The 144,179-nt window shown below is 40.9% G+C and overlaps 5 protein-coding genes across 5 annotated transcripts; 2 read left to right on the top strand and 3 right to left on the bottom strand.

Moving 5' to 3' along the window:
* Positions 1 to 29,522: 29,522 nt before the first annotated feature.
* On the bottom strand, positions 29,523 to 30,926 carry LOC130083746 (paraneoplastic antigen Ma1 homolog). Its single transcript, XM_056248753.1, has one exon. It carries the CDS (start codon positions 30,924 to 30,926, stop codon positions 29,523 to 29,525), a length of 1,404 nt encoding a protein of 467 aa, XP_056104728.1.
* Positions 30,927 to 36,121: 5,195 nt separating this feature from the next.
* Positions 36,122 to 44,001, bottom strand: LOC130083744 (E3 ubiquitin-protein ligase TRIM21-like). Its single transcript, XM_056248752.1, has 4 exons — positions 43,676 to 44,001; positions 38,544 to 38,618; positions 38,202 to 38,348; positions 36,122 to 36,673 (listed from the first exon to the last, which is right to left on the bottom strand). The coding sequence occupies exons 1-4, from the start codon at positions 43,991 to 43,993 to the stop codon at positions 36,131 to 36,133; spliced, it is 1,083 nt and encodes a 360-aa protein (XP_056104727.1). The 5' UTR covers positions 43,994 to 44,001; the 3' UTR covers positions 36,122 to 36,130.
* A 48,503-nt stretch (positions 44,002 to 92,504) lies between these two features.
* Positions 92,505 to 94,441, bottom strand: LOC130083743 (aquaporin-11-like). The gene is made up of 3 exons (XM_056248751.1): positions 93,825 to 94,441; positions 93,326 to 93,442; positions 92,505 to 92,617 (listed from the first exon to the last, which is right to left on the bottom strand). The coding sequence occupies exons 1-3, from the start codon at positions 94,420 to 94,422 to the stop codon at positions 92,505 to 92,507; spliced, it is 828 nt and encodes a 275-aa protein (XP_056104726.1). The 5' UTR covers positions 94,423 to 94,441.
* Positions 94,442 to 105,290: 10,849 nt separating this feature from the next.
* Positions 105,291 to 116,379, top strand: LOC130083742 (E3 ubiquitin-protein ligase TRIM21-like). Its single transcript, XM_056248750.1, has 7 exons — positions 105,291 to 105,378; positions 108,074 to 108,393; positions 111,774 to 111,848; positions 111,972 to 112,184; positions 113,774 to 113,915; positions 115,703 to 115,729; positions 115,839 to 116,379. The coding sequence occupies exons 1-7, from the start codon at positions 105,291 to 105,293 to the stop codon at positions 116,375 to 116,377; spliced, it is 1,404 nt and encodes a 467-aa protein (XP_056104725.1). The 3' UTR covers positions 116,378 to 116,379.
* An 8,645-nt stretch (positions 116,380 to 125,024) lies between these two features.
* On the top strand, positions 125,025 to 127,755 carry LOC130083741 (uncharacterized). Its single transcript, XM_056248749.1, has 4 exons — positions 125,025 to 125,255; positions 126,913 to 127,091; positions 127,191 to 127,284; positions 127,387 to 127,755. Exons 1-4 carry the CDS (start codon positions 125,025 to 125,027, stop codon positions 127,753 to 127,755), a joined length of 873 nt encoding a protein of 290 aa, XP_056104724.1.
* The last annotated feature ends 16,424 nt before the right edge of the window (positions 127,756 to 144,179 follow it).

Raw genomic sequence — 144,179 nt, 5'->3', positions numbered from 1 at the left:
AAAAAATATTAGACTACTTTATTAAAAGTAGCCTATTGCTTACGTTAACAGACCTGCGACAGAACAGCGTGCGAGCGGGAAGCGGAGCGCCTCGCGGGCAGGGCTTATACGCTACGAGAACGCATTGTAGTGATATAAAACACATGTTTTATAGAGAACTGTTGACACATGTTTTATATCACTAGTGCAGTGTCCGTTATCGGAGCATATAAGCCCTACCAGCGAGGCGCGCCGCTTCCCGCGCGCGAGCTGTTCTGTAGTTTATAAAAAGTTTATTAATTCTGAACGTGCCGAGTCTCGCGTGTCTATCTATTGCACCAAATGCGACACTGCACTCCCTTGTGAAGTCGATTGGATAAACGTTCTCGAAATAATCAAAATGCAAACACACAGACAGACATGGGCTTGCGGGTGTCGCGTTTTCAGATGATACATCATAGATGATGTGACTGTAAGCACTGTATCACACAAGTTGCAACTTACAACTATGTCATGTTTATTTTTTTGGTGAAATGGTCCCACACACTACTTTTCTTTGCACGCTTCATCCTGTCGTCTGCCCTGGCTCTAACCTCGAGTGTTTTAGCCTGTAGGCTTTACTTTTCGCAAACCTTGTGAGCGCGCGAACCCAAAAGCTGTGACCTCGCGCCAAATGTTTTTTATTGGTTTATTAAGTACAAACAGGCGAGTTATGAAAAATTGAGTGTGAGGGATTTGTTCACTTCACACAAAAATATCTTGGAATGAGATAGTAGTAGCGTTTAGTCTACTGTCTATAATAGCCTAATTTAGAGATCACTTATTTTTTTTTAACCGACTACCGAGAACTTTGATCGGTTAACGTTGATACGGTCAACCATCGGTTAAACGGTCATCGGTTAACATCCCTACCCGAGGTGAACCAAAAACAACTGATACCAGCTCTCAGTGATATGTGCCGGGTCCTCGCTATGATAACAGTAACTTTCTCAAATGTTTACAGAACAAGCGGAAACCCAGTGTGCCTGAATCTTTCCCTATTGCTGTTCATTACATGATAGAAAGTCTAAGGCCTTCAAAAGCCGTACAGCAAACCCATTTAATCTGGTGCCTATTACACGCCAAACTAAGACAAAAGTAACAAAAAGTAAGACTGTTAAGTTAGCACTTTTAAACATCCGCTCACTTAAAAATAAATCACTTCTAGTCAATGACTTAATAACCACATACAACCTGGATTTTATGCTTCTAAATGAAACTTGGCTAGAAGACAGCTGCAGTGCAACAGTCCTAAATGAAACATCCCCTCCTAACTTTACTTTTACGAGTGTCTGCAGAGCTGCTAGGAGAGGAGGGGGAGTAGCTGCTCTTTTTAAAGATGTCTATCAATGTAAGCAAACATCATTTGGTAACTACCCCTCTTTTGAATATCTGGGTATTGTGTTAAAAGGTGCCCCACGTATTTTACTTATCATTATTTACAGGCCTCCAAAATACTCTCCAGCCTTTGCTGAGGACTTTACAGAACTGTTATCAACAATTTCCTCAGAGTTTGACTGTTTTGCTATTACTGGAGATTTTAACATTCACATAGATAATGCAGAAAATAATATGGCAAAAGAAATCAAAACTGTTTTAAAAACGTTTGATCTGACTCAGCATGTACATGGTCCCACACACACTCGTGGACACACTCTAGATTTACTTATCAGTAAGGGTTTAAACATCTCATCGATTGTTATTAAGGATGTAGCACTGTCTGATCATTTCTGTATTTTCTTTGATATATTGATCTCTCCTGCCATTGAAGCTAGATCTGTCTGTCAAGAAGAGATGCTTAAATGAGAACACTAGTGTGCTATTTAAGAAGGCTATATCTTTAAAACCAAGCATATCTGCTGACTCTGTTGATTTTCTCCTTGATTCTTTTAACTCAAAAGTCAAAAGTGTAATTGATGATATTGCTCCTGTGAAAGTCAGGAAGAGTGTTAGACAAAAAGCACCTTGGAGAAACAACAGCTGTGCAAAATATGAAAAGAACATGCAGAAAAGCAGAGCGCATGTGGCGGAAGACAAAACTTGTAGTCCATTATAACATCTACAAAGACAGCATCCATGCTTTCAATATGGAACTAGACAAAGCTAGACAGACCTTCTTCTCGAATATTATAAACAGAAACTTAAACAACACACGCACTCTTTTTGCTACTGTAGAGAGACTGACAAACCCCCCAAGCCAGATTCCCAGTGAAATGCTCTCAGACGGCAAGTGTAGTGAGTTTGCTTCTTTCTTCTCTGAGGAAATTAATAATATCAGAAAGATTATCAGCGCATCATTGAGCCGCACTGGGGTCAGACAGATCAGACCACAACCTGAGAAAGTAGTTACTTTGTCTGATTTCAAAGAAATTGATGGCAAAATTTTGGAAGAAACCGTACAGCACCTTAAAACATCAACCTGGGTCCTTGACGCACTTCCCACATCTTTCCTCAAAAGTGTGTTAAACAGTTTAGAAGCAGATCTCCTAAAAGTTTTCCAAACTCTGAAAACTGCAGTTGTCAAGCCCCTCTTGAAAAAGAGCAATCTGGATAAGACTATATTAAGCAATTATAGACCGATCTCAAATCTTCCTTTCATAGGCAAGATCATTGAAAAAGTTGTCCTCAATCAGCTGAACAAATTCTTAAGCTTGAATGGATACTTTGACAATTTTCAATCTGGATTCCAATCGCATCACAGCACAGAGACAGCGCTCATAAAGATAATAAACGATATTCGCTTGAATACTGATACAGGGAAATTATCAGTACTAGTACTACTCGACCTCAGTGCTGCATTTGACACTGTCGATCACGACATACTTCTTGACAGGCTGGAAAACTGGGTGGGGCTTTCTGGGATAGTCCTAAAATGGTTCAGATCATACTTAGAAGGGAGAGGTTATTATGTGAGTATAGGAGACCATAAGTCTGAGTGGACATCCATGACATGCGGAGTCCCTCAAGGCTCGATTCTTGCGCCACTCCTGTTCAACCTGTATATGCTCCCAATGAGCCAAATAATGAGAAAGAACCGAATCTCTTACCACAGCTATGCAGACGACACACAGCTCTACTTATCCCTATCGCCTAACGACTACAGCCCCATTGACTCCCTGTGCCAATGCATTGATGAAGTAAACAGTTGGATGTGCCAAAACGTTCTTCAGTTAAACAAAGACAAAACTGAAGTCATTGCATTTGGAAACAAAGATGAAGTTCTCAAGGTGAATGCATACCTTGACGCTAGGGGTCTAACAACTAAAAATCAAGTCAGGTATCTTGGTGTGTCTCTAGAGTCAAACCTTAGTTTCAGTAGTCATGTCAAAGCAATAACTAAATCAGCATACTATCATCTGAAAAATATTGCAAGAATTAGATGCTTTGTTTCAAGTCAAGACTTAGAGAGACTTGTGCATGCTTTCATCACCAGCAGGGTGGATTATTGTAATGGACTCCTCACTGGCCTTCCTAAAAAGACCATAAGACAGTTGCAGCTCATACAGAACGCTGAGCAGAACCAGAAAATATGAACACATCACACCAGTCCTCAGGTCTTTACACTGGCTCCCAGTTACATTTAGGATTGATTTTAAAGTATTATTACTGGTATGTAAATCATTCAATGGGCTAGGACCTCAATATATTGCAGATATGCTCACTGAATATAAACCCAACAGATCACTCAGATCATTAGGATCACATCAGCTAGAAATACCAAGGGTTCGCTCTAAGCATGGAGAGTCTGCTTTTAGCTATTATGCTGGAACCAGCTTCCAGAGGAGATCAGATGTGCTCCTACAGTAGTCACATTCAAATCCAGACTCAAAACACATCTGTTTAGCTATGCATTTACTAAATGAGCACTGTGCCACTGTTCGTCCGACTGTTTTTACTGTACTTTATTTTATTTTGAATCTAAACTGTTTTAATTATTCTTATTTGTTTTGATTATTTTAATTTCTTTATTCTAAACTGTTTTAATTATTGTTATTTCTTTTTCTTTTTATTTCTTCTATGTAAAGCACTTTGAATTACCATTGTGTATGAAATGTGCTATATAAATAAACTTGCCTTGCCTTGCCTAAATTTGATTATTATTATTTTTTTAATTAAATAAGCTAGATTGAAATGACAGAGCAGGAAAAACTCGCTTATAATAACTTTTTTTATTAAAAAAATAACACTTTTTTAACCTTTTGGCTTCCCGTACATCCAGTTGTGCTTCGTGTCGTATTCAATTCTGATGGTACGTATGGTAACCTAATGGTGAAGCGGCAACTACGCACGATTTGTAGTATGATTGCGTAAAGGGAACAGGAATTCCGGAAGGGAACAGAATCGACTGCTACACCGGCCGTCAATGTCCGGGAGCTTTTGCTTTCTGCGATCGCCATTCATTGTTTACATGCACAGCTTTTGTTTCAATCTGACTGAATTCATTCTGATTGGTGAATCTGAATGTAGTGTTTACATGAACGCTAAACAAGTGATCGGTTGATGTGCGTTTTAACATTGCTAAGAAATTCCCGCTCCTCCGTGCAGGGGCGGATCTAGAAAAATATTTATGGGGTGGCAAGAGGGGGGCAGGAATTTTTGAGGGGTGGCAACATGGCAGACGTATATATACTGAATTTAATCACAGTTAACACAGTTTGATGAGAAATCGTATGTATACACACTACAAAATGGCATTATTTGTATCTGTTTTGTGTGTGTATGTGGGTGGGGTGGGGGGGGGGGGGGGGGGGGCTTGTTTTTATATCCTAAAACAAGCTATAAGCTGCATACCGGTTTTTCCCATAGGATTTTGGGAAATCTGTGGTGAGTGCAGAGTGCACCTCTGTCCCTCTAGGGGGGTTCGGGGGCATGCTCCCCCTTAAGAAAATTTGTGCTTTTTAATGTTAAATTCATCAATCTGGTGCACTTTGAGAGTTCAAAATAAAGAGCTCCAACCCATATTCAGTGTGCAAATTGAACAAAAAAAAACTCAAAACTCTTTTCAAAACACTGAAAATGATATATGCATTTAAAAATTTGGTCGGGTTGAAAACTTATCTCTCTGGTAATGGAACTCGGTCGCTGTTGTCTCTTGCTCTCGCTGTCAGGGACAGCTGCCACCGAGACCTGTCACTCCACCTGTCACCGCTATTGGCAGCTGTCTCTCGACCTGTCACCGCTATGTGCGCCTGCCACTCGACCTGTCACCGCTATGTGCGCCTGCCACTCGACCTGTCACCGCTATGTGCGCCTGCCACTCGACCTGTCACAGCTATGTGCGCCTGCCACTCGACCTGTCACCGCTATGTGCGCCTGCCACTCGACCTGTCACAGCTATGTGCGCCTGCCACTCGACCTGTCACCGCTATTGGCAGCTGTCTCTCGACCTGTCACCGCTATGTGCGCCTGCCACTCGACCTGTCACGACTATACCCCCCTTTCCTGCGTTCTATCTCGGCTATACGCGCCTGTCCCGCGCCCTGTCTCGGCTATACGCGCCTGTCCCGCGTCCTGTCACGGCTATATGCGCCTCTCCCGTGACCTGTCACGGCTATACACGCCTTTCCCGCGACCCGTCACCGCTATATGCGCCTGCCCCGCGTTCTGTCACGGCTATATGGGCCTGTCCCGCTCACCGTCAGGTCTATACGAGCCTGTCCCGCGCCCCGTCACGGCTTTATGCGCATGTCCCGTGACGGCTATACACGCCTTTCCCGTGACCGCTATATGCGCCTGTCCCGCGTTCTGTCACGGCTATATGGGCCTGTCCCGCTCCCCGTCAGGTCTATACGAGCCTGTCCCGTGACCCGTCACGGCTTTATGCGTATGTCCCGCGACCTGTCACGGCTATACGCGCCTGTCCTGCGACCCGTCACGGCTAAATGCACCTGTCACTCCACCCGTCACGGCTATACGAGCCTGTCACTCGACCCGTCAGGTCTATACGAGCCTGTCCCGCGTTTCGTCAGGTCTATATGCGCTTGTGCCGCGACCCGTCAGGTCTATACGAGCCTGTCCCGCGACCCGTCACGTTTGAACGAGCCTGTCCCGCGACCCGTCACGGGCACGGCTATGGTGTCTTTTTGTCATCATATCTAACAATGTTTAGGCTAGATTTTTTTAAAACATCAATGTTAATGACAGTTAGGCTATTATATTGCATTAAAGAGGTCATATTTGTCTAAAATACACAGTGATGTAGTTGCTTTGCAACCGAGTTATAACAGTAACCTAAAATGCTGCAAAAAATGCAATAGGTATGTATAAATACAAAGAATGTTTATTAGTTTTTCACTTACAATTTCTTGTAATAAAACTTCAAAATAGTCCCCTATTGAAATTTGCATGCGTATAAGAAATATTTTATTTACATACATTTTTATAAATATATTTGTAAATATATATAAACATGTATTTAAATTAATATTTCAATAACAATCTTTAAATAAATATGGCTCTTCTTTACAAAAACATAAACAGGGCATGAAACAGATTTTGCAGAGGGCCTCCCCTGCTCTTGGACCAAAAGCACAGTTGCTCAGTTGTAGCCGACCTCCCTTATCACACAGACGATTATGCCTTCAAAACCATGGTGGATTTGATTGTTTCACCCTTTAAAAGAAAAATAGGACAGGGGTATAAGTTTTTTGTAAATGTTTTAAGGAGGAAAACAACAACAACAACAACAGTAAAATAAAGACGTACTCCAAAGCAAAGTTTGACTGTAAAGCCATTTCTGCCTGGAACCTGTGAAAGCCCTCAGTCTTGTGCAGAATTAACAGTGTTAGCTTTAAAAGACAAGAATATACAGTTATGAAAGGTACATGTACAGTGCATTTAATGCTATTGTCAATGTACTGTATCAAAGCGTCTGTTTATGTACCTCAGGGGTCAAAACATCAAGAATGTAGGTTGTGTTTTCCAGGGAGTCTCTGGGCAATTGTGTTACTGTGTATAATCTCTCAATTATCCTCTCAGTCTGTAGAAAAACAATTGTTAAAGTTGTACTTATTAACATTTATATGCTTTAAAAATGTATTACGATTTATAAAGTAACCTTGTAAATGTTTCTGCAGAATATCTACATTGCTAGTATACGGATGTGATGAAATGTGAGATGTTCAAATAGTCCGACATATTTTCTTATGCATCTGTATACAGTCTTATATTCTTGGTTCAAAATAAATAAACAAACACAAGCTTATTTTTACTATATAAATTGTTAAACAAGGCAACAATATGAAATTTTACCTGTTCTTCATCAAAAAAACAAAGCTTTTCACTGAGCTTCATCTTGAGCTTTGGAGAAAATGTTGGATGTTTAAATAAAAACATCCTGTTGGATCGGATTGTGTCAGTTCTCAGGCCTTCGTGTAAATTCTGGAATGTTATATAGTTACAGAAGTTAGACAAGTGTAAGACATATATATATGTGTCTGTGTGTGTGTGTGTTTATTAATCTAAATTTATAGTGCCCCTCAACAAGCTCTAACAGATTACATTGCTATACATTATGTAATCTCATGAATGCCATTACAAAAGTGAAATGTAAATGAGAAACTATCTCTTTGTAAATAACAATACTCAAAATGATACAGCTAGGATATAAGTAGTAAAATGGTGCGCTTAGTAATTTTTAATATTTACCAAGATCTCTTGATCCTCTATTACAATGTCAACCAACCAGCCCTGCTTCAAGAGTGCCCATGTTCTGTAAAATCAAAGTAGCATTAAAACATGTATTGTAATTTATTATGCAAAAGATATAATTTAAGGAATAACATACTTCTCGAAGGTATGCACATGGTTAGTGTTACATCCACAGCTAAATGATGTTTCTGCTGTGACCGCTTCAAGACTGATGCCAGCGCAGTCAGCATGCAGCCATTTTTGGCAAAGGTCACACTGAATCCAGCCCAGTGACTTGATTTGTGGGTGCATCACTCTGCAGACAGTTAAATGATAACAATGAGTAACTGCTTAATCAAAACAGTAGACTACATGGAAATGAAATAGTCATTACATACTTTGATCGATATTTTTGGTAAATGCAGACATCAACATCCTGGGCCATACAGCTGTTTTGTGTTGCACTCTGGACTGCTTTAACCTCAGGTGGAAAGTCCTAAAAAAATGTTTCATGTTAAGCTTTGCAAACCCTGTAAACTGTAAACCTTGTTTTAAATTCCCAGCAATACCTCTGGTTGCAGATTTTTCACCATGCACGAGGCATAGTAAAGACGAAGGTATCCCATCTGCTCATTGTGCAGAATTTCCTGGCACATTTTAATATTTTTAGCTTCCATCTCTGCCATCTACTCCAAAAATGATTTAACAGTATCAGTTAGTTACATAAAAAATATATATATTTAAAAACATATTTTAAATAAAATCAACATAATACATTTATTTAAAAACAGTTAACTCACTGTGCATACGAAAACACCACAGTTCCTTCCATCATCTCTGTTCCATTGCTTTGGACTGGACACAGTCCAATCTTCTAAGGATGCAATATTTCTAAAAGCATCTCTGAAATTGTTTAAAATATTTTGCTAATTTATTATTTATAAATCATTATGTATTGGGCACAATTTGTAATTACATGAAATAGGGTGTAAAAAGAATTACAGTATAAATGTCTTACTTCAGAATTTCCATGTCAAGGTCGGATATTGTCAGATATTGACTTGTGTTGTCATAAAGTCTAATGTTTTTTGTAGTCATGTCATAAACCTGTTAAGTAAAAATAACAGTAACATCTTTTGCATATGAAAAAGCAGAGGCTACTGCAATATGAAATGGTGGTCCAGTTTAAAGCAGCCTGAAGCTGGAAAAATGGGGAAAGAAAAGGAAAAAACAACAACTAGTAATATTTTTATAGTATTAGTATATCATTTGTTTTTACCCAAAGAATGAAGTGGCATCCCATCTCTGGGTTATCTCCAGGTCCAACAATCCTTGGAAAAAGAATTTTCTGGAGATCTGAAGCATTCTAAAATGAAGCAAACTGGAAACATTAACTTCTGAGACATTTATGACACTATTATGTGTCTTGATGCTTATGCTGAAAAAATATGTGCATTTTGTACTGCACATTTTGTAAATACCCCAAGAACTTTCAAGTGCACGTCTGACACTGTTGCATTACTCTGCCAATCTCTGTGCCAGAGAATGAACGTGTCTGTGTTCAGGGCCACAACCTGAAAGCCAAAATCACAGGTTTTAGTCTTTATATAACAAACTATAAATGTCACAGGTAAGTCATAGGTTCTGTTTGAATAACTTACATCTTTAGTCTCTTCCGCAATTTGAGCAATGCGGCAATTGACAGCCTTTCAACAACAACAAAAAAGTTTTTTTGTTATATAAACATATACAGTATGGGGTGATGCACATACATATTAAATGTATGGATAAGACAACTTGTATAATGCTTTATAGCATTCCATACTTACATTATCAGTTAGCCACGGCATTGCTATACTGCTTGTGTCACTCAACAGATGAGGGGGAAGAACAGATTTAAGGTCTCTCAGATATAAAATGGCAAATCGAGAAATCCTGGCAATGACATCATCTTCTTTCCTCTTTACAGCGTACAGTTTGGAGATTGTCTCCTAATGATGAAAAAGTACAGCAAATTACTATTAACAGTACATGTTGATAGTACTGTTAAATTTCTTATTGTTGTTTATGGTTGTTAGTGGTGTGAAAATTCCAATGTTGTTACCTTGTGCATCTGCTCAATGGGGAACATTGCCACAGAAAACTTCTTCCCCTCCTCAGGCATACTGTCAACTTTTGCTGGGCCATGTGGATCTCTGCCCTGTTCTTCTGTTGGTCGTGTGTTTGTTTCTGCAATTATATATGATTGCATTACTCCTCAGTAAATATTATAGATTCGCTATAATGAAAATGTGTAACCACACATATTACTTCAAATTTCACATCATTACCTTTTTGGCCACACATCAGTTTACCCTGTAGTCCTAGGTATATATTTTCCTCTGTACGTTTCTGCATTTCTTTCAAAAATGCAGAGTTTTTCCTGGTATTGTGTAGATGGAAGTACAGGCGTAATGAAAACATATAGTGGGTATCTCTCATCTGACACAATGAATACCGGCTTGAGGACAGCTCCCTATTCACTTGTTCAGCTTCTGAGGTGTTGATAAGAGAAGCCAGTTCAGGGATTATTTTCAGACTCCGCAATTTCTCCGCTGGTCGTTTTTGGTTCTTTTGGTGGAACCTATCGTAAAAGGAGAAGCTGTCTGATGTTCCACTTTCTGGATGAGGTTGTAAGAAATTGTCCATTGTTGATGGTTCTGGGTTGAGTCTTGCTTTCATCTTGATATTGTTGACCCAGTCAGGATGTACCCTCAATTTCCCAGCAGATGCCAATGATATATTTTCCTCTGTTGGCTCACACACCCTCCCATCATGTGGCTTGAAAAATCGCTGCTGTGTGCGATTGTTGACATGTCTGGCAACACGTCCAGCAATGTCACATATGTACACAGTAGGAGGGTGTTTGAAACTCAACAAGGCATCCCCATGGTCCCGAGCGGACTCCTGCCACCATAAAGGCGATGCATAGTAGACCACTCCATGGGTGCATCCCATGTGTAAAACTCCACCTGTATTACAACAAATATTTACGGAACAGCGTAGGTGAGTTTAACCAAAAAGATATTGTATCACAATATCTCAAGAAAATTTCTAATATATTGTTCCCTTCTGTAAATTATATACATGCCAAAGAGTAACAAAACCCATCTTACCTCCAGCTTTTTTGAGTTTCACAAACATTTTAGGATAAACATGCTTATAAAGGAGAAGCTCCTCAAGCCTGTTTATCATGTCAGTGATTGATCCACTGGCAGACACTCCGAGGACATTGCAGGCTTCAATCAGTTTATCCTTTTTTGGCTGATCAAATGAAAATTTACATTAAAACATTATTAGGAATGCAAAATTTGTAGATAATGTGTTGCATGTTAATGTGAATGTAAGAAAATCATGTACAATGCACTTTACCAATTTTGCATCGAGAACTTGTAAAATCTGGTCCTCGTCGATGTCCTTTGCAACACGACTGCTGCTGGCCCTGTCACTGTGGGATAGCCCTTTGAATACCTCAGTTTTCGGTAGGGTATCACTGGTGCGTGTATGTTGCCCCATCCATGGAGCAAAGCCAGAGTAGGACAATGAGGTTTGAAATGGATTGCCAGATGCATCTAAAGAATGAAATTTGTAAGGTTCATTCTGTCATGTATGTAATTGAAGTACAATAAAAATGTGTAAGACCGTAAAACTTGTTGAAGAGAAAATATCTGACCACATGGTCTATTGAGACAAAGGACCTTGGCAAATTAACATTTGAACTCTCACACACACACACACACACACACACACACACACACACACACACACACACACACACACACACACACACACACACACACACACACACACACACACACACACACACACACACACACACACACACACACACACACACTTCTTCCCCACATCCCCCACTCTCGCAGTGACACATAAAAACTCACATAAGAATGTATGGTTTAATGTGAATGATTATCATTGAGTATTATGTTTGGTATCATTTGAAATGTCTCAGGAATGAGTGGTACAAATGTCTCATTCCCAAAGTATAAAACAAAAGGTAATAAGGTTTTTTTAGAGTTTAGGGATATCCGGCACACAAATGAATGTGGTCTCCTACTCCCAAGGTGTGAACTCAATGCTAATTTCCACTGTTAGCAAATGTTACCATGTAAATTTACTTCTGCCCCCAGTAAGTCTGGGGGGATGAACACAGTACATTTCCACTGTGAATACAGGTTTACATATGAAATGAGGTCTGGCTATTTAATGGAAGGCAGCAAGGGATCGTGGCTTTTTCTGTATCTCAGATAGCCCGTGAATGCTGAGTCGCCGAGACTCAGCATTCATGTATTTCATGTCGGGTAAAAGATTTTCCTCTTTGTTCTAGAACATTTGATGATTTGCATTGATTATCTTTCAATTGATTATGGAATTATTATAATACATTTACCTGACATAATAAATTGTTATATTTGATTATTCTAACAGACTTTGACTTTATTTTCATTGGAGTTAAAACGAATAGTCAAACATTAACGTATACTTAATGATGCACAGCTATCATGAAAAACACTTTCATTTATGGAGTCAGATGAAACGAGTTAATACATAAGATAAAAAGTATTACATTTAATTAAATATCCCTTTGCCATTGGAAGAGACGGAATGCGCATGTGACCTTCACCGCTAATTTGAATGCCGCCCTTGGATCGAATTAGCAGGTCTTACAAATTGGCGACCCCCGAGACGTGATCGCAACAGATGAATTCGCGAGCAACGTCTTTTCCAGCAAAGTATGGGGATTTTAAAAGCAGCATGAGGTTTGAACATCTTCACTTTCTTCTGCCGCTGGGGTAAGTCATTTTTTTCTTCCTCTTGTGAAGTGTTGAGAAAAATTTTGTTTGCATTGTTATGGGTAGCTATAGGAAAGCCCTTTGTTTAGTCCAGAACTGAAATACGTGAGGACGTGATAAGCGACAGCGCAGATGAAGAATGAAAACCCTTGTTAATAGATTAAAGATATCCTTGTTTGCCTAAGCAACAAAAAAACGAAACCTAAAATCGGAATAACATCTTCCAAATGTTTTTCGTGTAACGTTACTTGATGAGGAGCTGTAAAACAGCCTAAAAGTTTTCAAAACAGCCGCATGTTTGTCGCCATTGTGGTATTGGCTTTGTTGAAACGAACTAGCAACAATAAGAGAATCGGAAAACAACAGAAAGAAAAATCTAAGTTTGTAAATGGAGAAAATCGGAGAACACGTGATTTTATAAATAAAAAGGCAGATCGATGCATTGTTTATAAAAAGCTAAATTTGGTAAAACATGATGATATTATTTACAGGCTAAAATCAGATCTCAAGGCTAAGCTAAATGTTATTGTCCATGCTGCTTCCAACACGAAGCTAAGCTAAATGCTAGTATTGCCCATGCTACTTAAAAACTAAGCTAATGCTAAAGCCATGCTGCATTAAAAAACGCTTAACTCTTTGTGTGACCAGCCCACCGGTGGGCACAAAAGCCACATTGAATAATATTCTATACTAAACCTAAACTAATCTTGACAAACTCTATATTGCATTTGAAAGCTTCCACTTTAACACAGATGGGATTAAAAAACAATAATGCAATAATTTGTATTTTCAAATTTGGAGTTGTGTTTTAAACATTGTAATGCACTCATAGAACACACTTTATAGTTTGTGCTACTATATGTGCACATAGGCTAATTGTAAGTTTATTCTTTAAACACAGGATTGCTTTACTGTTTGTGTATTTGGAACACTTAGGTAAAGGCTGTTGATGTTGTATTCTAGGCCATGTATCCTGTGTGAACTGAATTAAACGCGTGTGTCTCTATGCTGAATGTGGTTATAATGTGATTCACAATGAATTTAAAAGTCAGAAACCACGAACGCGCATCTCATTGATCCTTGAAGGTTTTTAAAACAGAAACTCTTCATGTTCAGAAAACGAAATATTGTCACGTTTTAACTAATCCTGAATGACTCTGAAAGACTATTCGTATAATTCCACATCTTTCGCGTCAGATTTAGCGAAAACAGGATGATATTATTTACAGGCTAAAACTCAATTATCAAGGATAATACTGAATTCTATTGTCCATGTTGTTTTTCAAAACGCTCAAGGCTAATGCTAAATGCTAAAGCCATGCTGCATTCAAAACGCTTAACCCTTTGTGTCACCGTCACACCGGTGGGCCCAAAGCCACATTAAAAACATCAATATCCTATACTAAACTTGAACTAATCTTGAAAAACTCTAAATTGCATTTAAACTTTAAAACCGATGGAACTAAATTAAGTTCCTCTGAAAAGTAAATCTCTAAAGTATTTGATATGCTACCTAGTTGCGGGAAAATTAGAAGATTTTGCTTGGTTATCACACTGTTAGGTGGTTGGGGATATGGCGAGACTGCAAAAACGATGGCAGGGTAATCTCTAAAATATATCCAACACACAGATACAGGAGCTGTTACATGTGGCGAGTCTGTAAAAACGATGGCAGAATAAACTCTAAAACATTGTAACATGCTTGAGTAATACAAGTATAAAAAGGCGCCATTGTGACATATTCAAAGCTTTAGAGAACATAGACTTTACATCTCCACTCTATGGGAGCTGTTTCGCATACCAAATTTGTAAATGGTTACGTTTGAATTAATTCTGAATGACTCTGAAAGACTGTTTTTTCCATAGATTATTGGATTCGTATATTTCCACATCTTTCGCGTCAGATTAGCGACGGCTAATATCCGATTCCATTTTAAGTGTACTTGAATGAGGGGACAAGTTATTTCCGACTAGAATCAGCAAACGCTGGTTAATCAACCTAGGGTTGGGTGTGTCCATATCCACTGTTTTGGGTCAGTGATCGCTTTGGATAAACGTGCGTGGTTTAAAGACCACGGGCTTGGCCTGAAGCCATTTTAAGGGAAGTTGAGTTGATAAACTGTCCTTTTTCTTGGTGGTCAATCGTCCCTACTAGAGTGACACACTGATTTAATTTCTAGAGGAGGCATTCAAGGGGACTTGTAAAGATATCTCTGATTGCACGTGTGAATACGGCAGATCCCAGATATTTAGTCAAATTACCTCTGAATTGGTTATTGGAACTGACGGGAGTGTGCCGTGCGGCCTTGGGAGAAGGAACGCTGAGCGATATAGATTCCCTGATCTAATCGGATAAAACTAAAATTAAGAGTTCAAAAGAATAATCAAACGTTAAAATGGCCATTTAAAAAGACTAAATGAGAAGGAAAGGTATTTGAAACCTAGCAAACAGAAAAGATAAACAGCGAATGTACACCTTATCAGCCAGGAGCCAGAAAGCCTTTTCATATTCAAAGCTTCAGGGAACGAAATTTCCCCAAATATAAATTGGAACATGTATAATGATCCTGCCCTGTTTACATTGTGGGCCGAAAAGGTCGAGCCTACACTGTACAAACTCAGTAAAAAAGGTCTTAACGTGGACGCTATTGACAATGAAATTGTCACTTGGTGGGAAACAGTGGGTAGTAAACAGAAGAAATCAAAACATGGTGAAATAATTGAGGCTTTAAACTTCATGAGTTATAAACGGCTAGATAAGTCAACCACATTTCTATCTTCGCTTATGGATGTTAAATGTGAAGAAGTGCGTTCTAAAAATGCAGAGGCAAAAATGTCTGAGGCAAAGATTCAAGATCTCCAAACACAGCTAGATAAATTACTAGCTGAGCAGTTAGCCCTGACTGAAAAGTGTAAAAATCACAAATACACCATTGCAGATCTTAAGACTAAACTAAATGCTAAAAAGTCCATGTCTCCCAAAAACCTCAACAGCGATGGGACTAAAAATGTGCACTTCTTAAATGAGCCCGCCTGCCCTAACAATCCTGTATCTTTTCAGACAGATGAAGCATGTGATAGAGTTTTGAACAGAGTGCCTGTTTCAGCCTTTAAGGTGATACGGCACCCAAATGGCACAGAGTCAACCATTCGGCGTCCTCTAACGGTAACTGAATGTAGCTTGTTTAAAGCAGAGATCGGACCATTGCCCTTGAAAGAGCCATTCGAACCATGGTGGAGACGCATTGTTAGTCTAAAACATGCATTTCAGCTTGAACCAAAAGATATTTGGCAAATTGTTATCAGCTCAATTCCAGAGGTTCTGAACTATAAGATACCACAGGCGTTGATGACAGGCAACATTGTGCAGTCAGTGTATCAAGATGAGCCTGAGGGTGAAATCTTTAATAGACTAAAACGATGTCTTCGCGATCTGCGCGGTTGTAGTCCTGTTGGATGGGAATTGATTTTCAATCGGAAACAGAGCACTGAAGAATCGTTCGAGACATATGCAGAAAAAATGTTTGAACTGTTTGAGGAGTATTCTGGAATTGAAGGTGTTAACCACAACAATGTAACCCTCCTTGACTTACTACTTACAAATGCAGGACCGCGTGTACAACAATCGCTCATGTATGGTGCTTCTCCAGCAAAAAATACATTCGAAGGTATTGTTAGCTGGGCAACAAGAATTGAGTCACGAAAACAGATGCATGGTGAGGTAGCTGTGTTAGAATGTCATGAAAATCCTCCATTTGCAGGAGAATTCAGAAAGCCACACGGTGAAAAACTGAGCAGACTCTGTAATTCCTGTCACAAAACAGGCCATACAGAGGAGAAGTGCTGGTCATTGGGCAGAGGCAGACCTCCACCCTATTTCAAAAAACGCAGACAGCCACACTCTGATGACACAAACCAGCGCTCTGCAAGTGACCAAAACTCAAATGCATCTAAAACCCTCACTGAGCTATCAACTTTGGTCACTCAAGGCCTTCAGCTATTAGCGTCATTTGCTAGTCGGGTAGCAGCCCAATAGCAAATGGCTCAATAGTTTAACATCTAAATTCATTGAATCTGTCACATTTTTCCCTCAAAGGTACTGACACGAGAACGAGCAGAGACTCGTCAGAGACCAGAAACAATATAATTTCATTTATATTCTTAAATTCTAATATACATTATATTGTAATCGCCAAGCAGGCATTAATTTGAGAAGTATGACATTGACATTAATCCTTACAGTTCGATTTCGTTGACCTGCTACCCAGTGCCAAAAGGGCGGAGGTGTGTTTTATTACTTTTTGCCTTTAAAAAACACTCCCAGAAGTGTGGCACAGGTAATAGCAAACTGATAAAGGAAGCACATTTACAAGGAGGGTGTGAACTAAACATCAGACAGAAGTACCACAGCCTTTGCAGGTCACAAGAGATCTGCACTAACCAAATGTGTGAACAACACCAGAAAACAGCAAATGCTAAGCAGCAGGCAACAGCGAAACAGGTGAAATAATTTATGCCCACAGATCTGACTGTAATGAAAGCAACTTGAGGTAAAGCCAGAGAATGTCCCCAGCAGAACTGGGATCTCTAATGCTCATGACACAGCAGACTGTGAAGGCTCGCAGCTTTAAGGTGTCACACACTGCACTGAAACAACAGCAATAATTCAGACCTGGTCAATGAAACTCGGTTTCATGTGACAACCGGAATTAAAATTGCAATGGCCATGATAATGGAGCAAGCTAAATAATCCCACATGTCTGAATTTGAAACTGTTGAAAACATCAGAATTAACTGTGGTTCTCTCTGCACTTGTTTCTGTCAGGTTACTTCTGCAATTCCTCAGGGGACGGATGCCAGGACGGCCGGACCTCACGATTGTTAGAACATAACCTGAGATTCGGGAGATGGGTGAAAAGACACTTCAAAGGCCATTTACATCTCACAATAGCACATCACTACATTAGCATGGCCTCCCAGTTTAGAACTGGAACTAAAATTTGCAACACAATTGCTATCCAGTCGATTCCACCCATCTCCTAGACATGAACACTGAACACACTCCTCCATCACTACACCCTCACAGCATCATGACCTGGAATAGATCCAAGTCTATTCAGACTGAACACTACACATCATGAGAAGATAAAGATGACATAGAGTCCAAAAGTGTAACTTCACTAAAGATCTATTGTCCATCTTCACACTAACAGATCCAGATAGCTTCACACACATAGGATGGGAAAGACATATGAATGGCTGCAGTCATAAATCAATGATGCAAAAAACAAAATTAAAGCAGAGGCAGACCTGCTATTAAATTTAAGAATGTTTAAACTTTCTGATTGTTATTAGGGTGGTTGGAAGGTCAGAGGGCCCCTGATTTCTCAACAACCACTAATAACAGAAACATCATAACTAATAGATCTGAAGTGTGAGCACTTCAAACAATTACAGAATTTACAATTCAACCCTGTCATTGACTGTGACTTAGCCAACAACACACACACACACACACACACACACACACACTCTCTCTCTCTTTCTCTCACACAAACTATCACACTCACACACAGATGCACACACACACACACACACCCTCACACAAACACACAATCTCACACCTGTTACAAGGGATGAACAATCTCCATTCATGTTCCAAGTCACTTCCTAGATTTGCATAAGTGGCTTGCATTGGAAGATTCCTGAACAAACACTGATTCTTCATATTTTTTTCAATTTTGAATATTATTATTGTGATTACATGACTTCTTGATGCAAAGAATTTATTTGATTGTTTTGATTACACTGACCTCTTGCTGCATTTCCTTTGTATAATTCAGACCAAAAATATATATATATTTAAGAATTGGATATTTAATATGAGACAAATGTACCATTCACACCTGCTGACAAGAACATGGTATTTGACATTGAACATGACATGATTTTGTTTTGTTGCATTATGCGTTTCTAAGGATTTCTTCGCGAGTTCAGGTTCATATGTGTTCAATCGTGAAGCGGACATTTAAGATGCTTTTCAGGTGTCTCACACAAGGCAGTGTGAACCCAAGGAGAACACCTTCATCCACTGAGGTCTGTCCAGACAGCCGCACCGTTGGGAGGTGACAGGATTGGTCAAGAAGGGACAGATTATCGTTATGGGGAAGGTGCCAGGGAAGCGGAAGTTTCTCCATGAAGGAATGACACATCAACTGAACAAGTCAAAAGGTCCAGATTGGCTCTATGAACTTTGCTCACATCACAGGATCACTGGCAGAAAGCCTGAACGCCTCATCCACCTGCTGGACTCATGCTACATACACCTGGTGAGAACAGGTGTTCTGCAGGTGAACACAGCCCTCTGAGCTTCTACAGATGCTGACATTGCAAAGACAATTTTTGAGTTTCAAGGATTACGACAAACGTCTTACTATGACCCCTTAAGTGTCTGAATGTGACCCACGGGATCAAGGAGGGAACTGTAAGACCGTAAAACTTGTTGAAGAGAAAATATCTGACCACATGGTCTATTGAGACAAAGGACCTTGGCAAATTAACATTTGAACTCTCACACACACACACACACACACACACACACACACACACACACACACACACACACACACACACACACACACACACACACACACACACACACACACACACACACACACACACACACACACACACACACACACACACACTTCTTCCCCACATCCCCCACTCTCGCAGTGACACATAAAAACTCACATAAGAATGTATGGTTTAATGTGAATGATTATCATTGAGTATTATGTTTGGTATCATTTGAAATGTCTCAGGAATGAGTGGTACAAATGTCTCATTCCCAAAGTATAAAACAAAAGGTAATAAGGTTTTTTAAGAGTTTAGGGATATCCGGCACACAAATGAATGTGGTCTCCTACTCCCAAGGTGTGAACTCAATGCTAATTTCCACTGTTAGCAAATGTTACCATGTAAATTTACTTCTGCCCCCAGTAAGTCTGGGGGGATGAACACAGTACATTTCCACTGTGAATACAGGTTTACATATGAAATGAGGTCTGGCTATTTAATGGAAGGCAGCAAGGGATCGTGGCTTTTTCTGTATCTCAGATAGCCCGTGAATGCTGAGTCGCCGAGACTCAGCATTCATGTATTTCATGTCGGGTAAAAGATTTTCCTCTTTGTTCTAGAACATTTGATGATTTGCATTGATTATCTTTCAATTGATTATGGAATTATTATAATACATTTACCTGACATAATAAATTGTTATATTTGATTATTCTAACAGACTTTGACTTTATTTTCATTGGAGTTAAAACGAATAGTCAAACATTAACGTATACTTAATGATGCACAGATATCATTAAAACACTTTCATTCTATGGAGTCAGATGAAACGAGTTAATACATTTAAGACAAAAAGTATTGCATTTAATTATAAATCCCTCTGCCATTGGAAGAGACGGAACGCGCGTTGAGACCTTCACCGCTAATTTGAATGCCGGCATTGGATCAAATTAGTCAGCCTTACAAATGCATGGCTTCAACCATATTGTGAAACAATACAGAATTTTAACTTAAAGAATTATACAGAAATTGAACTTAAGTACAATTAGTATAAATTCATATTAAGAGAAATAAGATTAATAATGTTGCAAAATTTACAGAGCACGTAACGTATTAACATATTATGCCTACCATCACAGAATCCGGTGGCTATAATTTCCTTCTCCAGGTTATCCCATCTTGCTGCCACGTTAACTTCCGTGTCCTGGGGTGTGATATTATGTTTCTCCGGACGTTTTAGGAGATGGACTGGTAGTTGTGAAAAAAAGGAAAGTGACAATGAGCTTGTGAATGTGGGATAAATTATGCTAGAAGTTTTGAAATGCATTTTAAATCAACTCTCACCTGGCAATTCAAAAGCAACTTTCCAGTTCGCGTCAGCAATGACGACAGATGGGTGGTGTCCACAGCGGTAACAAAAATAGTTGTATGAATACTTTTTGAGAGCACAGAAGTGATAGAAAGCCTTCCTTAGGGAGTTGTATGGCACTTTAGTCCCAGAATGGGACTCTATTGTGCGCAACATCCGTCCAACAGCAATGTGATTCTGCAAAGAATAAAAAAGACTGTTTTAAAACATGTTGTTAATATTTTAGTATGTGCTTAATTTAGTAAAAACACGTCCCACAGTTGTAACAATCCAATTGGACGAACTCACCGAAAGACCGGTTGTCAGAAGAGAACATAATGGTATGGAAAGAAAGATCTTGTTATTGTAGTTGTGAAATCCAGAATTGTAATCCTGAAAACGAATTAGGTTTTTGCAAACTGGGCACTCCTTTCCATAGACTGAAATACCTACATGAAAACACATCAACACATTTATTGGCATTTCACTTTTTATATATGCATAATTCATATAAGTGCCTTAAGTGTAAAAATTGTAAAGAATGCCCTACCTTTGTTCTGCGAAAACATCCCATAGACCGTTGCTTGTGTTGTTATGACAAAAGCATTGTTCAGTTCAGGAGGACACGGCCCTGGACAGTAAGGACAATTTGCCTCTGCAGGCTCAAATTTCTCTGGAATGGGCTTCTCTGTCTTTGTTAAATCAAGTGGAAGATCCTCTGGGATTCTCTTGGAATTCCACAAGTAGTTGGTCATAATGATCACACTACTATGCGTGTATTCTGGCTGATAATGCATACCCAGATTTCCACTGACCATTTCCTCAATATCTTCGATATCCTCGTTTGAGGTATCCACTGCATTTTTGGCCAGGTGTGGATGCTCTTGGAACAGCCACCACATAGACAAGTATCTATGTACACAGCTGATTCTGTTTTTTGATCCTATACACTTGCAGTGCCATTTACCTGATTTGGTATCGAACGTTGAAATTGTCCTTCCAAACCTACACCAGTTGTCCTTCTCACCAGTGTACACTGAGAAGAAGATGTATCTACCAGAGAGACTGTGTTCCCCCCCAGAAAATTGGAAACACACAGTCGACTTCCTCTGAGTAGGCATGTTGGTAGAGTGCCAAACATTCTTCTTGCCTGGATGTTGAGATGAGTCCTTTTTCCACCATCTCATTTACAGACTCATTTTTCAGTGCTGGTGGTGGAATATATGCCTGGGCTTTTCTGGTCCTCTCTAGGTGGTAGCATTCTTTACCAGGGTTTCCACTTTGGGCAGCAATGCTCATAAAGTCCCTGCATTCATCCACTTCACAATCATACAGCCGTCCTGGTAAACACTTCTGTACATGTATAGGAAGTCTAATGCCATGGGAATGTTTTGTTGTCACATAGAGTCCATTTTTGGGGTCAATACACGTCATGGGTTCTTGTCCATCGTGCTGCTCTTTTTCATGACGTCTCAAGTTTGAGGTGGTGCTGAAATGAATCCCACATATATGGCACACCCTGGTTCCTTGTTGGACTTGGTCAGTTCCAACAGTAGGCACAGAAGGTTTTTCCACATCTGAGAAAAATAAGACAAATTCCATTTTGATCATGGATCATAATTTCAGTTATAAACCACTGTTGTATCTCTACTTCTGTTTGGTTTAAATTTCTCAGTGTACTCACCAGAAGGTGTTGCTGTCACAATCAGACCTGTTATGGCAAAGAAAAGGAATACATTTGAGAGATGTAGTGTAACTTTTAAACTTGTCAAAGATACAAAGAGTATGATTTTAATTGTTTACATTGACCTACCATGATTTTGTAAGTGGGATTTGAAATCTCCAGATCTATTTATTATTTTGGCACACTTAGGACAATGCCAGTGGCTCCTTTTACCACTTTTACGATCTGGACAGTGACATGGTATGGTGAACTTGCCTATAAGACAATAGGACTTTTTGTAATCAATGTTTCAATACATAAATTCTACATATTTAATAGATTTTTAATATTTGCAAGATTTAATTCTCAAGATATTACTCACTTGTGTCACCCTCTTTAAAGTGTATAGCAAATCTCAGATGCTTTATAGAAAAATGATTTTTAGATGCTGTAACTAAAGAAGAGCAGTAACAACAATCCTGATCACCTCCAAGCTCCAAAAAGTCTTCTTTGTTGAGAAACTCAAATACCCTTCCTGTCAAATAAAAACAGAAGACATGTTGAGAGAGAGAGAGAGAGAGAGAGAGAGAGAGAGAGAGAGAGAGAGAGAGAGAGAGAGAGAGAGAGAGAGAGAGAGAGATTATGTAATCCAATTATGTAATTGGAAAATAAAAGTCTAATAATGAAGTTCACATCCATTTATACTTCGTTGCCAAAGATATACACAAGACAACAATAGAGCAAATAGCTATATCAATATTGCTACATTTGGTAGAAAAATTGTCCTATGCATAGAAAAAATATAAATACATTAATAAATAATCTTAAATCAATCATGATCAATAATGAAACTTCAGCGTCACGCAATTTACTTTTTTACGAAAACAAAGAATCAGGCTATTAATTAATTGTATTAGGTAGCCTACATCGCACGTGTGGAGGTTTCATAATCTGTACGAACTGATCGGATCAATTATCTGCTCAATATGACTAGTTGTTGAATTTATAGCCTAATAGATAATCTCTGTTAAGGGAATAGATTTTTCACTAAATATTTATTAGCTACAACTGTGGCATGTTTTAGCTATAGTTTCTAACTGTGTAGGTTGTCGTTTTTCATAACAAATGCTATAGATACAAAAGAAATAAAAAAGGAACATTGGCCTAAGCATAGGCCTAATAAGGAGCCATCAGTCTTACTTGTGTAGCCCTCCTGCCGGGTAGAATATTGTGGCTCACAATGTAAGAATCTGTCTAGGGGATCTTAAATTTATCCACTACCCCGGTGGAGGCACATTTCCCTTCAGTTACAGTATCAACACATAACCCAGATCTCAGATCTTCACCTGATAGTGTCAGATTTGTGTTTTCTATTTGGAAATAATAATAAAAAAAAACACTATTGTGTTTACCTTTAGATTTTTTAAATACAAATCTCTCAAAGGAAAAAAAATTATAATTAATAATAAACAGTCTTTCCACAGGAAATCACACAAAATTATGGCAGATCAATAAACATGCATTTATTATTCTCAGTACTCTGTTGTCTTTGTTTTTTTCCTCTTTGAATGACCAAATAATTCAATTCACAAAGTCACAACCAATAATCACCATAAAATAAAATAAAATGTCAATGTAATAAATTTACCCAGCTGGGATTTTCAGTACACAGATGGCGCGCTAGTTGGAGCTCTTTGATGCAAAACCAGAGTAGGCTACTCACGAATCAGGAAAAAGAATTCCAATTGCAGAATGCTCACTCTTCAACGAGATGACAAACAGCAACCGTGACGCAACCCACGACGACGTTGAGTAGGCCTCGATGAACTCCTCCCTCGTGGTGGTTAGATGCATCCGCGAAAATCCACACAGATCTCCCGATTTCGACAATCACTCGGTGTCAAAGACAATAAACACACAGTTGACATGAATTCCCAACTACATACTCCACTGCAGTACTTTTACCCAAAATAAACACGGGTATATTCTTCCGGATTTCACACGAATTACTCAACTTCTTATATCTCAAACTGCAACACTGAACTTGAGAAAATAAACACGGATATATTCTTACGGATTTCACACGTAAAACTAATAAAACAAATCAACGATGATAGGAAAAAAAACACAGATTTTCTCACATGGGATCCTCGTGCTAGATATCCTCTATCTCTTTTACTCACGTGAAACTTAAGTGCGCATGCAGTCTTTCAGCGAACTCTCTCGCATTTCTTTTCCGTGCGGCAAGCTGCAAACTCATCCATGAATTTTTCAGTTCACACTATACTCTCGTCACCAAGCTAGCACTAAAACAAAAATCTGCGTGAGCGTCGACCACTGTCAGCTTTCCTCGTGTCGAACTTCCCAGAGAAAAAAAAAAACCTCGCGAGAGATTTAGGGGTCAAAGTCCACCGTTTTCATTGTCCAACTGAAACTCTCTCAGAATACTCAATAAAATGCAGCCATTTTATGAGTTGTTTTCCCTTACACACATATTGAAAAAAAACCTTTTATAAACATGTCTCATATTTAAACATGAAAAAAAAAACAAAGTCGATCTACACTTTGTTTGAGTGTATGTTTTCAGACCCAAGATACAAATAATAAAATTCTCTTTTCAAAGAAAAACGACAGTTATACGTTTAGAAACACAAACATTTATCCAGGTCTCTACATTCTCCCCCCACCAAGAATCGTTATGTCCCCATAACGAGGGAAAACTGAAAATCACACAATTTACATTTCAATACCTTATCTCTTTTCACATTTTTAGACACCTATCCACTTTTCAAATGAATGAGCAAAATAATATCACAATAGACCCATGTCTATACTGAAACAAATTACTCAAATTAGCGTCTAGTCGTTAAATCAACTGAACAAGTACTTAACCTTCTTGCAGGCACATTCATCCACAAAAAGATGGTAGAACAGTATCTAACAGGACTTACACTTTTAGTTTGAGCAATGGCAGGCTCAAATTTTGGCTTCCCAAGAGTATCATAGGTAAACCTCTTAGGCACAGTTCTCTCTCTTTGAGACCTTCTCTGCTCTTCAATTACCTCAGTAGAGATACATTGAGTTACATCATCCTCATTCACATTTGAAAAGTCTTGCACATCACTTTCAACATCATCACCAATGTCCGACAATTGGCTCACACTTTGCAAGTTATCAAAATCACTTTCTGGTAGCAGTCTTGAAACAGACTCTACAGACTCATCTGTCTCAACTCTTTGAGGAATCTCAACTCTGGCTCCAGAATGCTCAAATTTCTCAGAAACACTCTGTTCAACAGTCTCGGAAACAGCATTATCAGAAACCCCTGCATCATTCTGAGGAGTGTCTCTTCTCCTAGGAGTCAAAGGATGATTTTCAGGTACGTGATACCACACTCCATACATTTCATCCTCACTCTCTGAACTCACATCAGAATTCTGATCAACTCTGGCTTCTGTTTCCTGTCTTACAGATGTATTCTCACCTTCCTGTGCTGGACTCTGTGTCTGTCCAGCATTCTTCCTTTTCCTCAGAACTCTCTTCCTGGGTTCCAGGACACGGTCAGGAGCTTGTTGCTGTCTCAACCCTTGTCCAACAGGAAGAATGTGATTCCTATGCAGAATCTTGACAGGTCCAGTTCCACTCTCTGGCTTAAGACGGAACACAGGTAAGTGAGGCATCTGGCTCTGGACAAGGTAGGGCTCAGCACTCCATCTGTCCGCCAACTTGTGCTTTCCTTGCAATCCAAGATTCCTGATCAGTACTCTATCTCCAGGAACAAGGTGAGAGTAATGCAGTTTCTGATCATATCTCCTCTTATTTCCTGCATTCTTCTTTCCAGCTTTTTCCTCCGCCAGCTCGTATGCAGACTTCAGCTCTTGCTGCATGATTTTGACAAAACGCTGGTAAGACTTAGTGGAAGTACTATCACTAGACACACCAAAACTCAGATCTATGGGCAATCTGGCTTCCCTTCCAAACATAAGGAAGTAAGGCGAGTATCCTGTGGCTTCATTCAGGCTGCTATTGTACACATGTACAAGATGCCCAATGTGACGGCTCCACTGTGGTTTCTGCTTTGGATCCAGGGTCCCCAACATATCCAAGAGTGTCCGGTTGAACCGTTCGGGTTGCGGATCACCCTGGGGATGGTATGGTGTTGTCCGGGATTTCTCCACTCCTAACAAGTCAAACAACTCCTGGATGAGCCTGCTCTCGAAATCACGTCCCTGGTCCGAGTGCATCCGTCTAGGCAGTCCATAGTGAATGAAGTATTTCTCCCACAGGACCTTTGCAACTGTGGACGCCTTCTGGTCCTTAGTCGGAAACGCTTGGGCATACCTTGTGTAATGGTCAGTGATGACTAAGACATTTCCAATGTTCTTGGAGTCTGGCTCAATGGATAGAAAGTCCATACACACAAGATCCATAGGTCCATCACTGGATAAGTGTGACAATGGCGCAACTCTCTTTGGCAGGGTCTTCCTCTGAACACATCTGGCACATGTTTGACAGTACTTCTCCACCTCCATCTTCATTCGTGGCCAGTAAAATCTCTCTCTTACCAAGCCATAAGTCTTGTCAAATCCCAGGTGTCCAGAATCATCATGAAGCGACCGGAGAACTACTTCATGGAACTTTCTGGGCAAGCACAATTGCTTACGACGGGGTTTGTCTGGAGCTTGAGTGCATCGAGACATCACTCCATTCTCAATTTCTAATCTTTCCCACTCTCTCATGATCAAGGGAAGATCCTTGTGAGATTCCTTCTTGACCTTGCATGGATCTCCTCCTTTAAGAGCTCTCCATATCTCTCCAAGACAAGGATCCTCTTGCTGGGCACGTGACAGATCTGCAGAACTCAGTTTTGGAATCATAGAAGTATCCAAAGTGGCTAAGTTGCAGTAAGCTCTGGGGACTGATTTAGGAGATCCTCCCAATGACGTGACGATCCTGCTGGCAGATGTGAAACAGTTGTACTTGTCTTGCACTGGCAGCTTACACAGGGATCTCACTCCAGAGGATGATATATTAGTCCACTCCTGCTCCTTCACTCCCCTATGAGGACGACGAGACAAAGCATCGGCATCAACATTTTGTCTCCCAGGCCTGTACTTGAGACTGAAGTCGTATGCAGAAAGGGCCGCCAGCCACCTATGTCCCGTAGCATCCAGTTTGGCTGTGGTCAGAACGTAAGTTAGCGGGTTGTTGTCCGTCTGCACTTCAAACTTTGCTCCGTACAGGTAATCATGTAGCTTGTCAACAACAGCCCACTTTAACCCCAAGAACTCAAGTTTATGGACTGGGTAGTTCCTTTCAGAAGGCGTCAAGCTTCTGCTGACAAACGCTACAGGCTTCAACCCCTGTCCTTGGTCCTGATACAGCACCCCGCCCAACCCTTCACAACAGGCATCAACATGTAAGACGTACGGGAGCTGAGAATTAGCAAAGACCAACACAGGAGCCTGGGTAAGTCTCACCTTCAACTCATTGAAAGCAGCTTCACAGGCATCAGTCCATCTACTTCCAAATGGATCCGAGGCTTTGTACACGACTCTGTCCGTGTTGTCCCCAGATTTTATTTTCTTCAGGGTCTTAGCAGGTAGACACCCCTGCAGCAACTGGTTTAGTGGGTAAGACACTCTTGAATAGTCTTTGACAAATCTCCTGTAGTACCCACAGAAACCTAAGAAGGAACGTAGCTCTGTCACGTTCTGGGGTCTGGGCCATGACTTGACAGCTTCAATTTTGGAGGGATCAGTTGAGACACCGTCTTGCGATACGATGTGACCAACATAGCTGACAGAAGCCTGACAAAAGGTGCATTTGTCCAGGGACAACTTCAACCCTTCGCTCTGCAAGCGGTCCAACACCTTGAGCAGCCTCTCCTCATGCTCCTCCAAAGTCCGTCCAAAGATAATGAGGTCATCCAAGTAGACCAACACTTCCAACAGGTTCATGTCTCCCACCGTCTTTTCCATCACTCGCTGGAAAGTTGAGGGAGCTCCACAAATCCCCTGTGGCATCCGCTGGAATTGGTAAAACCCCAATGGGCAAATAAAAGCTGTCTTTTCCTGGTCGTCCTCACTCAGGGGGATCTGATAATATCCACTCCTAAGGTCCAATACACTGAACCACTGGCTTCCATTTAAGCAGGCAAGAGCATCTTCAATGCGTGGAACGGTGTATTGGTCGGGAATTGTGCGACGATTCAACGTTCTGTAGTCCACACACATCCTTATCTGTCCATTCTTTTTCCGGACTACAACGATCGGTGAAGCGTAGGGGCTTCTGGAGTCTGCTATAATTCCAGCCTCTTTTAGCTTCTCCAAGTGCTGCCTAACATCCTCAATGTCGGCTGGTGCAAGCCGCCGTGACCTCTCACGAAAAGGCTTATCCTCTGTCAGTCTGATGTGATGTTGAGTACTCTTTGAACATCCCACATCAAATTCATCGCAGGAGAAAACATCCTTTCTCTCCAACATCTTTTCGGCCAGCCGTTGTTTCCATTCTGCAGAAACCGATGTATCGCCAAAATTAAATGAATCCTTGGTCAGTTTGGTTTGACCACTACTCTCTCTGGGTTTAGAGACAGTAGGCACAACATCAACCGGAAACACATGGGCGATAGGCATTCCTCTCTTAATCGTCACTGGGCAAGAAGAGACATTCCTAATAGTGACTCCTATTCTTTTTGACTGGACAGCAGTAGCAGACTGCACCTCGGCTCTCACTAGCAGTTCCTCAGGAAACCGGGACTCCTCAGGCTGATCCACTAACAGGGTTTTAGCAGATGATGTGACGGGGTATTTCAGGATTCCAGAAACCCTCACACTCTCTCCCGGAATCAACTTCAACGGCTTAAGGCGATGAAACCAGACTGTCCCTCTACAGTCATCAACATCACACTTGTTAACAGCAAGGACCCGTTCATAGGCAGTTCTGATCTCAGGATGAACAGTCAGGTTATGAAGGAAATCATTACCCATCTTCGTCTTACAAACGTCTACAAGCTTCTTTACCACAGCCGTGTTTGTTCCCACCAGAATGTTGACATCTCCTTTCATGACAGGATCGGGACAGACCAACACAAGTGCATCTATGGATTCCGCCACTCCTGCCACAGATCCTGGAAACTCCAGCCTTAAAGACAAGCAGCCATCATAGGGGTATCTCTGCGAGCTTAATCCCCATATCTCCAAATTTTCAATTGGTGTCAATGGCAGATGCTTTAAGTGTTTCTCATAGAATGATCTGTACAACAGCGTGACCTGCGATCCACTATCCAGCAAAGCCTTAGTGTAGATACCGTCCACCTGGATGGGAAGGACAGAGCTAGGTCCCACTAACCCGTTCGGAAGATCTACTTGCTCAGCTCTTGCTCTTTTGCACTTTGTGGAACTTGTCTTCCCCGGAGCTTCAGGCCGTTCCTCTACTGAGCCCCGGAGGCATTTCCCGACGGCTGTCTCATTCTGATGAGCCGCTGGTTTACTCTCCTGAGATTCTCTTCCTTTGTACAGTCACGTTTCAGATGCCCATCTTCTCCACATCTGTAACAGAAGATGTTAGCCTTGTTCACTGGTCTGGTTGGCGTTTTGCTCTCTGCAATCGCAGCTAAACTGTGTGTAACAGAACGGTCGAAAGTCACTGGTTCTTTCGCCACAGCTGACAAGCGAGACACCTCGTTCTTTAGCCCCCTAATCTCCCTCTTCAGCATTTCTACTTCTGAATTGGCCAGATTGGTGTTACCAGATGACTCATTCTTTGCAGGGGGCACCCCAGACACAGCAACATTTGCATGCACTGAGCTCCTTTGTCTCAACATACTCTCTTCTTCTCGCACCTCTTTCATTAGCTCATTGAAGGAAGGAGGGGCACACAGCTTATGTGTCATCCTCAAGCGCATTGCCACCAGGTCACTTGAAAGAGCACCTCTAACTATTTGCTGCATTCGAAGACGATTCATTGCAGGGAACTTAATGCCTCTTTTCCTCAGCATACTATGCAGCATCCTATCCAATCTCATTATGTAAGCTGAGAGCTTCTCTCCTTCACTCTGGTAAGTGCTCCTAAATTTTAGCATCAAATCTGCAGCATCCTCAGTGGTGCCAAACGCTGACTCTAACGCACTGAGGTAGTCACTGAAGATAGCAGATGGGTTACCAGTCTTCTCGAACCTTACAATGTCCGCTGCAGGACCTCTAAGACACTCTACTAGTCTCTGCTTCTTGACATTATCGGAACACTGCCACTCTTCCAGAATGTGAGTAGTCTGCTCCACCCATACCTCATACTCATCCTCTCCATGGGGAGTGGGAATGAACCCAGAGAATGGACGCAGCTTCCTATATCCAGCTCTCTCCTCAGATGACGCCACATGACAGGTTTGAACAAGGGAATTTATGGCATCAACCAGTTTAGTATCAAGAACAGGTGTAGAGGAAGCCAGACTTGGAATGTCAGATAGGGACTTTCCCTCTGCTTGAAGAAAAGACATCAACTTAGTCTGAAACTCATCTTCCTTACTGTGTTTAGGTGCTTCAGCTGCAACATGCACAACCTGTGTGTACCAGGTACCTACTTCAGGTCCTCCGAGCTCTGCAGGTATAGACATCTCAGAAACCTTGCTAACTGTCTCAATCAGAAGAAACTGCTGTCGCTTAGTCTTATCAAAGAGGCGATCAAGCACTTTGCATTTCCTCATTCCCAGAGCAGCATCCAGCACTTCATAAACTACTCTGTCTTCACAATCTGCAGGTACGTTGCTCAGAATGATAACTCTGTTCAACTCAACACCTTTCTCACTGCACCAATCAATAATCTCACTAACCTCCATTTTGTTCACCTGTGTCCTCAACAGTATGTGCTCAAAAGAAACAGGTTATGACCGTTAAGCATTAAAGTTCTCTTCACAGAATTCTCAAAGAAACAATATACAAATAAATCACTTCCAAAATAAAATTCACAGAATTTTTTTTTTTTTTTTTTTTTCAGAACACACAGTTCACTGTGTCTTAAACACAATCTGACTAATCTGACTAATCCCGGACGAGCCCCCACAAAATGTAGCCCTCCTGCCGGGTAGAATATTGTGGCTCACAATGTAAGAATCTGTCTAGGGGATCTTAAATTTATCCACTACCCCGGTGGAGGCACATTTCCCTTCAGTTACAGTATCAACACATAACCCAGATCTCAGATCTTCACCTGATAGTGTCAGATTTGTGTTTTCTATTTGGAAATAATAATAAAAAAAACACTATTGTGTTTACCTTTAGATTTTTTAAATACAAATCTCTCAAAGGAAAAAAAATTATAATTAATAATAAACAGTCTTTCCACAGGAAATCACACAAAATTATGGCAGATCAATAAACATGCATTTATTATTCTCAGTACTCTGTTGTCTTTGTTTTTTTCCTCTTTGAATGACCAAATAATTCAATTCACAAAGTCACAACCAATAATCACCATAAAATAAAATAAAATGTCAATGTAATAAATTTACCCAGCTGGGATTTTCAGTACACAGATGGCGCGCTAGTTGGAGCTCTTTGATGCAAAACCAGAGTAGGCTACTCACGAATCAGGAAAAAGAATTCCAATTGCAGAATGCTCACTCTTCAACGAGATGACAAACAGCAACCGTGACGCAACCCACGACGACGTTGAGTAGGCCTCGATGAACTCCTCCCTCGTGGTGGTTAGATGCATCCGCGAAAATCCACACAGATCTCCCGATTTCGACAATCACTCGGTGTCAAAGACAATAAACACACAGTTGACATGAATTCCCAACTACATACTCCACTGCAGTACTTTTACCCAAAATAAACACGGGTATATTCTTCCGGATTTCACACGAATTACTCAACTTCTTATATCTCAAACTGCAACACTGAACTTGAGAAAATAAACACGGATATATTCTTCCGGATTTCACACGTAAAACTAATAAAACAAATCAACGATGATAGGAAAAAAAACACAGATTTTCTCACATGGGATCCTCGTGCTAGATATCCTCTATCTCTTTTACTCACGTGAAACTTAAGTGCGCATGCAGTCTTTCAGCGAACTCTCTCGCATTTCTTTTCCGTGCGGCAAGCTGCAAACTCATCCATGAATTTTTCAGTTCACACTATACTCTCGTCACCAAGCTAGCACTAAAACAAAAATCTGCGTGAGCGTCGACCACTGTCAGCTTTCCTCGTGTCGAACTTCCCAGAGAAAAAAAAAAACCTCGCGAGAGATTTAGGGGTCAAAGTCCACCGTTTTCATTGTCCAACTGAAACTCTCTCAGAATACTCAATAAAATGCAGCCATTTTATGAGTTGTTTTCCCTTACACACATATTGAAAAAAAACCTTTTATAAACATGTCTCATATTTAAACATGAAAAAAAAAACAAAGTCGATCTACACTTTGTTTGAGTGTATGTTTTCAGACCCAAGATACAAATAATAAAATTCTCTTTTCAAAGAAAAACGACAGTTATACGTTTAGAAACACAAACATTTATCCAGGTCTCTACACTTGTAATTAAATTCTTATTGTAACAAATGCTAAAGTTAAACAATGACAAGATGTAAGATGTTACTTTGAAGGCCAAGCACAAGAAAAAGAAAAAAAGTTTTTTTTTTAACTTATGCTTGGCCTTCAAAGTAACCTCTTACATCTTGTCGTTGTTTAACTTTAGCTCCCCCCCCCACCCCACACACACACACCCCTCCCCCACGTTCAAATCCAAACTACGAAAAAAACAACCACCCCCCCCCTCCCCCTCCCCCTCCCCCAGGCACTAAACCATCATTACTTGAACCGTGGATTTCACAAAACACAAAAAAAATGTCACAAAAAAAAAAGTCACATCTCATCACCTCATACACAACATGACAGCCCTGCCTACACTATAAATACAACGCCATATGCAAAAGAAACACAGCGTTCGTAAAGCTATGCACGAACTTAAGTTAAAAATGGTATCTGCTGATACAAACATTGGTCCGACGGTAATCGTGTCCATGGCCAAAAATAGTCGCGGTAGGACATAAATAAATCGAACAGATACAGAACAGATAACGTCAAAGTCAAGACGTTGAAAGCACGAATTTCATTTTGGAACTAACATATTTTCAACCATGACGGGACGTGTTTTTGTGACTTGTGCATTGTAAGACCTTTAAGACATCTTAATAATCAAGACCTTTTTACATTAACAAATGGATCTGCGGACACCCGTAAAAGAATTATCAAAATAAAATGCAAAACAAATAATCAAATGTTATGACTTTGCTTACCTTCCATAATTGAGTCAAACAAGTGTCGATACCTATCAAAGAAAATTATAGGCCTATATTCAGTGCCAATGCGAAAGAGATTGACATAAATATATTTTTTTTTATTAAACATAGCCTACATCAAACTTTATTTTATAAAAGATAAATCATGCAAATCTATGGTTACACCAGAACAAATTTGTACTTACGCTGATGATACTCCTGCATGTATGATCCTTGAAGTTGATCATCATCGCTGCCTCCGTCGTTGGTGTCGATTTTGGACCAATCAAATTAAACTGGTCAACGCACTTAGACCAATCAAATAGCTAGCTTTCAGGGTACTCTAGGTTAAAAAAGGTAAAGGTACATTTTGGAGGAAGGGTGACGGCACCTGACGGCTGGTGTGAATAGGCCTATGCTATACGTTTACAGCAAGTTTGAAAATCCCATTCTTACACCCCACAACACCCCCACTCCTCATTCACTATGACAAATGCACATCATCTGCTTGAACAGCTTGAACTTCAAACAAATTGGTGTTGAGCTCGCAGCCTCGCACACTGTCTGTAATCTGTGCAAATGACCGAGCATGGACCTCCTAACAACACTCTTATCCTTTTTCCACTGAACCTTCAACAGTTTGTCTGAATAGACTTTCTTTGTTACCGTGACGTAAATTTACTCATTGATTTTCGCGCACACAGCCTTCACGTTAGCCCGGTTCCTGTGTTCATTCGGGCTAAGTGTACGTTTGAAAGGTCCAAGGTAGTGCGCACGCACTGTAAATCTCTTGGGTAGGATTTGGGGTGTGGAGTGCGTGCGTATTACACGCCAAAAAGTGCGTATCATATGCACGCGAAAACTGCGTATCATTTACACGCAAAAACTGCGTATCATACGCAAAAACTATTTTTGGCTTATAAATGGCACGAGAAATTAAATTCGTGGTATAGATACGCACTTTCATAGTGCAACATTAGTGCAAGTTTACCTTAAGATAGCATGCAGTGAGGTAGCCGAGACAGGACGCGGGACAGGCGCGTATCCGTGAGGTCGCGGGACAGGCGCGTATAGCCGAGACAGGACGCGGGACAGGCGCGTATAGCCGAGACAGATCGCGGGACAGGCGCGTATAGCCGAGACAGGTCGCGGGACAGGCGCGTATAGCCGTGACAGGTCGCGAAACAGGCGCAGTTAACCGTGACGGGTCGCGGGACAGCCGCGTATAGCCGTGACAGGCGCTTATAGCGGTGGCGGAACGCGGGTCAGGCGTGTATAGCTGTGACAGGTCGAGTGGCAGACGCACATAGCTGTGACAGGTCGAGTGGCAGGCGCACATAGCGGTGACAGGTTGAGTGGCAGGCGCACATAGCGGTGACAGGTCGAGAGACAGCTGCCAATAGCGGTGACGGGTGGAGTGACAGGTCTCGGTGGCAGCTGTCCCTGCCACGGAAAGATTTTACTCCCTCTCCAACTGGGGTGGCAGCAGGGGTGGCAAGGCTTTCTTGCCACCCCGGTAGATCCGCCCCTGCCTCCGTGAGAGATACGAGACCGGTAACTTACGTCTCACAGGTGTCGCTCATCGGTACTCACGCCACCGGCCTCGCGTCGTTCTCCACACGGCCCTCACTCGTCCTGCTCGCCACAGTAAACATGATGAATGACGACTGTAGAACGCAAAAGCCGAATCCCGGACATTTTGGGCGATCTCGAAACACATTTTCGGGCAGATCATCACGGAGCAGGGGCGTAATTTATGGGGGGGATATAACCCCCCCAATATTTAAATCTATGCATTACAACCCCCCCATTATTTATACCATGATCACAATATCAGGAGGCATACCCAAACTTCAACCCCCCCAATGTTCAAACCAAATCTACGCCCTTGTCACGGAGACTCACTAGCCTAGACTTGTTGTTTAACTACTGCGCTCTGTTACCGGTAGGCGTGGCCTCCTAGGGCAGCGAAGCAAGTGCATTCTGGGAGTTGTTGTCTTTCATCCACATAAGCCAAAAATACATTTTCTGTCTTTTCTCAGTCTAGAAAGCTCCAAATTCAAAAATAATTTCACATTTCTTGTACATAAATTACCCATTTTAAATACACATTCATCTTTCCAGAGGTGGAGTGACCCTTTAAGAGTTTAGAAATATCTTGCACACAGAAGGGTGTGTCTTCCAGACAAATGGCCTCCTGCTCTCGAAAGGTGTACTCTGAATGCAAATTCCTATTGTTAGCAAATGTTTCCATGCGAAAAGAAGTTTCTGTCTATATAATGAAATGCAACAAGAGGCTCAGCGCGATTCTGTAAGCCAGACTAGCCTGTGATGTGAAGTGTAAGCAAAACACTTGGCATCATGTATTTATAATGTCAAGGTTCGCATCTTCTCTTTATTCAAGAGCAGTTGATGTTTTGTATCCATTATCTTTGAACTGATTATGAAATTGGCAGATACATTTACCTGACATAATAAATTGTAATCATTTGATTTTTATTCTAACTGACTTTAGTAGAGTTAAAAATAATTAGTCAAACATTCACTCACATTTAATGATGCACAGATATCATTAAAACCTTTTCATTTATGAAGAAGATGAAATAACGAGATAATACATATAAAACAATTATTTCATTTAATTAAATTACTTAGCCACAAGGAAAGACCGACCTTCACCCGTTATCGGAAACCGCCTTTGGGCCAATTGCTAATTCTTTATATATAAACAGCAATTTTTTCAGATTTGTTTTTAATTTTAACTGACAGGAGTGATGATCAGTGGGTTTGAGTTTTTACCTTCATCATTATCGCCTGGGCTGAAATATGGATAGAGTTTATCAGTGAAAGTCTGAGCAGTGAAAGAGTAGATATGAGATCTGAACTCCACGTCATAAAAAGAGACCAGACCCTCCTCATAATCCACAAACACACCAACCTTCTCAGGTTTCACTCTCAGAGATAAAGAGACAGATGAACTTTCACAAGCTATATAATGATCCTCATTCCTCAGAGCCACAGTCCAGAATCCATCCTCAGGACTCAGTCTGATCGTCCCCTTCCTGTTAATGGATTCTCTGATCACTCCTAAATCCCACTCAGTCTTTCCCTTCACCTGCACCTCATAGTAAAATCTCCCTGAACTGAATCCCTCCTTTGCCAGAACACAAAGACTCTTATCAAATCTCTTTGGGTTTTCTGGGACGTCCTGCTCAATGTCTCCATCACTGACTTGTTTTCCATCATCAGGCAGGATGAGATGTGGATGCGCTGTATCAGGATCCAGAGTCACATCCACTGAGAGAGATCAGACATTATAAATCAACTTATTTACAAATATAAAACTTATTTTCATAAATATTTTCAGATGTACAGTATAAAATACAGATTATAAACAGTATTGTGTATTGAAGAAAATGGTGTCAGTCACACTATACCTGCATAGTTCTGTGCATACTTCAACCCTGTGGACACAGATGACAATATAATGATGAATTTTTTATATCAGTGATTTCAGGTAAACAGTGAGTTTCTCTTTATTGGCAGCATCAGGAGCTGTAACTGCAGCTCGTCCCCCAGTTTGTAAAATAAAATGCAGAATGTGTTTACTAGGGGTGTAACGATTCATTGACTACATCGATGAATCGATTTATATTCCTATGATCCAACTACATCGATCTGTGCTCAGCAAGTTGGCCTTCCGGACGAGATATATCGATCTAACATCGTTTTAAAAGGTAATCAATCGATTTTATCGATAGGAAATAACGCATTGGATTTAAGCAGGTCAGACTTTATATGGATGTTTTTTCTTAGCATGTTTAATGATAAAGGCGTTAAACGTTACTCGATTCAGTCATTCATTCGTGACAAGACAAAAAATATCGAGTTGACTGTGACACACACACACACAGAGAAAGACTCGCGCCAGGATCGTGCGTGCGCACAAGACAGCACGCCAGAATACAGTTCTCTTTCGCGCTTGAACGAACAATAACACACAATTATGCCAAAATGTCTTTTTGTCGAGTATCTTAACACAAGAGCAGTCTTACGATGGCCGTAAAGAGTTGTGACTCATGAGAGAATGAGGCGCGTGTGTGATCCGCGTCTCTGTCAGACTCAGGAGCGGCTGGTCTTAAAGGGACAGTACACAGTTGCCACTAATTATCTCTGTCATTAAAGTTAATCAAAGAACAAAAGGAACAGAGAAAAACACTCAATGCTCTTGACTAAATAACTTTTGTAACTTTAATAAGGATTATTCTATAATTTATAATGTTTGCAGTGCAGACTGTTGAACTTAATTCAATGTCTGTATGTCCTACCTGTTAGACAGGAATGTCCAGACATTTTTATCCAGACATCAATGGCCTATTGATCATTATAGGTGTTATTAATCATTTAGTTGTTGTTGCAAGTTTGAGTTGAGAAATAGTCTACACATTTCAGCATTATCACTAATTGTGTGCATTTTCTTTGAGAACCAAGCAAGTTCACTCATGAAATCATATTATTATCGCAATTGCATATCGCAATCGCAATATTGACCTCAATAATCGCAATATGAGTGGACTACCCAACAGGACAGAACATTCCACTGCAACAGGTCATTCCCACACAACACAAGCATATTCACCCCCTAGCGGTAACATGGAAAGTGGAACGGCTAGAATTGTACTCAGTATACTACAATTGCCGTTTCAGTTTCTTTTGTAGTTTCTAAAAGACTGATACAAATACAATGGTCAAGCAGCTCATCAGGTTTGTGAACAGAGAGATTGTCCTGTAATATTGTACATGATGACTGATGAGAGATGTTGACAGACCTGTATGAGATGGAGATGATCGTCAGTGTGTGAGAGCTGCTCCAGCTCAGTGATTTCCTGCTGCAGCTCTTTAATGAGATCTTCAGTCTGTTTCTCTGCTGCTTTCTGCTGTCCCTCTATCATCTCCATCCGATCAGACCGACATCTCTAAATGTAGCCAATCAGAACATTGAAAATCTTATCACTGGAGGATTTATCTTTCTCTGTGTTTTTCTGATAAATGAGACCAATTAGAAGGTTCAGGTTCATCTATTAAGTTTTATCTATTTAATTGAGAACCTTTATGAAGCTGATTGAAATATTATAATGCATTATCAATTTTACGTTTTAACCTCCACTCACCTTTCTCAGCTCTACTGAGTGCTGGATCTCTTGAATCATCTTCATTCTGTCCTGGATCATCTGACGAACGGCAGTCTACATACAGAGAAACACAGATAACTTCTGGAAGACAAAATTAATTCAAAATTCTGTGGCGTTTAGTACATGTCTTTGAGGATCTTTTTTTTCTTTCTAAAAGTAAAAAAAAAAACTATTGGCAGTTTAAAGGTAGGGCAGGCAATTTCAGAGTGGCTAGCATTAGCAAGCTAGCTTTGAAAGCATCAGATCCCACCCTTCCTTCATTGTGTCTCCAATGCATCAGATGAGAGACTGCGTTAAATTACCTTATTTCTCAAAGCACATCACATTACAATAATAATGAATATAAATAACTTTTAGAGCTCTTACTTGTTCCACCTGACTGCTGTAGATTCATTTTGGCATTGATACTGTTGACATAGAAACGCATAAATCTGCTCAGGGTAGAACGTCACGGGTTGCTATCTCTTAATTACGGTTACGACTGTCACATCCACCAGCTGGAGTGCCCTTAATCTCCACCAGAGGGCACTCCTCCTGACTCCTGGGCTTTTCCATTATGAACTTCACTGCCCAGTATCCATTGACTGTTCATGATTGTGTAATATGTTTTAGCTGTGTGTGATTACCCTTGTTAAAGTCTGCCTATCTAAGCCCTGTATTTTCATTCTCACTTTGCATAGTCTTGTTTTGTGTTATGCCGAGTTCAGACTGCACGATTTTCAAAATAATCGGGTCACTGTTGTTTTCACACTGCATGACTATCTGGGGTAACATTCAGTTGCTGCTGTGTTCACACTGCACGATGGATCGGCGACAGGAGGTTTCACACTGCATGACTTTACAAAAGAAAGAATCACCGACAACTTCTGCCTGGTCCGCAAACTACGTTTCACAACCAAACAAATGCGAGAAGTGATAGGAAATAACGGAAGATCACGCGTGCGTGAGACCGGAGTTCTCGCGCGACACTGAATTTGTTATTAAAAATGATAGCCTACAAATTGTCTGTGCACTGATTTGTAGCAAAAAAAAAAAAAAAAAAAAAACAGTTTATGCAGGAAATGGTTGGGAAGACGAGGGGAGCAAGGACTGTGTTTTGCAAAGAGAGTTGGGGGTAAATAAATAATTTTGCAAATGTCCTGCTGGTCATGCAAATGTTTGTGCTTTGTTTCTGTTTGATATAATTGTAAATATAGGCCTATCTATTAAAATACTGACATTCTGGTCTATAACTCCTCCTCCTCCTCCCTGTATCTTGCTCTCTCGTTGGCTGTCGGTCATCGCCGATGTAGTTTTCAGTCAGAACACATTCACACAGCAGGATTGTGAATCGCCGACAGGTCCAGATATTTAGCATGCTAAATATCTCACGGGCGTCGGCGACTCGTCGGCGATTCTCTCAGATCACGTCTTTGCTCATTCACACTGCGTGATTGTCACTCGCGTGAACGAGCACCGATTTGCCTGTGATTTCGGGCATTTGTCGGCAATTTCTCAAAACCTGTCGGCGAGCCAAAATCGGGGCTAAAATCGTGCAGTCTGAACTCGGCATTACCCTGCTATTTTGAGCGCCTGTATCCTGGTTTCCTGTGTCTTGGATATCCTTGTTTGCCTGTGTTTTTGGACTCTATCGTACATTTGGATTGTTTGCTCTATGGTTTTGACCCCATGCCTGTTATATGGATTATGATTCTGGATTGTCCCAATTAAAGCTGCATTTGGATCGTCAACCCAAGTCTCGGAGCAGTTCGTGACAGAAGACTACTAAATGGATCCAGCACTGAGAATTATGCACCTCCCCGACAAGGAAGGCGCAGCATCAAGGACCATGTACTGGACATTGTAGGCTCACTTAACCAACATGGACAAGATTCCCCATATGATCTTTTTTGGGAGCGGGTTGTCTGAGCCACTCAATGCAATTATGCTGCTACATGACCCAGACTGGACTTTGGCACATTATACTTGTTTGTCATTGCAGCTGAGCAGTTCTCCTTTTAATCTGGAGGAGGAACCTTCTCCTAAAAACTTTTCACTTACCGTTTTAACTAAGGCTGTCAGTTAAACGCGTTATTAACGGCGTTAACGCAAACCCATTTTAACGGCGTCAATTTTTTTATCGCGCGATTAACGGTCTTTTTGGCCTAGCAAACGTTGTAGTTTTTTTCACATGCTTTTGCAACAGGACGCGGCATGCGCGGCGCTGCGCTATGAAACCCATTCATTTCAATGGCTTGCGCCGCGTGAGGAAGTTTTTTTGCTTCGTCGACCAAAGCGCAAGCGGATCTAGCTAGACCGGAAACAAAACAACAGGCACACCGCACACACTTGTTTGGGCTTGCGAGCCGGCCAAATAGTTGGTTAACGTTACGTTTTGAGTGGATGACAAGCGCAAGACGCCGAAATGGATGCCAATAAGATTCTGAATGGAAAGTTTACTTTTAAGAAGTTGCCAAATGGTTCCATTGACAAGACCAAAGTGATCTGTGTGTTTTGTCGTTGTGGACTGAGCTATCATCATCGCAGCACGTCCAGTCTGAAATACCGCTTGATGGCCAAGCACACACACACACACACAGCTGATGCGAATTCTCCGCCCCCTCGTCAATATCAGGACCTCGTCAGTATTTCTTTCACCCTTTTATTGATGGACAGTGTTACATTGTGTGAGAGATTATTTGCTCCAAGTGAGAATGTTAGTGTGAAATTGAGCACATGGTATGCCAATGTTGTTTTCAATAAAAAACATTTGCACAAAGCAAGCCGATCCACTTTTCCATGTTGATAAGAGCATTAAAATGAGAAAAAATAATGGGACAAAAAGAAAAGAGACATTTAGAATAGATAAAAACAATTGTGATTAATCGCGAGTTAACTATGACATTAATGCGATTAATCGCGATTAAATATTTTAATCGTTTGACAGCCCTAGTTTTAACACAATTTTGATTCAGCAAGTCTGATGATCCCAGGTCCAGTACTCACAGCGCTTCTGAGTCCAGTGGTGTCGATGCGAGCAGTTGGCATCTTAGTGGTCCTGACATCGTCCTTTAGTCTAGTACATCCAAATCCGGTGGTATCGAGTCTGGAAATCTCGAGGTTGTCCCACCATTGATTGCACTCCCAGTTACAGCGATAGAGATTCTATGTGTCTGAGCCATGAACGCTTCTTCAGTTTCTCCAGAAGTGGCGGCACCTGACCTAATTTTATCTGAGGCTGCAACTACTGTTCTTGAACTCTCAGTATGTCCTGCTATGGTCAAGGAGATCAATGATGAAGTCTCTGCTTCATCGTCTGTCTGTGAACTGTCTGGCTGTCCTGCTATGACCACAGTGGTTGCCTGTGAAAGCCCTGTCTACCTAGATACGACCACAGTGGTTGTCCCTGAGCTTTCTGTCTATCCTGTCACGACCAGGGATGTCGCATTCAAAAACTGCTTGCTTTGGTAATTACTGACCTTTCTGCCTGTTTTAACAAACGTTCTGGTTGATCTTCTATAGGGATCATCTAACCAGTCTGATCTGCGCTGGTGGCCTTCTGCTCCGCCGTTGTGGTCACCAGCTATGTCTTGGTGGTCTTCAGGGGGAGGCTATGTCACATCCGCTAGCAAAAGTATTCTTAATCTCCATCAGAGGGCACTTGTCCTGACTCTTAGGCTTTTTTCTATTATTAACTTAATTTTATGGTATCCATTGTCTGTTCCCATGATTGTTTGATTTCGTACAGCTGTGTGTGATACCCTTGTTAAATCTATGTTTTCTTTCGCATTCTTTGCGTAGTCTTGTTTTGTGTTGCACTGTTTTGAGCGCCCGTACCTCTGTTCTTCTTTGTTTGCCTTTGTTTTTCTTTGTTTTTGGAGTTTATCGTACATTTGGATCGTTTGCTCTATGGTTTTGAGCCCATGTCTGTCATATGGATTACGATTCTGGATTGTCCCAATAAAGCTGTTAAAGCAGTCCGTGACAGAAAACGACATCACTAAATGGATCCAGCAGTGGATCTAGCTGGTTGTTTTGGTTCAGGATGAACTGTAAAAGGCGACTGCTGTTTGTTTGTGGTGCAATATTGAGTGTACAACCGATGTACACTCAACAGCTAGAGGTTACCCATAGTGCACTGTGACTATCACGCTGAATGAATTCCCATGTCTCGATGGGATGAATCAAATGATTTTGAACACACCCTGTGGTTCTACAACTCTGGATAGTCTTACAGAACACAATGTCAAAGTGTGATGTTTGCGTGAGCAGGGTGCGGGCAGGTATGGAAATATATATACTGTATATATATATATATATATATATATATATATATATAATGTCATATCAGACCAAATGCAATGATTAGAAAAACATTTTTCGGTCTTGAGACTTTCACAGAAGATATTTGTTGGTTTGACAAATAATAGTTATTTGACAAAAAATAGTTGGATAAAGTCCAAATAAACATCCAAACTATTAAGAATGACATCTAGAATTCTTTCACAGCATGTATAGTTGAATGAAACACTTCAGCCATCTACTGGCCATTATTGTCATAACATGATTTGGGCCTGACATGAAAGTCTTGTTGTTCTTTTTTCACCAGATGGCAGAAATGTTTACATTTATAGAAGTGTGATTTATACTGTAGTTAAGGTCCAAAAATTGAGTATTTGATACTCAAATAAAGAAATTTAAATAAGATCTATGAACTAAATTACCTAAAATCCCCCAAAAGTGCATAATTTTATTGTTACTACACTGTAAACTTTACTATAAATTTCAATTGCTGATTTAATTTTTTTTTAGCATATTCAAATCGCTGTACAAGTAACTTTAACTTATATTATAATAAACTGACTTTAAAAAATTGAGTTGAATTTTGTATAACTTAAAAGTTGAAATTGTTTAAAATATTTTGATGAGTAGCCTAAACATTATGTAAAAACATAACTTGCCATGACTTACTGATCATATTTTTTACAGTGTGCTTTAAGGAATTCAGTTTTATAACACTTAAAAAAACAAGTTGCACTCACAGTTCAAAAATAACTAGGAAGAGCCCATGTGTCTTCCTTATAAGGTTATTAAGCTTATAAGGGTTAAAGTGTTTCGTTTTTCATTTTTACCTTCTTCTCTCGACTCTCCTCCTCTATAGGAACAGTGTTGTGAGTCCTGTGTTCTCCTTCAGTGCAGGACAGACAAACACACGTCTGATCATCTCTACAGAACAGCTCCAGAGGTCTCTCGTGTTTCTGGCATATATAATCCTCCAGATTTTCCACAGCGTTGATCAGTGTGTGTTTCTTTAGACGCGGGACTCTGTGATGAGGCTCCAGATGAGAGTCACAGTAAGAGCTTTGACACGTCAGGCAGGTCTTCACAGCTTTCTGCTTTCTTTCATCACAGATGTCACAGAACACTGGAGGATCACGGGAGGACGCCATGGCTGACAAAACAAATGACAATATAACATCTACATTGCTGAATAGAGCAACTTTTATATTAATAGTTCCCTTTCGATACGGTTCACTCGCATTGCGTCAGTTTCTAATGCGTATGGGGAAACTTCTTTTTCTCCGAATACTGAAGCCTGATCGGTTCACGGCTGTGCTTTGCACAGACAAATGGCTTTTCAGCCAACCGAAATGGGCGGGGCCGACTGCATTTAAGTCGCGCTAAAAGCCATTTCAGTCAGAATTTCTCTCCTTCAGCCTCTTTCGCTAAGACCAGACTCCTGGCTGGCTCTGACAATAAGACATGACAAGGGCGGGGCGAGCATTTGTGCTTATAAAACTTTAACTTTTTTATTTATTTTTGAAATGACCGATCGTTTCGCTAGATAAGACCCTTATTCATCGTCTGGTATCGTTTAAAGCCCTTTGAAGCTGCACTGAAACTGTCATTTGGACCTTGAACTGTTTGGGTCCTGTTGAAGTCCATTATATGGAGAAAAATCCTGGAATGTTTTCATCAAAAACCTTAATTTCTTTTCGACTGAAGAAAAAAAGACATGGGCATCAGGGATGACATGGGGGTGAGTAAATTATCAGCAAACGTTTTTTCAAAAGTGAACTAATCCTTTAAGCTGATGTTTTGATTCAACATCTAACTAGTAGGGGTGTAACGATACACGTATTCGTATTGAACCGTTCGGCATGAGGCTTTCGGTTTGGTACGCATTACAAACCGAACGATTCGTTTGCCATTTGATGTTGTGCAACGTTGTGGTGGTTTTTGGTTGGCAGAAAAAATGGTCCAACAAATCGTTCTTTTGCCTGACGAGGCATAAGATACAACTAAGAAAATAAAATTTATTCAGAAAATTTGAATTCAAATTTTGATCAATATGTTATTTATTAATCTACAAAACTGGATGATTAGGCCTGCAATTAAAGAATTGATTTGATATTAATCAGTTAATTACTGCCATTCAAAATGTGTTTTCCTTTATTCTACTAAAAAGATACATTTGTAAAGATAAAGTATGTTGGTGAATGTTTTGCAGTGTAGTTAATATATGACATATTTCTGTTCAAACCATTAACGGATCTGTCAGGTTTCCGATACGTTTCCCCAATGTTAAACTCATTCCTACGCCCCTGCATGACAGGATTCTAATTTTGGGATCTTTCTGTAATGCACCCCAGAACTTATGTTCACTGAGTAATTTAGTTTGTGTTTTCAAAAAATGGATGTTGCATAGTTAAAAAGTATTTAAACAACTTAAACTATGAACCACTGTCAAGCTGTCAAAGCAGCCATTCATGCCATAAGCAGGCATATGAGAGAGCAGTTTCTGAGAGGAAGTCCCTTCATCTCCATCACTAACTCTAACCTCAGTGAGAAGTCCCTCCATCTCCATCACTAATTCTAACCTCAGTGAGAAGTCCCTTCATCTCCGTCACTAACTCTCACTGAGCCTATAAGCTCTGCCTCTAAATGCCAGTCTGAGACCATGTGCTCCAAATGGCTGTAGTTAGATCTATTGGGCTGCAGAAGAATCATCTAAATACAGAAACTAAATGTGTCTCTGGGAGTCACAGTACAGCAAATGCAACCGTTTTATACAACACCATTTCATACAATCATGAATATATATTTTTATATATAAAAGAGAACACAAGTAGGCATGGGCAGCCCAAGCCTTTATGGGGCCAAGAGCCGCATTTTATTTGGAGGCCCATTTAAAATCAGAATATGAGCATAGCTTACTCACTAAACACTAACATTCACTAAAATATTGAACTATTAGTGATACTGATTCAAAACGAGAGCGCCATTGACTGTCAAGTTGAACGGCCCCACCCCTCATAGTCCAGTCATTTTATGAACAAAGGTTAAAGAAATCGCAACAGATGCAATCTCAACTGATTTTGATTTTTCAACTCAATATGTCATGAGTAAGGGAAAAAAGCCCCGAAGAATCCCATTAGGGGAACGTTTTGAAAAAGAGCCAAATATAGCCTACTCATACGCCCATTCATTCTTTTTCTCACGTGAATAGGGTAAAATTTTTAACCTTTAGATATCACCATGAAAACTACTGAGTTACTTACTTCAAGACAAACAAAAAATGTATTACAAGTTTTTTTAAATTGTTTGTTAACATGGACAAACGGTGCATAAACTAATTATGTATGTGCTAATTTGCATAAATACCCAAACAGATCTAAACATTGGGTATAGCCAACCCATGTTAACAAACAATTGCCATCAAGTAATATATTTATTTATTTGTATAGCGTGTTTTTACAGTACACATAGCTTTATAGAAAGACAGACAGCTATTGTATAGTAACTGAATTGTATGTAAGCTAAATAAAAAAACACTAAGAATGAGAAACGTTTCATTTCACAATCTATTCAATTACATAGGCTACTAGTATATGAAACATACAAGTTAAAAACATTAATGGTCGTTATAATGTAGTTTAAATGACTAACTTTTTGTCCGTTTTGTCTGATTTGTAACCAGGCACTAAAGCCATTACCATAAAAGATGGGACCGCATCATAAAGAGTACGGAGAAGTACACGCACCCACATACGCACGGCACTTAAAAGTTAACCACTTTAATCACTGCTTTGAATGTACATGCTCGCAAATTAAATCTTTAACCGGCAAGGCTTTAAAACACATGCTAATAATGAACTTTTGTGATTGCAAATAAGTGCAGTGTCCCGTAAGTGTAACTCTACAGCTGTCCTTACATATGATGTGAATGTACGGTGAGTTGTACCTAGGCTTAATTAACTAGCTTAACTTAATTAACTGTTAATTAACTAGCCAACTTTAGTTAGCTTGCAACATAGCCTAATTTAGTTAACATTAATTATTTCAACATACCTTTATCTTGCCGTTTCTTCTTTTTTCCTTTTTCTTCACCAGTGGGGGAATGTGTCCTTTTTTGTGACATGACAGTTTTGCTGCTGCCTCTATCAGTCGCAGTCCTTTCTGAAAACATTACTGTTTGATTAAGCTTCCTGTTCATCAGTTTAGTTTTACTTTCTGATGTCATATAGTTCCACCCATAATCATAAATATGGAACAGTTCGTAATTCCTCCCTGCTGAGTGTGTAAACAGTGTAAGAAACTTATAGAATATCAAGTTATCACAGTGAAATCTTCTGATATTTTCTTGGGTCTTGTAAAAATGGTAAGTCATGTAGTGATGTTACAGCTCACCTATTAAAGGATTAGTTCACTTTAAAAAAAACTTTTGCTGATAATTTACTCACCCCCATGTCATCCAAGATGTCCATGTCTTTCTTTCTTCAGTCGAAAAGATATTAAGGTTTTTGATGAAAACATTCCAGGATTTTTCTCCATATAATGGACTTCAACAGGACCCAAACGGTTCAAGGTCCAAATGACAGTTTCAGTGCAGCTTCAAAGGGCTTTAAACGATACCAGACGATGAATAAGGGTCTTATCTAGCGAAACAATCGGTCATTTAAAAAATAAATAAAAAAGTTTAAGTTTTATAAGCACAAATGCTCGCCTTGCTCTGTTCTGTGATGCACGTTCGTGACTCTCCTGTTCGAACTCGTTCATCAAAGTGAACAAATCTTTTTTCGAGTCATTTCGTTCATTCAACGAACGAAATGAACGAAATGACTCGAAAAAAGATTGGAGTTATCCTTCCCATCCAGATCCAATGCTACCACATCTTTAAATTACTATTAGTTTTATTTGAAGTTGACATTATAAAATATTTTTTCACGCATATTTTAATCTAAAATATGAAGCAGGCCATTCAGTTACTTTTGAAAGCTCAAACAGGTGGTTATTGTATTTCATTGGACTTTAAAGACATAAAAACCATACAAAAGTATGTCCTCACGTTTTACCCCTAACTTTTATTGAGTCTCGGATGGGCCACTGACAGATGACAGTTGCTCGCCCCTCTTCCTCTCCTGCCACGCCCATTTAAGTTGCTTTTTTTAAAAAGATTGTGGGTGGACTTGAGCTGAAAGAGGGGGGTTTCATGGGCCATTAAGCCCACGTGCAAATTAACGTTAAAATAACATCAAATTGATCATTGTAATATGACTCACCAAGTAAAGAAAATAATGTATGTTTAAACAAGGAAGTGCATGAGCAGCGCTTTGATTCTCCGTAAATCTGCATCAGCCTCTATTTCTAATTCTCTGCCTCGTCCTCTTGTCACTCCAACAGCTTCTCCAATGTATCGCGTCCACTCAAAAATCCAATCCTTTCTTTATATTTAGTCACTTTTCTCTCTAAATCAATCGTTTAATGCGGAGTTTCTGGAGATAGCTTCGTCTGACTCGCTCTCTCTAGTCTGTTGCTCACGCTGGCAGAGGCGCAGGCGCGACCTTAAAGGGATAGTTCACCCAAAAACTTTGTTCATCTTCGGAACACGAATTAAGATATTTTTGATGAAATCTGAGAGCTGGATCACTCTTCCATACTAGTCCATAGGCTTCTTCAGGGATTGAACTTGCCGGCCTCGAAAAGTTATTAAAGACATCGTTAAAATAGTCCAAGTGACTACAGTGGCTCAATCTTAAGTTTATCAAGCGACGAGAATACTTTTTGTGCGTAAAACAAAACAAAAATAACCACTTTATTTCAACTATTCATTTCCTTCTCTTTCTAGGTTGTACGTCACGCATCAAACACATGGCCAGCGTCGGCCAATAGTGAGCCTGCGCTTGACGTGCAACCTAGAAGCTTTGCGCAATGTCACTACGTGAAATATCACAAGGAAATGATTAGTTGAATAAAGTCGTTATTTTTGTTTGTTTGTGTTCCAATAAGGAACACAGCAGTCATTTTAATGTTCCTAAATCCGAACCGCTGAAGACGCAGTGGCTGAGTTTGTTCTCGAAGTGAATATTCCCCACGATCAACGTCAATGCTTTCATGTTTGCGCAAATCATTTCTCACCAGACTGCTTTATAAACGAGGAGGGTCAGTATAAAGCTGGTTTTGCTAAGAAGCTGCTCCTGAAAAAAGGATCGGTACCAACTATTCGTGTTCCTGCTGAACCTCCAGAAGAACTGAAGTGAGTGTAACGTTTTATTAGCCTTTATATTAATATTTATGTAGCGTCCCCTACCTGTCTTTCTGGTAACTAAGTAGGACAGCACTCCAGATTCATGAACTAAATGCCTACAGATGCTGAAGTTAGGCCCCTCTGTAGTCACAATGTATACTTTTCTTTTGGAAAGTTACGAATAATTAAATCTATACGCACCTTATCTAATCAAATCCACATAAACACTTTTGAAAGAATAAAAGACTGGTAAAAGTACAAAAACATATAGGATTTAATTGGAATAGAGTTATAGAATGTTAACTAGCTCAAAACATTAATTTCAGAATGTGAAGTATTCACACAATCACATTACCATTAAATCTGACACAATTTAAACCCCGAAGGGCAATATCTCAGTTGCCAGACCTACTGGAATTAGTCTCCAGGTCAAATACACTCAGTATGCACTCACCTAGAGGATTATTAGGAACACCTGTTCAATTTCTCATTAATACAGTTATCTAATCAACCAATCACACGGCAGTTGCTTCAATGCATTTAGGGGTGTGGTCCTGGTCAAACAATCTCCTGAACTCCAAACTGAATGTCAGAATGGGAAAGAAAGGTGATTTAAGCAATTTTGAGCGTGGTATGGTTGTTGGTGCCAGACGGGCCGGTCTGAGTATTTCACAATCTGCTCAGTTACTGGGATTTTCACGCACAACCATTTCTAGGGTTTACAAAGAATGGTGTGAAAAGGGAAAAACATCCAGTATGCGGCAGTCCTGTGGGCGAAAATGCCTTGTTGATGCTAGAGGTCAGAGGAGAATGGACCGACTGATTCAAGCTGATAGAAGAGCAACTTTGACTGAAATAACCACTCATTACAACCGAGGTATGCAGCAAAGCATCTGTGAAGCCACAACACGCACAACCTTGAGGCGGATGGGCTACAACAGCAGAAGACCCCACCGGGTACCACTCATCTCCACTACAAATAGGAAAAAGAGGCTACAATTTGCAAGAGCTCACCAAAATTGGACAGTTGAAGACTGGAAAAATGTTGCCTGGTCTGATGAGTCTCGATTTCTGTTGAGACATTCAGATGGTAGAGTCAGAATTTGGCGTAAACAGAATGAGAACATGGATCCATCATGCCTTGTTACCACTGTGCAGGCTGGTGGTGGTGGTGTAATGGTGTGGGGGATGTTTTCTTGGCACACTTTAGGCCCCTTAGTGCCAATTGGGCATCGTTTAAATCCCCCGGCCTACATGAGCATTGTTTCTGACCATGTCCATCCCTTTATGGTCACCATGTACCCATCCTCTGATGGCTACTTCCAGCAGGATAATGAACCATGTCACAAAGCTCGAATCATTTTAAATTGGTTTCTTGAACATGACAATGAGTTCACTGTACTAAAATGGCCCCCACAGTCACCAGATCTCAACCCAATAGAGCATCTCTGGGGTGTGGTGGAACGGGAGCTTCGTGCCCTGGATGTGCATCCCACAAATCTCCATCAACTACAAGATGCTATCCTATCAATGGGCCAACATTTCTAAAGAATGCTTTCAGCACCTTGTTGAATCAATGCCACGTAGAATTAAGGCAGTTCTGAAGGCGAAAGGGGGTCAAACACAGTATTTGTATTAGTAGTTCAAAAGCCTTATTTTCTGTGTTGAAGTCTGCTCTCAATCCTCCTAAAATTGTAATTTCAAATCCTTCAGTATCACTATGTGAAGGTTTCTCAAGGTTTTTCTGTGAGAAGATCACCTCTCTAAGATCTCAGTTGCAATCATCTGCTAATGTCTTGCCTGAACTGGGCTGTTCATCACCCATATGGAGTGTGTTTGACCCTGTTTCTCTTCTATCTCTCAGAGAAATTGTTGATCATTTGAAACCTTCCTTCTGCTCTCTTGATGTTCTTTCTCCCCGTATTTTGAAACAAACTTTTGATTCGGTTGGAACATGTATGGTGTCTGTTATGAATAAATTCTTGAGCACAGGGACTATCCCTGATACACTAAAACAAGCTACTGTTACACCTCTGCTCAAGAAACCTTCACTCGATGTTAGGGATTTTAATTATGTTCGACCTATTTCGACCCTTCCTTTTATTACAAAAGCACTGGAGAAAACGGTTCTCAATCAACTCCAATCTCATCTTAGCGCAAATCAAATTCTTGAAACTTTCCAGTCTGGTTTTAAGCCTCTGCAAAGCACAGAGTCTGCTCTTCTAAGGGTTTCTAATGATATACTGTTAGCGACCGATGCTGGTGACTGGTTACTGTTAGACTTAACCTCGGCCTTTGATACAGTTGATCATAAAACTCTATTATCTCGACTAGAATACTCTGTGGGCATCCAGGGAACTGTCCTCAGCTGGTTCAGATCTTATCTAACAAATAGAAGTTTCTCTGTTAAACTGGGTAATTTTTCTCCACTCTCCTGTGGAGTGCCGCAGGGGTCTATTCTCGCACCCATTCTTTTTTCCATATATTTACTTCCTCTGGGCTCCATTTTCAGAAAGCATGGTGTATCATTTCACTGCTATGCAGATGATACACACATTTATTTCCCTCTGAAACGCAACAAAGATACTGCTCTAAAATCTCCTTTTGCATGCCTAGAAGAAGCAAAAATCTGGTTTTCTCAAAATTTCTTATTTTTGAACGAATCCAAGACCAAGGTCATAGTCTTTGGCCCCCATGACAACTATAATAGCAGCAACATTGATCTGGACTATCTTGATCCAAAGTCATCTTGCATTTAGAACCTAGATGTTCTATGGGATCAAAACCTGAAATTTGAAAAACAAATCAATGCGGTGATTAGTGCTTGCTTTTTTCAGTTATGTCTTCTCTCTAAAATTAAATCTTCCCTTTCTGAGAAAACACTAGAGATTGCTATCCATGCGCTCATTACATCGCGGTTGGACTATTGCAACTCTCTCTACTTTGGCATACCCAAACACTCAATTGCTCGTCTCCAATTAGCACAGAACGCTGCTGCAAAGTTCCTCAAAAGAAAACGCAAATTTGATCATGTTTCACCTATCTTAAAATCTCTGCATTGGCTACCTGTGCATTTTAGAATTGAGTTTAGAATTCTTTTATTTGTTTTTAAATCCATAAATAACCTGGCACCAAGCTATCCATCTGAGCTACTCTGCCCACACCACCCCACACGAATCCTGAGGTCTGGTGATCAGAGACTTCTGTCTGTCCCCAGATCACGGTTAAAGAATAGAGAGGACAGAGCCTTTGCTGTTGCTGGCCCTAGGCTGTGGAACAGCCTTCCGGTTTACATCAGAGCTGCTAAATCTTTAACTGTTTTTAAATCTTTTCTTAAAACCAATTTTTTTTCTTTAGCTTTTAACTCATTGTGACCTTTTGTCTTGAATGTGTGGTTTGTCCTTTTCTTTATCTTGTGTATTGTTCAGCACTTTGGTCAGCCCTGTTTGCTATTTTAAAATGTGCTATAATAAATAAATACAAACTTGAAAGTGTTTAAATAGGACCGCTGTCCTGCTCTTGAGTGAATTCAAGCATTTTAACACCGACTGAACATGTTCCTCAGTGAGGCGTGCTGTTAGGTTGACCGGGTCCATCTCCATACCGAGAAAAGAGATCCTCTGAACGGGGGGAGAGTTTGCTCTTTTCCTAGTTGACCCGGAGCCCCAACTGGCTGAGGTGACTGCACCAGGTCCATGTGTTCACACAACTGCTCTTGCGACTGGGCCAGTATGAGTCAGTCGTCCAGGTAGTTGAGGATGCGAACGCCGTGTTCTCTCATAGGAACATGATCTTTGTGAAGACAAGAGGCTTCAGGGACAGCCTGAAAGGGGGACTTTGTACTGAAATGCCCGACCCTCGAACACAAAGCAAAGGAACGGTCTGTGTTGAGGGAGAACCGAGACATGAAATGCATTTCTGCATTAACATGTTAAAGCAGCACTAAGTACGATTTTTTACCTTAAAATAATGTTTCCAAAATCGTTTCAGTGGTTCATCAAGTCGTGGCATGGTGAAATGCACTTATGCCACAGCTTTGCGGTCCTTTATCTGATATATCCACGCTATGTAAGATTGCCAGATCGGGTCACGTTTCTGTAGTTCTAATGAGACATAAGAAAACTACTAATTTGACTTGCTTTACGGCAAGCGTCACAATTGCTCGTTTGTGATGTCGCAATACATCATACTTTCATAAAATCATGCATCATACTCTACTTTGTCTGTGGCCATTGTTGATTCCAAAGACCCAACTGTTGGCGATAGGAGAGGGGGATGAGAGTGGCAAGGCACAGCGTCACACACTGCCATCCGCGCCCTCTTGTGACCCTGAGATAAAGGAAGGTGCTGGATAAACAGAGAGCATGTGCTTGCGCGTGCGACAGTAGGCTGCGGTACACTGTAAAAAATAAAAAGTTGAGTAAACTTAAAAAAATTAAGCAACCAGCTGCAAAGCATTTTTGAGTTTACTCAACTTCAGTGGTCAAAGTTCATCCAACTACCAGTCCAACTCAAAGAAACGAGTAAGCACAACTACAGAGGTCCTGAAGTTCAGTAAACTCAAAAAAGCTTTGCAGCTGGTTGCTTTATTTTTTTAAGTTAACTCAACTTTGAATTTTTTTAAGTTAACTCAATTTTATATATTTTTTAAGTTTAATCAACTTTATTCAATTTTCTTCTAACCTAATTTTACGTACTATTTTCTCACCCAAATTATTATATGGCCCTGACATTATAAGAATCCAAATGCAGGGATTACTGTAAATACAATGCAAAGACTTTCAACATTACAAAAAATCTTTATTGAAACTTTTGTTGCAAAATGGCACATTTTCTGTCAGCATGAGGTAAAGAATTAGTGCTGGCATTATACAACACAAATTATTTTAAAGTGCTGAGTAACAACATTTGTCTTAAAGTGCTAGAGTATCAAGCATAAAATGCTGCAGCAATAAACAAGTTACAACACACCTTGCATGGTATTTTAAAATGTTGTCTTACATTTAGCACATCCATGCAACAAACTTTCTAAAGCAATCAAGTAGCAAACTGTTAAAACAACATTTGACCTAACATTAAAACTCAAAGCTTTCTTTTTTGATGTTGTACTGATAAAGAACAACGGGAAGAACAAATTAGTGCTTGCCTTGCTTATTGACTGCAGCTACTTAGACATTACTTTGTTTTTGAATGACTGGACCCTTGGTGAGCACTGGCCAATAAACACTTTTTGAATAGTTTCAAAAGTGTATTTAAGTTCTTTGGGATAGTTCATGTTCAGGCAGTAAATCAAGCCAAAGAGGAGAACAACAGCAGTGGGAAGATCTTGGACATTATCTAGCACAACTAGCTCCTCAAGAACAACAGATAAACACCTTACATTTGGGCTGGAATGGACGGTGGCAACATTGTCTTTTACAATGCTTAAGATCCCCATCTTCATCCCCTTTGTGTATTCGTCTTCTGGCTCTGTGTCCTGGAGTAAAAAGCAGCATAAAAACAGGGTGAGTAAATTTAATTTCTCTTAGTTTATATCTGCTGTATTCATATTCTTGTACACTCTTTCTTATTATATTAATCTTATTTATTCTTTACTATTGCTACACTTTTTTAATCTCATGATTGTGTCCTCTATTGTTTTCACAGGTCGAAGATCAGAGGGAACGTCTCAATATCAAGTTTTTCAATGTCACAATATTGCGAAATAGTAATATTCCATTGTGTTCGCTTTGGCATAACACTTCATGAATTTGTGCTACCAGGTGAAATCAGACTGATCACTGAGAAAAAGTCAAATAAGATTATTCGGTAACGCTTAACAATAAGGTTTCATTAGTTAACTACATTACTTAACATGAACTAATAATGAACTGCACTTCTACAGCATTTATTCATACATTTTCTAATACATAATTAAAACCAAAAGTTGTATTTGTTAAAGTAACACTATGTAGTTTTTCAACCTTCATAATATATTTCCAAGACCCTTGTGATGGTACATCGACTTAAAATAAGTTAAATGACACGTCTGCCATTGCCTGACGTGGTCTGTATCGCTTTTACTGGCACTATGTAACTTCGGGTTTCGGGTAGGAACCCGTGCACAAAAAGAACTACAAAATTCGACTGCTTTACGGCATACGTCACTTCCCCCACCACTTCCTCAACTTGTCTGTGGCCATTGCAGACATCCCAAGTCTCCCGGGAGTCTCCTGCGTCTCCCTGATGCCCGCAAATTAGTTCAGATCTGCCGGAATCTAGAGCGCGCATGCGAGACAGAACATACTGCGCGCATAACATACATAGCGCGAGCACGGCAGAGAGAGAGAGAGCGAGAGACCTTGCGAGTGTGCCTCACGAAAGCTAGTCAACCCGCCACCAGCCGCACCTCCCCCACCCCCCCTCCCCCCGTCAACAATCCAGTCACCAAGATATACCTCCCTGAAATGACTTCTTGCAGGTTGGGATGTCTGCCATTGTTGATTCCAAAGCCAGTGCTGGATAAACAGCGAGCGTGCGCGTGCGACAGTCGGCTGCGGAAGGCTAAATTATTTACGACAGCAGTAATGGACAATTCTGCTTCCAACCTGTAGGGCGACCGCTGAGGAAAAATCACATGGTGTTGCTTTAACATTAGTTAATGGACTGTGAGCTAACATGAACAAACAATGAACAGTTTTATTTTAATTAACTAACATTAAAAAGATTAACAAATACAGTAACAAATGTGTGGTTTATGGTTAATTCATGTTAGTTTTTTACATTAATGTTTGCAAATTAAACCTTTTTGTTAAGCGTTACTGATTATTAAATAAACTATTTTTTACCATCACTTTGTCTCCTACTCTTTCCCCTTGCCTCTTGTCTGATAGAACAGTTAGTTGATGTGTTTTGGATTACAGAAAAAACTGTTATCTACTGACAGGATTTGGGGAAGGATCTCAGGTATGAGTATATGTGGTGATACGCATCTTCTTACCAGGCAAGTCCTCAGAAAGTTTCCTGACTTTTCCCTCATAAACACCGGGAGCCCTTTAAGAGCTGTAGCCTTTCTACGAGCAAGGACATCAGATGTCTGAAAGACAGAAAAACAAATACAGAACAAGTTATATCCAACCAGAAGCAGAAATAGCCTAACGCTACAAATGAAGTGTTACAGGCAGCCGTTTTCTTTTCGAGAGATCATCTAATTTTGATGTGGACTTTGTAACTTTGCAGATCGATTGCATGCACAAATACCTACATTTCACACTAAAAAAGGGGTAAAATCAAAAAATATCATAGTAGTTCACTTTAACCAGAGATCTTTGAGAAAGATTTGGTAAATACTTGATTATCAAGTTGGTCCAGGAGGATTTTCATTTCCTCTCCATATGCTCCACCAAGGGGTCTGTACAGCTTGATCATCGGTGATGCATATTCATCCAAAGATGAGAAAAAGGTGCTCTTCAGGTTGGTTTGAGTAATCCGGTAAAACTCCGCAGATACCTTTAAAAAACATAGTTAACAGTAAGAATAAAGTCTACACAATGTTAAAAAAAAACACACACACGTTAATTCATCTTTAAAAACTCACCTGATCTTCCAAAAACAATGCTGGCCATTCGTTTAGGACATCAGCCACAAGAGGTTCTTTGTTGACCATTTCCTTTCTTGTCAGTGGGAATGTCAGTTCCATTTTTGAGTCAACAAATGCCATGTTGAGATGTTTCTTCTTCAATTTGACTGTGTCATGTTTCTTCAAATGATTTCTGATATGGTTTAAAAACTGAGATGGCTGACAAACATCTTTAAAATCACATAACTCACACGAAAAATTAAAGTGCTCTGTAACTGCAATAGTCTGTTTGTGTGCTCTTGTCAAATGTGATTTTAACGCACCTAGAGTTTTGAAAGTGCAGATGCTGTCAGTATACAAGCAAGGCTGCTGCCAGGATCGTCCTTGATAATGGTGAAATCTGTAGTGTTTCAAAAGGACCTCTCTGCTACTGTGGGCAAATTTGCAAAACTTACACTGCATTCCAAACCTATAAAAAATAAAAAAAATAAAAAATTTGTACATTTCTACAAAATTAATATTAAAGGTAATTAACTAAGAATGAACAATACTTGTACAGCATTTATTAATCTTAGTGTTAATTTCAACATTTACTAATACATTATTACAGTCAAAAGTTGTATTTGTTAACATTAATGCACTGTAAACTTAAACGGAAAAAAAAACAATGAACAACTGTTTTTATTAACTATTATTAAAGATAAATAAATGCTGTAGAAAAAATGAATTGCTCATTCTTAATTCATACATTTACTAATGTTAACGAATGAGACCTTAATCTAAAGTGTTAAGTGATCATATCACACACGTTAATAAAAATGAAATAATATCCACAATAAAAATTCAGCTGCTTCATAACATTACTGACAGACAACAAAACGTCTCAGGTTACTACTGTAACCATAGTTCCCTGAGAAAGGGAACGAGACGATGCGTCACTTGACGCTTTGGGAACGCCCCCAGCGTGAATGCGTCTGAGCATCAATGTCAACTAGTCCAATGGAAAGAATGAGCGTCACGGGCGGGTGATGTCATGACCAGGAAGGCATAAGAGCACATCCGGTGAAACGCGGCATTAGCTTCAAAAAGTCGAAGCAAGCCGATCACAGGGATGCAGGAAGTATGGCAGGGTGACGCATCGTCTCGTTCCCTTTCTCAGGGAACTATGGTTACAGTAGTAACCTGAGACGTTCCCTTTCGAGGGAACTCGCGATGCGTCACTTGACGCTTTGGGAACGAGAATACCCAAAACGCCAGAATTCCAAGTACCTGAGTGTCAGTCTGTTGGAACTAAGCACTAAGCACCTGAGAACCTGGGGCAGCATCCAGGTCCAAACTGTAAAACCTGACGAATGTGAGCGGTGAAGACCAGCCTGCCGCATCACAAACGTCTTGGAGAGAATCCCCAAATAACAAGGCTTTAGAGGCCGCCATACCCCTCGTTGAGTGAGCTCTGACCACCAAGGGACACGGATGGTCAGAGTACTCGTATGCAAGTGAAATAGCCTCGACTACCCACTTACTAACTGTCTGTTTAGAAGCAGGAAGACCCTTCTTAGGTGATCCAAAGCAAATAAATAACTGGTCGGACTTCCTCATAGAAGATGTCCGATGAACATAAGTATCCAGTGCTCGCACTGGACACAAGAGGTTCAGCCTTTCCTGGTCCGCAGATGTAAAAGGAGGAGGACAGAAAGCCTGCAGCACAATAGGCCTCGGAATCAAGGTCGGCACCTTAGGGACGTATCCCTGTTTTGGATATAAGAATGCCTTGACCATCCCCGGTGCAAACTCAAGGCAGGTGGGGGAAACCGAAAGGGCCTGAAGGTCTCCAACTCTCTTAAGGGAAGAAATAGCTAGCAGAAAGATAGTCTTGAGGGTAAGAAATTTCTCTGAAACCGAATCTAAGGGCTCGAACGGAGCCCTAGACAGGCCTTCTAGTACTATAGCAAGATCCCAAGCTGGCACCTTAGTGCGAGTTGCAGGCCTCAGCCTCAATGTGCCACGAAGGAAACGTGTAATCAGGGGGTCTCGACCCAACGATGTACCCCCCACCAGGGCGTGGTAAGCCGCAATGGCCGCCACGTAGACCTTGAGCGTGGAAGGACATAGACCTGACGTAAAGCGCTCCTGCAGGAACTCGAGTACTGTGTTCACAGAACAGTTAACTGGATCCCACTGATGTCGGTGACACCATACAGAAAAAAACTCTCCATTTAAGCGCATAAAGTTTCCTAGTAGCTGGAGCTCTGGAGTTTAGGATGGTCTCAGCAGCCTCAGCTGAGAGACCACTCTCTATGAGTTGGGCCCCCTCAGAGGCCAAACCCACAGGTTCCAAATCTCTGGTCGAGGGTGAAATATTGTGCCCCCGGCCTGAGACAGAAGGTCTCTCCTGATCGGGATCTCCAAGGGAGGACCGTCTAAGAGATGGATCAGGTCCGCAAACCAGATCCGACTCGGCCAGCGTGGTGCTACAAGCAGTAGGCTTATTCCGTACTGGCGGACTCGTTCCAGAACTCCTGGGAGCAGAGCAACAGGGGGAAATGAGAACGGGCTCTTTGCGGGGTGGTGATGGCGCAGTGGATAAGACACATGCCTTTGGTGTGAGAGACCCGGGTTCGAATCCACTGTGAGACACCAATGTGTCCCTGAGCAAGACACTTAACCCCTAGAGGTCCAGAGGCGTGCGACCTCTGACATATATAGCAATTGTAAGTCGCTTTGGATAAAAGCGTCAGCTAAATGAATAAATGTAAATGTAAATGCGTACAGACGTAGCCTCGGCCACGTCTGCACCATAGCATCCAGCCCCAGGGGGGCTGGGTGAGTAAGAGAGAACCAAAGTGGACAGTGCGTCGTATGCTGAGACGCAAACAGATCCACCTCTGCTTGGCCGTAAACCTCCCAAATTTTCTCCACCGCCTCGGGGTGGAGTCTCCAGTCCCCTGGCCTCAGCTCCTGCCTCGACAGGATGTCTGCCCCCATATCCTGGTCCCCAGGAATATACACTGCCCTCAGGGAGAGTACCTTCCCCAGAGACCACAGGAGGATCTGGTGCGCCAGTTTGCAAAGCGGACGCGACCGCAGACCCCCCTGACGGTTCAGATAAGAGACCACTGATGTGTTGTCTGTTCGTACAAGCACATGATGGCCCCTCAGGTCTGGGAGAAACTGTCTCAACGCATTGAAGACAGCCATCATCTCCAGGCAATTGATGTGCCACGAAAGATGATGACTTTTCCACAGACCCTGAACCGAGCGGCCTTCCATTACCGCTCCCCAGCCGGTGAGGGAAGCATCTGTCGAGATCGTAACACGATGGCAAAGAGCTCCCAATACCGGACCCTGGGTTAAGAACCAATGTTTCCTCCATATAATTAAGGCACGAAGGCACCGCCGCGTGACCTTGATCATACGAAGTGGGTTTCCCCTCGGGGAGAACCCTCTGGTCCTTAGCCACCACTGTAAAGGTCTCATGTACAGCAGGCCAAAAGGTTTCACAGTGCGTGACTGGCCTAGCTTTAGCTCTTTGGTGGCTGTCAGGATAGCAGCTACACGAACGGGCGATAGAGTGGCCCGCATCGTCACTGAATCCCATACCACACCAAGGAAAGTGGTTCTCTGTACTGGAGAAAGAACACTCTTCTTGGCATTGAGCCTCAACCCCAACATCTGCATATGAGCGAGAACGACACCTCGGTGCCGAACCGCTAACTGCTCTGATTCCGCCAGAATCAGCCAGTCGTCGATGTAGTTCAGAATACGTATGCCCTGAAGCCTGAGAGGGGCTAGAGCTGCATCCACGCATTTCGTGAACGTGCGGGGTGATAAAGCTAGACCGAAAGGAAGAACCCGATATTGGTATTCTTTGCCCCCGAAAGAAAACCTTAGGAACTTCCTGTGCTGAGGGAGGATGGAGATATGGAAGTAGGCGTCCTTCAGATCTATCGTGACAAACCAGTCCTCGGATCTGATTTGAGTCACGATCTGTTTGAGTGTCAGCATCTTGAACTTGAGTTTCTGTACTGAACGATTCAACAGACGAAGATCTAAAATGGGACGCAACCCCCCATCCTTTTTTGGAACAATGAAATAACGGCTGTAAAAACCCGACTCTCTGTCGGGTGAGTACACCTGTTCTATAGCTTCCTTTGCTAACAGGGCCTTTACCTCTTGCTCCATTACCAGAGCCTGCTCGGGATGCACCACTGTGGGCAGCACCCCGTTGTAACGAGGAGGACGAGAACCAAACTGGATTCTGTATCCTTTCTCTACAATCTGCAGGACCCAACGAGAAATATTCGGCAGAAGCTTCCACGCTGCCAGAAAATTTACTAAGGGAACCAGCCTCTCGAGGCTGGTCTCTGGTGTTATCGAGACAGCCAATTCTCGATAACACCAGACCCTGCCAACATAATGGCAGGAAACATAATGGCAGGAACTACCTGAACTGGCCGCTCTAAAGCCCCCCTCAGAGGGCGCGAAACCGATGCTGTGCCGCAGCATAGCATCAGCGACTCGCTGGAGACCGCTGCGCCCTGAAGCACCGAGGGTGGCAGGGTTGGCAGAACGGGCTCGTGAGGACCCCGAAATGGAACGGGCACCGTATGATGAGGTGTACACCGCTCTATTTCGGTCGGGGCTGTCCTCACAGGCCTGATGCATGAACATCAGGACCTTTTTTTTTTCTGAGCCGAAGTCTTCTTCGCCTGAAGAGCGGTCCTCAGATGCGGCTTCGACTTAGAAGACTTCGGCTGAGAGGGTTGCGTCTGTCTCCAGTTTCCACATGGAGGTGCACGAGACGCAACACTCTCTTTCTGATGCACACGATATGATGAGCTAGATGGCTGGGGCTGCTCACGCCCAGCAGCCCCAGGGGGCTGGACACGGCGAGGGATAAACTTTTTGAAAGCGTCCGCTTGCTTTTTTGATTCCTGAAATCTCTCGACGACCGCATGGACTGCGTCACCAAAGAGACCAGAAGGTTCAAGCGGAGCATCTAACAAAAAAGCACGATCTTTTTCTTTAATCTCCGAAAGATTCAACCATAAATGTTTCTCAATAGCTACCAAAGCTGCCATAGACCGCCCAATTGCTCTGGCGGTCTCTTTAGTAGCCCTGAGAGAAAGATCGGTAGCCCGACAGAGTTCTCGAATATCGTTATGACTAACTCCCTCGCTATTATCCAGATCCCCCAGCAGGTCAGCTTGATAAGCCTGAAGCACTGCCATAGTATGCAGACATGCTCCAGCTTGACCTGCTGCCGTATAAGCTTTGCCCACTAACACCGACGTGGCTTTGAGCGGTCTAGTGGGCAAAGCCGAGGCTTTCAGAGACGATGCGGGACCAGGGGAAAGAGAGCTAGCTAAATTCGGTTCCGCCTGGGGCATCGTCTCATAACCATACTCTTTCAGCCCTCTAATTTTTGAATAAATATTGACTTGAGGGCTGAAAAGACGTGAAGAGTATGGCTTATTCCATGATTTAGAAATCTCATTGTGAAGATCAGGAAAAAATGGAAGCCCTCGTGGTGGAGATGAAGCAGTAGAAGATAAAAAGCGCTCATCTAATTTACTCTTAGGACGAGCGCCCCTCTTATCAGATGGCCATTCAATCTTTAATTTATCTACAGCCCGCGACATAACATCCACCAGCTCATCATATGCTGGGGAAATAAATTGTGAATCTCTTTCCCCCATGTGTGTGCATTCACTCTCCAAACTCATCGCATCGACCTCCTCGGAGGAAGAGCAATGAAGTAATGGAGGGCTCTCTCCCCGGGCGGAAGAAACCGCAGAGCGTGCTTCCGACACCGGGGGGAGAGCGCTGGATCTCTCGGGTAAGGAAGGAGAAAGAGCCCTCGGACCCGTCTCCAACCCCTCCGAAAGATCCTTTTGCGATCCCCAGGAATGCATTCTCCGCGCTGCCTCAGCAGACGCGGGTCCTGATCCCTGCGGATCGCGAGCCTGCCCACTCTCTTTATCAAAGAGTGACAGGCGAGAGCGGAGCATGCGAAGCGGTAACATCTCACAATGCTGGCACTCAGCCCCCTCGAAGGCTGAGACCGCATGCTCCACTCCCAAACAAATGACACAAAGCTCGTGTGTGTCCCCACCCGTTAAATAACGCGGGCAGGGAGAAGCACACTGTTTGTACACTTGTTTAGTTTCCATCCTTTTCCGCAACAGACAACAGTAAATAGACAGAGACAAAATGACACAGATCGCTTGCTGAGACACAGAAGCTAATGCCGCGTTTCACCGGATGCGCTCTTATGCCTTCCTGGTCATGACGTCACCCGCCCGTGACGCTCATTCTTTCCATTGGACTAGTTGACATTGATGCTCAGACGAATTCACGCTGGGGGCGTTCCCACAGCGTCAAGTGACGCATCGCGAGTTCCCTCGAAAGGGAACATACATTATGGCGCTTTTCCACTACACAGTACCAGCTCGCCTCGGCTCGGCTCGACTCGACTCGACTCGACTCGCCTTTGTTTGGTTTTCCACTGTGTAAAAGTTGTACCTGTACCTGCTTTCGGGTACTTTTTTCGTACCACCTCCGGCGAGGTTCTAAGCGAGCTGAGGCGAGCTAAGCCGCTACTAAAATGTGACGTGAAAACCATGCCGACTGCTGATTGGTCAGAGAGAATCGTCACTATTCACTGCGTCATCATTGCACGCGCCAGACGGAGTATCCTGAATAACCCCGCCATTTTTAAAAAGTTTGGCCAGAGATTGCGTGATTTTTTATAGCATTTAAATTTATACATTTTAAATATATTTATAACCATGGCAACACGTAAGAATACGCCGTGGTCAAATGAGGAGGTGCAGACTTTCCTTTGCTTGGTTGCCGAAGAGAGGATTCAGCGAGAACTTGATGGGGCAACGAGGAATGAAAAGGTTTATCAAGAAGTCTCCGAACTGCTGTCCACATATGGCTACAACAGGACTTTCCAGCAATGTAGGGAAAAGTTAAAAAAAACTGAAAAGTGACTACAGAGCTGTAAAAGACCACAACGGCCGCAGTGGTTCAGACCGAAAAAGCTGGAAGTGGTACGAACAGATGGACGGTATCTACGGCCATAGACCGGCGAGCAACGGGAGGGAGGGTGGACTTGACTCGGCTACCAGTTTGTTGGAGTCGCTGATGGAGGATGGTAAGTGTTTTAAGTTTACATTACATTAATCCTGTAGGCGCACTGTGCTTAAGAGTTTTGTTTTCTGTTGGCTGGCTTTTGGAAAGCTGAAACTCACTTATAACAACGAAGACTGTAAACTTGTGTCGCAGATAACAATTGCTGCTAGCTGCCTTTGCTTTATCGTAGTGTGTTGACTTTTGTATGATCTTTCTATTAAAGATTCCTTTTCGACGACGAGCGAGAATGATTCAGTGACTCCCACTGATGCCACGTTGGCACCGGCATCTACAACGGCACCAGAACCAGTGGCACCATCGACACCCACACGATCAGCAGCATCGACACCGGCAACTGGTTAGTATAATTGGAGAAAAAGTAAACCATTCTAGCATGTTGTCTGTGAATCTATACACACTTATGAATATACCATTAATATTCATCATTAATCTTATCAATAACTCATTAATATATTATTATTAATCTAACGTAAACTAACTTGCATAACAACAGGAAGCAGTCCCAGTTATAGGAATCAAGGATTTATTAATAAACCTGTTCAGTATTTTTATACCTTCCAGACGTACAGTGTACACCTATCCTGTACACATGGTAATTTAAAGTTGACATTGTAATTATTTGTTGTCCAGGACGGAGGAAACGACGGAGGGAACAGGAGCATCTGACGGTCCTGAGGGAGATGCAGACATCTGATGTCGAGCAGCTGGAGTTAAACCGGGCACAACGGGAGCGCCATTTACAGATGGCACTCGATGATGCAGCACATGCAAGAGAACTAGAAGCGGCTTTGAGGAGGGAGGAGATCGCTGCAATGTCCTCCTTCAACCAGGCCTTTCTGGGAACCCTGAGCCAGCTTGTACAGGCACTGAACCGGCGGGACGCTGTTCCACCGCCCCTGGACTGAAACCCCATAGTTTGCACTCCATGTAACATGTGTACAGTTGGTTGTGTATTAATATTATAGTTTTGTTTCTATTTGTATGTGTGTGTTTAAATAAAACCTTTTTGAAACTTATTACAAATTGTGTCTTTTTTGATGGTTTGCTTTTTTACAAGGGTTTGACCATGTATTTTCAGATTTTATACTGTGATGACCTTAAAAAAAACAGCAGAGACAACATTTTTAACAATAATGTATTTATTTTTTAGCAATTAAAGTAACGCATCAGACCCTCTCGTACATCCCTGCCCTCCTCCTCTACACCCTGTGCCACTGTCACCACAGGCTCTGCTGCTGCAGGTGCATCCCAGTCATTGTCATAGTCCTCTCCATGACTCTCACAAAGGTTATGCAAATCACAGCAAGTAAGAACCATAGATTTCACGGTTGTAACATTACAGTCATTTCTTTTCATGAGACAACGCCACCTTCCCTTCAGTCAACCAAAAGCGTTTTCAACCACTACCCGTGCTCGACATATTTTTTTTGTTGTAGATCTGCTGTTCTGCTGTCAGCCGTCCGGTGTCAGTGAAGGGTTTTATGAGCCAGTTCTGAAGGGGATAGGCAGAATCTCCCAGGATGTAGTAGCCGACATTCACCCCACCAATATTCCTGGTGTAAGCTGGAAAGTGGTTGCCACGGCTGGCCAACTCCCACAATGTGGACAATCTAAAAACACGAGCATCATGCAAGCTGCCAGGCAGTCCTGCAAACACGTTCCAGAACAGTCCTTTTCCATCTACAACACCTTGAAGGATGATGGAGTGCCAGCCTTTACGGTTGAAGTAGTCACAGTGGTACTCCTGTGGTGCCAAAATGGGTATGTGTGACCCATCAATAGCACCAACACACTGCGGGAGCCCCCATCTGTTCTCAATGTAGGCAGCCATTTCTTCAAACTTCTCCTGGTCTGGGAACCGAATTTGTTCCGGAACCAACAATGTTTCTGCAGCAGCAGTGAACTCTTGAACACACCGGCAAACAGTTGTTATGCTTACTCCGAAAAGATGGCTGATAGTTCTGTACTCTGAACCGGTCGCAAGCTTCCATAGTGCGATGGCCACTCTCTTCTTTAGAGGAACACACGTTCGGAAGCTTGTGTCTTGTCTCTCCATCACTGGACGCAGTTTATTATACAAGTATATAAATGTTTCTTCTGCCATTCTGAAGTTCTGAACCCACTGCGTGTTTGTGAAACCGGGAACAATAACATCCCACCACTCGGTAGCTCGGTTGAAAGCCCAAACAGACGGTCTACCGCGGCGACTTTGCAAAGCTAAACAGATCTGAAACACAAAGCATACACATTTTAGTACGTAATACTGGTAGATATTAGTATAATAGGAGAAAAAGTTATATTAATTATATTATAAGTTTTAAAGTATAAAAAAAAAAATAAAAAAAAGAGTTGGCTTGATTTTCCCACACTTTTCTGAGAGCATTTTTTTCTCCCCTCCCACAAACGCTTGGATAGCTACCAGTATATACTTTTTCTCCTATTACTAAACTGGTACCACGCTAGATACTGGTAGCTATATTATAATTACTGGTAGCTATAAAGTTTATCAAATACTTTATATAGTATAGTATTTACACATATAAACGTTAGCATAACTTACCCTCTTTCGTCGGCTTTGAACAACCGGATTCATCTCATAGTCTGAACTCTGTAGTAATTCCCAAACTCTCCTGTTTTTTTCAGCAGTGTTTCGTTTTGCTGTCCTCAGCCTCTCCTGAAACAACATTTGTCGTCTTGCAGTGATAAACAGCCACATCCCGAGAATCAAAAACAGCATACCCTCGATGTCCTCCATTGTCCTGTGTGTGTGAGGGTAGCGGGTGTTTGTCGCGTTGAAGATTACGTCACGGCAGTTTCCTGCGGCGTCGCTATGACGACCAGGTACTATTTGTGGCGGTACTTTCTGCAATGGAAAACGGAGCGAAAAGCGAGCCGAGTCGAGGCGAGCCAAGGCGAGTCGAGTTGAGCTGGTACTGGTAATGGAAAAGCGCCATTAGATTGCTGCTACAGTCAAGTAACATGGTTTGAATCATTTGGACATTAAAGCTAATGTCTGCAACTTTTGGCGTTCGAGCAGTTAACCAGAACTGCATGCGTCTTGTGGAAGAACATTGTAGCCGGAGCTACTTCTCTCCATTTATGTCTGACGAGTGACATACATTTCACACACACAAAAAAAGCGGTTTGAAAAATAAATTCATGATGTAACGTTACTCGCTCATTTCATAAAAATTTAACACACAAAAAAAGTTAACGTTACATAGTGTAGCTTTAAGGAGAGCTGAAAAGCACGCTACTTTAAAACAAAGGAACAGAATGTGGAACAATAACATTTTATGGAGATGACTAGACTAACGTTAAATCAAACATATATCACGGTTCAATCACACGTCCTTAACACTTGGTCGTGTATAACTTACTGCACAATAGGCCTACAGTAAACAGAACGAACATTAATTAACAAACGTAACACTATCTACAACACAAAATCCACTTCTATAACATGTTATTGTTTTAATCGACACACTCTAACCGTGTATTTTTTATGACCTCCAAATGTTAGCAGCTGAGCTATGAAGATTGCTATCACTGTCTGAGCTTGTTTGAATCAACACGGTCTCACCCCTATTCGTCACATACTGCCGTTTGGTCATTACCCCCTCACGTCCATATGCCGACGTTGAGGGTACCCCCTATTCGTCGCTTGATAACGTAGAGCATAGGTTCTCAAAGTGCGGCCCTTTCTGGCGGCCCGCGATAACATCTGTAAAACTGTTAAAACTGTATTGCTTTGAAAAAATGAATCTCTCCGTTTAGTGGTCTTTAGCGCATAAGGCATAAGCGGTAATTACAGGTGTGGTCCGACCGATCGCACTTGACCTCACTCCCAGAAGGCCATCAACAGAACAGTGGTTTACGTTGTCTGAAGATGGAGATGATGGAGCGAGAGCCAGAGCGGGAGCCTGGCCCTTCGAGAAAAAAACGTCATGTCAGCGAGGAGAAAAGGCAGTTTCAAGATAAATGGACAAACGATTACTTTGTCGAAACTCACGGGTCGGATAAAGTTGTTTGCCTGATCTGCAAGAAGGTAATTGCAATGCGCAAGGACTTCAATATAAAACGCCATTATGATACCAAACATAAAACCTACGATAAATTCAGTGGCAAGGAGCGCACCAGTAAGCTTGAACAACTTAAAAGAGGCTACACTGCACAGCAGTCAGTTTTCACAAATTTGTCTAAAACCGGTGAAGCTGTAACACAGGCTAGCTACGTGGTAGCTCAAGAAATAGCTAAGCGGAGCAAGCCGTTTAGTGACGGAGAATTTGTGCGAGACTGCATGTTGAAAGTGGCCGACATTTTATGTCCAGAGCAAAAAACAAAGTTCCGTGACGTTAGTTTGTCGAATGACACAGTCACTCGACGAATCGAAGATCTGGCCAATGATCTGAAAGAGCAACTGGGAAAACGTGTGGAGGGGCTAGGAAAGGGAGCTTTTTCCATTGCACTGGATGAAAGCACGGATATTTCCGATACAGCGCAATTGCTGATTTTCATTCGTACAGTCACAGAGAACTTTGACATTGGCGAGGAGCTGTTAAGTGTGGAGAGTATGAAAGACACAACAAAGGGAGTCGACATTTGTGATGCTGTGTGTCGCAGTCTCGATGCCTACAAAGTGAACCTGGCATCTATGGTCGGTGTCACAACAGATGGAGCACCGGCAATGGTCGGGAGTAGGGCAGGTGCCGTGTCGCTGCTCTCTGAGAAAGTGGTCAACAACGGAGGTGAGAAACTAGTCAGATACCACTGTATAATACACCAAGAAGCCCTCGCTGCTCAGACGCTTGAAATGAAACATGTCATGGACATAGTTGTGAAGACAGTTAATTTCCTGAAGTCCAGAGGTCTGAATCACCGCCAATTTAAGGCTTTTTTGGCGCAGTCAGAGGCAGATTTTGGGGACGTCATATACTTCACTGCCGTCAGGTGGCTGAGCAGAGGTGCCACACTGAAACGTTTTTTTAACTTGAGAAAAGAAATAAAAGAGTTCATGGAGTCAAAAGGACAATATGTGACAGAGTTAAGTGACACTAAATGGCTCTGTGACCTAGCGTTCCTTGCTGACATGAATAATTGTCTCAGTGATCTTAATCTGAAGCTGCAAGGCCATGGGAAGCTCATTTCCACACTATTTGACAACGTCAAAGCTTTTCAGCGCAAACTTGAACTGCTGCAGGGACAGCTCAGAAAGGGAGATCTCACTCATTTTCCTGCCTGTAAGTCGCTCGTAGATGACACAGACACAGATGGGAGCCAAGTTTTACGTCACCTGCGCTCAGAAAAGAACCATGACCTCATAAAAAAACTCAGAGAGGAATTCGACCACCGCTTCTCCGATTTCAGGGACCACGAGAAGGCATTCAACCTTTTCCAAAATCCTTTCTCATGTGTGCCTGAGGAAGAGCCTGCAGAAATGCAGTTTGAGCTCATCGACCTGCAGGAGAGCTCAGAGGCCAGAGCAGCATATCGGGACAAGAATCTCATCGAGTTCTACAAAGGACTTTCCCCATCCACATACCCTGCACTTCGCCAGCATGCTGTCAGAATGGTATCTTTATTCGGAAGCACATACATCTGTGAGAAGACCTTCTCCACCATGGCCATCAACAAATCCAAGCTGAGATCCAGGCTGACAGATGGCCATCTACATGCTGTCCTTCGTATCACAACGACGGAGATGGAGCCGGACATCAGAGGAATCGTGGCCAACAGAAAACAGCACCACAAATCCCATGGGTATGTTGACCAAGTAATCAATATTCAGTGTGACTTAATGACAAGCTTATTAATAGCCGCGTTTCCATTACCTTTCAAAATCTTCGCCGGCGCGAACACTTGCATTTTCCTACCAACAGTGGAAACAACTTAAAATACTCTTATCATTTCTGGTTATACAGAAAATAATAATACATTATTCGCAACTACTTTTATTTGTGTAAACTCATAATAACAAGAAAACGCTGTGCTTTTGTAAAATAAAATAAAACAAACAGCAGGCCTACGCGCTTTCATGATCTCCGTGAACTAGAGTGCGAGAACTGAAACAAAATATAGCATATGTAGGCTAAAGCTTGAAATGTCCACTTTTAAACAAACAAATTCGAATCGAAAGCTAATACTTTCTGATTAAATAATCCGTATGAAAGGTGCATTTCTCTCTAAAAGCGCATCTGCTTAACAGCGGAGATGGAGTTGTAATTTGGCCTTAGAAAACCAGTAAAAATCGGCATGTTTTCCATATTAATTTGTGAATATTTTAAATGTTTAATAAAGGGGCAAAAAAAGTCGATATTTAGTTTTTTTTGCGCAGCATTTTGGTGTTCAACTTTGCGTTTTAAAAAGACAGTTACACGGGACAGTTTTCAGTTACAGGTGAAAAAAGATAATAATAGCGCAAAACATTTGCGCAAATCTGCAATAATGGAAACGGGACTGACAGGCAATGATAGATATGAATGATGATGACTTGGTTGGTAAGCTTCTATTTTAAAAGTCTCTCTCTCTCTCTCTCTCTCTCTCTCTCTCTCTCTCTCTCTCTCTCTCTCTCTCTCTCTCTCTCTCTCTCTCTCTCTCTCTCTCTCTCAGGTTTTCCTGTGGTGCTTTGGTAGCTGGAATTGCCCCTGAATAAGGCCTATGCTGATAAGTAGACTGTTTGTTCTAAATAAGTTTGTAGCCTACTTCGGATGATGGACTGCACACAGGACTGTTATATCCCAAAATGTGTCTGTTGAGGGTAGAGAACCCCAGGGATTTTGTTTGCATTGCATTGCATTTTCTTTTCTTTTTTTTTTGCCTCAGTTATGAATTAAAATGTGTTCATTGCAAGAAATGTAAACTGTAGAGATGCAACCTGGTCATTAAAAATATTTCAAATGGCATTTTCTTTTCAGTTTTTTTTTCTTTTTCTCCCCCGCCACTTTGGCGGCCCTCAGTTCAATGTTGGGTTCCTAAATTGGCCCTCACCTATCAAAACTTTGAGAACCCCTGACGTAGAGGGTCGTCCGATAGATTTGAGTGCAAATCCCTCATCTTTGAATTTTGACGAAATGGGTTATATCCGTCCAGCTGGAAAGGATTGTTTTAGGCGATTAATTTTATGCTGCAAATGTGTATTTTGCAGTAACAGTTAGCGTATAGGCCTACTGTTATAATCATTCATTGGTGCGGTGACCATACATTTTCGTGGGGCAGAAACCATTGTCTAAATCGGTATCCCGACATTTTTCTCTCTTTATTTAATATATTTTGGGCTAAATTAAAATGACATATTTACAGGAGATTTGATGTATGCTTAAAACATTCCTTAATTTCGGTGGGATATTTTATCATTTTAGATCACATAGCCTACAGCTGTTTGGTCATTTCCCCCTCACGTCCATAAGCCGACGTTGAGGGTACCCCCTATTCGTCGCTTGATAACGTAGAGGGGTCGTCCGACATTTGAGTGCAAATCCCTCATCTTTGAATTTTGAAGAAATGGGTTATATCCGTCCAGCGGTTTGCCTGCGCTGGAAAGGATGGTTTTAGGCTATTAATTTTATGCTGCAAATGTGTATTTTGCAGTAGCGTGCGGCGCATATAGGCTACTGTTACAATCATTGGTGCGGTGACCATTTTCGTGGGGCAGAAACCCTTGTCTAAATCGATATCACGACTTTTTTTTCTCTCTTTTTTATATAATTTTGGCCTACATTAAAATGGCATAATTACAGGACTGTATATTTGCTGTATGCTTAAAACATGCCTTAATTTAGGTGGGATATTTAATAATTTTCGATAACATACTGCCGCCGTTTGGTCATTCAATTCAATTCAATTCAAATTTATTTGTATAGCGCTTTTCACAATACATATTGTTTCAAAGCAGCTTTACAGAAAGTGCATTTCAGAAATGTACATAGAATAATATAGTTAGTTAATCATCATGTATTAATTTTCGTCTATGTATTAATAATCGTCTCTTCATAGGCGTCGAGTCGTCTCATCGCAGGTGTTGGAGCGTCTGAAGTCTCCGTGAGAGGCTGGATACAAACTGGAGCTGACGAACGCTATTTAACTCGGGACTAGCGTCCCGAGATAACAGCAGAAAAGCAGATGGGAAATAATTAGCGTAGCTGCTGTTCATAATATTAATGCAGTCGATCTGATTCAACAGTGGTATAAAAGGTAAGCATTATGTGAATGCTTGGCTGAAGAGATGCGTCTTTAATCTAGTTTTGAACTGGGAGAGCGAGTCTGAGCCACGAACAGTATCAGGAAGGCTATTCCAGAGTTTAGGAGCTAAATGTGAGAACGCCCTCCCTCCTTTAGTGGACTTAGATATCCTAGGAATGACCAGAAGCCTCGAATTTCGGGATCTTAAAGAACGCGATGGATTGTAGGGCGATAGAAGGTCCATTAAATACACAGGAGCTAAACCATTTAGGGCTTTATAGGTCAGTAGTAGTACTTTGTAATTGATACGGAACTTGATAGGTAACCAGTGCAGAGATGATAGAATCGGTGTTATATGATCATATTTTCTTGACCTAGTAAGAACTCTAGCGGCTGCATTTTGGACTAACTGTAGCTTGTTTATTGAAGATGCAGGACAACCAGCTAATAAAGCATTACAATAATCTAGTCTCGAGGTCATGAATGCATGAACTAACTTTTCTGCATCAGAAACAGATAGCATGTTACGTAATTTAGCAATGTTTCTAAGGTGGAAAAAGGCTGTTCTTGTAACATACGAAATATGATTTTCGAAAGACAAGTTGCGGTCTAGTATAACACCCAGGTCTTTTACTGTAGTCGATAAGGTAACAGGACATCCTTCTATATTAAAGTTGTATTGTAAGAGATTTTGTGGGTATTTTTTTGGACCAATAAGTAATACCTCAGTTTTATCTGGATTTAGTAGCAGGAAATTACGCGTCATCCAGCATTTCATATCTTTAAGACATTCTGTCAATTTAGATAAGTTAGTGTATTCATCTGGTCGTGATGAAATATATAATTGAGTGTCATCAGCATAGCAGTGGAAATTAATTCCATGTTTTCTTATAATATTACCAAGTGGCAGCATATATATTGAGAATAGCAGAGGGCCTAACACCGATCCTTGCGGCACTCCATAGTCTACTGACGTTATCTTCGATTTTTCCCCATTTAAACAGACAAAATGGTAACGGTCCGATAAGTACGATCTGAACCAGCTTAATGCCTGTCCCTGAACACCAGTGTAGTTTTGTAGTCGGACGTGAGGGGGTCATTTCCCCCTCACGTCCATAAGCCAACGTTGAGGGTACCCTCTATTCGTCGCTTGATAACGTAGAGGGGTCGTCCGATAGATTTGAGTGCAAATCCCTCATCTTTGGATTTTGACGAAATGGGGTTATCCATCCAGCGGTTTGTTGATTAATTTTTGCGATTAATTTTATGCTGCAAATGTGTATTTTGCAGTAGCGTGCGGCGCATATTGTTATAATTATTCATTGGTGCGGTGACCATACATTTTCGTGGGGGAGAAACCATTGTCTAAATCGGTATGACAACTTTTTTCTCTTTTTTTATATAATTTTGGGCTACATTAAAACGACATAATTGCAGGACTGCATAGGCCTACTTGCTGTGGGCTTAAAACATGCCTTAATTTAGGTGGGATATTTTATAATTGTCGATGGTATTTCAATTTGCAATGGCTTTAGTGAGCCTACAACAGTAGGCCTACAACTTTGCTTTATTTGCACAAAAAAAAAAAGCCTACTTTTATAGAACTTTCATCTCAATACTGATTATGAGGTTGTGATATTCTACTGCAGAAATGTTTATTGCTTAATATGGACATATCCTTTGGCAAAGAGATGGATGCATTCTGGGAAGTGATGTGTTTAAATGTAATGGCTACATACACCCGTGTTTCTTTCACTTAGGCATTTATGCTGACCCCTTTAAAATTGAGCAAGGATATAAAATATTAAGACTGTACTTTTTCATTATGATTGATATTTTGGCGCATTTTTGTGCACACGTCACTGTGTGCGACCATCGCAGAAACCATTGCCCAGCGCGATTCCACCACGGTAAGTCGCTTACAACCTACAACAGTCTAAAAAGCAATATAAATGAATAAGCATTTACGCGTCCAAAATAAAAAAAATTACAAGTTTATAAAAAAAAAACATGTTGTAGGCATATATATATATATATATATATATACACTCACCGGCCACTTTATTAGGTACCCCATGCTAGTAACGGGTTGGACCCCCTTTTGCCTTCAGAACTGCCTCAATTCTTCGTGGCATGGATTCAACAAGGTGCTGGAAGCATTCCTCAGGGAGTTTGGTCCATATTGACATGATGGCATCACACAGTTGCCGCAGATTTGTCGGCTGCACATCCATGATGCGAATCTCCCGTTCCACCACATCCCAAAGATGCTCTATTGGGTTGAGATCTGGTGACTGTGGAGGCCATTTTAGTACAGTGAACTCATTGTCATGTTCAAGAAACCAATTTTAAATGATTAGAGCTTTGTGACATGGTGGAAGTAGCCATCAGAGGATGGGTACATGGTGGCCATAAAGGGATGGACATGGTCAGAAACAATGCTCAGGTAGGCCGTGGCATTTAAACGATGCCCAATTGGCACTAAGGGGCCTAAAGTGTGCCAGGAAAACATCCCCCACACCATTACACCACCACCACCAGCCTGCACAGTGGTAACAAGGCATGATGGTTCCATGTTCTCATTCTGTTTACGCCAAATTCTGACTCTAACATCTGAATGTCTCAACAGAAATCGAGACTCATCAGACCAGGCAACATTTTTCCAGTCTTCAACTGTTCAATTTAGGTGAGCTCTTGCAAATTGTAGCCTCTTTTTCCTATTTGTAGTGGAGATGAGTGGTACCCGGTGGAGTCTTCTGCTGTTGTAGCCCATCCGCCTCAAGGTTGTGCGTGTTGTGGCTTCACAAATGCTTTGCTGCATACCTCGGTTGTAACGAGTGGTTATTTCAGTCACTGTTGCCCTTCTATAAGCTCGAACCAGTCTGGCCATTCTCCTCTGACCTCTGGCATCAACAAGGCATTTCCGCCCACAGAACTGCCGCTCACTGGATGTTTTTTCTTTTTCGGACCATTCTCTGTAAACCCTAGAGATGGTTGTGCGTGAAAATCCCAGTAGATTAGCAGTTTCTGAAATACTCAGACCAGCCCTTCTGGCACCAACAATCATGCCACGTTCAAAGTCACTCAAATCAACTTTCTTCCCCATACTGATGCTCGGTTTGAACTGCAGGAGATTGTCTTGACCATGTCTACATGCCTAAATGCACTGAGTTGCCGCCATGTGATTGGCTGCTTAGAAATTAAGTGTTAACGAGCAGTTGGACAGGTGTACCTAATAAAGTGGCCGGTGAGTGTATATATATATATATATATATATATATATATATATATATATATATATATATATATATATATATAATGCTATACACAACATGTTTTTTTTATTTTATACATTTTTTAAATAAACTCATAATTTTATTTTGGACGTGTAAATGCTTATTGAGGGATTACTGGGGGAATGGTTAGTGGGGGATATATATATATATATATATATATATATATATATATATATATATATATATATATATATATATATATATATATATATATATAGCAGCTTAATATACTAACAGCTTAAGTCTGGCAAGGCAAAGTTTATACCAGTACCCTGATCGTTATTCCTGTTTGTTTATCCATTTGAATTAAGGCAGAACAAGGATGTGTTCAAAATATCATGAACCCTTGCTCACACTATTACTTATTTTTAAAGTCATTCATTTTTTTTATGATATTGTGATTGCACGAATGAACAAGAGCAGCATTTACTTAACTTCTTAGCCTAGTAGTTATTCATATTGTAATATGTAGTTTGGTGATCTATTCTTTTTTGATTTGTTCTTCTCTTTCTCTGCAGGTTCCTTAATCCCTGTCCTTTAAAAAAAAAACAGCACCTCATTACATCAACAAAAAAAGGCACTTTTAAGAGCCACATTTGTCTTGTTTATTGTCTTATTTGTATGGTTTATTGTCTTGTTATTGGTTCTCTCTCTCTCTCTCTCTCTCTCTCTCTCTCTCTCTCTCTCTCTCTCTCTCTCTCTCTCTCTCTCTCCCTACCATCTGAGTGGTGGTTGCTTTTTAGAGGGACGGAGTGTCACGGTGGGTAAATCCTATGTCTCATTCATGTCTCGTGTTTCTGTTGTTACATGTGTGTGTGTGCTGATTAGAGGGGCGTGGCTGCTCATCAGAGCTCATTCAGTAATCACTCATCACCAGCTGCAGTCTATCATCCCGGTCTATTTAATCTCACCCATTTCTCATCTCCATTGTCAGATCGCTGTTTGTGATGTCCGGTGTTTGATCCCTCTACGTTCCAGTATCCTTCGTTGTTCCTGTCTGTTCCCTGTGGATGTTCTGGGTTCGTCTTGTTGATCGTCACCTCACTTCACCTGCACTGTATCCATCTGACCATCGAGTCCCTGCGCCACTTACCTGCCTGTCTGTGGATCGTGTACTGAGTTTTCAACCTTGCCTGTCTGTGGACTGTGTTCTGAGTTTTCCAATAAATATTGTTACTTGCAATTGCTTCCGTAGTTCTTACGTTACAGAACGATCTGACCAGAAATGGAAGCAGCGAGTGACAATCCTGAGACGTTGGAGGATTTCGTCAATAACAGCAGACGGCGGATGGAGAATCAAGAGAGAAATATCAACGACACCGCTCGTGCTGTTCAGGCGTTAGTGGCGCAGGTGTCCGGGCTCACCCAGCAAGTCCAACAGCTGCGTATTCCCGCTGTGCCGGTCCCACCGCCGATTCCCCAAATACCACCAGTGGACCCCTCCCAGTCGGAACCACGATTACCAGCCCCAGAGACATACTCAGGTGAACCCAATTTTTGTCGAGCTTTCCTAACTAGATGCTCCATGCATTTCTCTCTCCAGCCCAGAACCTTCCGGGAGGAAAGAACTAAAGTGGCTTTCGTGCTAACGCTGCTGACTGGGAGAGCGGCACTATGGGGAACGGCGGTGTGGGAAAACCAGGAAGACTGCTGCACCTCGTTCCAAGCGCTCTCCGACGAAATGAAACGGGTCTTCGACCGTGCCTTGGGAGGCAGAGAAGCGGCCAGATTGCTGGCCGAGTTACGTCAAGGACATCGATCCGTGTCGGACTACTCGATCGAGTTTCGGACCCTGGCGGCGGAGAGCCAATGGAACGAGGAGGCGCAGTGGGATATGTTCCTGCATGGGTTGGCTGACCGCGTCCAAAAGGAGATTTATGCCATGGACTTACCACCGAAACTCAACGATTTAATCGCGCTAGCACTGAGAGTGGACGCCAGACTGTCTCGTGTGGAGCGAAGAGGACCCAACTACCGTTCTTCGGCGGAATCGGAGGGTCACCGTGCTGGAGGTGGGGACGCGGTCAGCCCCGTCTACGATCCTGAGCCCATGCAGGTAGGTCGAGCCCGGCTTTCCCGGGAGGAGAGGGAAAGGCGGAGATCCCAGGGCCTTTGCTTGTACTGTGGAGGAGCGGGACACTTTGCCTACAACTGCCCGTTAAAAGGCCCAGCCCGGTAGTAAGTATGAGGCTACTATCGGGTGGGATCTCCGCCGAGAAGACCTCATCGACATCGACTCTCCTTCCGGTTAGACTCCGATGGTCCAACCACCGTCACGATTGTCATGCACTTCTGGACTCGGGCGCCGAAGGTAACTTCATGGATCACAACTTTGCACTCAAGCACCAAGTTCCCCTCAAACCACTCACCCATCAGATTGCAGTGCACGCCCTCAACGGTCAGAAACTCCCCACCATATCTCTGGTTACTGAAGATATCATCCTCACCACATCAGGCAATCACTCAGAAACCATCTCATTCTACATCCTGGACACTCAGCTTGCACCCATAGTTCTTGGTCACCCATGGCTCACTCGTCACAATCCCAAAATAGACTGGCAACTCAAATCCGTAGCGGCTTGGAGCAGCTTTTGTCATAAGTCCTGTCTTGTCTCTGCTTGACCGTCTGTTTCTGTTCATGTGTTACAGGAGGAGACAGTGGATTTATCTAACGTGCCCACGGAGTATCGGGATCTGAAGGAGGTGTTCAGTAAGTCTCGGGCTGATTCTCTCCCTCCACATCTTTCCTATGACTGTGCTATAGAATTATTGCCAGGTACGTCTCCGCCTAAGGGCAAATTATATTCACTCTCTGTCCCAGAGAGAGAGGTCATGGAGAAATACATTTCTGATTCTCTAGCAACAGGGTTCATCCGCCCTTCCTCTTCTCCTGCGGGGGCGGGGTTCTTTTTTGTGGGGAAGAAGGATGGATCGTTGCGACCTTGTATTGATTACCGGGGGCTGAACAACATCACGGTAAAGAATACATATCCTTTGCCATTGATGTCTTCAGCTTTCGAGAGGTTGCAAGGAGCATCCGTCTTCACGAAATTGGATTTAAGAAATGCTTATCATTTGGTCCGCATTAGGGAGGGGGATGAATGGAAGACCGCATTTAACACCCCTGTTAAATAACACCTGATCAATCACGTCAGTACGTGGTGGAGGTCGATGCGTCAGAGGTGGGGGTAGGTGCAGTGTTATCCCAGCGCTCTCCTTCAGACGACAAGATGCACCCTTGCACGTTTTTTTCCCATCGTTTGTCCCCTGCCGAAAGCAATTATGACATTGGCAACAGAGAGTTGTTGGCAGTCAAGTTAGCATTGGAAGAGTGGCGCCACTGGTTAGAAGGGTCGGGGGTACCTTTTATCGTCTGGACCGATCACAAGAATTTGGAATACATTCGTACGGCTAAAAGACTCAATTCCAGGCAGGCTCGGTGGGCTCTTTTTTTCGGACGTTTTGACTTTACTCTCTCGTACCGACCGGGTTCCAAAAACATCAAACCCGATTCTTTATCGCGCATTTTTGACCGTTCCGATCGCCCGTCTACTCCCGAGTGCATTTTACCTGAGAATCTATTCATCTCTACACTCACATGGGAGGTCGAATCGAAGGTCAAGAAGGCCTTAGAAGGGGTAACGCCTCCGACTCGTTGCCCACCGAACCGGTTGTTTGTGCCGGAGAGTTTACGGTCCAGCGTTATTCAGTGGGGTCACTGTTCCAATGTGGCTTGTCACCCAGGAGTCAATCGTACTATGTTTTTAGTCAAGCAACGATTCTGGTGGCCTCTCATGGCTTGTGATGTTCGCAGTTTTGTATTGGCTTGCTCAGTTTGTGCCACAGGTAAAACTTCCAATCGATCTCCGGACGGGTTACTCCAACCGCTGCCGGTGCCTTCGAGACCCTGGTCCCATATCGCACTAGATTTTATTACCACCCTCCCAGGGTCACACGGTAGTTTTGACCGTGGTGGACCGGTTCTCGAAGGCGGCCCATTTCATTCCCTTGCCCAAATTACCCTCAGCCAAGGAGACAGCGGTCATTGTCGTTGACCACGTCTTTCGGATTCATGGCCTCCCGACAGACGTGGTTTCTGACAGAGGACCCCAATTTGTATCCAAATTTTGGAGAGAGTTTTGTAAACTTCTGGGGGCGACTGTGAGTCTGTCCTCTGGGTTCCATCCCTGGAGCAATGGTCAAACTGAGCGAGCCAACCAGGATTTGGAACGAACGTTGCGATGTTTAGTATCCAAGAATCCTTCCTCGTGGAGTCAGCAACTTTCTATGGTGGAGTACGCCCACAATACGTTGCCAGTGTCATCCACGGGCCTATCACCATTTGAGTGTAGTGTAGGTTACCAGCCACCAATTTTTCCTAGTCTGGAATCCGAAGTCGCGGTCCCCTCCGCCCACGCCTTCGTCCAGAGGTGTCATCGCACTTGGACGAGAGCCCGTGAGACTCTACTCCAAGTGGGGGCGCGCACCAAGGCCAAAGCCGATCGCCACCGGCGGAAGCCTCCCGTATACGTCGTCGGTTCTAAAGTGTGGCTTTCTACCAAGGATATTCCTCTCCGTTCCGTTTCGAATAAACTTGCACCTAAATTCATTGGCCCGTTTGCTGTCACCAAAATCATTAGCCCGGTGACAGTCCGCCTGAATCTTTCTCCAGTGTACAGGAGAATCCATCCCGTCTTTCATGTTTCCAAAATTAAGCCCGTCTTTTATGCTCGCATTAATCCGCCAGTCCCAGTTCCCCCCCCGCCGCGCCTCGTAGATGGGGAATCCACATATTCGGTTAATCGTATTCTGGACTCGAGACGGAGGGGACGCGGATTACAGTACTTGGTGGACTGGGAAGGTTACGGTCCGGAGGAGAGAAGTTGGGTGCCAGCTAGAGACATTCTGGATCACTCCCTTATCGATGATTACAATCGACAGGTAAGGGAGTCTGGGAACGCCAGGAGGCGTTCCTAGGGAAGGGGGTACTGTCACGGTGGGTAAATCCTATGTCTCATTCATGTCTCGTGTTTCTGTTGTTACATGTGTGTGTGTGCTGATTAGAGGGGCGTGGCTGCTCATCAGAGCTCATTCAGTAATCACTCATCACCAGCTGCAGTCTATCATCCCGGTCTATTTAATCTCACCCATTTCTCATCTCCATTGTCAGATCGCTGTTTGTGATGTCCGGTGTTTGATCCCTCTACGTTCCAGTATCCTTCGTTGTTCCTGTCTGTTCCCTGTGGATGTTCTGGGTTCGTCTTGTTGATCGTCACCTCACTTCACCTGCACTGTATCCATCTGACCATCGAGTCCCTGCGCCACTTACCTGCCTGTCTGTGGATCGTGTACTGAGTTTTCAACCTTGCCTGTCTGTGGACTGTGTTCTGAGTTTTCCAATAAATATTGTTACTTGCAATTGCTTCCGTAGTTCTTATGTTACACGGAGGACCTGGGTTGCTGCCTCTTCTCCACTCACTGTAATCAACTGAAAGTGTAAAGGTCGGGATCAGAGAATATAGATTCATTTGTTGGTGTTGTTTTAAGCGCACAATATACCAATTTAATGGATAGAGACTGGCATATAATACCTGGTTATTGCACCAAATAAAATTTGGGTAGCACTTAGTATGTACATGGGGAACAGGACTGTAAAATTATGTACTTATCATTGTAATTACAATAACTGGGTAATAACTAGGTACTAACCTTGAACCTACCCCTAAACCTAACCTTAGCCCATGTACTTACCTTATATTAGCCAGTACTTTCTTAGGTAAGTACACCGTAAGTACACGTACTGTAAAATGAAGTGCTACCAAAATTTGCAGTAGTCTGCACAATATAGGCCAACCTAAAATATAAGATTGCTGTTGGCATGAAGTCTAAGTAAATCAAACTTAAGTTTTGTGAGGAATGCCAGTATCCAAAGATGGTTTATGACTACAGGAAAGCAAACAGCTCGCTTGGCGACTTTGTTTCACACTTTTTCTGCACTTTAATAATTTACCAGCTTGCAGCTGGTAAATAGTTAAAATAGTCCAAGTGACTACAGTGGCTCAATCTTAAGTTTATCAAGCGACGAGAATACTTTTTGTACGCAAAAACAAACAAAAATAAAGACTTTATTTCAACTATTCATTCTCTTTGGGCCTCTAGTCAGTTAACGTAGTGTGATACCGTAGAGCTACGTCACACGTAGGCTCACTATTAGCCGACGCTGGTCATGTGCGTGATGCGTGTGACGTACAACAACAGAAGCTTACGCTATTACACTAGTGAACTGACTCGAGGCCCACAGAGAAGGAAATGAATAGTTGAAATAAAGTCGTTATTTTTGTTGTTTTTTGCGCACAAAAAGTATTCTCGTCGCTTGATAAACTTCAGATTTAGCCACTGTAGTCACTTGGGCTATTTTAATGATGTCTTTAATAACTTTTCGAGGCCGGCAAGTTCAATCCCTTAAGAAGCCTATGGACTAGTATGGAGGAGTGATCCAGCTCTCAGATTTCATCAAAAATATCTTAATTCGTGTTCCGAAGATGAACGAAAGTCTTACGCGGTTGGAACAACATGAGGGTGAGTAATTACTGACAGAATTTTCATTTTTGGGTGGACTAACCCTTTAAGTATATCTCGATCAAAAGATAGAGTACAAGTACAGGCCAAATATAATTGTACTTTTCTCTCAGTATAAGTCAAGTACAGTGTAATTAATTGTATTTCTATGAAGTACATAAAGTATATTTTTGAGAATTATATAAAATTTTGACTAAAAGTATACTTTCTTATTGTTTGTTTAAAATAAGTTTACTAATAGAACACTTTAATAAACTAATTTTTCGTAAGGGACATACTGTAAATCCTAAACAAAAACAACAATGCCAATGGAATGCGACAACAGATTCTCGTTTTTTTATTGAGCTTACAAAAAATACATACCGTAAGTACTCTTGTTAACTAAATGATGTTCCAAGTAAGAACGCCAGAGAGCTAAGTAAAAACATCATTATTTGAATGTTAAAATCATTACAGTAACTTCACTAAACTGATTAAGTGTGTGTGTGTCTGTGTATCTCTGTATGTGTGTGTGTGCGTGTTTCTGCAGGGGAAGGCAGCAGAGGTCAAAGTGCGCTGGCTACCTTGCTCTTCGTGGTAAGTGATGGCTGATGTAATTTAATCCATACCTACACACAGTCTTAGTGTTTTAAAACCTGGTCCCTTTCAGCCTTCAAAGTGAACTTTGAAGTGAAAGTGAAAGTGGGACTGATAATTGTTTTGGGCACAAGGAACTATCTAAGCATACTCGGATCCCTTTTAAAGTGAACTGAACTGAGACCACATGAGAACATGTGCACATAGCCTTAAAGTAGTCATCTGGCTCAAGTTTGGTCATATGACATCTGAAGCAAATACATTCTAACCTGTTTGCCCTATACATTTGCTAATTCTATTTTGTTTATTTGGGTAATTTTATGTGGTGTTTGCCAAACAGCAGTTATTTTTACAAAGTGAAACCTCCCATTATGAACCAAATGTAGTCCAATTAAAATGGCCTGTGAGGTGGACTGAACCAAAAACAATTCTTGTCTCTTTGTGTTCACATTATGAGTTCACTTAAAGATGATGAAGATCACTTTCTAGTCCACTTCAGCTCTGATGGGGTCTTAAGCCCAATTCACAGTTACATGTAGATGCGACGCAGATGCCTTTGTGGTGCCATTGCGTCTTTGCTGACCCCCTCTGCGCCCGACATAGAGGCCTTTAACCACATAATTTCTGTGCTCATTCCGTTGTGGTGAGTATTTGCATAGCCACACGGTTAACCTGATGCAGAACTTCAAAGAGTTGACTGTAGGGATGACGAAGGTGTCTCAGTGTCCAAGTGACTGAGTCCAGTAGTTTTCACTTGGAACAAAATGACTGCTGTTTGACAAACGCCATATAAAATAAACCAAAATAAATGATCCAACAGAAAAAGGGGGTAAACCTTTATTTTTCAGCTTCAGATGACATATCTTCCAAATTGAGCCAGAAGACTAGTTGTGAGCTGTAGGCTGTACGTGTAAGATGACTTGTGGACTATTTACAGTGGCAGAGTATGGGAGGACACCTGGGAGCCGGCCAGCAAATTCGCCTGATGACCAATACTGTTGTACTATTTGTTTTGTATATATTTGTCAATAATTAAATAATTAATCACTATTGTTACATTTTATGATTTGTCTGTCAATCATCCCTTACGAAACAAAAATATATTGCAATATACTAGAATTTATATTGCAATACATTAGAAAATATATTTCAATATATCAGAAACTGCCTCATATATTTGAAAATATATAACAATATATGGATGGACAACCTATTGCTATATATTGATTCATATATTAAAATACATTGATATACAAACAAAACTGTATTACATTATTGCATGTATGTTTATTGAAACAAAGTATTTTTTTTATGAGTTAAGTAAGCTCATGCATAGGTTTACAGAAAGGTTGATTAACAATAGTCCAAATCAAATTTTTGCATGACATTCATTATATTTTACATTATATAGCCATATGGATGGACCATATATGGCTATGTATTGATTCTAGGGCCGGGACTTTAACGCGTTAATTAATATTAATTAATTACAGACTTTAACGCGTTAATTAATTACACAAATTATTTTAATCACACTTAGTTTTGCACCGCGGAACGTTTCTCACTGGATGAGTTTCGGCGGACCGATTATACTGGCGCACCAACTAGCGTTTATGATGAAGAAGCAAGGGGGTAATCCATCGACCGGAAGTTGAAGCCGGCCGGGTGCCGCCATGTTGTAGCAGAACTTCACTTGCGTTAGCATTTCCATTGACTCCCATTCATTTTTGCGTCACTTTGACAGCGAATAACTTTACATCTGAGGCGTTTAAAGACTCCATTTGTCCATTATTTATTTCTAAAGAAACACGACAATGTATAAAGGGCTCCATTACCTTCTATGTTACACTATGGCTCCGTAGAAACAGATTTAGTAAAAATAGGCTAACGATTGCGTCATAACCACTCGACTCTCTGTCGCGCTGTACAGAAGTTACCGTACAGACAGGAGGAGAAGCTCGCAGGCGATCGGGGGGACGTCCCGTCAAGGGAGAGGCCCATAGATAATGAGTCCATAAAAGCAACGGAATTCTTACTCCTGCTCACTCACGCCAAAGAACTCTTTGCTCAAGTTCCCCGTCTCTGCAAGATTAACGTTGGCAGTTTTCACGCACAGCTACTAGAAGATTAACGTCTGTCAGACAGGTTGCTCACGTCATCAAGCTTAGTTTGAGTCGGTCTGAGTCTGCGCGTCAGGAACGGAAGTGCTCAAAAATCGCTAAAAGTGGGCTTCAACTGTCTCAACTGAGTTCCAATGAGATCGCTCTGTCCATTTCTTTTACTGTCTATGTGAAGAAGCTGACGAGATCGCTTGCTTCATAGATCGCCTAGATCGCTTTGGTTGGCCGGTGGATGGGAATTTTTGTTATAAAAAGCGAATGGATGGAAGCGTCGATAAGAGCATGGTTGTGTGCAAGCTATGCAACAAGGAATTCGCTATTGCTATTAGCTTAGTGTAGCAATATGCTACTACACTTAATGGCAAAAATTGTACTGGTCTGCTGGACACTTAATGGCAAAAATTGCACTGGTCTGCTGGACTTGGTTGAAGAAAAATAAACTATGTTGTTGATTAAGCTTATGTATTCAGTCATTATTCAATAGTATACTGAAAATCCATGTGAAAAAAATTACTTATCACTGTTCTCAGGTCAAATATTTATGCAATTAAAATGCGATTAATTTCGATTAATTAATTACAAAGCCTCTAATTAATTAGATTAATTTTTTTAATCGAGTCCCGGGCCTAATTGATTCATATATTGTAAAATGTAGATGAGAGTATAAATTAAATTACCATTAACAGCAACAATTACAACATTTTTTAGTCCACTTTTTATTCCCCCACATGGTAAATTATTGTATACAATATATAATATGATAATTATATATAATATATTATGTAATATAAATCAATATATTTTTCAACATATTTAAGACATGTTTGCATATATATCTGATTATATTATCTGGTACATTGAGGTATATTAGCTCATATAATTTTACATATATATTTTCACATATATTATATACAATGCCTCTTCCAATATATAATTTCATATAATATGGGACATATTTCAATATACCTAACAATATATTAAATAGTATAATAATATGTATTTATTCAATATATGAAAACGGCAATAATTGCAGTATTGTCCCATATATTGCAATATATTATTGCATATATATAATATATTATTATATAATATATCATATGATATATTACAACGTAAATTTCACAATATATGGAGACACATGAAATATATTGTCACATAATATATTGAGAAATATATTTTTGTTGCGTAAGGGTAGATTCCTGTTCAGTTATAGGATTACACCACAAACCACAACTGGTTTGTCCCCTGCCGAAATTATGATGTCCAGACGTTTAAGATCAACTTTTGATTTGCTTCTACCGGACCTGGCAGCCAAAGTGCTAAAGAAATCACTCAAACAGAAAGAAGACCATGATAGCAGTGTTGACCTGCAGACTTTTTCAGTGGGTGATCATGTGTATGTGAGAAATTATAGCTACGGGCCACAAAATGAATTCCTACTGTGGATGAAAGTTTTACCGGTCCGCTGTATTATTCTGCCTGAACAGTAACAGGACAGACCTGGAAAGGCATGTTCATCAGGTCCGCAGGAGACACACTCACTGTTCCGGATTCTGCGATTTTTTTTTTATTCAGGATACACCATGTATTAAAGAGGGAATCGGACAGCCTGTGAGCAGTGTACCAGTAGAGCCAGGGGAACAGAAAGAACTGTAACCAGTGTCACAAGAAGAGCCTAAGGCTGATAATGAACAATTTCGAAAGTCGTGAGGAGCAGATCCTCCACAAGGAGGTCAGCCAGAGAAAATCGGGAACCAAGATATCTGAAAGATTTTGTTAGATAATTCAGCAAGATTTTGTTTTAATTTATTTTCTGAAAAAAGAAAAAAAAAGAAAAGAAAAAAGAATTGACAGTTGATGTGTTGGGGAATGTTTTAGCTTTAAGGGGTAGAGATGTAGTAGATTGAGTAAAATTCTTGCCGTTCCAGTTGTTACCCTTAGGGAGTGTACACTCACCTAAAGGATTATTAGGAACACCATACTAATACTGTGTTTGACCCCCTTTCACCTTGGGAACGGCCTAAATTCTACGTGGCATTGATTCAACAAGGTGCTGAAATCATTCTTTAGAAATGTTGGCCCATATTGATAGGATAGCATCTTGCAGTTGATGGAGATTTGTGGGATGCACATCCAGGGCACGAAGCTCCCGTTCCACCACATCCCAAAGATGCTCTATTGGGTTGAGATCTGGTGACTGTGGGGGCCATTTTAGTACAGTGAAGTTAGTACAGATTGTCATGTTCAAGAAACCAATTTGAAATGATTCGAGCTTTGTGACATGGTGCATTATCCTGCTGGAAGTAGCCATCAGAGGATGGGTACATAGTAGAGCCCGACCGATATGGATTTTTGGGGGCCGATACCGATATTAGGGAGTAAAAAAGCCCGATACCGATATATCGGCCGATATTATTTATGTGTATATTATAATACAGTAGCAATATTATTTATGTGTATTATAGTACAGTATACCAGTCAAAAGTTTGGACACTTTCCTATTGGTGTGTACAAACTTTTGATGGGTACTTTACACAGTAGCTATAAACAGAATAAATATATTTTATAAACACGTTTTGCAATGATCACTCAAATGTGGTGATCAAACACTTGTGTGACACAGATATGTAATGCGGAGGCAGGGGGAATGATAGAATGAGAATTATACAGCTGAGCTGTAACCAAACTAGTTTGCATTGCATGTTATATTATATTATATTCTAAATACTGTTGCATAATCTTCACTAACGACTTTGTCTTTTAATTTAGTCATAACTTGTATCAATAAATATATAAAAAGTGTCACTGACAAAACCTTATTATCTTCTATTTTTACTCTTAATTCCTCTAATCTACCAGTGGAGGAAGAACTCAGATCTTTTTTACTAAAGTAAAATTAATAATATCATAATGAAAACGTTTTTAATTACATATGTACAGTACTTTTATACTATTTTAAATAATTAGTAACCAAAATGTACTAAACGTGAAACTAGGCTACTCTTAATGCAAAATGGCCCTATATAAAGTGTTATAATTATATACATTTTTGGAATATTGCTTGATGTTGTAACGTAGCGTTATCAGGCAGAATGAGCTTTAACACGGTGTCTACACCGGACGCGGCCGTTACTGCTCGCGTCGCAACAGCTGTTTACCCGAGACAAAGCAGAATCAGTTTATTGTCGGAGATCGCTCGCGCCATGCATTTTAATCAATGTTTCATCAACCAATTGCCTTAATAAATAAGAAGTAGGCCTAAATATAGCAGACAATATAATCAGGACTTCTCAGCTGCGCGCTTGCAATAGTCACAAGCTCACACAATACGTGACAGAGGCTTGTAGCAGAGAAATCAATTCTGTGACTTACACTGCGCAAATCACAAGTAGGCTACTACCCATCGGATGAAGAAGGGTTGGCTCTCAGTCTCCTCAGGCTACATAAAATATTCGTTTTATTTTATTTTTCGTGTTCGCATTTATGAGGAAAAAAAACAATGTTACAGACGCGACAGTTCAGCACTACGGACGTGAGCGCTCTGAAAGCGGCACTAAAATATGCTTTGAAACTTTCACATAGACATCAAACAGAAAGCACAAAACCTTTCGTTTCAAAGTGAATTTCGTTTTGTATTAATTGTATCTTAATTTTAATCAATGTTTCATCAACCATTTGCCTGGATTTAATTTATAAGAAGTAAATATAGCAGACGATAGATAATCTCGACACGGAGGCGCCTGCGGGTGAACTGGAGCTCGTCTCATGAACCGAAACTCAGCGTATAGACCTGAGAATTGAAATAAATCTATATTGAAATGTCTACTTTTAAACAGAACAATTCAAAACGAAAGACAGACAGACTCATGTAATCATATGAAATGTGCATTTCTCTCTGGCACGCGTTCACTGAAGATCGCGAGTCAGCATCGTCAACTTCATCTTTGGCTGACACTGACTGAAAACACTTGTTTATTAATAAACAATTAAAATGTCTCCTTGCTATATTTGTTGTATTCATAATCATTACTTTTGCCAGTTCTTGTGACAGCTTTTAGATGCTTTATTGGCAGCGCCACCCTTACATGAATCACCGCACCCGCATTTTTTTAAATATTAATTTATCGGCCATTATAAATGCCGATACCGATAGTTCAGAAAATGCCTAAAATCGGCCGATAATATCGGCCCGCCGATATATCGGTCGGGCTCTAGTACATAGTGGTCATAAAGGGATGGACATGGTCAGAAACAATGCTCAGGTAGGCCGTGGCATTTAAACGATGCCCAATTGGCACTAAGGGGCCTAAAGTGTGCCAAGAAAACATCCCCCACACCATTACACCACCACCACCAGCCTGCACAGTGGTAACAAGGCATGATGGATCCATGTTCTCATTCTGTTTACGCCAAATTCTGACTCTACCATCTGAATGTCTCAACAGAAATCGAGACTCATCAGACCAGGCAACATTTTTCCAGTCTTCAACTGTCCAATTTTGGTTAGCTCTTGCAAATTGTAGCCTCTTTTTCCTATTTGTAGTGGAGATGAGTGGTACCCGGTGGGGTCTTCTGCTGTTGTAGCCCATCCGCCTCAAGGTTGTGCGTGTTGTGGCTTCACAAATGCTTTGCTGCATACCTCGGTTGTAACGAGTGGTTATTTCAGTCAAAGTTGCTCTTCTATCAGCTTGAATCAGTCGGCCCATTCTCCTCTGACCTCTAGCATCAACAAGGCATTTTCGCCCACAGGACTGCCGCATACTGGATCATGTTTTTCCCTTTTCACACCATTCTTTGTAGACCCTAGAAATGGTTGTAGCATTAATATAACAGGTATGAATTCACTTCAGTCCTTCTTCCCAAATCTCGTTTGAGATATTAATTCCAGTGTCATTCCCATGCTACTTTGAGGTGATCTGAAGACACTGAAAAATGAGAAACATACAAGGAAACAAACCGTGTCACCAACTGTTTGGCCATAGGGGGTTGACCCAAAAGATAATGATCCTGAGGCAGTTGCTGAAACTCAGTAAAAGAATGTTTAATGTAGTGGCGCACCTGTAAATATTGAAAATATGTGATTGGGAAAGATCAAAGGTTTTATACAAGTGCTCGAAAGTGGCACATTTTCCATATAGAAGTACTTAACCATGGTCAGTCCTTTCCACAGTCAAAATACCTCATCTGTCTGGCCAGGCAAATAATTATGATTATCACAAATGGGTTGGAGCACTGAAGGACATGTAATATTCAAAACAGTCTTCAATTGAAATTCTAATGGAATGGAGCACAACTACATTTTTACATTGTGACTTATTTAAAGATACAGGGTTCGAGAAAAGAATAGCAGCAAGGGAGCTACTAACAACTGACCAAGCCTCCATGTACAGCACTTGGGTTGGGTGTCCATCAAGTTATTATCGGCATCTTGATCACTAATCCGCCAGAACATCATAGCCCTGGCATTAGCAGCCCAATAATAATGATGGGAAACAGGAAGCGCTAGACCACCCAACGGGTTCAGCTTCTGCAAATGGGTCTTCGTTAAGCATCGTTCCAACGAACATTCGCAAACAGCATCGCAAAGTTGTGTGGTTAACGACAGATCTGGAGCTGTGGTTAGCAGTTTCTAGATTGCATGACATGTGGACTTAATAAATCCTGATCTTGAGCAAAATAAGCAAGCTGTCATTCAGTGCAACTGTGTCTTTTATTCAGAATACATACAAATGTCATTTACGTCTTTGAGTTTGTCAAGAGATTTAAAGCGTTGTTCTTGAAGAGTGTGTATGTGTGAACGAGCTCTAGTGTGTAAGAACGAGTCTATGATTGAATCTGGAAATAAAGCGAAATAACTGAGAAAAAGAGAAATAGTCATCAGATGCCATGTCTGTAATTTATATCAAAACATCTAGCATTAAATCGATCTCAAAAAGATTCATTACAATAAGTTATTACTCCACCATGTGCGTGACGTCATAAGCCAACGTGGTTGAACACCCCTTTGTGACAATATGGTTTCGGGAAACAGTCGTGACGAGCAAGTTGATTTGTTTCAACGGTGCGTCCTATGATAGTGAAGCATCGAGTTACGACGTTGTACGGGAAACACACCCCAGAAAGATGACATCACGGTTTACTCCAGAGCGGCTATATACATATAAATTAACTAAATTAATAACTAAAAAAAATAAAAAACATCACCGAACTTCAAAAGACAACTGAAAACTCATCTCTTCCGTGAGCACTTAACATAAATAAAAAAATAAAAATTCTTTCCTTTTCCTTTAAATCCTCGCTCGTCTGGCTTATGCTACTCTGAGCAATGTCTGAACTTTGTATTTTGAGCACTTCTTGCGTTGTTTTTGCCTCTTCACGATGACTCACTTGCTTTAGTCCTCAGTTGTAATTCGCTTTGGATAAAAGCGTCTGCTAAATGATTAAATGTAACTTAATTAAGCTGAACTGTGAATTAAAGCACCTCTAATAATGCACCACAACTAAACACATATGCTGTATACTTGCTTAATATACTTCCTGAATCCAGCTATAAATAGACATAAATAGATATAAGGAGAAGGATTTCCATGTATAACGTGTATATTCCGTTCTGTTTTGGTTTTGCTTTCACACTGTTTGCTCTGTTCCCTGTGTTCTGTTTGCCTGTGTTCATAATTAGTTCACGGATACTCATTCACTCTCCTGTTAATCATTGATTATTAGATTCTGTTCAAGCTCAAGGACACGTCACAATAACAGTGAGGAACAAACAGTGAGTTCAAACATAATAAATGGACAGTAGACATTTGCCCAGTCCAAGACATGAGCAATTGCAGTTGCATATTGTATTCAGTTGAATAGAAACAAATATGAATTATATGATCAATAAGTTATGACATGTTTTAACATTTTTTTTTAGAAGTTATACAAGATTCAACTCATTTTAAGTCAGTTTGATGTAATTTAGGTTGAAATGACTTAAATATCCAAGTTGTATTGAACTTAAAAATTTATGGCAGCAACTTATTTTTTACATATTCCTGTGTTTTGAGTAATTTTGAATTATGAAATAAAGACTATTTGAGTATTCTCCTTCGTTGTGCGATTTGACCAGCTTTAAATGTGAAACTATGTTTCCAGAACTCAAATGTATGATTAAAGCTGGAATTTGACAGCACATTAAAGTCCATCATGTCTACTATTTTAACCCCTTATGCAACCAACATCTCAATAAAATTTCACTTTATTTGCTTGTCTTTTATTGCTTTGGCATGCAGCTTAGTAAAAAAAAAAGCCATGTCACTTTGCTCAACACATCCGAGTACAAAGGTCAAAGGTCTGCCTGTTTGACCTCTCAGGTTAAATAACCACAGATCCATGTGTTTTTATGTAAAGTTTAATAATAATAAAAAACAGACTAATAAATAGGTTTTAGTACTGCTTCATTAATTTCTTGTAACACAGAAGTGCGTTATGCCCTATTTTACATGTGGACGTGGCACATCTGGTCTGGTTCACCCTGGATATTTTACCCACTGTGCTTAAGATTACCAATACGATAATATTTACCTATTACTAGGTAAGAATCATCGCTAGTAGAACAAAACACAAAATATTATCCCGACAGCACTGTTAAAATACTTCCAGTGTCTTATTCCAGGAATGTCCATTTGTTCACATAACAGTTTGTAATGGTCTAAATGCTTCTCGACACACTATGTGCTGTAAACCTGCAGCTTTGTGTCATTACATAATCACTGTGCTTCATTAATTTGCATGTTGTCATTAAAAAAAATACATTTAAGACATTTTGAAAGCAATGATGTCAGTAAAACCTTTTTTAAAAATGAAATCATTAGGGTCCATCCAGTTTCATTATTACTTTAGGAGGAGCTGGAAAATTACAGTGTCCTGTATATTCACAGTATATGGATGAGTTATTATTTATATTTTTATAAAACCGTCTTAATTCATCTTTTTCTCCTCGAGTCCATTAGAGGTTTGGTGCTTTGGAGTTGTGCTTTTTCCTGAAATGGCTGGGATCACTTTGTCAAAAAGAAGCAGAGAGCCTGTCATACCTGGAATGAGTGGAAAACCAGCATGAACCTCTGAATATACTGGTGAAACACGGAGAACTGCACATTTCTCGCTGTTATTAACAAATGTACTATATGAGTGAACATCCATGGGCTGTATCTGGTTTGGTTTGGTTTGTGAGTATATAAACATTTAGAAAGTATTCTCAAACATTCTGCTGCAGTTTTAGTTTTTCATGAGTATCATGCAAATGTGTTTTTATTCTGGATATATTTTGGTCACACTTTACAATAAGGTTAATTAGTTAACATTAGTTAATGTATTAACTAACACGGACTAACCACCATGAGCAATACATTGTTCCAGTATTTTTTAATCTTTGTTAAATGTTAGTTAATAAAAATACAGTTGTTCATTGTTTGTTCGTGTTAGTTTAGAGTGCATAAACTAATGTTAACAAATACATCCTTTGATTTTAATAACATATTAGTAAATGTTAAGATTATTATTATTAACTAAGATTAATAAATGCTGAAGAAGTATTGTTCATTTAGTTCATGTTAACTAAGGTAGTTAACTAATGAACCTTATTGTAAAGTGTTACACATTTTATTGTTTTGTCTTATTATGTGTTATTACTTGTGAAGTGTTTGACAGGATACTTTTTTCTACCAAATCACAACAATATTTTTTTTTTTATGGATCAGGCCTTTAAAGGTCAAAGTATGTAATGTTGTAATCATGCTCACCTAATATTGGTCCCATCCAGTACACAAAACCATACTCTGCGAAAGTGTTTCCAGGACAGTGGAAGAGTATTGAGAATGCCAGTGCTGGGTTGAACACAGCTCCGGTGAGATGTCCACCTTTAAAACACACAGTAGCTTCCTGAACACAGTTGCACTGCAATTATAGCATATGAATGTTACTGAAATATCAATAGACAAGATCTGCATGCTTTAAAGAACAGACAGACAGACAGACAGACAGATAGACAGATAGATAGACAGATAGATATAGACAGACAGACAGACAGACAGACAGATAGATAGATAGATAGATAGATAGATAGATAGATAGATAGATAGATAGATAGATAGATAGATAGATAGATAGATAGATAGATAGATAGATAGATAGATAGATAGATAACTTTGATTTGACAATAAAAACACTGTCTGGTGGTCCTGAATAGTTATTATATTTGAACCATGGTACTATCGTGGAATTTTAGATTAGTGCACACACCTGCATAGACTAACATGGTGATGACAGCGGCTATTGCATGAACCTGATATTTCTCCTCCACTTTGTCCTGGTTGGACAGCGCAGAGTGGAATACAAACGCGCAGCTCAGCTCCACCGCGGCGGCCTGCAGCAGAGGGACATGAATGGGGCTGTTCGTGCATTTAAAGTCCATCAGTGTGTGCAGTTCATGCAGGTCAGAGAGCGCCAGTGACCACAGGCGAGGCATCACTAGCCGTGCCACCACAGCCGCGAGCATCTGGCATGAAATCTGTGCCAATGCGCGTCTGCGCGTGAGAGTCCCGCGGGAGAGCAGCTCCAGAGAGCCGGTGGGGCTACAGATCGCACCGTGGAAAGAAAGCATGTGGATCACCGAGATGAGGTACGTGAGGGTAAGTCCGATCTGCGGCTCCAGTCCGCCCACTTCCGCGAGCAGAACTAACTCGTGCGTGCACGCGCACAACTGAAAAGTGGAAATAAACTCCAGCACATAGGTGATCCAGTTACGATTTGGGAATAGATATGAAGCTGTCCTTCTCGCCACCTCGCTAAAACCTACAATTCCCACCAGTAAGGACAGAGAGACGGCGAGATTGGCCATCTCTGCCAGCTTCGTCCGGCCTCGCAACGAATAATCCTGCAAAACTCCTGTCAGGCAACTTTAAAGCGGTTCCACCTTTGCGCAATTTACCCCGCCTACTACAATTCAATCTGTGCAGGTACAATGGCAAAATACCTGACTCATGATGAACAGGGCTGGACTGGGACAAAAAATCGGCCCTGGCACTATGACCACCATAAACACAAGCGATCTTTGCACGTCCTTGAATATGTATAGCCTATTCCTTAAAATCACTAATGCCATGTAATTCGATACATAGTGACAATTTAACTATAGCCTCCACAGTGATGAATCCTAACTATCTATAAACTGCATTGGCATATAGGTGAAACTCGAAAAATTTTAATATTGTGCAAAAGTTCATGTATTTCAGTAATTCAAATTAAAAGGTGAAACTAATATATTTAGTATATATAACTATATACATATGCATGGTTATACTTTTCAGAAGGCTGACATTTTTTGTATTTAAAATCCTTTTTTTAAATTGATTTCCTGTAATATTCTAATTTTCTGAGATTTTGAATTTTTGGTTTTCATAAGCTGTAAGCCATGATCATCAATATTATAACTTTTGCACGATATTCTAATTTTTCGAGTTTCACCTGTACCAGTGTTTCCCACAGGATCATTCGTAAATCTGTGGTGAGTGGACCTCTTTCCCTCTACGGGGTTCGAGGGCATGCTCCCCCATAAGAAAATTTTGTGCTTTTTAATGTTAAATTCATTAAAATGGTGCACTTTGAGATTTCAAAATTAAGAGCTCCAACCCATATTCAGTGTGCAAATTGAACAAAGGAAACCTCAAAACTCTTCTAGTTGTGATAAAGTGTCTGTCTACATTACACGACTACATAATAATAGTTATAATATTAATCCCATGACAGTAATAGCCATATATTGTAAAACAAATGCACTGGAAAAATAAAAGAAACTTTCATATTGTACTAATTTCTATACTTGAAAGAGTTAAACGCATATCTTTGACGGAAACTGCATTGAGCTTCTATTTTGGCGGAAAACATGGTTTCCGTTGGTTGAAGTTTGGTTCTTTAAGAAATTTATAGCACCCTCCATATCCCTCCTCGTCTCCTCTCTCCTCCGTCCTCCATCCTATGACCCGGAAACCGATCGAGCTCAGCCATCTTGAAGGACATCTAATTTCTCTAATTGCACCGCGAGGAGTCGAGGATCGAGGATGAGGTTTCCTGAGGAGTCATGAGCGAGGATACACAGGTGTATCATATGCGGAAGTGTTTTATCGACTAAACTGATGCACACATAAATTCTCCTCCCCCTTCACGTCGGTCACAATCATTTGAATTTATACTTTACCTTTGCAGTTTATATAAACCACACATCTCACATATTTCAACAGTGTATCTTGCTTTATTATTATTTATTACTAATTTCTTAAATAACCAAACTTCAACAACATAAGGGCAGATCCTTTGAGCGCAGCCGATGGCGATGTGAAGTGACGCTCAAGTGATCAAGTATTCCAATGTATAAAAAAACTTTCATTCGATTCCTCCGTCCTCATTTTATTTCCTTGCAGCCTTCCCTCGCGTCCTACAGGGGGTGGAGCTGAGACGCGAGGAAAGGAAGCGAGGATGCACAAATAAGAATTGAGAAGTGTTCTGAAGTAGCCTAGTTCTGTTTACCGCAGTTCTCTTTTTTTGTTTTGTTTTTTAAGTATGAGATGTATCGGCCCAAAAAGCACGTCGGCCCACCGGGGAAAGTGCCCGGTCTGCCCGATGGCCAGTCCACCCCTGTCATAACTGCACATCTCCTGTGAATACAGAGGCTTTCTGTAAGCCTCCTTGGTAAGCCGTCCTGCTTAGGATTCAGGACACTTTAGGAGTCGTCTTGGTAAGGTCTTCGTCCTCATAGCTCAGCTAGGCATGCTAGATTGCTAAGGCTCTCTGAAACCCAGGCTCCCAGTAAAGCGTTCAAGTCCTCCTGAGTTCGTATTTATGAGGTGGGAAGTCATGTTTACGACGTCATGTGCGTTCAAGTCATTTTCGTCGGAGTAAGATGGAGTACTTTCTCTTAATTAATTACACAAAACTACAGCAAGGTTCTTAAAATCTACTTCCAGAAAATAAAGAACAAGGAATGTGCATCAGGTGTGTTTTGCTTTTGTATGTTTTTAATTAATTTATTGAAGACACTGTAAACTTTGTTACATATTATATTGATATATTATAATATCATATTCTGTGCAGGCAATTAACTTACTTCGCTGTAAATATTAAAGTCTAGAAATATTACTGCTAAAAATACCTTTTGTATTATTCCGCCATGTTTCTCACTGACACGCCCCCAACTCGTAAAGATCGGGGCCTAAAGAAAATCACAAAAGTTTGCGGCGTTCATGGGTTCAACTCTTATCTTTACGACATAATTTAAGAGTAAAAAAAAAAAAAAACGTTTTAGAAGGACAGAAGAATCACCCAATCACTGATTGTTCTGCAGTGACTGACACTGCGATGAGCCAATAGCAGCAGCGCATTCAGGTCGCGCCCGCGGCTCTGTCAGCGTGAGCAACAGACGAGAGAGAGAGCGAGTCAGACGAAGCGATCTCCAGAAACTCTCCGCATTAAACGATTGATTTAGAGAGAAAAGTGACTAAATATAAAGAAAGGATTGGATTTTTGAGTGGACGCGATACATTGGAGAAGCTGTCGGAGTGAGAAGAGGACGAGGCAGAGAATTAGAAATAGAGGCTGGTGAATGATGCAGATACACGGAGCAACAAAGCGTTGCTTTTCCTTGTTTAAACATACATTATTTTCTTTACTTGGTGAGTCATATTTCAATTATCAATTTGATGTTATGTTAACGTTAATTTGCACGTGGGCATAAAGGCCCATGAAACCCCCCTCTTTCAGCTCAAGTCCACCCACAATCTTTTTGAAAAATGCAACTTAAATGGGCGTGGCAGGAGAGGAAGAGGGGGGCGAGCAACTGTCATCTGTCAGTGGCCCATCCGAGACTCAATAAAAATTAGGGGTAAAACGTGAGGACATACTTTTGTATGGTTTTTATGTCTTTAAAGTCCAATGAAATACAATAACCACCTGTTTGAACTTTCAAAAGTAACTGAATGGCCTGCTTCATATTTTAGATTAAAATATGCCTGAAAAAATATTTTATGATGTTAACTTCAAATAATACTAATAGTAATTTAAAGATGTTAGCATTGGATCTGGACGGGAAGGATAACTCAAATCTTTTTTCGAGTCATTTCGTTCATTTCGTTCGTTGAATGAACGAAATGACCCGAAAAAAGATTTGTTCGTTTTGATGAACGAGTTCGAACAGGAGAGTCACGAACGTGCATCACAGAACAGAGCAAGGCGAGCATTTGTGCTTATAAAACTTAAACTTTTTTATTTATTTTTTAAATGACCGATCGTTCGCTAGATAAGACCCTTATTCATCGTCTGGTATCGTTTAAAGCCCTTTGAAGCTGCACTGAAACTGTCATTTGGACCTTGAACCGTTTGGGTCCTGTGGAAGTCCATTATATGGAGAAAAATCCTGGAATGTTTTCATCAAAAACCTTAATTTCTTTTCGACTAAAGAAAGAAAGACATGGACATCTTGGATGACATTGGGGGTGAGTAAATTATCAGCAAAAGTTTTTTTTAAAGTGAACTAATCCTTTAATAGGTGAGCTGTAACATCACTACATGACTTACCATTTTTTACAAGACCTAAGAAAATATCAGAAGATTTCACTGTGATAACTTGATATTCTATACGTTTCTTACACTGTTTACACACTCAGCAGGGATGAATTACGAACTGTTCCATATTTATGATTATGGGTGGAACTATATGACATCAGAAAGTAAAACTAAACTGATGAACAGGAAGCTTAATCAAACAGTAATGTTTTCAGAAAGGACTGCGACTGATAGAGGCAGCAGCAAAACTGTCATGTCACAAAAAAGGACGCATTCCCCCACTGGTGAAGAAAAAGAAAAAAAGAAGAAACGGCAAGATAAAGGTATGTTGAAATTATTAATGTTAACTAAATTAGGCTATGTTGCAAGCTAACTAAAGTTGGCTAGTTAATTAACAGTTAATTAAGTTAAGCTAGTTAATTAAGCCTAGGTACAACTCACCGTACATTCACATCATATGTAAGGACAGCTGTAGAGTTACACTCACGGGACACTGCACTTATTTGCAATCACAAAAGATCATTATTAGCATGTGTTTTAAAGCCTTGCCGGTTAAACATTTAATTTGCGAGCATGTACATTCAAAGCAGTGATTAAAGTGGTTAACTTTTAAGTGCCGTGCGTATGTGGGTGCGTGTACTTCTCCGTACTCTTTAACAGGATGCGGTCCCATCTTTTATGGTAATGGCTTTAGTGCCTGGTTACAAATCAGACAAAACGGACAAAAAGTTAGTCATTTAAACTACATTATAACGACCATTAATGTTTTTTAACTTGTATGTTTCATAGTAGCCTATGTAATTGAATAGATTGTGAAATTAAACGTTTCTCATTCTTAGTGTTTTTTTTATTTAGCTTACATACAATTCTGTTACTATACAATAGCTGTCTGTCTTTCTATAAAGCTGTGTGTACTGTAAAAAACGCTATACAAATAAATATATTACTTGATGGCAATTGTTTGTTAACATGGGTTGGCTATACCCAATGTTTAGATCTGTTTGGGTATTTATGCAAATTAGCACATACATAATTAGATTATGCACCGTTTGTCCATGTTAACAAACAATTAAAAAAAAACTTGTAATACATTTTTTATTTGTCTTGAAGTAAGTAATCAACTCAGTAGTTTTCATGGTGATATCTAAAGGTTAAAAATTTTACCCTATTCACGTGAGAAAAAGAATGAATGGGCGTATGAATAGGCTATATTTGGCTCTTTTTCAAAACGTTTCCCTAATGGGATTCTTCGGGGCTTTTTTCCCTTACTCATGACATATTGAGTTGAAAAATCAAAATCAGTTGAGATTGCATCTGTTGCGATTTCTTCAACCTTTGTTCATAAAATGACTGGACTATGAGGGGAGGGGCCGTTCAACTTGACAGTCAATGGCGCTCTCGTTTTGAATCAGTATCGCTAATGGTTCAATATTTTAGTGTATGTTAATGTTTAGTGAGTAAGCTATGCTCATATTCTGATTTTAAACGGGCCTCCAAATAAAATGCGGCTCTTGGCCCCATAAAGGCTTGGGCTGCCCATGCCTACTTGTGTTGTCTTTTATATATAAAAATATATATTCATGATTGTATAAAATGGTGTTGTATAAAACGGTTACATTTGCTGTACTGTGGCTCCCAGAGACACATTTAGTTTCTGTATTTAGATGATTCTTCTGCAGCCCAATAGATCTAACTACAGCCATTTGGAGCACATGGTCTCAGACTGGCATGTAGAGGCAGAGCTTATAGGCTCAGTGAGAGTTAGTGATGGAGATGGAGGGACGTCTCACTGAGGAGATGGAGGGACTTCTCACTGAGGAGATGGAGGGACTTCTCACTGAGGTTAGAGTTAGTGACGGAGATGAAGGGACTTTTCACTGAGGAGATGGAGGGACTTCTCACTGAGGTTAGTGATGGAGATGAAGGGACTTCCTCTCAGAAACTGCTGTCTCATATGCATTGGCGGCTGGTGAAAGTTATTTTAGGGGGGGGCTAAAGATTTTTTTTTTTTGATTTTAACATACAAACGAAGCATTCTGGTGCATTCTGACAAAATTATAAAGACAAAATAGAAAATTTTCTTACAAAGACGAATGGGGCCGGGGAACTAAGTTTTAACTTAATTTATTTGCCTTGTAGAATTCAGCAAGATTAAAAGTGCAAACACATCAATAGAAATTGGGAATTATATGTTTGTGAGGGCCGCTGTAACCCAGTGTCCATCCTCACGGGAAGGGGGGGTGGGGGGGTTGTGAGGGCCGCTGTAACCCAGTGTCCATCCTCACGGGAAGGGGGGTGGGGGGGTTGTGAGGGCCGCTGTAACCCAGTGTCCATCCTCACGGGAAGGGGGGGGGGGGGGGGGGGGGGTGAGGTGTTTGTGAGGGCCGCTGTAACCCAGTGTCCATCCTCACGGGAAGGGGGGGTTGTGAGGGCCGCTGTAACCCAGTGTCCATCCTCACGGGAAGGGGGGGAGGGGGGGGGGGTTGTGAGAGAGGGGGTGGGGGGGGGGTGGGGGGGGGGTGGGGGGGTTTTGTGAGGGCCGCTGTAACCCAGTGTCCATCCTCACGGGAAGTGGGGGGGTTGTGAGGGCCGCTGTAACCCAGTGTCCATCCTCACGGGAAGGGGGGGGGGGGGGGGGGGGGGAGGTGTTTGTGAGGGCCGCTGTAACCCAGTGTCCATCCTCACGGGAAGGGGAAGGGGTGGGGGGGTTGTGAGGGCCGCTGTAACCCAGTGTCCATCCTCACGGGAAGGGAAGGGGGGGTGGGGTGGGGGGGGGGTTGTGAGGGCCGCTGTAACCCAGTGTCCATCCTCACGGGAAGGGGGGGGGGTGGGGGGGTTGTGAGGGCGCTGTAACCCAGTGTCCATCCTCACGGGAAGGGGGGTGGGGGGGTTGTGATGGCCGCTGTAACCCAGTGTCCATCCTCACGGGAAGGGGGGGGGGGGGGGGGGGGAGGTGTTTGTGAGGGCCGCTGTAACCCAGTGTCCATCCTCACGGGAAGGGGAAGGGGTGGGGGGGTTGTGAGGGCCGCTGTAACCCAGTGTCCATCCTCACGGGAAGGGAAGGGGGGGTGGGGTGGGGGGGGGTTGTGAGGGCCGCTGTAACCCAGTGTCCATCCTCACGGGAAGGGGGGGGGTGGGGGGGTTGTGAGGGCGCTGTAACCCAGTGTCCATCCTCACGGGAAGGGGTGGGGGGGGGTTGTGAGGGCCGCTGTAACCCATTGTCCATCCTCACGGGAAGGGGGGTGGGGGGGGTTGTGAGGGCCGCTGTAACCCAGTGTCCATCCTCACGGGAAGGGGGGTGGGGGGGGGTTGTGAGGGCCGCTGTAACCCAGTGTCCATCCTCACGGGAAGGGGGGTGGGGGACAGATAGAGAGAGAGAGAGAGAGAGACTAAATTACTTGTACTGAAATGTTGCTCGTCTCTATTTCAGTGCAGCAAAGTGGTCAATGACTTTCTCATTGAAATCATGCATTTTGAGGACTAGTTCCCTCTCCATGGAGAGCATGACAAGTGCATTCAGACGTTCCTGGCCCATTGAATTTCACAGGAATGCCTTAATTCTTTTCAAAGTTGAGAAACATCTCTCAGCTTCAGCTGTTGTCATGGGAGTAGTTATGAGAATGTTCAACAAACTCACAGTCTCAGAGAATGTCTCCTGGAGGTTGTAGCTCATGATAACCTGGTACAGTGCCAGTTTACCACAGCAAGCCTTGAATTCAGGATTCTCATAGATCAGAGACAGTTCCGTCTTGAGCTTTGCCTTTCAAACATATCTCCCTGTACTAAGGTAGCACTCACAAGGTGGCCTGTGAAAGAGAACCTCGCTTTGGTGTGAGCCAGGATGGTGTCGCAGACCTCTTCAGACAGCCTCTGCTTCGCCTCTTCTGTCAAAGCCGTCCTTGGTCTGTCGGTTCCTGATGGCTCTTGCAGCTGGTCAGAGTCTCTGAATGCAAACAAATCAATAATGTGTTTGTTAGGCTGTGTACAGTACTGTAGTCTACGTGATGCACATGTTCACACTTTATCCAGTACAAAGACGTCAGCATACCCACTGATGGTCTTCGGGATCCATTGGACCCCAAATGACTTCTGCTTAAATAAAAAAAAAAAGTTCTCTTTTTCCAAATGGTATGAAACTTCCTATGGCTCTCAACACTTTCTAGATCTACAAAAAAAAATTTTTAAATGGAATGTTATCTGTTTTTATGTAGGTGTGAAATAAATAGTGACACTCGTGGTCTTTTGGGTCTATTGGACCCCACACAATAACATTTAATTTTGTAACAGAACAATATATATATTTTTTTCCAAGTATAATTTTACTCTGTTTATTAATGTTTTTAACTCAACATTTGTACAGTTTTTGGAGGATTTATGATATTTTTTAAATTTCTATTACAAATGTTGAGTAAAAACATTAATAAACAGAGTAAAATTATATTTGTTAAAAATATATATATTGTTCTGTTACAAAATTAAATGTTATTGTCAAATAGACCCAAAGACCACGAGTGTCACTTTTTTTGAAGACCATCAGAGGGTTAAAATGGGCAGGGATGCATAATGTTATTGTTAAAAACTGTTTTTTTAAGCTATCCATTGTGCCTCAACTAACCAGGAAGTCCAGCACAGAGTAAAACAAGCTAGATTACTCCACTGGCAATATATTATAAAAAAGAACACATATTATTAAAAAAAAGAACACAAATACTCCTTTCACGCATCTGTTCTCATAACAACTCTGCTTTGAGAAGGATCGAATAATATAAATGTTAATGGTCTGCACACTGCTTGTGAAGCTCTCGAGGGCCCTTTTGATGAAGACTGCATCAATGTCCTTCTTCTGGAGCTTGTGATTGTACAGTACAATCATAACATAGTAGGCCTACAGACATTATCTTAATTTCATAATCTCCTTAAACATAAGAATACTGCTGGCCATAAACTGAGAAAGTGCACGTCCGGTGTGCGATACCTCGACGCGGCGCTGCAGAATATGTAGCCACCAACCTTTTTACCCATCTCCGTGTCCATCACCCTGCGGATTACGCATTTTTACAGAGAATACATTGCGATTATTTTACTAGCCATGGAATGGGAAACGTGACATTAACAGGGGGTTTCTGTGTTCATAGACTTAATAAAGGGTGATTATTAAGAACCATCTTATTTTTGTATTTGCACTTGATTTTTTTGTTTGTACCCTTATGTTTGCTGGGTAAAAAAGAAAAACTATATAAACAAAGTAAAACTTAATTTGACTGATAACAACCCATGCCTAAACAAACTACTTGTCTTGCCTATAAATTTTGATACAGAATTTTGTTTTATTTTATCACTTCGGGGTACGCGAGCCGAAATTCACAACGCTTTATCTGTAGAGTGGGAAAGGGATCCTCCATAGGGAGAGGATAGTGGATACTTCAGCACTGCATTGTCATCGGGTCCAGGCGGATCTCCTTCGTCAGATCTGGATACGGCCTGGATCCGGCAGGCTGCGGGAAAACCTCGGGATAAACAAAGACACTAATATAATATTAGCATAGATGCCATTCTTCTTATGATGTAACGAGTACATCAAGATTTAAGGGATGTGTTCCCAGTTCCGGCTGACCTAATCTATGCAGCCTAACATTGAAGTATAGAAGTCTATAATGTATTATGTGTATGCTAGGTCAAAGAGATGTGTTTTTAGTCTAGCTTTGAACTGACAGAGTGTGTCTGCTTCCCGGACAATGGTAGGAAGACTGTTCCAAAGTTTTGGTGCTAAATAGGAAAAGGATCTACCGCCTGCAGTCGATTTAGATATTCTAGGTATTATCAACTGGCCGGAGTTTTGAGATCGCAATAGACGTGAAGGACTATAATGCGTTAAGAGCTCGCTCAAGTACTGCGGAGCTAAACCATTTAGTGCTTTGTAAGTAATCAACAATATTTTAAAATGTATACGATGTTTAATAGGGAGCCAATGCAGTGTTGACAGAACCGGGCTAATATGGTCATATTTCCTGGTTCTGGTAAGAACTCGAGCTGCTGCATTTTGAACTAGCTGTAGTTTGTTTATTAAGCGTGCAGGGAAACCACCCAGTAGAGCGTTACAATAATCTAGCCTTGAGGTCATGAACGCATGAACTAATTGTTCCGCATTTCCCAATGAGAGCATATGGCGTATTTTAGATATATTTTTAAGATGGAAAAATGCAGTTTTACAGATACTAGACACGTGGCTTTCAAAAGAAAGGTTGGTATCAAATAGCACACCCAGGTTCCTAACCGACGACGAAGACTTGACAGAGCAGCCATCAAGTGTTAGACAGTATTCTAGGCTATTACGTGTGGAAGTTTTTTGTCCAATAATTAGAATCTCTGTCTTTTCAGAATTTAGTAGTAGGAAATTACTAGTCATCCAATTTTTTATATCAGCTATGCATTCCGTTAATTTAGTGAATTGGTAAGTTTCGTTGGGTTTTGAAGAAATATACAGCTGAGTATCATCGGCATAACAGTGAAAGCTAACTCCATGTTTCCTAATGATATCTCCTAATGGTAGCATGTACAGAGTGAACAGCAACGGTCCTAGTACTGAGCCTTGTGGTACGCCATACTGAACTTGTGATCGATAAGACATCTCTTCATTTACTGCTACAAACTGATAACGGTCAGTTAAGTATGATTTAAACCATGCTAGTGCAATTCCACTAATCCATAGATATCGCGATATATCGATATCGTGAATTATTTTGGCCACAATAACCGTGGTGTGAAAAATCTAACATCGTGACAGCCCTAACCGCGACAGATTCGTGGATCTGAGTGTCGCGATTTCGGTTTCATATCGCATATCGTTTCAGCCCTAATCAGTAGACTTACTTGCTTAATAGGTGGAGCTGTAACATCACTACATGACTTACCATTTTTACAAGACCTAAGAAAATATCAGAAGATTTCACTGTGATAACATGATATTCTATAAGTTTCTTACACTGTTTACACACTCAGCAGGGATAAAAGTACCAACTGTTCCATATTTATGATTATGGGTGGAACTATATGACATCAGAAAGTAAAACTAAACTGATGAACAGGAAGCTTAATCAAACAGCAATGTTTTCAGAAAGGACTGCGAATGATAGAGGCAGCAGCAAAACTGTCATGTCACAAAAAAGGACGCATTCCCCCACTGGTGAAGAAAAAGGAAAAAAGAAGAAACCAGAGGAAGAGATGAAACGGCAACATAAAGGTATGTTGAAATAATTAATGTTAACTAAATTAGGTAAATTAGGAGTAGTTATGAGAATGTTCAACAAACTCACAGTCTCAGAGAATGTCTCCTGGAGGTTGAAGCTCATGATAACCTGGTACAGTGCCAGTGCACCACAGCAAGCCTTGAATTCAGGATTCTCATAGATCAGAGACAGTTCCGTCTTGAGCTTTGCCTTTCAAACATTCTTCAAACAGCCCCACGTCGACATTTTGGTACAGAATATCGACGTGGGGCATGATCTTGTGAAAAAAACACAAAAATAAACAAAATCTTCGTCCTGTAGCATTCTCACGTAGCCAGATGCTTCTCTCACGCTGAGCTGGTCAAATGGACCATGTGAACCCGTCTTGATGGCTTCAAAACATTCAAGGAGGTCATCTCGGTTCTCGTACACAGTGTTGACGATCCTGCTGTTAAAATTCCACCTTGTAGATGAAGCTCTGGGCAGTCTTCGTGAAACAATCTTGTCCAGAACGCTGCACCGTTTCGGTGACCGGGAAAAGAAAGACGCAATACCGCTCAGATCGGAAAAGAAAACGTTAACTTTTTTGATGTGGGAGGTAGCTTGCTGCATGATCAAATTAAGCTGATGTGCATAGCAGTGCACATAATGGGCATTCTTAAAATGTTCACGCACCTTTTGCTGCACACCAGCCTTCTCTCCCCTCATCACACTGGCACCATCGTAAGCTTGTGCAACGAGTTTCATTTTGTCGTTGTCGTCGGCCAAAAGCTGGTTCAGTCTCTCCAAAAGCACACTGGCAATTGAAACTGACGTTGAATCCGAGATAGGAATAAACTCAAAAAAAACTTTCCTGCACTGCATGGTTGTCATCAATGCATCTAAGCATAAGAACCAGCTCTGTCTGCGTGGAGACGTCCGTAGTTTCATCTGCTTGGATGGGCAGATAGCCAGCTGACTTGACCTCCTCCACAATCCTTTCCCGCGCGACCGCTAGCATACATTCTAAAAGCTCGTTCTGCACCGTCTTGGATGTGCCCTTGAACACTGTGGCGTTTTTCAGGTGCTCATCAAAAACTTCATCTAACTCTAAAAATACATGGGTATGTGTCTCATTCATTCTTTCATTGAAGGCTCATTTTCAGAAAAAAAAAAGTTTTAACATGAGAGTCAATGGGAGATTGCTTGGGCGATTTTCCACGTCAATGAATTCGCCCAGAGAGGCGGAGTCGCGGGCGCGACCATTTGAAACGTGACTTGAATCTGACGAATCTGATTGGACAATGACAGATAATATGTCTAGAACACTGAAAACTACTTTTGCTGTGATAGAATTTGTCAAAAAAAATCCTCTTTCTCCCAGTTGGTAGTGCATCGCCCCATACACCATCCGCCCCTGCTCATATGCCTGCTTATGGCATGAATGGCTGCTTTGACAGCTTGACAGTGGTTCATAGTTTAAGTTGTTTGAATACTTTTTAACTATACAACATTCACTTTTTGAAAACGCAAACTAAATTACTCAGTGAGCATAAGTTCTGGGGTGCATTACAGAAAGATCCTAAACTTAGAATCCTGTCATGCAGGGGCGTAGGAATGAGTTTAACATTGGGGAAACGTATCGGAAACCTGACAGATCCGTTAATGGTTTGAACAGAAATATGTCATATATTAACTACACTGCAAAACATTCACCAACATACTTTATTCTACTAAAAAGATACATTTGTAAAGATAAAGGAAAACACATTTTGAATAGCAGTAATTAACTGATATAAATCAAATCAATTTTTTAATTGCAGGCCATATTGATCAAAATTTGAATTCAAATTTTCTGAATACATTTTATTTTCTTAGTTGTATCTTATGCCTCGTCAGGCAAAAGAACGATTTGTTGGACCATTTTTTCTGCCGACCAAAAACCACCACAACGTGGCGCAACATCAAATGGCAAACGAATCGTTCGGTTTGTAATGCGTACCAAACCGAAAGCCTCATGCCGAACGGTTCAATACGAATACGTGAATCGTTACACCCCTACTAGTTAGATGTTGAATCAAAACATCAGCTTAAAGGATTAGTTCACTTTTGAAAAAACTTTTGCTGATAATTTACTCACCCCCATGTCATCCAAGATGCCCATGTCTTTCTTTCTTCAGTCGAAAAGAAATTAAGGTTTTTGATGAAAACATTCCAGGATTTTTGTCCATATAATGGACTTCAACAGGACCCAAATGGTTCAAGGTCCAAATGACAGTTTCAGTGCAGCTTCAAAGGGCTTTAAACGATACCAGACGATGAATAAGGGTCTTATCTAGCGAAACGATCGGCCATTTCAAAAATAAATATAAAAGTTTAAGTTTTATAAGCACAAATGCTCTCCCCGCCCTTGCTGTCATGTCTTATTGTCAGAGCCAGCCAGGAGTCTGGTCTTAGCGAAAGAGGCTGAAGGAGAGAAATTCTGACTGAAATGCCTTTTAGCGCGACTTAAATGCAGTCGGCCCGCCCACTTCGGTTGGCTGAAAAGCCATTTGTCTGTGCAAAGCACAGCCGTGAACCAATCAGGCTTCAGTATTCGGAGAAAAAGAAGTTTCCCTATACGCATTAGAAACTGACGCAATGCGAGTGAACCGTATCGAAAGGGAACTATTAATATAAAAGTTGCTCTATTCAGCAATGTAGATGTTATATTGTCATTTGTTTTGTCAGCCATGGCGTCCTCCCGTGATCCTCCAGTGTTCTGTGACATCTGTGATGAAAGAAAGCAGAAAGCTGTGAAGACCTGCCTGACGTGTCAAAGCTTTTACTGTGACTCTCATCTGGAGCCTCATCACAGAGTCCCGCGTCTAAAGAAACACACACTGATCAACGCTGTGGAAAATCTGGAGGATTATATATGCCAGAAACACGAGAGACCTCTGGAGCTGTTCTGTAGAGATGATCAGACGTGTGTTTGTCTGTCCTGCACTGAAGGAGAACACAGGACTCACAACACTGTTCCTATAGAGGAGGAGAGTCGAGAGAAGAAGGTAAAAATTAAAAACTAAACACTTTAACCCTTATAAGCTTAATAACCTTATAAGGAAGACACATGGGCTCTTCCTTGTTATTTTTTAACTGCGAGTGTAACTTGTTTTTTTTAGGTGTTATAAAACTGAATTCCTTAAAGCACACTGTAAAAAATATGATCAGTAGGTCACGGCAAGTTATGTTTTTACATAATGTTTACTCCTCAAAATATTTTAAACAATTTCAACTTTTAAGTTATACAAGATTCAACTCGATTTTTTAAAGTCAGTTTAATATAATATAAGTTAAAGTTACTTGTTCAGCGATTTGAATATGCTAAAAAAAATTAAGTCAGCAATTGAAATTTATAGTAAAGTTTACAGTGTAGTAACAATAAAATTATGCACTTTTGGGGGATTTTAGGTAATTTAGTTCATAGATCTTATTTAAATTTCTTTATTTCAGTATCAAATACAATTTTTGGACCTTAACTACAGTATAAATCTACACTTCTATAAATGTAAACATTTCTGCCATCTGGTGAAAAAAGAACAACAAGACTTTCATGTCAGGCCCAAATCCTGTTATGACAATAATGGCCAGTAGATGGCTGAAGTGTTTCATTCAACTATACATGCTGTGAAAGAATTCTAGATTTCATTCTTAATAGTTTGGATGTTTATTTGGACTTTATCCAACTATTTTTTGTCAAATAACTATTATTTGTCAAACCGACAAATATCTTTTGTGAAAGTCTCAAGACCGAAAAATGTTTTTCTAATCATTGCATTTGGTCTGATATGACACATATATATATACTATATATATACAGTATATATATTTCCATACCTGCCCGCACCCTGCTCACGCAAACATCGCACTTTGACATTGTGTTCTGTAAGACTATCCAGAGTTGTAGAACCACAGGGTGTGTTCAAAATCATTTGATTCATCCCATCAAGACATGGGAATTCATCCAGCGTGATAGTCACAGTGCACTATGGGTATTCTCTAGCTGTTGAGCGTACATCGGTTGTAAACTCAATATTGCACCGCAAACAAACAGCAGTCGCCTTTTACAGTTCATCCTGAACCAAAACAACCAGCTAGATCCACTGCTGGATCCATTTAGTGATGTCGTTTTCTGTCACGAACTGCTTTAACAGCTTTATTGGGACAATCCAGAATCGTAATCCATATGACAGACATGGACTCAAAACCATAGAGCAAACGATCCAAATCTATGATAAACTCCAAAAACAAAGAAAAACAAAGAAGAACAGAGGTACGGGCGCTCAAAACAGTGCAACACAAAACAAGACTACGCAAAGAATGCGAATGAAAACATAGGAAGACTTTAACAAGGGTATCACACACAGCTGTACGAAATCACACAATCATGGGAACAGACAATGGATACCATAAAATTAAGTTAATAATAGAAAAAAGCCTAAGAGTCAGGACAAGTGCCCTCTGATGGAGATTAAGAATACTTTAGCTAGCGGATGTGACATAGCCTCCCCCTGAAGACCACCAAGACATAGCTGGTGACCACAACGGCGGAGCAGAAGGCCACCAGCGCAGATCAGACTGGTCAGATGATCCCTATAGAAGATCAACCAGAACGTTTGTTAAAACAGGCAGAAAGGTCAGTAATTACCAAAGCAAGCAGTTTTTGAATGCGACATCCCTGGTCGTGACAGGACAGACAGAAAGCTCAGGGACAACCACTTTGGTCGTATCTAGGTAGACAGGGCTTTCACAGGCAACCACTGTGGTCATAGCAGGACAGCCAGACAGTTCACAGACAGACGATGAAGCAGAGACTTCCTCATTGATCTCCTTGACCATAGCAGGACATACTGAGAGTTCAAGAACAGTAGTTGCATCCTCAGATAAAATTAGGTCAGGTACCGCCACTTCTGGAGAAACTGAAGAAGCCTTCATGGCTCAGACACATAGAATCACTATCGCTGTAACTGGGAGTGCAATCAATGGTGGGAGAACCTCTGAGACCTCCAGACTCGATACCACCGGATTTCGATGTACTAGACTAAAGGACGATGTCAGGACCACTAAGATGTCAACTGCTCGCATCGACATCAACGGTAGGTCCGCCAAACTGGAAGCCAGTCTCAAACGCCTAAGGACCACCTTTATAGCTTTAGGTGGAGCGTCGATGTCGGCTGGAGATTTGGGACCACTGGACTCAGAAGCGCTGTGAGTACTGGACCTGGGATCATCAGACTTGCTGAATCAAAGTTGTGTTAAAACGGTAAGTGAAAAGTTTAGTAGAAGGTTCCTCCTCCTCCACATTAAAAGGAGAACCGCTCAGCTGCAATGACAAATCAGTATAATGTGCCAAAGTCCAGTCTGGGTCATGTAGCAGCATAATTACATTGAGTGGCTCAGAGAACCCGCCCCCCAAAAAGATAATTTGGGGAATCTTGTTCATGTTGGTTAAGTGAGCCTACTCAATGTCCAGTACATGGTCCTTGATGCTGCGCCTTCCTTGTCGGAGATGCATAATTCTCACTGGTGGATCCATTTAGTAGTCTTCTGTCACAAACTTCTCCGAGAGTTGGGTTGACGATCCAAATGCAGCTTTATTGGGACAATCCAGAATCATAATCCATATAACAGGCATGGGGTCAAAACCATAGAGCAAACAATCCAAATGTACGATAGAGTCCAAAAACACAGGCAAACAAGGATATCCAAGACAAAGGAAACCAGGTTACAGGAGCTCAAAATAGCTGCGTAACACAAAACAAGATTATGCAAAGTGAGAATGAAAATACAGGGCTTAGATAGGCAGACTTTAACAAGGGTAATCACACACCGCTAAACAAAATTACACAATCATGAACAGTCATTGGATACTGGGAAGTGAAGTTCATAATGGAAAAGCCCAGGAGTCAGGAGGAGTGCCCTCTGGTGGAGATTAAGGGCACTACAGCTGGTGGATGTGACAGTCGTAACCGTAATTAAGAGATGGCAACCCGTGACGTTCTACCCTGAGCAGATTTATGCGTTTCTATGTTAACAGTATCAATGTCGAAATGAATCTACAGCAGTCAGGTGGAACAAGTAAGAGCTCTAAAAGTTATTTATATTCATTATTATTGTAATGTGATGTGCTTTGAGACATAAGGTAATTTAACGCAGTCTCTCATCTGATGCATTGGAGACACAATGAAGGAAGGGTGGGATCTGATGCTTTCAAAGCTAGCTTTCTAATGCTAGCCACTCTGAAATTGCCTGCCCTACCTTTAAACTGCCAATAGTTTTTTTTTTACTTTTAGAAAAAAAAATTTATCCTCAAAGACATGTACTAAACGCCACAGAATTTTGAATTAATTTTGTCTTTCAGAAGTTATTTGTGTTTCTCTGTATGTAGACTGCCGTTTGTCAGATGATCCAGGACAGAATAAAGAAGATTCAAGAGATCCAGCACTCAGTAGAGCTGGGAAAGGTGAGTGGAGGTTAAAACGTAAAATTGATAATGCATTATAATATTTCAATCAGCTTCATAAAGGTTCTCAATTAAATAGATAAAACTTAATAGATTAACCTTCTAATTGTTCTCATTTATCAGAAAAACACAGAGAAAGATAAATCCCCCAGTGATATGATTTTCAATGTTCTGATTGGCTACATTGAGAGATGTCGGTCTGATCGGATGGAGATGATAGAGGGACAGCAGAAAGCAGCAGAGAAACAGACTGAAGATCTCATTAAAGAGCTGCAGCAGGAAATCACTGAGCTGAAGCAGCTCTCACACACTGACGATCATCTCCATCTCATACAGGTCTGTCAACATCTCTCATCAGTCATCATGTACAATATTACAGGACAAACTCTCTGTTCACAAACCTGATGAGCTGCTTGACCATTGTATTTGTATCAGTCTTTTAGAAACTAAACAAAAGAAACTGAAACAGCAATTGTAGTATACTGAGTACAAGTCTAGCCGTTCCACTTTCCACGTTACCGCTAGGGGGTGAATATGCTTGTGTTGTGTGGGAATTACCTGTTGCAGTGGAATGTTCTGTCCTGTTGGGTAGTCAGGTCATGCTGGTGTAATCCTGTAAAATAAGCTGTTATTTGTAAACCCAACCCTCCTACATTCCTCTCTCTCGTGTGGTCTGTTGACTCTTTCCCAAGGAAAGATGTTTCCGATTGTCGTGGATTCGCCTTCAAAGTGGATGGATGTACCCAATCCACCCAACAACTACCACTACCTCTCAAATCACTATAGAAAAGCTCAGGCAAAGTTTTGGCGTATTCGGCATGCCAAGGATGTTGGTATCAGACAATGGACCTGCCCTGGACAGCACCCTTCCAACCCCCCTCAAATGGGTTCACGAAAAGAGTCGTGCAGGCCTTTAAAGCTGGTCTCAAGAAAATAAAGGCAGAAACTTTGGAGACAAGAGTGTGTAGATTCCTGTTCACTTATAGGATTACGCCACAAACTACAACTGGTTTGTCCCTTGCCGACGTTTAAGATCAACTTTTTATTTGCTTCTACCGAACCTAGCAGCCAAAGTGCTAAAGAAATCACTCAAACAGAAAGAAGACCATGACAGCAGTGTTGACCTGCTGACTTTTTGAGTGGGTGATTCTGTGTATGTGAGAAATTATAGCTACGGGCCACAATGGATTCCTACTGTCGTCGAAAGTTGTACCAGTCTGCTGTCTTATGTTGCCTTGACAGTAACAGGACAGACCTGGAAAAGGCATGTTGATCAGGTTTGCAGGAGACACTGTTCCGGATTCTGCAAATTAATTTTGACAGCCTGTGAGCAATGTATCTGTAGAGCCAGGGGAACAGAAATGACTGTAACCAGTGTCACAAGAAGAGCCTGAGGCTGATACTGAACAATTTCAAAAGGCGTGGAAAGCAGATGCTCTTCTACCAGTGTTGTTGACCACAAGGAGGTCACCCAGAGTAAAAACGTGAACCAAGATATCTGAAAGATTTTGTTAGACAATTCAGCAAGATTATCTGGTATAAAAAAAAAAGAAAAAAGGCAAATTGACAGTTGACATGTTTGGGAATGTTTTAGCTTTAAGGGGGAGAGATGTAGTAGACTGAGTACAATTCTAGCCATTCCAGTTGTTACCGCTAGGGGGTGAATATGCTTGTGTTGTGTGGGAATTACCTGTTGCAGTAAAATGTTCTGTCCTGTTGGATAGTCAGGTCATGCTGGTGTAATCCTAAAAATATGCACAGTCACTCCTGCATTCCTCTCTCTTGTTTTTTTATACTAAGTTACCCCAGTAATAAAGTCCAATTTGAAAAATTAGTTAACTGTGTTAGAAAGGTATTGTGTAAAATATACTAACTTGAAATATAAATTAATAACATATTTAATAGTCTTGTCTTTCCTGCTGTAGATGAGCTCATCCTTGTACAGTCGTCCCCACACCAAGAACTGGACTGAGATCAGGATTGACTCTGGTGTGAACTCTATGTATAGAGCTCTTGCTCAACTGAAGAAAACTCTAGATACAATAATGGAAAAACTCAGTCCAACAGGTATGTGAATATCAAACACAGTATATTTTTGTCATTAACAAAGAAATAAATTTTTTCAAGGAATATTATGGGTTAAGTGGCGGCTGGTCAATAAAGGGGGCTAGGGCACCGCCCTTCCTGAGCCACACACACAAAACAATAATAATAAATTATGTTAGATTTTGGATATAGCTAGTTCAATGCGCACTGACCGCCACAGTGTTCTTGTTAGATAACTCAGAGTCATGGATAGATGGTAGCCTTTTAATGATTGCTTTGGCATCAACATAGATAGACTTGTGCAAGGTTTTCTAAAACAATGGAAAGAAAATAACAATCAACATAAATCACGTAAGTGTTACATTGTAGATATAAATGAGAAACTTGGCATAAAATATCATTGCGCAAAATATTCCTTATACAAGTTATAACGATCGCTATTCAAACTTCAAAGGATTGACGGCATATAATACAACGTCCAATTCACGTGCGGCAAAACAGCCACTTTAATATAGACGAATAAACTTAGAAACACTATCTACAACAAATACACTTGCAATATAACATTAATGTTCAAATAACACTGGACTTACTTGTCCGTTACTCGTACAATGTCCTTATAATGCAAGCAATCCTGCGAACTTTCCAGTCAGAACGGCTGGTGCAACTCTATAGCGCTACGCTTATTCTCAGACTGGTTGCGCACTATTCAGTGACGTACAGCGCTGATTCTGTGCGCATCTCCGTTATTATGCTAAACATGGAGAATTCAGAACAAATTATGTAAATTGATATGTCCATGATATGATATGATAGAAAATCATCTGTGGAAAATATAAGCTTTTCCTATATGTCCACTCTGCCTGTCCGCATGTCTCAAGTTCAGCTCTGGGGCGCTAGACAAATCACCCACAGGAGCCGGGTTTATGTAGCAGTTTAGCCAGTTGTTGTGAACATTTAAAGATGACACAAAATTTAGCAAAACAGCGTCCTCAAATCTTGTCCAAAATGGTGATTTTCTCTATCAACCCAAACAAAACACTGCTAAAGTCAAAGCTAGTCTGTATGGTCTGAATAAAGCAAACAAGCACACCAGTAAAGTTTTGATGGATGACAATTGTAATCAAGGTAAAGACGATTACATTGGCATACATACAGGCACGTGCAAGTCCGTTTTTATTCATGTGAAACAAGCAGTGTTTTTGTAACGTAGGCCAGTAGGCGCTGTGTGTGTATACCTCACTGTAGTCTTAAGCGTCTTGTTAGCTCGCCCGGCTTCTTTCCCAACACTCCAGTACGAATCCTGCTCGAGGGTTGATTAAATCCAATTTAAACTCAGTTTGTAAAGGATCACACTGTTTCAAAAATGTAATCATAACACAACTTACCCTGTCTATGTAAAGTTCTGTCCATGTAAACTCATGTTAAAGCAGTATTACTTTAACGGCAAGAAAAGGATGCAACTCTGTGTACAAACTGTAAAAATACATAATGTCTAAAAAAAAGTTTGCCACCTCACAAGGACAATTTAGACACTTTACAGCTCAAATAACACATTTTTACTGAATTATTAATAGAAGAGCTTTCATAAAAAGTACAAGCTTCACATTCTATTAAATCCTCAATGTTTGTTTCATAGACCTCCATTACAGTATGTTTACTGTAAACGCATTCTGCATTTTATTTTACAAACTGGGGGACGAGCAGCATTTACATGCCACTGATGCTGCCGATAGAGAGAAACTCACTGTTAACCTGAAATTACTGCTATAAATAATTCATCATTATGTTGTCATCTGTGTCCACAGGGTTGAAGTTTGTACAGAACTATGCAGGTATAGTGTGACTGACACCATTTTCTTCAATACACAACACAACAATACTGTTAATAATCTGTATTTTATACTGTACATAAGTTGATTGATAATGTCTGATCTCTCTCAGTGGATGTGACTCTGGATCCTGATACAGCGAATCCATATCTCAACCTGTCTGATGATGGAAAACAAGTCAGTTGTGGAGACATTGAGCAGGACGTCCCAAAAAACCCAAAGAGATTTGATGTGGTTTGCTGTGTTCTGGCAAAGCAGGGATTCAGTTCAGGGAGATTTTACTATGAGGTGCAGGTGAAGGGAAAGACTAAGTGGGATTTAGGAGTGATCAGAGAATCCATTAACAGGAAGGGGACGATCAGACTGAGTCCTGATAATGGAGTCTGGACTGTGATTTTGAGGAATGAAAATGAATATTTTGCTTGTGAAAATTCATCTGTCTCTTTATCTCTGAGAGTGAAACCTGAGAAGGTTGGTGTGTTTGTGGATTATGAGGAGGGTCTGGTCTCTTTTTATGACGTGGAGTCCAGATCTCATCTCTACTCTTTCACTGCTCAGACTTTCACTGACAAACTCTATCCATTTTTTAACCCATGCCCCAATGGTAAAGGTAAAAACTCAAACCCACTGATCATCACTCCTGTCAGTTAAAATTAAAAACAAATCTATTTTAAATTACTGCTATAAATTTTTATATTTTAAAAAAAGAAAGAAAAGAATTTGCACAAACCACAATCAAGAAGTTTTTACTTACAATATGTGATACACAAAATGTGCTAAAAGAAATTAACAAAACATCAACTATAATTAAATATTATATTTGTGAGTTATGTTAAAAAAATAAAAAAATATTCATCAGTTACATTTGAATGGCCATTCTATATTTTCTAATTAACACAATGTGTTAACTTTTAATAATAACTTGTAATAACTTTTAATACTTTGCTTTTGCTTTTCAAATCTACTATGACATTTTACATAATATGATTTAATATTATATTGTGCAATTCTACATAATAATGTAAGCCCGTTTTGATCGGCCCAAAGGCGGTTTCCGATAACGGGTGAAGGTCTCTGTGCGTTACTGCCTTTCCTCATGGCTAAGTAATTTGATTAAAAAAAAATGTATATGCATTTCCTCGTTATTTCATCTAACTCCATAAATGAAAAGGTTTTAATGATATCTGTGCATCATTAAATGTGAGCGAATGTTTGACTATTCTTTTTAACTCTACTAAAAATAATATCAGTCAGTATAAAATCAAATGTTTACAATTTATTATGTCAGGTAAATGTATCTGCCAATTTCATAATCAGTTCAAAGATAATGGATACAAAACATCAACTGCTCTGGAATAAAGAGAGAAGATGTGAACCTTGACATTATAAATACATGATGCCAAGTGTTTCGCTTACACTTCACATCAAGGGCTAAACTGGGTTACAGAATCGCGCAGAGCCTCTCGTTGCATTTCATTATATAGACAGAAACTTCTTTTCGCATGGAAATATGTGCTAACAATGGGAATTTGCATTCAGAGTTTACACCTTTTGAGAGCAGGATGCCATTTGTCTGGAAGACACACCCTCCTCTATGTGCAAGTTATCTCTAAACTCTTATTATAAAACTATTATCTTTTGGTTGACCTTTTTTGGGAATGAGACATTTGTACCAGTCGCACTGAGACATTTCAAATGATACAAAACGTATAAAACTGTGTGATAATTGTTCACATTTAAATCAGATACATTTTTGGGTGAATTTGGGGGGGGAGGGAAAGAAATGTAGATTAGGATGAGGTGAGACTTGCATCTCGAATGGTGACGCTAACTTCACAGGAGTGAGTTCAAATGTTACTTTCCTTTGTTCTCTCAGAGAGTAGACCCTTTTCCAGTTTTTCCAGTCTTAAAATTAACTAAATGTCCAAACATGGCACATGTTATTTTGTAAGGAAATCTCTGAAGCCATTTTCTCTCTCTCCTCTCCAGCTGTCAACACTTTTTTTTTGCTTTTGAAATATTGTGATTTTTGGTTTATATTGAATAACTTTTCGTTTATTTCACGCATTGGCAAAAACTTGCTTTGTGTGACAGTCACACCAGTTCATATGTGTGTGGGGGTTTGTGTCTATTTTGCACTCTTGATATTTTGTCACTCCTTCATTGTTGTACAGTTTTTGCTGCATCATGGCTAATTTGTAGATTGTAGACACATAATATTCTCTGTATTTTCATATTTTTGCCTATTGTTTATCAATAGAAGAGCAGCTTCCTTTATCTCAGGGTCACAAGAGGGCGCAGAAGGCAGTGTGTGATGCTGTGCCTTGCCACTCTCATCCCCCTCTCCTATCGCCAACAGTTGGGTCTTAGTTACAAACTTGAACCAGACCTGAAGCCAAGGCTATTCATTTAACATTAATCCGAAACCGGTGAGTTTTTCGGGACCCGTCTGGCTCGGGTCGGGTAGCAGACCTCTACCCCCAGCCCATCTTATTGGCTCATTCGGACCATCAGACTCTGCTATACGATTCAGTTCACAAGTTCTTATGGGCCGAGACTGCAGTCCTACTGGCGAAGGACAAGATCGCACTGGTCCCTCCAGCCGATATGAAGTCAGGCTTCTACAGCCCTTGCTTCATTGTATCCTAGAAAGGCGGTGGATTACAGCCAATCTTGGACCTGCAAGTTTTGAATCGGGCCCTTTTCAAGCTCCCGTTTAAAGCAGCAGTGACTTTTCCTCTGCAGTCGCCCTACAGGTTGGAAGCGGAATTGTCCATTACCACTGTCGTAAATAATTTATCCTACACTGTAAAAAATCCAACTTGCAAATTGTTAACTTAGTTTAAAATTTTAAGTTGAGTGGGCACATTTTTCTTCATTCTTTAAAAATTAAACAATAATTTTTATTGTATTATTTCATTTTTTTTCTTTTAACGTGCTAACTCCTGCTGCGTCTGTCTTCCAGCTCCTCCTGCTCGGTCTGGGGCGTAGCGCAGCCACTTCTGTACAGCTTCAGCGAAGTCATAGGTGTTTGCCGTTGTAAGACGTTGAGTCAAGGCATCTAGAAAGTAAACAGCAATTTAATTCAGAATCATCCACTGCCCTGATTATTTCCCCACAAAGCAGATGATAACAAAAATGTCTTTTAAACAGGGCTTGCAAAGGTTTTTCTAAAGACTGAACAATTTTTATTCATGAATAATGGACTCGTTCACTATATTAAAGTACAAGATATATCACGTAATTTTCTGTCACATGTGCTATAATGTCTGAATGGAATATATCCGTGACTGGTCGAGTGGAAGCTCCACCTGCCACGCAAAGATTTTACCCCCTCTCTCATCTTGCCATTTCATAGGTAAATCATTTTATATTTCTGGGTAGAAACACTTTTTGTTGAGGCTGCAGGCCTATAAGACGGACTACATTCAAAGCACTTTTCAAAACTGTCCAATATGTTCATGGATGTATTCGAATTAAAGGGAGGCAAAAAGGATTAGCTTGCAGTGACATCTTTCATAAGGACAATTTATGAGGCCAACAAATCATGTTTATTATTTTATTAAATCAGAACTAATTGTTAACTCAACAAATTAAATATAAATAACTGGATACGTATAACTGATTAAATAGTAGATGTATTGATTAGAGTTACCATAGACAAAATATTTTTCTGTTGACTAAATTGTACATTAATTTCTGCTTAACATTAAAAACTACTGCTGCATGGAGGAATATGCATAGGCCTAAATCTCACCGCAAAAACAGGCTAATAATAAGGCTATGTCTTTAAAATTAACGAGGCATTTTAATTGCTTCTAAATGAAGTATGTGGGGCTAAGCATTGAATAAAGTAAAGGTAAACCATGTCTTTTGTGTAATTCTGGCCCGCCGCGGTCACTGCTGTGAGTAGCGCTAGCTAGCTAGAGATAGAGCACTATGCTAGCGTTGGTTTCGCGCGGTGTTCTCCGGCGGTCAGAAGAAATAGCGGTGCTGTGTTAATAGATTTCACGACACTAGCAATTTGGTACAGACATGTATTTTGAGCTAGCTGTCACAAAAATAGACTGGACCAACGAGGTTTTGCTAACTTTATAACCTAGAAGAGATCAAGCTTTTGGCAGATTTTGACACATTGGTAAAACAAAAATCCATTTCAGTGACTGCAGCACTGCGTCGGTTACTACATTAACCATCATGTTAACGATCAACCTAACAGTATTTGATTTGGTACAATTCATTCATATCAAACATTAAGCAAGCTTACCTGTACGCTTTTAAGGTCCAGAAATGAGCTGTGTCCGGTGCAGTACGTTGGTGTTGATCTCCCTGTCAACTATATATCGATGCATTTTCAATCATTTTTCCCGGTCAACTATATGCCGATGACTTTTCAACACATTCAGCGATCGCCCGGTAAACCAAATATCAATGCTTAATCAATCATAAAGTTAACTATAGATCAATGTTGTTCCAATATTGTTGCCATCAACATTAATAACATCAGGTTTTCATCGATATGGTAATGGTGATTCAACATTTATTTTGCATTGAAATTTCAACATCAACCATAATGATGATTCAGATGGAAAAACAATGTTTATTCAATGTTAGCTTGCTGTCTGGGTTGAGTTTACTTATAAAAACGTTTTAACTGCAAGTGCACTACTATTTTGTCCAATGAACACAAACAATTAAGTTGAGAAAACTTAAAATTTTGATTTATAATTTCGACCGTTTAACTTCCTGTTGTTGCGCATGCGCGGTCTGTCGTCGCGGTAACTTGCACGGGATTTCCCTCTTCAATCACGCTGACGAAGGGACTCGGGAGTGGATTTCGTCTGTTAAGAGGTAAGTTTTATTTTATGGTTGAAATTAAGATAAATAAACTGTACTCTTAAACTATAAAGTGCAATTTTATGTTCCTGAAAAATAACTCATTCTATACCACGTTAACGTTATCTATTCAAACAACACGGTCTCACCCCTATTCGTCACATACTGCCGTTTGGTCATTACCCCCTCACGTCCATATGCCGACGTTGAGGGTACCCCCTATTCGTCGCTTGATAACGTAGAGGGTCGTCCGATCGATTTGAGTGCAAATCCCTCATCTTTGAATTTTGACGAAATGGGTTATATCCGTCCAGCGGTTTGCCTGCGCTGGAAAGGATGGTTTTAGGCTATTAATTTTATGCTGCAAATGTGTATTTTGTAGTAGCGTGCGGCGCATATAGGCTACTGTTACAATCATTGGTGCGGTGACCATTTTCGTGGGGCAGAAACCCTTGTCTAAATCGGTATCACGACTTTTTTTCTCTCTTTTTATATAATTTTGGCCTACATTAAAATGGCATAATTACAGGACTGTATATTTGCTGTATGCTTAAAACATGCCTTAATTTAGGTGGGATATTAAAAAAATTTCGATAACATACTGCCGCCGTTTGGTCATTTCCCCCTCACGTCCATAAGCCAACGTTGAGGGTACCCTCTATTCGTCGCTTGATAACGTAGAGGGGTCGTCCGATAGATTTGAGTGCAAATCCCTCATCTTTGGATTTTGACGAAATGGGGTTATCCATGGGGCAGAAACCATTGTCTAAATCGGTATCCCGACATTTTTCTCTCTTTTTTTAATATATTTTGGGCTAAATTAAAATGACATATTTACAGGATATTTGATGTATGCTTAAAACATGCCTTAATTTCGGTGGGATATTTTGTCATTTTAGATAGCTGCTGTTTGGTCATTTCCCCCTCACGTCCATAAGCCGACGTTGAGGGTACCCCCTATTCGTCGCTTGATAACGTAGAGGGTCGTCCGATCGATTTGAGTGCAAATCCCTCATCTTTGAATTTTGACGAAATGGGTTATATCCGTCCAGCGGTTTGCCTGCGCTGGAAAGGATGGTTTTAGGCTATTAATTTTATGCTGCAAATGTGTATTTTGTAGTAGCGTGCGGCGCATATAGGCTACTGTTACAATCATTGGTGCGGTGACCATTTTCGTGGGGCAGAAACCCTTGTCTAAATCGGTATCACGACTTTTTTTCTCTCTTTTTATATAATTTTGGCCTACATTAAAATGGCATAATTACAGGACTGTATATTTGCTGTATGCTTAAAACATGCCTTAATTTAGGTGGGATATTAAAAAAATTTCGATAACATACTGCCGCCGTTTGGTCATTTCCCCCTCACGTCCATAAGCCAACGTTGAGGGTACCCTCTATTCGTCGCTTGATAACGTAGAGGGGTCGTCCGATAGATTTGAGTGCAAATCCCTCATCTTTGGATTTTGACGAAATGGGGTTATCCATGGGGCAGAAACCATTGTCTAAATCGGTATCCCGACATTTTTCTCTCTTTTTTTAATATATTTTGGGCTAAATTAAAATGACATATTTACAGGATATTTGATGTATGCTTAAAACATGCCTTAATTTCGGTGGGATATTTTGTCATTTTAGATAGCTGCTGTTTGGTCATTTCCCCCTCACGTCCATAAGCCGACGTTGAGGGTACCCCCTATTCGTCGCTTGATAACGTAGAGGGGTCGTCCGACATTTGAGTGCAAATCCCTCATCTTTGAATTTTGACGAAATGGGGATATCCATCCAGCGGTTTGCCTGCGCTGGAAATTATGGTTTCAGGCGATTAATTTTATGCTGCAAATGTGTATTTTGCAGTAGTGTGTGGCGCATATAGGCTACTGTTACAATCATTGGTGCGGTGACCATTTTCGTGGGGCAGAAACCCTTGTCTAAATCGGTATCATGATTTTTTTTTCTCGATTTTTTATATAGTTTTGGCCTACATTAAAATGGCATAATTACAGGACTGTATATTTGCTGTATGCTTAAAACATGCCTTAATTTAGGTGGGATATTTAATAATTTTCGATAACATACTGCCGCCGTTTGGTCATTTCCCCCTCACGTCCATAAGCCAACGTTGAGGGTACCCTCTATTCGTCGCTTGATAACGTAGAGGGGTCGTCCGATAGATTTGAGTGCAAATCCCTCATCTTTGGATTTTGACGAAATGGGGTTATCCATCCAGCGGTTTGCCTGCACTGGAAATTATGGTTTCAGGCGATTAATTTTATGCTGCAAATGTGTATTTTGCAGTAACAGTTAGCGTATAGGCCTACTGTTATAATCATTCATTGGTGCGGTGACCATACATTTTCGTGGGGCAGAAACCATTGTCTAAATCGGTATCCCGACATTTTTCTCTTTTTTTATATAATTTTGGGCTACATTAAAACGACATAATTGCAGGACTGCATAGGCCTACTTGCTGTGGGCTTAAAACATGCCTTAATTTAGGTGGGATATTTTATAATTGTCGATGGTATTTCAATTTGCAATGGCTTTAGTGAGCCTACAACAGTAGGCCTACAACTTTGCTTTTTTTGCACAAAAAAAAATAGCCTACTTTTATAGAACTTTCATCTCAATACTGATTATGAGGTTGTTATAGTCTACTGCAGAAATGTTTATTGCTTAATATGGACATATCCTTTGGCAAAGAGATGGATGCATTCTGGGAAGTGATGTGTTTAAATGTAATGGCTACATACACCCGTGTTTCTTTCACTTAGGCATTTATGCTGACCCCTTTAAAATTTTGAGCAAGTATATAAAATATTAAGACTGTACGTTTTCATTATGATTGATATTTTGGCGCAATTTTGTGCACACGTCACTATATGCGACCATCGCAGAAACTATTGCCCAGCGCGATTCCACCACGGTAAGTCGCTTACAACCTACAACAGTCTAAAAAGCAATATAAATGAATAAGCATTTACACGTCCAAAATAAAAAAAATTACGAGTTTAATAAAATAAAATAAAAATGATGTAGGCCTATGGCTATACATATATACACACCATGTTTTTGTGTGAAATACTCATAAATAATATTATATGATTATTGGGGGATATATATATATATATATATATATATATATATATATATATATATATATATATATATATATATATATATATATATATATAAAGTTTAAGTCTGGCAAGGCAAAGTTTAGACAAGTACCCTGATCATGTTATTCCTGTTTGTTTATCCATTTGAATTAAGGCAGAACAAGGATGTGTTCAAAATATCATGAACCCTTGCTCACACAATGACCTTTTTTATAATTGTGATTTCATGAATGAACAAGAGCAGCATTTACTTAACTTCTTAGCCTAGTAGTTATTCTTAGCCTAGTAGCCTAGTTATTCATATTGTAATATGTAGTTTGGTGATCTATTATTTTTTTATTTGTTCTTCTCTTTCTCTGTAGGTTCCTTAATCCCTGTCCTTTAAAAAAACCAGCACCTCATTACATCGAAAAAAAGGCACTTTTAAGAGCCACATTTGTCTTGTATCTTTACTCTCTCTACTGTTGTATTGTGTTCTCTCTCTCTCTCTCTCTCTTGCTGTCTTACTGTCTCTCCCTCCCCCCCCTCTTCCTCCCTCCCCTCTGAGTGAGGTTTTTGTTTGTTTGTTTGTTTGTTTTGTCTTTTTTTTTGTCCCTGTGTGTTTATATTTTGTGCCATGTCTGATCCTGAGATGGACCGTCTCCTGAATGAGATGAGTGACCTTGTCGATCAGGCTGACATCAAGCTCACCTCAAACAGCTCATTAGCATGCACCAGGAAGCAGAACCATCCACCAGTCAGCCTTCCACCAGTAATCCATCCACCAGTCGGTCATCAAACAGCAAGCAAGATGTTAGGTGGATTAAGAGGGACAGTGATGGAAACATTATTTACGGCAGGCCCAGATCATCCCGGAAACAAGCAGGTATGATTTTTTTTTTTAACATTCGTGTTAATTAAAATGTAGACTCCAGATCTAGTTTTGCATCTTGGAATGGTATACAATATGATCTCAAGTCATGGGTCTGAATTAGAACATATCTGAGGTTATTATTACGTACCTGTGCCTAGCATCAGGTAAAGTTTGTGTCATTGAGTGTAAAAAGCAACAGCTTTTTTGCTACAGCAGGTCCCAGTCACAGCCAGAGTCGAAAGACTGGTGTCTCTCATGTCAGGGCTCCGGAAACCAGTGCGGAAATGACCAGTGACTTTCTTTCCGTTACTGCAGGTGTGTTATTTATTTTGACTTCACTGGTTCAAAACTGTATGTTCATTTATTATAAAATGGCCATTGTTCAATGCTATTCTCTTTTGTTAACATAAACTACTGTTTTTAAATATTTTGCATTGTTTTAACAGAGTCCTTCCTTCTAGAGCTTAAAAGCTCACTGGGTGAGGACATACATGAGGATGAAACGGCACTTCAAGCCTCAACAGACTGGTCGACCCGAAAGAGCCTCATATCAGGGTGGTGGGAGAAAGAGAGACCCCGACTGGTCAACACCATGGTGGCTCGACAACATGCGGCAACTCGGATCTGCCAACATTGTGGAAATGGTCCAGCCGTTATCCGTTGTTCTGACTGCCGACCACACCCATTCCTCTGTGGCCAGTGTGATGTCAGGGTCCATCGAGGTCAAGTGTTCCACAACAGGGATTCGATGACACATGCATTTTTTCATCCATTGGCTCCCACAAATTGTGTTGTGGAGAGAGTTCTAACCCAGTGTGGTAAGTTTTTAAAAGTCACATTCTTAGACTTGACTGATAAACGAAATACTATTTTCTGATAGGTCGATGAAGCCGTCAAGTACATCTTGTTTAAAATAGTTGCCAGTAAATAAATGTTATTCTTTAATTCTCATCCATGTGTTTTTTTTGTTTTTTTTCAAGAGCGTCTTGTACCTTTGGAGATGCCAGAGACAATATGCGGTTGTCTACGAGTATCGTCCAGTGTCATCGCAGGACAGTCCATAGTTGTGGTTACAATGAATGGTAAGAAGAACTTTATGGGTTTGGGTGGGGGTCACTTCTGTAGAAGTGGCTGCAGAATTTCACCCACAGCTATTTGCTGATCACACCTCGTATATACTCCCTCTCACTTTTCGTCACAATTATGCACATATACGAATCATGAATATGTTACATTCATACATTTTACATTGTGCAATACATTTTCTTTATCATGGCTGGAAATCCAGAGGTGTCAATAGGTTGTGTGTTGATTAGATTGGCTGGGCCCACCTATGTGGAGGAAAACAATTAACCTTTGTTTGAACACAGTTAATTTGCCTGACAAAAGTGTGACTTCCAATAGAGTGCCTTACAAAATGTTTGTAGAAGTGTCCTCCTGATCCATCCTTAGTCAAAGGTTCCCATTTCAGTTGTCAGAATGACACAGTTTGGTCTGTCAGAATTAACTTCGTGTATATATTTCCTTCTTTTTCCAGGGCGATATGATCTCAGATTGCCTCAGATGAGATGCAAAGCATGTGAAGCCACTTGGAGTCCTGGAGTGGATGACCTGATCCGCAATGACTACTGGCCTGCCACTTCTCACTATTCAACTGTGTACGCAACAGATGTCCTTTTTTTTTTTGAAGACCTGAAGATGGCAGCACCAGGGATGTCTAGCCAAGCGTTTCTTAGAATGCTGGATCAACCGTTCGCTTTGGCCGTGTAAGTATTTGTGGTAATAATTGTGTAACTCCATAAATAATACTATGAGGGCATGATGATGATGATAGTACACATGAACATTTGCACTGTTTAGGAAAAAAAGTTGTTAAATTTAGACCCTTTATAAACAACCATAAACTCATGGTCTCTCATCAGCAGTTTGCACTGAGACATTTCTGAAAAAACAGGTCATTCTGAAGATCTCAACTTCAACTCCATTGGCTACAGACTTTGACATCTTCTCCCCAATATCATTTCCTGATCCCAGAAGTGATCCCTTGGATTAATGGGCCAAACATTGCACAGGCTTACTTCTAAACAATATGGAAGCTGTTGTAGCCCTCTTTGCATATAGATTTAGACTGAATGTCAAACAATATCCTGTATTTTTAATGGCCAGGTCCCCCCAATACACCAGTGTATAGTGTATGAGTGAAGTCTACACATTGTTTATTTACTTTGATATGTATTCTAAGGAGTGTTTACGAAGTTAGTACAAACATCCTAAAATGTCTCCATTTAGAACATTTTACTTCAGTGTAGTATATTGTTTAATTTGATCCGTTTTACTGTTCTCTTTTGTTATCTTTTACTGAACTCTTCTTTGAAACAGAGTGGAAACATCACAGCGGACAGCTTCCGGAAAAGCTTCTTGGAGTGGGAAGCTGTCCGATTCGAAGTGGACAATTTATGCCAGGTGGACCACTTTGACTGCCCAGCGTGCAGCCCAGACATGCTTGCAGTATCCGTTGATGGAAACCGTAAGCACTACAGATTCAAGAGTGCAGCAAGGTACTGTGTGTGCATTGACAGTCCATTACTTTGAAATTAACTGCTGTGAATTGAAAATCATATGAATATTTAAAGTTAATATGTATCTCTTTTATTCAGATCGGAGGAAAAAGCCATCTTTGATGGCGTGTTCATTGCGAATGATGATGACGTCGCAAGATTCGTGGACTATGTCCATACCTCAACCAGTCATGTAAACTTGCACAACTTCACTATATTTACCTATAAAACACCACGTCCTACAGAGGACTTTGTTTGAACAAGTTTGGACTGTTAACCATCTTCCATGTTTTAGGTCTCTGGAAGAGGTGTCTGTGGAGGGCAATGGTCAGCGGCGCGTGAAACGTCTCAGAAGTCCTCAGGAAAAACAGACGAGGAGGGCCTGGAACTCGCTGTATGTCGTCATGGGGTTCTCCTTCGTGCCCTCAATATGTTCAGGGGGGAGATTTTTGCTTACCCCCTGTACCTCCAAAAGCAAATGGCCTGTAAGACAGTTACATTTTTTGCAATGGATGTGGCATGCAAGTACTGGCCTTACCTCCGGAGAGTGACAGAGAAATGCCCTGAGCTTCAGGATCTCCTCACCATGAGGCCATTTCTTTCTGTTTTTCATGCCAAAGCTCATGATTTCAAATGCGAGGTAAGAGAAAATGATTGTCCATGACATTTTCTTTCCCTGAAATCCTGCATAAGATTGTTGCCACTTAGGTTTTTTATCTTTTCTTTTTTTTTAAAGGTAAAATGGAGTGGAGCATATCAGGAGGGGGCTGGTTCGACTCTTGGGGAAGAGGTGGAGCAGTGCAACGCCTTCCTCTCAAGGATTGCTGTTACGACAAAGCACATGTCAAAAGCAGGTAAGGTAACCAGTAAATTTTGATCCTGATGACATGGGTGAGCCACTTTGAGCTCATGCATATATGCTGACTCTGAAAATATAAAGCTCAGAATATTCAACACAAATGGATGGATCAATTACAATACCATCATCCTATTTTATTTGACGTGAGGATAATAAGGAAAGGCAGTGCGATATAAAAATTACACATCAGAGTACCATTCACCTACTGTCCTGCCATAGTGCTCTATGCCATTCGACTACTGTCCTGCGCCACTGTTTCATGCTATTTCTTCACTATCCTGTGCTATTTACCTAACCCTTTCATGGGACAGTAATCAAATGGCACAAGACAGCAGATTAGTACCATAGTACTGTACTGTAAGTTATTATCTCTGAAACGTTTTTGATTCAAGTCTGCACAGTTTCTTCTCCTACTGCTACTGGAAAGAAGGGTGATAATCTCATATTTTTTTATTTTTGCAGGACGCATAGACATGCTGACGATCATGGCCATGCGCTGGAACCAACAAAAATGTGACAACTTGGCTTCTACCCTTGCCCGCCGATATCGGAAGGTAAAGACACCAGTTTTCGCTTATACAAAATGCATAGCGATATTGTAAAATAAAATGGCATATATCACAAAAATATAGAGAAGACTTGCCCAGATATTCTTATATATATATTAAATATACGGATGGTTGCATGTGTAGTGTCAATTGTATTTTTTAGTGCCTTGATACAAAATATTGAATGTTCATACCACATATATTGATATATACGAATACGTATATACGAATATACTGTATATTTAATTAGTGTTGTATGTGGTTTTCAAATAGTGAAGGTACTTCACAATCCTTATCAACAATAGTCAAAGTGGTAGGCATTTCCCTCATTGTCATTTATGTTTGAAGGCCACAATAGCCCTGCAATGCCAGTTGCATAACCTGGAGGCCATGAAAACGGAAATGGACATCTCAGACAATCAACTGGAGAGCTTCATTGATATCAATGAGTGGGCAGAAGGTAGGATATACTGTTTTATACTGTTTTATACCTTTACCTATGGTGCTTGATGTATCACTGACTTATCTTGACTGCAATTCCAAAGAGGCTCATTGTAATCGTAGTCAAAGAGCACATACTCTGATTGCTGATGACGTGTGGACAAGATTATCCCCATGGAGACAATAAAGAACCTAACTAACCTAACTATACTCAACCTTAGCTACAAGTGTAACCTCTCAGTTACAGAGAAATATGAAAAGATTGTTGAGGCTTTATTTTGCTCATACACCAGAAATAATATTTTTTCATGGAATCAAGAAGCATATTTCTGATCTCTCCATTTCTTCCTCTCAGCAACAACATCCCCAAATGATGCTGATGTTGCCGCTGTTGCCAGCCGAATTGAGGAGCTGGTGGCAAGTGTTAAGAGGAGGTCCCAGCGTCTTTATAAGGATAGTGACGGATGCAAAGGACGTGCCCGAATCCGCCGAAAGATCAGGGAGGAAAAAAAAATCTTAAATTCTGTAGTGGAAAAGTATAACACCTTGGTTCCTAATGCAGAAAAACTGACATTGGACACCATTTTATCTGACGAGATTGTTTGGCCATGGCAGCTTACACACGGTGGTATGTACACAATTCCGTTGACTATGTGAAATAGTAACATAGTGGCACAAAATCTGTCATGCCTCGATTGTAACCCCAGAAATTCTTTAAATACTAATCTTAAATACAACCAACTTATGTTTCATTTATGACTCTGTAGATCTAAGGACAAAGAGGAAGGCGTTCGACATTGTGATGGCAGTAAGGAGACTTGAGGAGGAGAAGAGGATTCTTATTGCAGAGATGAACAAGCATTGGAAGTCTCTTTGCACCCGTGCAGACACCCTGAAGCAGATGTCATCCCAGCTTTCTAATGTGACATCAGGTATGTATTTGTTATACTTGGCATACATTACAATATTTCTGAATGTTTCTAATTAATAAAGGCTCAATGTGTTTTAACATGTAAGGTGAGACTTGGGGCCTGCTTCAAGATGGTATCCGAGGTCTACAGAGCTTGACGATGAAGAACAAGGAAGCAAGCAACAGCCTGGCAAAACATGCAAAGAAATGTTATGTTCAAGTTCTGACTGAAACAGAAATTAACTTTGATAGTAATTCTGAGGAATACCATACCAGTAGTGACTCTGACCAAGATTAAACATGGCCAGAGTCCTTTTTTATGCTGTTGTCTGCTGGGGAGGCAGCATTAAGAAGAGTGCCGCTGGGACAGGTTGGTAAGGAAAGCTGGCTCTGTGTTTGCATGGAGCTGGATTTGATCATTTAACAAACTGAGGATAATTTGCAGTAGCAGTCTTCTGTCATGCTCAACATTGAGGAGGTCCTTTGTCCCCAGGGCAAACCAGAAACTCAATGTCACAGAAAAGGTTAGGGGAGGAATGGACTTTTCAGCATGAGTCTCACCCTGCACCAACCATCACATCACTTTGTTTATTGGACTGTCTTACAGGCTACATTAGCCCCTCTACACATTCTGGACTGTGGTCCCAACATTTACCCCTGTTGGCTTGTATAATCTTTTTTTCTTTTTTATATATATATTTAAGTTTCTGTTGTTCTATTTATTTTATCTTCTTTGTATTGTTTTTGTTACGCAATACTATTATGCTCTCACTCTTTTTTCCATAGTCATATTTAACATGCAAAGCTTTGCACTGATTAAATCCCTGCACTGTTTACTTTTGCACTACCACTACTGCACATCACTCCATAGCTGCCCATCATGTATCACAGGGTCAGTCCCTACCAGGCCTTTGTAATCACTTGACATGCTCTTCACTTTTTACATTTGTGATTTTTGTTATGTGTCTGAGCTATGTGTGTTGTTTTTGTGTTTGTATAAGCTAATAAATGCCTAAAATGTGGTGTGTCGTCTTAAGTAGTGTCTGTACTAGGGGGAAGAAGACATTTCATCATGACAGTTTCCTCCATCTCCTAGATACATCTTACATGGATACACAGATAACATTTATTCACGAGATCATATGGTTTATATGTATTTCTTTTAATGTTAATATTCCTGTCTTATTGCCAGGGAAGCTAGATTGCTTTGTTTATTGATATTTTTAAAACTATAATGCTACATCTACCAGCATTTATTTAGATGTTATCATGGTATTCATTACATTATTTTAATAATATCATTTCAGTCTGACTATTGGTGAAACATTACAGTATGCTGTAAGACAGAACACTACAATGTGGGCCGAGCGGGTCACATGCGAATCCCATATACCGCAATGCAGGTCAGGGGGTCTTTAACGCCAGTATAGCTTCAATGTACATAGTTAATCAGTGGTTTTGTCACAAGCAACAACACTGCTCAGTTTTGAACTTTTTGAGTGTAGTTGAAGCCCATCCACAGCAGACAGCAGAAAAACAGGAGCCGAACGAGTCCACCCACCCAGCCCGGAAGAACTACAAGTAACACTAGCTTTGTAACTGTGTTCTGTGGTGTGTCTAGTGGAATTTTGCATATACCCTGTTTTTGCGGGGATGGGGAACACACTGGTGTCATCAGATTTTAAAATTTTAATTGTTAAATAGGTCAAAATAGCTTATTAACATATTTTACAGTGCTTACAGTGGTTAAACATTGGAGACCATATCTGCATGACAGCTAAGGTCCAGAGCTTTCTATAACAGCTGGTCCTATGTGTGTTGCACGTTCTGTTGCTAAATGACAAGCCTTCATACATGTACTGGGTTCAAGGTTCAGAGCAGAGGTCAATAATTCAAATCAGGAGTAATGTATCCTCTTCAGACTGACATAATGTTACTGTCGAGGTTGAGACCTTTCCAATGATGTGCTTGCTATAGTCCCACGACAACGTTTTAATTTTTACATATCATGAAGACCACTTTGCAGGTGATATCCTCCTTTATTGTCCCCAGAGGGATTTTTGCCTTGAGTTCAAATGCTTTACACATAACACTTAACATATTATTTTATCATACATCCGGCATATACTTTAAACAACATAAACAAAGTGATATGTAGCCAGACTGAAGCACATCAAAGCCACAGTCTATTGCTCATCTTTCAACCTACACACAACCCTATATGCATTATATCATGAAGCTATTGCACAACCGCTGCAGCCTCAAGCATCATTATTTAAATTTTTAATTGAGGTAGGTTTAAATCAGGCCTATAGTTTAGAAATATTTAGTTTACATTGGGGTCCCCTATATCTTATGCCTGAGGATAAGAGCTCATACTTGGCATGGAGAATATAGATATAGTTAGGGTTAGGGTTAGAATAAGTGGGGACTGAGTGTATTTCATGAATAATGCAACATTTTCCTGACAATTAAGACCAGAGGCCTTTGATCATGAAGACATTGGCCAGATTAAACAGCACATCAGGCCACATGTGGCCCACCTTGCACAGCCAGGCCTTATATTTCCTACCACTGTCATATACTCTTGTCTTCAATGTTTCTGCCTTTATTTTCTTGAGACCAGCTTTGAAGGTCTGCACGACTCTTTTCGTGAACCCATTTGAGAGGTGGTTGGAAGGGTGCTGTCCAGGGCAAGTCCATTGTCTAATAAAACTTAGCCTGAGCTTTTCTATAGTGATTTGAGAGGTGGCGGTAGTTGTTGGGTATGCATCCATCCACTTTGAAGGCGAATCCACGACAATCAGAAACATCTTTTCTTGGAAAAGAGTCAACAGACCACACAAGAGAGAGGAATGTAGGATGGTCGGTTTACTAATAACTGCTTATTTTATAGGATTACACCAGCATGACCTGACTATCCAACAGGACAGAACATTCCACTGCAACAGGTAATTCCCACACAACACAAGCATATTCACCCCCTAGCGGTAATAACTGGAACGGCTAGAATTGTATTCAGTCTACTACAATTACTGTTTCAGTTTCTTTTGTACAATTTCTAAAAGACTGGTACAAATACAATGGTCAAGCAGCTCATCAGGTTTGTGAACAGAGAGTTTGTCCTGTAATATTGTACATGATGACTGATGAGATATGTTGACAGACCTGTATGAGATGGAGATGATCGTCAGTGTGTGAGAGCTGCTCCAGCTCAGTGATTTCCTGCTGCAGCTCTTTAATGAGATCTTCAGTCTGTTTCTCTGCTGCTTTCTGCTGTCCCTCTATCATCTCCATCCGATCAGACCGACATCTCTCAATGTAGCCAATCAGAACATTGAAAATCTTATCACTGGGGGATTTATTTTTCTCTGTGTTTTTCTGATAAATGATAACGATTAGAAGATTCATCTATTACGTTTTATCCATTTAATTGAGAACCTTTATGAAGCTGATTGAAATATTATAATGCATTATCAATTTTACGTTTTAACCTCCACTCACCTTTCTCAGCTCTACTGAGTGCTGGATCTCTTGAATCTTCTTTATTCTGACCTGGATCATCTGATGCATGTCAGTCTACATACAGAGAAACAGATAACTTCATCCTTTGACAAAATTCGTATTAAAAGACAAAATTAATTCAAAATTATGTGGCGTTTAGTACGTTTTTGAGGATACATTTTTTTTCTTCTTAAAAGTAAAAAAAAAAAACTTTTTGCACTTTAAAGGTAGGACAGGCAATTTCAGAGTGGCTAGCATTAGCAAGCTAGCTTTGAAAGCATGAGATCCCACCCTCATGTGTCTCCAATGCATCAGATGAAATACTGCGTTAAATTACCTTATGTCTCAAAGCACATCACATTACAATAATAGTGAATTTAAAGGTGCTCTAAGCGGTGTCACGCGTTTTTTAGGCCAAAACATTTTTTGTCACATACAGCTCCACAAACAGCAACAAAAACAAATTGGGCTAACCCGCAGCACGAAACATAACAAACTGTTCCAGCCAATCACCGACAAGAAGGGTTTGGGGGGTTAGTGTGCAGATGAGGAGGAGGGAGGGTCTAGCTCCGTTTTGTTTGACAATAGTTCGAACGTCAACAAGAAGTGACGTCACCCAGGATCGCTTAGAGAACCTTTAAATAACTTTCAGAGCTCTTACTTGTTCAACTTGACTGCTGCAGATTAATTTTGGCATTTATACTGTTGACATAGAAACGCATAAATCTGAGTCTGAGGACGTGAACAGCTCCAGGGAGAACGTCACGGCTTAATTACGGTTACGACTGTCACATCCACCAGCTGGAGTGCCCTTAATCTCCAGCAGAGGGCACTCCTCCTGACTCCTGGGCTTTTCCATTATGAACTTCACTTCCCAGTATCCAATGACTGTTCATGATTGTGTAATTTTGTTTAGCTGTGTGTGATTACCCTGGTTAAAGTCGGCCTATCTAAGCCCTGTATTTTCATTCTCACTTTGCATAATCTTGTTTTGTGTTACACTGCTATTTTGAGCTCCTGTAACCTGGTTTCCCTTGTCTTGGATATCCTTGTTTGCCTGTGTTTTTGGACTCTATCGTACGTTTGGTTTGTTTGCTCTATGGTTTTGACCCAATGCCTGTTTTATGGATTATGATTCTAGATTGTCCCAATAAAGCTGCATTTGGATCGTCAACCCAAGTCTTCAGAGCAGTTTGTGACAGAAGACTACTAAATGGATCCAGCAGTGAGAATTATGCATCTCCGACAAGGAGAGCACAGCATCAAGGACCATGTACTGGACATTGAGTAGGCTCACTTAACCAACATGGACAAGATTCCCCATTTTATCTTTTTTGGGGGCGGGTTGTCTGAGCCACTCAATGTAATTATGCAGCTACATGACCCAGACTGGACTTTGGCACATTATATTGATTTGTCATTGCAGCTGAGTGGTTCTCCTTCCCCTAAAATCTTTTATTTTTTGTGGGGGGTAGTGTGCATCAAGAGCTGGTGGCCAACAGTGCTCACAGAGCTTCTGAATCCAGTGGTCTCAAATCCAGAGTCTCCCGCCGACATCGACACTCCACCTAAAGCTATAAAGGTGGTCCTTAGGCGTTTGAGACTGGCTTCCACTTTGGCGGACCTACCGTTGATGTCGATTCGAGCATTTGGCATCTTAGTGGTTAACGACATCATATCAGACCAAATGCAATAATTAGACAAACATTTTTCGGTCCTGAGACTTTCACAGAAGATATTTGTAAAAGTTGGATAAAGTCCAAATAAACATCCAAACTTTCTTTCACAACATGTATAGTTGAATGAAACACTTCAGCCATCTACTGGCCATTATTGTCATAACATGATTTTGACCTGACAAAGTCTTGTTGTTCTTTTTTCACCAGATGGCAGAAATGTTCACATTTATAGAAGTGTAGATTTAGGCTGCGTCCCAATACCTCCCCTTACCCTAGATTTCTGCCCTAACCCTTGTTTTTGCGCGTTCTCGTGTAGGGGTAGGGTGTCCCAATACTCCAAAGAGCAAGGGGGAGTGCTATTCTCCCCTTAAAATCAACCCTCAAAACATAGTGCGGTCCGATGCAGGCTTAAAACGAAGTGGAAGATGAAATTACCCAGGATACCTTGCGAACTCAGCGAGCCGGTCAAATTTTTCAACTAAGATGGCGGACACCGCTGGAAAGGAACAATTTTATTTTAAGTATATTTTCGCAAATACGCATGTTAAAATGTCGAAATATGTTGGAATATGTTAGTTTGATGCACATCCAATGGACTGTTGAGTTTTCAACACTAATGTTAGAAAATATTTCACGAAGCTATCTGACGATGTTCATATGATATCTGCCGAGTGCTTCAAAAGCAAATCAAATATACATCTGATCTGGGTAAGTTAGTTAATCTAATTTTATTTTCGATTTTGGCTTCCAAGGATTATAAAAAGAAGATATGTGAGGTAAAATTATTCAAAACTAGCCGCGTTCGTCTAGCGCATCATCTTCCTTTCACAGCGCGCTGTCATTTCTCTCTAAACCCAAACCTAACGTCAGAATCAGCACTGAGCACAATCGGTGATTGTTGTAAAGTGCAGTGTCTGCGCTTTCTAAATTGCGGGACGTTGGTGGTAAAAACAGCTACTAAAAGCACAATGATCCGCGCAAGAGACGTTGCCCCGGTTCCCATGGCGGCGCGCGCGCGTTCGGAAACGGATTGCAACTAACGTTAGACAAGCAAACTTTGGGTTTTGTGTGCGCTTCTAAACGATCAGATACAAACAAATATATGGCAAAATTACCGGAAATGCGTCTTCTATATTCCACATGTCTTCTCTGTTGATTCATCAGATGTAGATAAACGAAAACAGCCCACACAACAGGCAACACAACAACTGGAACCGGCAATTTTATGAATGAAAATAGTAGTAGAAGTAGTAGACACTTTGACGCTGCGCGTGACGTATTGAGGATTGCCGCGCTAATTTGCATATAGTGGTGTCCCATTTCATAGGGAAAGATCTTCAACTCCACTTCCCTCGTTGAGGGGACTTTACTTTCGAGGGCACTCAAAACCAAGTGGAAGTTTTAAGGGGGGAGAAATGGGACAGGGCCTTATACTGTAGTTAAGTTCCAAAAATTCAGTATTTGTTCCTTCAAATGATACTGAAATAGAGAAATTTAATTTTTTTACAGTGTGCTTTAGGGAATTCAGTTTTATAACACTATTAAAAAACAAAAGTTACACTTGCTGTTCAAAAATAACTAGGAAGAGCCAATGTGTCTTCCTTATAAGGCTATAAAGCTTATTATGGTCAAAGTGTTTAGTTTTTCATTTTTACCTTCTTCTCTCGACTCTCCTCCTCTATAGGAACAGTGTTGTGAGTCCTGTGTTCTCCTTCAGTGCAGGACAGACAAACACACGTCTGATCATCTCTACAGAACAGCTCCAGAGGTCTCTCGTGTTTCTGGCATATATAATTCTCCAGATTTTTCACAGCATTGATCAGTTTGTGTTTCTTTTGACGTGAGATGCTGTTATGTTTCTCCAGATGAGTCTTACAGTAAGAGATGTGACACATCAGGCAGGTCTTCACAGCTTTCTGCTTTCTTTCATCACAGGAGTCACACAAAACTGTAGGATCACTGGAGGACGCCATGGCTAAAAAAACAATGACAATTTAACATCTACATTGCTGAAAAGAGCAACTTTCATAATAATAGTTCCATTTCGATACAGTTATATATATATATACTAGGGGTGGAACGGTACACAGAAGTCACGGTTCGGTTCATACCTCGGTTCAGACATCACGGTTCGGTACGATTTCGGTACAATGGAGGGAAAAGCAAAACAAAAATGCAGAAGGCATTGTATTTTTTAAATAAGTTTTATTATATAAAGGCATAGAACCAGTTTATTTGTAGTGCACTGACAATAGTTTTATATAATTAGTTTATTAATTAAATTAATGAAAAGACAAAAAGACCTTGCGATATGTTTGGTAATTGTACCTGAATTAATTTAAAATTAATTTGCTATATTTCAGATCAATATATTTGTTTTCCTTAATTTTAATTAACATTATTAATTAACAATGTAACATTATTCTCATCTGAATTATAAATAATTGATTTCTGTTAAAATAATACTACCATTAAAAACACATTCGATTTTCTTTTTTAATCAATGTAGAATGTGTAAGATTAGTGCTCCGAGGACAAGAAATGAAAACCAATGCAATATGATGAATGTCCAAAAGATGGGACCCACAGACTGTTTTGAAATGGAGTCGGATAAATATGTTTTTCTTTTAAAACAGTGTGTGTGTGTGTGTGTGTGATTTTGGTTGAGTGACAGTTGTAGGTTACAGTTTGACAAGAGTTTACAGTGTGCACAATGTTGTGTTTTATTGCGAGTGTACACAAATATAAGTAAACACTTTGCAGGTTTAATGATCTGTATGAACAAAATTACGGAGTATGTTTTTTTTTATGTTTCCACTGTTCGGTCGCGCGCCTCTCTCTCTCTCTCTCTTTCTGTCTCACACACACACACACACACACAGTTCGATCTCGCCTCTCTCTCTCTCGCGCGCGCACACACACACACAGTCCAGCATTGCAATCTAGACATCGCAGCCTTCATTATGCGGTCACACCAAACACGAATAGAGCGTCAAATTCGCGTCTAGTTCGACGCTAGTCCAAAGCGAATAGGACGCACGTATAAAGCCAACGTTTGAAGTGAACGCGCGTTCAGAGCTAAGCCGATGGTACAGATTATGTGTCCCTAAAGAGCCCGCGTATCTAACGGTAGTTCCGCATTACATTACATTAATTTGCACGCGAGTTTTATTTATTTTTATACCGTGTATTCTCCGTGTAAATTCGTGCACCGAACCGTGACGCCCGTACCGTTTCGGTTCGATACGAATACATGTACCGTTCCACCCCTAATATATACACACACACATACATACACTATACCGAATAGTTAAGTTTTCTCAGAATACTGAAGCCTGATTGGTTCACGTGCAATGAAGACAAATGGCTTTTCAGGCCGCCGAAATGGGCTGGGCCAACTGCATTTAAGTCGTTAACTGTGAACCACTGTCTAGCAGTCAAAGCAGCCATACGTGCTTTAAACAGGCATACTTGACGGCAGTTTCTGACAGGAAGTTTCTCCACCACTAATTCTGACCTCACTGAGCCTATAAGCTCCGCCTCTAACTGCCAGTCTGAGACTTCTGGCCTTATACTTAAAGGAGAACTCCGGCGCAAAATGAACCTTTGGTCTAATTACACATTGTTACCTGTCAACCGTTTTCTGAGATTTGTTTTCATGATTATCGAATGTAAATAGTCATAAGTCTAAAAACAGTTTAGCCTATAAAGCTAGTATAACGCTAGTATATTGGGCATAGAGTAATGACAAATAAAAATCGCTTGTTAATACCACTAACAAGGCTCAAAATAGCCCCACACTAACACGGTAGCATAATGAGGGTCCCTACCTTCAAAACCGAAGCATTGAGAACTTTGTCAGTGTCCAGACAGTTTAATAAGAAGATATTTTATACATACAGTCAACTTCGCGTATACAGGCAGAAGCCATCTTTGAAAAACAGTCTCTACCAGTCGATCTACGAACGCCGATCCTTACCACTCTCATCGGACCATCAGGCTCGACTATGCGATACAGTTCGCAAACTCTCCCCTGTGCAGAGGATCTCTTTTCTTAGTATGGAGTTGGATTCGTTCAAACAGAAAACACGCCTCATAGAGGAATGTGCTTGGTTGGTAATAAACTGTTTGATTACGTTCATAGGGAGGACGGTGGTGCCACAGAAATATTTTCTGAGGCTCCTGGGGCATATGGCAGTGCTTAATATGAGACTGTTTCAGCACTGGCTTCCGGCCAAGTCCCAATCACATCGGCGTGCTGCCAAACCTTCAGCCCGTGGTCAAATCCTCTGTTTCTTCAGGCAGGAGTTCCCCTAGAACAAGTGATCAGACATGCTGTGGTTTACACGGATGATTCTGGCACCGGCAAATATGTGTTTCCCACAGCGAGCCTACTTTCACAGACCCTGTTTAATCAGTGCCGTGCTTTCCTTTCTGCAGCAAGGGTTGGAGAGAAGGCTGTCTCCCTCCACCCTCAAAGTATGCTGCCACCATATCTGCTTATCACGACTCCATAGGAGGCAAGTCAGTTGGGAAGCACAACCTGATCAGGATCCTTAGGGGGGCGAGACGGTTAAATCCTCATCGGCCTCCTTCCATGCCCTATTCATAGACAGTATAAGAAGTGGACAGAGCCATCTCATTGGAACTCAGTTGAGACAGTTGAAGCCAATTTTTAGCGATTTTTGAGCACTTCCGTTCCTGACGCGCAGACTCAAACCGACTCAAACCGACTCAAACTAAGCTTGATGACGTGAGCAACCTGTCTGACAGACGTAAATCTTCTAGTAGCTGTGCGTGAAAATTGCCAACGTTAATCTTGCAGAGAGGGGGAACTTGAGCAAAGAGTTCTTTGGCGTGAGTGAGCAGGAGTAAGTATTCTGATTAATTATTAATTTGTATAGTATAGCTTTTATGGACTCATTATCTATGGGCTTCTCCCTTGACGGGACGTCCCCCCGATTGCCTGCGAGCTTCTCCTCCTGTCTGTACGGTAATTTCTGTACAGCGCGGCAGAGAGTTGAGTGGCTATGACGCAATCGTTAGCCTATTTCTACAAAAACTGTTTCTACGGGGGCCATAATGTAACATAGAAGGTAATGGAGCCCTTTATACATTGTCGTGTTTCTTTAGAAATAAATAATGGACAAATGGAGTCTTTAAACGCCTCAGATGTAAAGTTATTCGCTGTCAAAGTGACGCCAAAATGAATGGGAGTCAATGGAAATGCTAACGCAAGTGAAGTTCTGCTACAAGATGGCGGCACCCGGCCGGCTTCAACTTCCGGTCGATGGATTACCCCCTTGGCCCTATTAGGACCTCACTCTGGTGCTTCGAGCACTTCAGAATGCTCACTTCAAGCCTTTGCAGTCAGCATTCTCTCTATGAAGGCTTTACTGCTGGTTGCAATGGCTTTCATCAAGAGGGTTAATCAACCAATCGCTCTGTCCCCTCTGTGCTCTGCGATGGTACGTGGACAGAACTCAAAAGCCTTAGGACCTCAGACCAGCTCTTTGTCTGTTACAGAGGCCAGCAAAAGGGAAAGGTTGTCTCCAAGCAGAAGATGGCCCACTGTATAGTGGATGCTATCGCCTTGGCTTAGCAAGCACAAAGTGTGCCTTGCTTGTTAAGGTTGTGAGCTCACTCTACAAGAAGTGTTGCATCCTCCTAGGGGCTGGCACGTGGCACCTTGCTGACATATTTGCAGAGCTGCGGGCTGGGCGACACCTAACACGTTCGCTAGATTCTATAGGCTACGTGTAGAGCCAGTACCCTCCTGTGTTCTCACTTCAAACAGGTAGAAGCACAGAGAGGGCAGGCCCGTCTCTTGTCTGCTTGCTGCGCCTTAACATTTGTCCTTATATTCTCCAGATTTTAAACCTGTTGAGTCCTCCATCAGCCTTGGTACCAGACGTGGTGGAGCATCCAGCGCCAGGCCTATATTCCGCTGTATCCTTGAGAACCAGATCTAGGCTGGGTGACATAATGTGTTACTCTGAGGGGATCCCATACGTCTATTTTTCCATGTTTGCTCCTGAACGGACGCCTGTCTCTTTTCCTTGGGAGAACCCATCTCTTATGTGGTTGGAGTCACCCAGTATCTTCCATGTAGTACAACCCTACGCGTTTAGTCCATATATACTTCTCAAGTCCTTCGGGGGAAGGATGTGGCTTCCGCAGCGTTTCTTTTCCAGTGGAAAGGGCACGCTTTCCCAATGTTTTCCAATAGTCTCACTGAGTTGGTTATGCGGAACAGCAGTGATGGACATTATCTGTGTATTTTGCATTATTAGCCCTGTCCCATCAGGTAAGAGGGTGTAGGAGGCTTAAACAAGGCACTGGATGGGAGCAGCAGCTGTGGTGCTTTGGTAGGGACTACTATTGGTCGGTCATCAGACTTAATGTGAGAGTGACCGACTGATAGGTAACGTCTCGGCTACGTATGTAACCCTCATTCCCTGAAGGAAGGAACGTAGATGTCATGTCGCCAAATCTGCTGTACCCCGCTAGGCGGCCAGGTCAACGGCTCAGCTACTACAGCTAAAAACGGCTCATTTTAGTTAGGCCGCGTGGCCACCAAAGAGTTTTTTCATGTGGCTGGCGTATTTTTCCAATTGTTTTCAATGGGAGCGCTAGGTTTTTAAAACGTCATGAGCGTAACGAGGCGCTGAATGTTTTTTTCACGCTGAAGCACCCAGAGTTTTTTACTGGTCGCCGAGTTGGGCGGGACTAATACCACACCGACCCACCGCCACATTCTTCAACAGATGACAACAACAAGCATAATAACGGAACAAAATAATTTAAAACAAGAGCCAGAGAAAATACATTACATTGTATCGCTATTTTAATATAAAATCAACATAGAAACAAAATATGTGTTAAATGAGATACTAGTAACACTTTTGCGGAAATTCTGTATCATAACAAGCAATGTGTCTCAACTGAAAAAAATGCTGCGCTTCCAAAACACTCAATTCAGTTGTCAGACATGACTGGAAATTCAAAAGGGACTGGATTCTGTGGTCAGAAAAAAAAACAAAAAAAGAGCTTTTTGGCAGCAAACCCACAAGATGTGTTTGGTACAAACAGGGATAAAAAGTAGCCCATGCCTACGGTTAGATATACTGCTGGATCTTATTGTGGGCCTATTTTTTTGCTGGAGGTCCTGGACATCTTGTTCAGATACATGGCATCATGGATCTAGCAAATACCAACAGATAAAAAATCAAAACCTGACAGCCTCTGCTAGAAATCTTATAATGGGCCGTGGTTGGATCTTCCATCAGGACAACGGTCCAAAACAAACATCAAAATCAATACAAAAATGGGTAACTGAGCACAAAATGAAGCTTCTGCCATGACCGTCCCAGTCCGCTGTCCTGATGAGTGGAGTGAACTGAAGAGAAGAAGCACCAACATGAACTTGTAAATCTGAAGGATCTGGAGAGATTCTGTATGGAGGAATGGTCTCTGATCTCTTGTCAGTTGTTCTCCAAACTCATCCGGCATTATAGAACAAAACTCAGAGCTGTTATCTTGGAAAACGGAGGTTGCAAAAAGTATTTAATAATAGGTAGCCAATAATTATGGCCAGCATGTTTTGGAGAAAGCATTTATTTCATAATGTGATTTACCCCCCACTTTCAATTCCTTTACTTCAATGATTTAAAAAATATATATATATCAAAAGATTAATTGCAGATAAATTTTTTACAGCCATTTTTGATCATATTTACCAGGGGTACCATTAATTCTGAGCACCACTGTATACTGGCCCCTCTAGCGAGATACCTATTCTCTCTGTTCCCTCCAGGGAACGAGGGTTACATACGTAACCAAGACATTTTATTTCAGGTCACAAATGTGACCGGTAGTAGAACCAGTCCCGGCGCCATGGGCGGGCATTGGGGGGCTTGGCCCACCCTGTGAGTCACTAGTGCCCGCCCTGTCTCCCTTCATCAACTCTACGTCATGTCCCACATCTTAGTTCATCGCGATCTCACAAAGCTCTTTTATTATCAATGAAGCCGACTGCACTGAAGCTTTCCTAATGCCAACACTTTGTTTGGTATAATAAGAGGATTTGCCAGCATGCAGAATTCATCACTGAACAAAAACTCCAACGTTTTGGGCGGTGAGTGGATTTTATCTGAAATGCATTTGATTGGCCATTGCGTTTTAGAAATATGTCTGCGATTGGCTACATTGCACAACGCTGCAAAAACACGTTATAAATAGAGACTCTACCTATGCTTGTGACTGTAAATCGTTATTTTGCTTAGTCGTTCTTATTGGTTTAGTGCAATATATTTGTTTTTGGATGTTTTATTTAGATAGAGAGTCCCACGAATCGTTTTATTCTCCCGCAACCCATTACCGCCCGCGCCCGCACTCGGCTAACAAATCTAGTCGTAAATGTTAGTAGTCCCGCGGGAGTCCACCAACCACCAGTCCTTGCTTGTTTGCACTTTTATTTATATTTTTTTATCAAAATGCTACTGTAACTGTTATCAATAGTTTTGTATATACATGATGAATAAACTCCTGAATAAAAATAAAAATGTGTTTGGTCTGATTTAAAAATTTTTATTTTATACATGTGACCGGTAGTAAAACACAGGGAGTCTAGAGCTGTGTCTGAAACCGCTCCCTATCCACTATATAGTGCACTATAGGGTGTCGGCCATTTTGTAGTGGTGTCCATATTCTGAGAGAACGACATCATTCCCTACATTCGTTCACTACTTTTACCCACAATCCTCTCTGATTTCGAGTGTACACTTGCTGAAGCACTATTTCCCACAATCCAATACGGAGAGAACTGAGCGCACATGAAAGTGCAGAGCAAGCAAGTTTAGACCAGTTTTTTCAGGCGAAAGAGGCATTTATCCCGCCGGGAAAATAGCAACAGCGCCGGGATCCGCCCACAAAGTTACTTGCGCTTTGACACTTGCGTTTCAGATCGTTAAAATAGGGCCCACAAAGTTCTCAATGCTTCGTTTTGCATGTAGGGACCCTCATTATGTTACTGTGTTCGTTTGGGGCTATTATGAGCCTTGTTAGTGGTATTAACTAGCGATTTCTTTTTACTTATTAAATGCCCCCATTACTAGCGTTATACACTAAACAGTTTTTAGAGATAAA

Source organism: Rhinichthys klamathensis, unplaced genomic scaffold, assembly GCF_029890125.1.
Source record: "Rhinichthys klamathensis goyatoka isolate OS25496 unplaced genomic scaffold, OSU_Roscu_1.1 h1tg000058l_1, whole genome shotgun sequence".
Taxonomy (NCBI): Eukaryota; Metazoa; Chordata; class Actinopteri; order Cypriniformes; family Leuciscidae; genus Rhinichthys; species Rhinichthys klamathensis.
This window is presented reverse-complemented; position numbering and strand designations above follow the sequence as displayed.

Coding starts and splice junctions, on each gene's coding strand:
- LOC130083742 (XM_056248750.1), top strand. CDS start 105,291: ATGTCACAAAAAAGGACGCATTCCCCCACTGGTGAAGAAAAAGGAAAA. Junction 108,394..111,773: donor AGGAGAGTCGAGAGAAGAAG/GTAAAAATTAAA, acceptor CTCTGTATGTAG/ACTGCCGTTTGTCAGATGAT. Junction 112,185..113,773: donor ATCATCTCCATCTCATACAG/GTCTGTCAACAT, acceptor TTCCTGCTGTAG/ATGAGCTCATCCTTGTACAG.
- LOC130083743 (XM_056248751.1), bottom strand. CDS start 94,422: ATGGCCAATCTCGCCGTCTCTCTGTCCTTACTGGTGGGAATTGTAGGT. Junction 93,443..93,824: donor CACCATGTTAGTCTATGCAG/GTGTGTGCACTA, acceptor TGTGTTTTAAAG/GTGGACATCTCACCGGAGCT. Junction 92,618..93,325: donor CTGGATGGGACCAATATTAG/GTGAGCATGATT, acceptor CACTCATTCCAG/GTATGACAGGCTCTCTGCTT.
- LOC130083746 (XM_056248753.1), bottom strand. CDS start 30,926: ATGGAGGTTAGTGAGATTATTGATTGGTGCAGTGAGAAAGGTGTTGAG.
- LOC130083741 (XM_056248749.1), top strand. CDS start 125,025: ATGAGGATGAAACGGCACTTCAAGCCTCAACAGACTGGTCGACCCGAA. Junction 125,256..126,912: donor TGATGTCAGGGTCCATCGAG/GTCAAGTGTTCC, acceptor TCTTTGAAACAG/AGTGGAAACATCACAGCGGA. Junction 127,092..127,190: donor AGATTCAAGAGTGCAGCAAG/GTACTGTGTGTG, acceptor TCTTTTATTCAG/ATCGGAGGAAAAAGCCATCT.
- LOC130083744 (XM_056248752.1), bottom strand. CDS start 43,993: ATGGCGTCCTCCCGTGATCCTCCAGTGTTCTGTGACATCTGTGATGAA. Junction 38,619..43,675: donor AGGAGAGTCGAGAGAAGAAG/GTAAAAATGAAA, acceptor CTCTGTATGTAG/ACTGCCGTTCGTCAGATGAT. Junction 36,674..38,201: donor ATCATCTCCATCTCATACAG/GTCTGTCAACAT, acceptor GTCTGATCTCTC/TCAGTGGATGTGACTCTGGA.